At 53.5% G+C, this 141,896-nt stretch overlaps 2 protein-coding genes, 3 long non-coding RNA genes, 11 other non-coding genes and 2 pseudogenes across 25 annotated transcripts in view; 1 reads left to right on the plus strand and 17 right to left on the minus strand.

Moving 5' to 3' along the window:
* Nucleotides 1–7,917: 7,917 nt before the first annotated feature.
* LOC133751364 (uncharacterized) lies at nucleotides 7,918–27,051 on the minus strand. Of its 2 annotated transcripts, XR_009864814.1 has the most exons (7): nucleotides 26,977–27,051; nucleotides 26,479–26,562; nucleotides 25,783–25,870; nucleotides 24,313–24,420; nucleotides 23,491–23,661; nucleotides 22,764–22,853; nucleotides 7,918–7,990 (listed from the first exon to the last, which is right to left on the minus strand). It is a non-coding gene; the product is annotated as an uncharacterized LOC133751364 (long non-coding RNA). The 2 variants fall into 2 exon arrangements; XR_009864813.1 differs by lacking the exons at nucleotides 7,918–7,990; nucleotides 24,313–24,420 and adding an exon at nucleotides 24,478–24,566 and having other exon boundaries at nucleotides 22,583–22,853.
* Nucleotides 24,092–24,162, minus strand: LOC133751758 (small nucleolar RNA SNORD113/SNORD114 family). The gene has a single exon (XR_009864855.1). It is a non-coding gene; the product is annotated as a small nucleolar RNA SNORD113/SNORD114 family (small nucleolar RNA).
* On the minus strand, nucleotides 26,946–27,017 carry LOC133751752 (small nucleolar RNA SNORD113/SNORD114 family). Its single transcript, XR_009864850.1, has one exon. It is a non-coding gene; the product is annotated as a small nucleolar RNA SNORD113/SNORD114 family (small nucleolar RNA).
* A 415-nt stretch (nucleotides 27,052–27,466) lies between the features above and the next one.
* Nucleotides 27,467–27,540, minus strand: LOC133751757 (small nucleolar RNA SNORD113/SNORD114 family). Its single transcript, XR_009864854.1, has one exon. It is a non-coding gene; the product is annotated as a small nucleolar RNA SNORD113/SNORD114 family (small nucleolar RNA).
* A 3,088-nt stretch (nucleotides 27,541–30,628) lies between these two features.
* Nucleotides 30,629–30,699, minus strand: LOC133751759 (small nucleolar RNA SNORD113/SNORD114 family). Its single transcript, XR_009864856.1, has one exon. It is a non-coding gene; the product is annotated as a small nucleolar RNA SNORD113/SNORD114 family (small nucleolar RNA).
* A 7,882-nt stretch (nucleotides 30,700–38,581) lies between these two features.
* On the minus strand, nucleotides 38,582–38,655 carry LOC133751763 (small nucleolar RNA SNORD113/SNORD114 family). The gene has a single exon (XR_009864858.1). It is a non-coding gene; the product is annotated as a small nucleolar RNA SNORD113/SNORD114 family (small nucleolar RNA).
* Nucleotides 38,656–43,140: 4,485 nt separating this feature from the next.
* Nucleotides 43,141–43,212, minus strand: LOC133751754 (small nucleolar RNA SNORD113/SNORD114 family). Its single transcript, XR_009864852.1, has one exon. It is a non-coding gene; the product is annotated as a small nucleolar RNA SNORD113/SNORD114 family (small nucleolar RNA).
* Nucleotides 43,213–43,757: 545 nt separating this feature from the next.
* Nucleotides 43,758–54,427, minus strand: LOC133751362 (uncharacterized). Of its 2 annotated transcripts, XR_009864809.1 has the most exons (6): nucleotides 54,354–54,427; nucleotides 53,520–53,587; nucleotides 49,498–49,575; nucleotides 49,171–49,281; nucleotides 44,616–47,397; nucleotides 43,758–44,561 (listed from the first exon to the last, which is right to left on the minus strand). It is a non-coding gene; the product is annotated as an uncharacterized LOC133751362 (long non-coding RNA). The 2 variants fall into 2 exon arrangements; XR_009864808.1 differs by having other exon boundaries at nucleotides 43,758–47,397.
* LOC133751751 (small nucleolar RNA SNORD113/SNORD114 family) lies at nucleotides 53,983–54,054 on the minus strand. The gene has a single exon (XR_009864849.1). It is a non-coding gene; the product is annotated as a small nucleolar RNA SNORD113/SNORD114 family (small nucleolar RNA).
* Nucleotides 54,428–54,704: 277 nt separating the features above from the next.
* LOC133751363 (uncharacterized) lies at nucleotides 54,705–94,484 on the minus strand. Of its 3 annotated transcripts, XR_009864811.1 has the most exons (6): nucleotides 93,897–94,484; nucleotides 92,228–92,323; nucleotides 60,909–60,972; nucleotides 55,918–58,981; nucleotides 55,544–55,611; nucleotides 54,705–54,785 (listed from the first exon to the last, which is right to left on the minus strand). It is a non-coding gene; the product is annotated as an uncharacterized LOC133751363 (long non-coding RNA). The 3 variants fall into 3 exon arrangements; XR_009864810.1 differs by lacking the exon at nucleotides 93,897–94,484 and having other exon boundaries at nucleotides 92,228–92,699; XR_009864812.1 differs by lacking the exons at nucleotides 92,228–92,323; nucleotides 93,897–94,484 and adding an exon at nucleotides 68,230–68,386.
* LOC133751761 (small nucleolar RNA SNORD113/SNORD114 family) lies at nucleotides 56,033–56,102 on the minus strand. The gene has a single exon (XR_009864857.1). It is a non-coding gene; the product is annotated as a small nucleolar RNA SNORD113/SNORD114 family (small nucleolar RNA).
* On the minus strand, nucleotides 60,183–60,254 carry LOC133751753 (small nucleolar RNA SNORD113/SNORD114 family). Its single transcript, XR_009864851.1, has one exon. It is a non-coding gene; the product is annotated as a small nucleolar RNA SNORD113/SNORD114 family (small nucleolar RNA).
* Nucleotides 62,139–62,211, minus strand: LOC133751755 (small nucleolar RNA SNORD113/SNORD114 family). The gene has a single exon (XR_009864853.1). It is a non-coding gene; the product is annotated as a small nucleolar RNA SNORD113/SNORD114 family (small nucleolar RNA).
* On the minus strand, nucleotides 67,632–67,707 carry LOC133751760 (small nucleolar RNA SNORD113/SNORD114 family; annotated as a pseudogene).
* On the minus strand, nucleotides 69,129–69,205 carry LOC133751756 (small nucleolar RNA SNORD113/SNORD114 family; annotated as a pseudogene).
* Nucleotides 94,485–100,775: 6,291 nt separating the features above from the next.
* On the plus strand, nucleotides 100,776–120,759 carry RTL1 (retrotransposon Gag like 1). Its single transcript, XM_062181020.1, has 6 exons — nucleotides 100,776–100,940; nucleotides 101,134–101,185; nucleotides 101,399–101,478; nucleotides 103,398–103,472; nucleotides 116,380–116,959; nucleotides 117,161–120,759. Exons 1-6 carry the CDS (start codon nucleotides 100,776–100,778, stop codon nucleotides 120,757–120,759), a joined length of 4,551 nt encoding a protein of 1,516 aa, XP_062037004.1.
* On the minus strand, nucleotides 106,137–106,213 carry LOC133751771 (small nucleolar RNA SNORD112). Its single transcript, XR_009864865.1, has one exon. It is a non-coding gene; the product is annotated as a small nucleolar RNA SNORD112 (small nucleolar RNA).
* Nucleotides 120,760–137,692: 16,933 nt separating the features above from the next.
* The window catches only part of LOC133751229 (uncharacterized), a 25,771-nt gene continuing 21,567 nt past the window's right edge, over nucleotides 137,693–141,896 (minus strand). For all 6 annotated transcript variants that reach the window (XR_009864790.1, XR_009864789.1, XR_009864791.1 and 3 more), the window contains one exon: nucleotides 137,693–138,023. The gene's annotated coding sequence lies outside the window, so the exon portion shown is untranslated. The remainder of the gene's footprint in view (nucleotides 138,024–141,896) is intronic.

The raw sequence follows: 141,896 nt of genomic DNA on the forward strand, positions 1-141,896 counted from the left end.
ACGTCAATAAATTCCCCAAAATAGAGTTCATATGCCCACATTCTCTAGCCACTATTAAATAATTGAATAAAAAATATAAACAGAATAGATTAGAAATTAACATAAAAGTGAACTCTACTTTGGTCCATTTAATTCAGTTAATCATTTCTTCAAAGAACAAGAAGTGAAAAGCACAGTTATAAACATCTGATAAATTGAGAAGGCTACATATTACAACTCGTGAAATGCAGCCAAATTGCAACCAGAGGCAAATTTATGTCACACAATATTTTCACTGTGAAGGAAGAATAGCAATAAGGGATATGTGGATCAATCCATAACACAAGCTTTGGAAAAGCCTAAAGAAAGAATGACAGAGGCAGATGTTACTGAATTTGACCCACATACAAAACATTGAATTGGTAAATTATTCAGATAACTGAGACACCATCTCTAGCCCAACTAATAAAAAAAAGATTAAAATATGTATATGCAAAATTAATAACAGTGACATAGTAGAGACATTAAAATTCTATTATAAAGAAATTCTATGAGTAACTTTGCCAGTAAATTGTTAAATCTTGGAAACCTATTTTCTGAGATTAATAATGGTTAAAAATTAACTAGTGAGCACCCACCCACTACAAGCAAGGCAGTGCAAGGCACTTGATCTCGTAATCTTCTCAGGGGTCCTCATTTTAACCATTTCACAAATTAGCAGACTTCAAATAGGGAGGGCACATCGTTTTCTCAACGTCGCATGGGAAGTGACAGAAAGAATTTGAACCCAATTTGTCTGATTCCAGTGCCTACACATTTAAGTAAAGAGCTATAGTAGAAAAAGAAGCAAACATTCTAAAGAATCCAAAACATACAGAAGAAATAGGAATAACTCAAAGACGCATCGCAGGAGTCACACAGGTGAATTCTTTCAGGATTTCACAGGACGGATCATTCCGGTGATGCATGTATGGTACAGAACACAGAAAAGATGGATGCCCCCTGATTGATTTCACAAAACCAACAGCAGCCAGACTGAAGAAATTCCAAATGAAATACTAGCACAGCAGTCTTACAGTACATCAAAAGAACAGTATACCATAATCAGTTAGAATTTATTCCAAAAATGTTCCAAAGTTATGAAACATTATTTTAACTCATTGGATTGACAGATTGACAGAGAAAACAGCAACATATCAATATAGATAGCAAAGAGATGATTTCATAAAATTCTAAAACCATTCCCAATTTTAAAGTCATGTATGTCTGATGAGGAGTAAATACTTCTTTAGCATTATAAGAAATCTAGACTGCAAGAACAGTTTGCACCACACTTAACAATGAGTTGGTAACAAAAAAGATTTCTTTGAACAATTTAAGGTCTTAGAATATCTGACCAATGCTTTAAGACAAGAAAGAGGAACTGACGAGCTAAAAGGAAAAGAAACAAAATTCCTATTATATAGGAATTTCATAGGAATGACTGCTTTACCTAGAAATTCCAAACCATTCAGCTAAAAATTTGTAGAATAAAAGAATTCAGTGAGATCAACAACAACAATAAATATGTAAACAATTACCTACATACTAGTAATAACCAGTTAGAAAACACAAGGAAAATGGATCGTATTCATAAGAAGCAGTATTTAATTCCTTCAAATAAACTTAATGACAAATTGCAAACTTGTCAAATTTGAGAAATCACATGTATATATAATATGTAAATATTATGCACAGAGTATCAAAAATATGAATTCTTAAAGTTCTTTACAGCTTTACAATAGGCCCTACAAAAAAAATCTGCAAGAAATGTTTTTAACTTTATGACATCACTAAAGTTCATCTGAAAGAGTAAACAAATGAAACTAACCAAGAAAATCTTGAAAGACAAGAAGGAAGGGAAACTATTGTGATTGAATGGTAACACGCTCTAGCACTACAATACATTAAAGCAAAGCAGGATTTCACCTAAAAATAGACAACTAATGGGATAATAGGAAGTCAAACAAGAGTCAAACTAGAAAAGCATCTATCATGTGGTGAGTGTGGAAATGGGAGAAATACTTGTTTCTCACAATAATTAAATAGATGGCTTAAAGACTTAAACAAGAAAGATGAAAAAATAAAAGTGAGTTTGAAAAATGAGCTTAGTTTGGGAAAGGTCTTTCTAAGCCAAAAGGAAAATGCAAATGAATAAATGATAAGAAAAAAGGTAAGAAACTTTTATTTACTTAAGGAGAAATTAGTGATAGATTTTTAGAGCATAACAATTTTTTAAATAAAATTATAAAGCTCCTTTGGGGATAGCTGTTTGGCACAGTGATGAAGATGCCAGCATCCCACACTGAGTGCCTGAGTTTGAGTCCTGCTCTGGTGCCAGCTTCCTGCTGATGCACACCCAGGAGGCAGCAGGTGGGGGATCCAGGCTCCAATACCTGGGTCCCTGCCACCCACAGGTGGCAGGTTGTTTCCCACTCCTGACTTTGGCCCGGCCCAGCCCCAGCTGTTGAAGGCATTTTGGATAGTGAACTAGTGGGTGGGAGATCTCGTGTGTGTGTGTGTATGTGTGTGTGTCTGCTTTTCAAATAAACCAATAAATATTTTTTTAAAAATACATTGAACAAAATGTAATGGCAATTAAATAATGGGGTTGGGGTATTGGTAATGTAGAATAGAAAAAGAATTATTATTCTTGCTTAAAATGTCCAACAAACTAGAAACAGATGAACACACTAATGGGGAAAAATACAATGATGACTTTTCATTCAATGTTGGGCACTGAAATTGTGCTAAATGATGGTAAGGAGATTTCCCCCTGAATACAAGCACAGGGGATGGGGACAAGAGGAGAGGACATCACTGATTAGGACCCAGGAAAATGGCAGCTGCAGGCAGCAGTGAGGGGAGCTGAACTGGAGCCCAGTGCACTCAGGGGTCAGGAACCAGCAGGAAACACTGGACCTTCCGGGGATGAACCAGATGACAGAATAGGGCAAACCCACAAATCCTCCTGCACCGTGCAGAGCCCTTCCCACCCTTGAAGCTAGCTAAAGCAGACTTGTCTGGAGCAGAGACAGTGGGTGAAGCTGGGGGAAAGTGCTCTGAACCAGAGGAAGAAGCTAGAATTCTACACACTGCAGACTGGGAAACCCAAAGCTCCTCTACAGACCTCGCCAGAACTGGCAGCTAAAACACTCTCTCCAGATGCGACAGTGAGGAGCCTTCTGCAGAGCCTCTGACATGCAAGGAAAAGCCTTAAAAATGAGAACACCCTGGCCTCCCTATGGAGAAGCCACAGCTCACTACAGAGACACCCACAGCGCAGCAGGCCCGAGCTCCTCCTGAGAGCTCACTGATGTGATTGTGTGAGCCATGCCTGTGTGTCTGAACACATCAACAGTGTTGAGGGATGCAGCTCACACATGAGTGACATTCACACCTGGAGAACAAGGAAAGCTTAGCTCTAGAGGGAGAAGAAAATTTCAGAAGAAAATCTAACATTAATGTTATCAGGGATATCAAAGAAGCAATCGCATGCATGAAACAACATGTTACAGGATAACATTTAGGGAATAATAGAAAAATTAGAGATATGAAAGCAAAAATAAAAACATTAAAAATTAAAGGACAGGAAAATCTCACAAAGAGAACAAAGAAATTAAAAGTTAAAAAAAGTCAGAGGGGAGGGACTGGCATCATGGTGTTCGGAGGGTTACTGTGCTGTTTGCCAGCACCTCCAATGGAGAGTGCAGCTTTGAGTCTCAGCTACTCTGTTTCACATCCAGCTCCCTGCTAAGGCGCCCAAGAAGGCAGCAACTGGTGGCCCAGGAACTCGGGCCCCTGACACCCATGTGGGAGACCCAAAGGAGGTCCTGGCTCCTGCAGATATTTGAGGAGTCAAACGGCAGTGTCTCTCACTGTTTCTCCCTCTCTTATCATCACTCTGCCTTTCAAATAAATAAATCAACAAAATCCTTTTTAAAAATCAGAGGGAAAATATGGGAATATTGGAAAACAAGTAAAGCAAGTCCAACATATGAACAACCGAAGTGCCAGGAAAAGAAACAGATGTGAGGAAACGATACAAGCAATCGTTCAAGAAAGATTTCTACAACTGAAGGACATGGAATATTCAAATCAAAAGGGCCTGGCAAAAATGGATACACGTGGATCACATCAAGATACAAACATTGGAAGACAACGAATAAATCCCACAAGTTCCAAAAAAGTAGAAAAAAAAAAAAAGACCACATAAAAAGGATTAGGAACCACAAACGTGCAAGACTTCCCATGGATGCCATGTGAAGAAACATACAAGGATCTGTGCTTTCAAACTGAACACAGGAGAACACGCAACAGCTTCTGACTTGAATTCTATACCCAACCAAATTATCCCTGCTAGCACAGGCTGGACCTTCTTTTCCTTTTCAGATGCGAGACCTCTAAAGATTGGCCTCCTACAGCTGACGGAGGATGCACTGTAGCAGGGGCAGCTGTAGGGTGGAGCTGGGGGAGGGAGAGGAGCTAACGTCTCTACGACAACCAGGCCGAACTACCTGACTCTTCAAATGCTGTATGCTCGTGACTTTGAGGAAAATAAATTAAAAACACAAGGCACTGAAACTGACCATCTAGATTCCAACAACCCCAAAAGATATGCAGGCAAAATGTTCTTTCATAGGTCGTAAAAGAAGTGCAGAGAAAAAGAGCAAAACAAATACCACGTTTTCACAAACCAGCAAAGGTTAAAAACCCGGAGAGATGGCACTCTGCACGCTAGTCCTGCGCACGTAGGCTGAGATAAAGGTTGGCAAAGGGAAATTTGGCAACAAACGCTTTCACCTTTTCACGTGAGCAAACTGCAGGAAACGGACCAAGGACGTAGAAGAAGATGAATAAGTGAAGATGCTCATCCCAGCTCACACCACGCAGCTTTTAAATCATCTACAGAAGCAAACCAGTCACCTGAGTGGAGGCAGACATTTGCCAGAATACCGTGTAACCAGTAAAAAGGACAAGAGAGGGAACCACTTGAGAGCATGGACAATGTCCAGGGTATATAGTTAGTTGGGAAAAAAGTTAGGATGACAATGAGCCCAGTTAAAACTACTTACATGAGCGCACACACACACACACACACACGCAGTTCACAGATGTAAACAGAAGACCAGAGGCTGGTCACCAAAATGTTGGCAGTGGTTATCTCTGAGTGGTGGAACCAGGGAAATTTTGATTCTCCTGCTTGTTCTTTTCAATATTTCACAAGGTTTGCAACAAATATTAATTCATTTTTTAAAAGAAATAATCTTTTTAAAAATGATGATGTACAATGGATTTTAGTTATTAGCTCAGGGTCTTTTATGGGAAGAACTCACGTGGCTCCTGCTTCTTGCATTCTCCGTGACAGTAACCAGTCAACAGAGTGCAGTGCACTGTGTGGACCTGATGTGACTACACAGGGTGGGAGGGTCACCCTGGGCCCCAGTCAACAGAGTGCAGTGCACTGTGTGGACCTGATGTGACTACACAGGGTGGGAGGGTCACCCTGGGCCCCAGTCAACAGAGTGCACTGCACTGTGTGGATCTGATGTGACTACACAGGGTGGGAGGGTCACCCTGGGCCCCAGTCAACAGAGTGCAGTGCACTGTGTGGATCTGATGTGACTACACAGGGTGGGAGGGTCACCCTGGGCCCAGAAAGGACCCCACTGTGTGCTGCACTGCAAAGCCAGCCTGCCCCACCTAGGAGGCGCCAGAGCCGAGGGACTTCTCTTGCCAACACTGCCCTCGGTCCAGAGAAGCAGCGCCTGGATATGCCCAGGTGGGAACAGCTCCCGCTCCAGCCCCTGTCTGAGGCCCTCACACATCCTCCACCCGTCTTGGATCACTCGTGTTTACAGCATCAAGACCAAGCTAGGCACCCATCACAGGCATGCAAGTGCTGCAGAGTGCAGCCAGGAAACGGGCAGCTCACCCAGCAAAGAGACACTGCAGGCCTCACGGTTGTCTGCCGAGGCTCGCGCCACCAATGCACAGTGGGCTCCGAGGACCTTGCAAGACAAAAGGGGCCAGTCACAAAGCCAAACCCCTGCACGCATGGGTCTGAACGCGGGGCCCGGGGAACCAGCAAACACTGAAAGGCACTGTGGAAACAGCAAACCGGACATGGGATGACTCCTGCCCTCTGCATGCCCACAGCTGGGCATCTGACACAGGGAGCCATGTGTGGGACCCTCGAGCAGGGCTGGGACCAGCGTGGGCGTCAGGGGGTTCCTGAGCAAGTGACGGCGCTGACAGGAGGTGTGAACTCTGCAACTGCAAGACTTTCAGCGAGGCAGGGGCGAGACAAGCAGGGCGGGGCACCCGGGCAGCAGCAGGAAACTCAGGGTGCAGGACGGCAAGTGGGGGTCCCAGATGAGGCCACGGAGCAACTGTGAAGGAAGACGGACAGCAGTGCAGGGCAGCACTGCCAGGACATGGTGACGCATCACTCAGAGTATGCAAGAGGGGACGGGGACACTGATGACCCTGCCTTCAGGACTCCTGGGGCCACGTGCTGGGTTACAGGAGCACACGAGGCTATGGGTTTGGCCCAGGAGAGCCATGCGCTCAGGCTGAGAGCAGCCGGCCTCATGCTCCGGCGGACAGGAAATGGGATGACTGCAGACTTTGCCCCGTGGCACCAGCCAACAGCGACCCAGAAGTGGCCCTCTGGTCATCTTCAGTTCACGTCTGAAGGATCACTGCCCATCCAGAAGCCACCCTGCGGCCCAGAGCTAGAAGGCCAGCTGTGCCTCACGTCCGGCCAGGCCTTGCCCCCGTGCTGGGGCCAGCCATGGGCACGGGGCTTCCCACAGGCCATGGCCGGGATGCGGGCTTGGAGAGCTGCTGTGTGTGTTCTCTGCCCCACAGCTGAGCCCAGCAGGCTCTTGTGAGCAATGGTGAGTGCCCAGCGGAGGCACCCAGGCGTAAGGTCACCGGAGTTTGGGGACAAGGCAAGGCCCTGGGCTAGGGGAAGGCTGGGAGGGTGGGGGTGGCCCCTGTACCCACCGCAGGGAGAGGAGGGTTGCCGGGGTTTCTGGGACTGCGTGCTCGGGGCAAGTGTGGGCGCAGGAAGAGCACTCTACAAACATGGCAGGAAGAGGCCCTGGAGGGGCGGCCATGGAGGGGGCAGGGGCGCCCCCAGCCATCCAGCACGGCCTCTCCAGGCCAGGGGAGCACCCCCCAGCTGAGTAAACATGGGGCCGAGGGCTGGGGGCCCCCGAGGCGGCCAACTGGAGCTATCTGGATAGGGAGCCTGCACAGCAGGGGGCCAGGGTGTGCAGCACAAGGGCGGGGAGCAAGGCAGGGTGTGGGTGGAGGGCGCAGGTGTCTGGATTGCAGGGGACAGCAGGGGGACCCAGGGACACAGGTTCAGTCCAGTGCTGAAAACACCCGTGCCAGTAGGGGGAGCCTGGGACCAGAGGGGAAAGAAGATGTCACCGCCGGCCTGAACCTGAGGGGCCTGGGAGAGCCCGGGGGTGGAGGGGGCCAGAGGATGGGAGGCCTCTCCCCTCCCCAGCAGCCTAAGCCGTGCTTTGGGGAGCCGCATCGTCCACGGGGAAACTGAGGCCAGGCTGGACACCCCTGGGCTGCAGTCCCAGGCTCAGGGGACTTCGCTTTCTACAGTCACCAGGGGACCTCAGGCAAGCGTCGCCCCAAGCTCTATCCACAGCAGGGGGCAGCCTCCCAGGAGGGCTGCGGCCTTAAGGTTGAAGAAGGGGCCGGGGGCTGGGGACACCCACGTGGTGCCGAGAGCCAGGCTCACCTTGGACCCAGAGTGGACTCCTGCGCCTTTCCAGCCTGGGGAGACCATGTGGGCAGGAACCTCGTTCAGTGGCCGGTGCTAGGCGACTGTGCGTGGCGCATGGCACACAGCCAGGCTCTCGCGGACGAACAGGGTGAGTGACTTCCTTGGCATGGGTGAGGCCCCGGCGACTTCCCCATGGGCACTCTCTCGGGAACTGTCACCCTGGCAGAGAGAACAAAGATGACAAAAGAGACCACAAGTCTCCCGGTCCCGTCGCTCATGGAAGACAGCAGGGCCACTGGGAGAGCCAGGCCACGAGGGCACCAATGCTGGCCAGCTGGTCTCCAGGCCGTCCAGCCCTGGGTCACTGCTGGGTACAGCCAGTGCCCTGCAGAAGCCAGGAGGCCTGTGACAAAGACCGGGCACAAGGCACTGCTGCCTGGGCTTGCACTGTGGCCCTATGGCACCTGGGTACCACGGGACCACCCAGTCTTGGTCTGCTTGCCTACACAGTGAGGAGCTGATGTCTTGCACCTAGGGACTCTGCCAGGACACAAGGGGCGACTCTGGGCTCCCCCTCTATGCAACGGGCATCAGGACAACTGCTTGTTCTGTGTCCTCGTGTCAGGGTCCACCAGGCTCCAGTTCCCAAACCCCCGTGGTGCCTGCTGGCGACAGGAAGGGCGAGCCTGGGTGTGAAGCCTGGCCCGGGGCCCCTGCAGACCCAGGGAGCGCTCGCACACGTGCTTCGTCCATGTCAGCACCAAATCAAAGTCCCTTCTGGCTCTGGGAGGCATCGAGGCTGCGGGCCACAGCGTGTAAGCAGAGCTGAAGAGGACCAGGCTCACTCAGGTGTCGTCAGCGAAGCAAAAGCAAACCGCGGATTCTCTCTTGCAAGCCATCAGCCTCTTTGGTGACAGCCAAAGGTTTGTTTTCCACCTTCCCTTCCCTTCTGTGAGAGGGGGGCCCAGCAACCCCCATGAGCCAGACCTGGCCCTGGCCGGTGGCCACGGGCTCTCAGATTTTGAAAGGGGCCTTTATAAGCCCGAGTCCAGTGGCCTACGTCCTGTCCAAACTTCCTGGGGGAGTGAGGTTCACTTCAGAAAGGAGCAAGGTCTTCATGTTCAAGCCCGTGAGTGAAAACAGGGCCCTCCTGGGCCGTTCCCAGGACGAGGCTTACGGGTAATGAGTGGCAGGCGGGAGGCAAAGTGGAGTTGGCTGGGGCGGGGGGGCCAGGAGGCCTCGGCCATCATCCAGGCTGGGGGACCGGGCCCCCTGCCTCTGTGCACACGCCCATCGCCCCCGCACCAGGATTCTCACTGGGTCAGCTCTCTGCTCCAGGCCCTAGCTGGGACAGTGGGGGACTGGGGCGCCCCAGGTTTGAGCCCACAGCCTGAAAGCAGGGGAGACACTCATCGCCTCATGACCCTAGCAATGGGAGGCTTCTGAACACTGAAGGTCAAGCACAAGGCCACGGAATGGCTTGGGGGGGGAGCCACGTGTCCCACGCCAGGAGGAGGCTGAAGGCCTGTGGCCACAGAGTAGTGCTCCCACTCAGAGGCCAGAGACGAGCAGGGGCCGTGCACAGGTGCAGAGGCACAGTGCACAGGCCTGGGAGGGTCAGGGCCAGCGCCTGAGCCCAGGGCTGTGTGCTGGGATGTGGGGCTGGGCCTGCACCTGGGGCCCTGTGGGAGGCACAGAAGGAGCATGGGACTCGTGGATGTGCCGTGTAGAAAGACCACGCTGGCCACGGTGAGCACAGACCAGGGCCAGGGAGCGTGGGAAGTTCAGAGGTGGAGGCCAGCCCAAGACGAGAGAGAGGAGTGTGCACTGGCGTGGTGGTGCCGGCTGTGACAGAGTGGACTTGGAGGCACCCTGGACATGGTTACGCCATCAGATGGGCACTTCGGTGAGGACTGAGCGATGAGGGCAGGGGAGGGGGGCGCCGGGGAGGGCATGTGAAGCCATGCGTGCCCCACGCCAGGCTGGCTAGACAACGTCACAATACCACAATAGCCGTGTTCAGAAACTCAGAGATGTGCCGGAGGGGAAAGCAAAGCCCGCCACCTTGTACTGAAGTCTGCCCCTCGCTGGTCACTCAGCGAAACATCTGAGAGCAGGAGGACATGGGCACAGCGCTCAGGTCAGCATCTGGGGCACCCACAGCCCATGATGGCTCAAGTACCTGGGACCCTGCCACCCACGTGGGAGAACGGGATGGGGCTCCTGGCTCCTGGTTCCAGCCCAGCCCAGGCCTGGCTGCTCTAAGTATTCGAGGAGTGAACCAGCAGATGGAAGATCTCAATCGCTTGCTCTCTCTCTCTCTCTCAAATAGAATGAGAATAAAAAATAAAAGCTATGAGAAACGCCTAGAAGTTGACTATGGAAGACAAGACCCAGGCTCTCAACCATGGTGCTCTGTGATGTGTGGTGTGTGGCTGGTCACAGCTGCCCAAGGAATAGCTGAGTAGGAACCCCAAATCGACTCACTTCTCTTTCCCCCAAGGAGGTGTGAAGACCCCACGGACCTGACCAGAGAACAAAGCCAGTGGCCAGCTGTGCTTGTGGCTACGGCCCCGGCCTTCCTTCAGCCCCTCCTCCAAACAAGGGAGTGGAGCAGAGGGAACTCAGCACGGGGGTCAAGAGCAGCCCCGCTGACCAATCAGTGGAGTCCTCAGGTACCCTGCCCTCACAGCACTTACACGGATGCGTGTTTCAACCCAACACACCCAGGCACAGCCGCCACGGGCACAGGTGTGTCGCGTTTCCTGTTGCTTGCTGCCCAACTGTAACTCACCAGTGGTCAGCTGACCAACTGCTCCCGGATGCCTGGCAGACCCTGTCTTCAAGGCGCTCACAGTCCTCTGGAGAACCAGGCCCTCATAGACGTGACGTAACGAGGGCTCTGCTCAGGATCGGGGTGGGGCGAGTGAGTGAGTGAGAGCACACGGCTTCGCTCCAAGAAATAGGCAAGGGCCTGGGGTAGCATGAGAGGCGGGGGCGGCTCTGTGCCGGCCCAGCCAGCGGGCAGTTCCAGAAAACTCAACTGAAGGCACCGCGGCTGGGGTGCCTCATGGACCCAAGGGGTGGATCCAGGGTCAGGAGCCGGCCAAGACAGAAGAGGAAGAGGACAGAGGCACAGAGCACACACCTGTGGCAGGAAGGGAGGCAGGAGCAGAGGGGTGGGGTGGGTCTTTGGCCTTGCCACGCCCTCCCTGGAAGATGGGCACGTGCTGCTGTCCTAATGTGAGTGTCCTGCAACGGTCAGTCCTATCCAAACTGGCTTTCTTCCCAGACCTTACCTGAACTCTCCAGCCTTCCCGGCCGGGAGAATCGAAGCATTAGTGCCGCTCGGGAGCTGTCGGCCTAATGCTACTGAAAGGAGCAGATACAGCTGCTTGGAGTGGGAAAGGGGAGGCATCTCGCTTCCCCAGCACCACACTATGAACTTGCCGGGGATCGCATCAGCTAAGAGCCCGATCAGCAAAGCTCTGCTAAACTGCTCCGCCTGGTGGGTATGGTTACCCTCACCCGGCTTCAGCCTGGTGGGTACGGTTACCCTCACCCGGCTTCAGCCTGGTGGGTACGGTTACCCTCACCGGCTTCAGCCTGGTGGGTACGGTTACCCTCAAACAGCTTCAGCCTGGTGGGTACGGTTACCCTCACCGGCTTCAGCCTGGTGGGTACGGTTACCCTCACCTGGCTTCAGCCTGGTGGGTATGGTTACCCTCAAACAGCTTTAGCCTGGTGGGTATGGTTACCCTCACCCGGCTTCAGCCTGGTGGGTACGGTTACCCTCACCCGGCTTCAGCCTGGTGGGTACGGTTACCCTCACCCGGCTTCAGCCTGGTGGGTACGGTTACCCTCACCCGGCTTCAGCCTGGTGGGTACGGTTACCCTCACCTGGTTTCAGCCTGGTGGGTACGGTTACCCTCACCCGGCTTCAGCTGAAGCTGAAAGACAAGAGGTGTTTCCCAACTCGAGCGGAGCCCCACAAGAACAAGGACACGCAAGAAGCAGGCCCAGCCCCCGGAGGCCTGCACACAAGACTGGGTTTATTTTTGATCTCCTGGCTTGGCACAGCCAAGGGCAGCTTTCGGGAAGACCCAGGGCTTCCATTTCACCACGCCAAGCCAACACTGCCCAGGGACGGGCCGGCATCCAGGACAGTCAGAACTGCCAGTATCCTGTGCGTCTGGCACAGGCAGCAGGACTCCAGGGAGAACCCGGGCGTGGGGAGGATGCCTCAGACCACGTGACATGAACGCCCCCGCCCCCCCCAGCAGTGCCCAGGCCGCTCGGAGACACCTGGTTCCACAAAAGCACATTCGCTCATTCACTCAGCAGTGACTTACTGGGCACCTACGAGGCTGAAGGCTGGGCCAGCAGCGGGGCCATGGACAAGAATCTGGGCCAGGGCCTGCCCCGGAGGCCGTCAGCCTCGCGGTGACTGGGCCAGGGCCTGCCCCGGAGGCCGTCAGCCTCGCGGTGACTGGGCCAGGGCCTGCCCCGGAGGCCGTCAGCCTCGCGGTGACTGGGCCAGCACCTGCCCGGAGGCCATCAGCCTCCGATGACTGGACCAGCTCCTGCCCCCGAGGCCGTCAGCCTCCGATGACTGGAAACAAACGCCCTGGACCAAGTGGGATCTTATACTGCGCCATGGAGTTGGGGTGTGGTTACTCTCTTTGGAACCGTGGGAGAAAGAGCCACAGCGAGGTCATCCCCTCGTTGTCGCGCACGTGGAGAGCTGAGTCATTCATTCACTGCTGACTCATTCACAGGGAAGCTCATGCATCCCTTGATTACGTACTCCCTCCGTCGGCTCACTTCTGGGCAAATGCATTCTTTTATGCTCTGTGATACTCTCCCACTGACGTGCCTGTTTGTCCAGGCACTACCGTTTCATTCATTCACTTAATTTGCTCAGCTCATTTGTTCCGGTTTTTCCTCTTTCGTGGGTTCACTCATTTATTCACACACTCCTTGACACATTAACTCAACCACCCGACTATGGATGGACACGCTCACTCACGGAGCCACACGTCGACCCAGAGATCCGTTCACTCCCTCGTTACGGCTCTCGGTTATCCACTAATTCATCAGCTCACACAGGCGTCTGCCCGCACTGTCCTGCCAGTCTGCCACTAATTCTCTCCCGGAGCTCGTCGGCCGTCGCTCAGTCACTGACTTCTTAAGTCTCTTTCTCACGCATCCACTGCTCCGTCATGGGCTCCCCACGAGTACATCCACCTCCCATCGATGCCTCGTTGTCCCCCCTTGCTGAGCCACTCCTCTGCGTCTTCCTGACTTCGCACAGCCACCCCTCCCTGCTCAGACTTGTCCGTCCCACACGCACTGCTTCACCCACTCGCTCTTTCTACACATGCAGCAAACGTTTCTTCCGAGTGCCCCACGTGCAAGGCAGAAGTGCGGGCAACCCTTCAGGGAACGCAGCCTAATGAGTGCGGTGTTAGCCTGACAGGCACATCCACGAAGAAATCTGAAACTCAGTGGCACAGTTCACTATTTATACAAAAGAAATACATAAAAGATGAAGGTTTTAATTATTAGAGGTCAGCAGTATAGAACTCTAATAATTATACTCCCTGTTCTAACAATGTTTCTATGATTTCCCCTCTTGGAATTCACCTTCTCCTAGATCGACCTGTTCAATAACCATAGTTAGAATGGAGGCAGACGACTGACCTAGCACTGAAAATGTCAGTTCAGATGCCCACACCGCAAGTCAGAGTGCCTGGGTTCGATTCCCAGCACCGCCCCTGGGAGGCAGCAGGGCAGCCCGAGAGGCCGAGCTCCTGCCGACGTGGGAGATTCAGATGGGTTTCCGGTCCCAGCTGCAGCCTGATCCAGTCCTGGCCAACGCAGGCGCTGAAGGAGTAAACCAGTGGGTGGGGGCTCGTTCTCTCTCTCAATTCCTCTCCCGCTCTCTCCCTCTCCCGCTCTCTTTCTCTGACTCTCTTCTAATAAAAAGGAAAACACTAAAGATGATAGTCAGCTCTATAAACCCACCCAGATACAAAAGCAAACGCAATGACTGTGTTAGCTTCTTCCTCCAAATCGTCATGCATAAGAGGAAATGGATTAAATCTCTCCAGGTAAGTGGATTTCAGGGGGACAGGCTTGGGCTGATCCTGATTCTGCATTTGAGAACTTTTATCACTGAGACACTCATTTAATTTTTCTTCCTATATAGACTTCCTTTGTCTATTAATTTAGTTATTACTTATTTGCAAAAGTACAATCAGCAACAAATAATCTATTACTGAACAAGAAAGGAAAACACTGACCATGATTCAAAGCTTTTTATGGTCTCCTTAAGCAGAGTGGTGAAACAACTGACCCAAGTCAAACCCATCATAGTCTCCTGCCTCTCCATTTTTATGACAACATTTATTTTTTACATTATTTTTAATAAAATAATAATAAACTAATAACATCCAAGGGAAAAACAATGACCAAGACATCAGGGTCTTTGACTAAGGCTAGAACCTGTCTCTCGTCTTCTTAATTTAAGAGGTAGCAACCTGAACCTATTTCTGAATGGATTTCAGTTTAGCAAAATTACTTAACCATGATTCTTATCAGGAACACAGGTTTATCCTCGGCCCAGGCATGGCCGTTTTTGATTTTATGATTTCAAGAAGTCATTTATTCGTCACCCATGGAAGACTAAACAAATACCAAACCAAGAATAAAAACAACCTGCTGGGCTGGCATTGTGGCCTAGGGGGTTAAGCTGCTGACCCATGTGGGCACTAGCTCGGGTTCCAGCTGCATCACTTCCACTGCAGCTCTCTGCTGTGGCCTGGGAAAGCAGCGGAGGATGCCCAAGTGCTTGGGCCCCTGCACCCAGGTGGGAGACCCAGAAGAAGCTCCTGGCTTCTGGCTTTGGCCTGGCCCAGCCCAAGGCATTGAAACCATTTGGAGAGTGAACCAGCAGATGGAAGATCAATCTCTCTCTGTCTCTCCCTCTCTCTCTCTGTAACTCTACCTTTCAAATAAACAAATATTTAAAAAATAAAACAGTCTGCTACTTACCCTGATCTGCCAATGCCTTCACCCTTAAATAATGACCACGACAGCCAGATGCTCACATTGTGTGGGGCACAAGGCAGACAAAGAATGGAATCCCCCCACCTCTGCTCATGCGCTCGGTTAACCTGCGTTCAGTTGTTTCCTTGTTCAATTTCAGGTCCTCTGAATGAAGGAATCAAGCACCCGAGAGCTCACTACAAATTAAGAGCGGGACGCTGACTACTGAACCTTTTTTCCTGACTACTTCTCATACGGTGAGGATTTTAACCTGTGCTTCTCACCTTAACAGACCAAAGCATTTCAGCACGGAATTAGTCATCTCCTTGCTGGCCCATGTTTTAATGTTTTTTCCTTACTTGTGAATGTAGATACTTTACAAACTTCATGGGAAACTGAAGATAACAGATGTGCGTAGGGGCCAGCACCGTGGTGCAGCTGCCACGTGCGGCACCAGCAGCCCATATGCAGCGCCAGTTCAAGTCCCCGCTGCTGCACTTTGGGCCCAGCTCCCTGCGGGTGCACCAGATGATGGCCCAGGTCCCTGGGTTCCCGCCATGCTCTGGCCTGGCCCAGCGCCAGTCGTTGTGGCCATCTGGGGAGTGAGCCAGCATATGGAAAATCTCTCTGTCACTTTGCCTTTCAAATAAATAAACACATCTTTTTAAAAAGTTTATTCTGCTACAAAAAAATCAAAATCAATACGTAGCTTTTTCATAAAATACATTTTCCATGAGCTGTGTTTACATTTGTGCTTTATTTGAGAGGCAGAGAGACAGAGAGACTGAGACATGGCGACCTCCCATCCGCTGGTTCATTCCCCAAATGCCCAAAACAGCCAGGGCTGGGCCAGGCCGAAGCTGGCAGTTTGGGAGACAGTGGCGATGGCCCAAGTGATCAGGTTCCCGCTGGGCAGGCCATCACCACTGCCGCCCAGGGCCTCCATTCAGAGGAAGCAGGAGTCGGGAGCAGGAGCCGGCACCTGAACCCGGGCTTTCCACGGCGGGAAGTGGTCTTAACCGCGAGACCAAGCACGCGCGCTCTGCAGTGCCTGTGTCTGTGCGGACGGAACCACGCCTTTTCCCACTCACACAGCTCAGCCCTCTGAAGTTACATGCAGGCTACACGCTGCCTCTCCTCTAGCACTGGTCGCCAGCTGTTCAGAAAAAGGACTGATCGCAGTCCTGACTCAGACGCACTGGGTCCAGAGGGGCCTCCTGCATCCTGAACACGTTTGGAAGTTACAGTGAACAAGCAGGAACCCACCGCTGGACCAACCCCCAGAACGCGATCCATGTGAGAATTCGCCTAGGTTCCCACCAGACGGGCATGTTGATGACAACGGAGGCAGGCACAAAACGGCACATTTGCTCTTGGAAACGAGTGGGGAAGCTGAAGGCTTCTTCCCCCTTGTACTTCATTTGTGCTACACTGGATTAATTTCAGATCATAACACGTTCTCTTCACAGGCAAAAAAGTGTGGCCCTTTAAAATTTAATTGTCTTTTTTAATGACGGAGTGGAAACCAGGCACCAACCACCCAAACCACCCGAGACAGGCTCCTTAGCCTGAGGGATCAGGCAGAGGTGCCCCCACCTGGAGGAGAATTTAATTAGCTGGGGGACAGCCACCTGGTCAACGTAAAGAGGAGGCTATCAGATGAAAAGACCAGACTCCCATTGCAAATTAGTGAACACAAGGCCCCCATCAGGGACATTAATAGCGGTGATTTATGTTCCTGGATGAGCCCCCGGTCTATTCATGGAAATACAGTGGCCCTTTCATTGTGTGAGCCCCTACGTGAACCGCCCACTAGGCTGCACTACCCTTCCTCCCAGAGCCAAGGGCACAGAGCGGCATTGGCAAAGGGGCCTGTGGCGCGGATGGACTTGGATTTACAACCCAGTCTGATCACTGGTCCTTCGGTGGCCTTCACTGATTATACGAAACTCAAAACAGAGGCCCCCAAAGATAAACGCTTGGTTTATTACTTATGCTGAGTCGCCGCAGAGCAACTGTTGGATGGGAGGCGCTCGTTCCGGGAGCTGAAAGCAGGCAGCGGAACAACAATTTTAAATACGGGAGACGAATGTGCCTTCTTCTATAACTGAAAAATTTCACACAAAATATGCAAGGTTATCTATTGCCAGAAAAGGAGGAAATACGAGAAATTTTCTCCAACAAGAAAATTTTGTTTTCCCTAGATTCACAATTAGGGTTTTTTTAAGTGGTGAAATCGCTTACTTCTGCTTCAATTAAAAAAAAAAAAAAAAAAAGAACCCACTTCTATCCCAGAACACGAACACTAACAATTACTAGACACGGGTTCTTTTATGAAAAAACTATATATGATTTCAATTTTTTGAATCAACACACACTCTTTTTATTTCACTCTTTTCCATGAAACTTGTAAGGCTTTTATGCGAAGGAAGAACACCTCTAATTTATTTATTGGTGAACTTCAGTGTTCCGGGATTGCGTTAAAAATAACGCTGTGATTCCACCGCTGTACTGATCAAAGTCACCCCGGTGCTTGGTGTGTGCCACACTCTCATCCCTGGTGTCTAAGTTTTGTGTTGAGATACAGCTATTTGTCTATTTTTATAAAAAATACAATGACTCCTATGGGGGGAAAAACCCACCCAGGTCAAGAACTTCATGCTACACTTACAGGGGTCTCTTGGCTTCCCCCCAACCATCACTGAGGACCCAGCCTGGGCAGGAGGAAGCAGATGTCAGAATGGGCGGAACATTCTAGATTGTGATTTTTCTGATCAGGGCTAGATTTTTTTCAACCTTTGGATCGTTTCCTGTTCACAACCAGCCAACAAACAAAAGCAAAAACAAAAATCTCTCTTTTGTCCAATTAATTTTTTTCCCAATTATAAATGGGGACCTTTGATTCCATGACCTGAATCAAGAAGAGGAGTTGTGGGGTGGTGCTGGGGCACAGTGAGTTAAGCCGCCACCTGTAACACCAGAATCTCCCATGGACGCCACCTGGCTGCTCCACTTCCGATCCCACTCCCTGCTAGTGTGCTTGGGAAGGCAGCAGAGGACGGCCCAAGTGCTTGGGCCCCTGCATCCACGTGGGAGACCTGCATGGAGTTCCTGGCTCCTGGCTTTGGCTTGGCCCAGCCCTGGCTATTGCGGCCATTTGGGGAGTGAAGCAGCAGGTGGAAGATTCTCTCTGTCTATAAGACGCATCAGTTTCAATGCCCCAGCCTTACACTTAACCCGTCTCAACCTTTGGACCTCACATACGCAGAACTAGATTCACCTGAATACTTGTTTCAAAGTAACCTCACAAGTAACAATATTTGATCCTACCTTAGTTATTAATTCATAAAAGACCTTGGCCAACTGCCCATTCTTTTAAAGAAATGTAACCATGTCAAAACGCTTAGAAACTCAAATAAATGTTACCATACATATCTATATCCTCCCAGCCCCAAAACTTGTAAGAGTCTGAATTTTTGTCTCTAGAAGCCGTTACTGGCAGAAACTGCTTAACATAACCATTACTTTGAGACGTGTTCATTAGTAGCCCATGTCCCATTGAGCTAATTAGTTTTCACTTGTTTGAGTGAAGATAAAGTCTGTGTCTGCACACACTCCAGCAGCAGCCGTGGCAGCACTGACACACGTGCACTGGCTCTGCCCGGAGTGGAAGCAGATGACCTAATTTATAATGCCACTTTTATGGCCCCATAGATCTTGTTGCATAACAGATGCTTGTCAGGGGCCCTTTTCCATCTAAATAGCACTTAGGCTTTCATCTGAACAACTTTCCTGGTCAAGAACAGAACAACCAGTAATCCAAAGACAGCTCAGAACACAAAGACTGACAATGCACGCATCGATGTAGCCCTCATTCTGAAAGTCAAAAAAAGAACAAATCCCAACTCCCCCGAAAGAGATAAGTACTACCATTTGTTTTTTAACATACTACAGTCGGACCAGGCATGGTCATATTTTTATTCACTGATCTCTAACCTTGAATGTTTCATGTATTAGTTTACTTATAATAATAGGATTATCATCCATGAACTACAAAACACCATAGAATAATTGAATATTTTAGCAACAGAGCAATAGACCCCATTTCTTTAACACAGGAGCTCAAACTTCCTGACACATGTCGCTCATGATCCATGACTCACACCCGAGTCGCCACCACTGGTCCGGGACCATTAATCCTTTTCTTCATTTATAGCTTGTCTCCTCAGGGATCCACTAATTCACCATGGCACAATAAATAAAGGTAGGAATCAGGAAGTAAAAAAGGAGCCAACCCATGCTCTCCCTAAAGCCCACCTATGGGTCACTTCCCAGAGAAATGAGATCTGGTTCTCGAACTGATCTGTGCTCACCTACGCATCGCTCGGTGTGACGGACGGCATCAGTCCCGTGCTCATTACTGGCCCGCGGTTCTTCTTTGATTGGACTTCCTACTTCTTAACAATACATTGACACTTGTCAATGGCCCGGCCCAAGGCCAGAACGCCGACCACTGCTTACAGGTGTGTCCATGAGGCCTAGATCCGCACGGGAGCAGCTGTCCCGAACAACGGAAAGATGAGAAGACAGAGTCAAGACCGCGAGGACGCCCTGCTCCCGTCCGGGGACCCAGCCACAGTAATTCACGGCGTTTGCTTCTCCGTCCCTCATCGAATGCTGACCCTCAGAGCTGACAACAGCAAGAACGCTGATTACTACCTGTCACTGGCCGCGTGCTGCTCAGGCAGAGGTAAAACCCCTGGTCCCTCCGATCCACCCCAACACATACTCACAGCACTTCTCTCCTTGACACCTATGTGAACAGTCAGAACAGGCCTACTGCCATCCCCGCCACGCATCCTGACTCGCTTACGTTACTAGGACAAAAATCCACGAGAGTGAAGCCTGTGGCCCTTGAACACCTCTACTGTGTGTCTGCAGGCTTCTTCCAACAGGAGGGGAGACTGGACCTCCACGGCACGGGACCCCAGCTCTCCGGTGCAAGTATTCATTCCAACGCTCTCCTGACATTAGATCACTGTTCCCGGGCAGTCACAGAAACTTGCGAGTGAGCGTGAGGGTGTCTAACACCTGCCCACAAAATCACTACTCACGGCAGTACCTTCCCTTCACTAAGTACCTAATCATTACTCACGACAACACCTTCTCTTCACTAAGTACCTAATCATTACTCACGGCAGTACCTTCCCTTCACTAAGCACCTAATCATTACTCACGACAGTACCTTCCCTTCACTAAGTGCCTAATCATTACTCACGACAGTACCTTCCCTTCACTAAGCACCTAATCATTACTCACGGCAGTACCTTCCCTTCACTAAGTACCTAATCATTACTCAGGACAGTACCTTCTCTTCACTAAGTGCCTAATCATTACTCACAGCAGTACCTTCCCTTCACTAAGTACCTAATCATTACTCACGACAACACCTTCTCTTCACTAAGTGCCTAATCATTACTCACAGCAATACCTTCCCTTCACTAAGTGCCTAATCATTACTCACGACAGTACCTTCCCTTCACTAAGTGCCTAATCATTACTCACGGCAGTTCCTTCCCTTCACTAAGTGCCTAATCATTACTCACGACAGTACCTTCTCTTCACTAAGTGCCTAATCATGACTCACGGCAGTACCTTCCCTTCACTAAGTACCTAATCATTACTCACGACAGTACCTTCCCTTCACTAAGTACCTAATCATTACTCACGGCAGTACCTTCTCTTCACTAAGTACCTAATCATTACTCACGACAACACCTTCTCTTCACTAAGTACCTAATCATTACTCACGACAACACCTTCTCTTCACTAAGTGCCTAATCATTACTCACGACAACACCTTCCCTTCACTAAGCACCTAATCATTACTCACGACAATACCTTCTCTTCACTAAGTACCTAATCATTACTCACGGCAGTACCTTCCCTTCACTAAGTACCTAATCATTACTCACAGCAATACCTTCCCTTCACTAAGTACCTACTTATTACTCATGGCAGTACTTTCTCGCCATCTTGTTCTAACTCCGCAGTCGTCAACATCATGTTTTATATTAATCCTCTCTTTACAACTGGGTCAAAATTTACCTTTGGTGATTTTATTTCATACTTTTTAATAATGCTGGGACGCTTCATTTAAAACACTTGACACCAAGAAGAGAACACTGACTTTTCCTCCCGAGGGTCTCCACACTCAGCGCACAGACGCAGCCACAGCTCTTTGGTGCACGAAGGAAAGGCACAGGCTCCAAGCACCACAGGTGACCAGAAAGACAGAGAGGCAACCTGCACCAGGCCCTGCACTTCACCTGTCATCACATTGCTCATTTAGGCAATTTGAGATGAGGTTTATTTTATCTTCCCCAACAGAAGCCCTGACAGCAAACAGGCCCGCTGATCACCACTTAGCGCTGTCACTACGTTACCCTGAACCGAACACACCACAGCCTCACAGCACGTACACCGGCAGGCAGCAGGGTTTTCCGTAAGCGCCGGGAGTCTTTGGCAACATCATCATTTGTTTAGCGGCGTTTCCACTGATGCAATTGTAATGAGAAAGTGAAAATACATGAACAGAAACGGTATCTCCGTGTGTTCCTGACACCTGCCTACATGACCACTCCACAAAGAGAGAAGGACATGTGTCCCTTTTGTGATGGGCATGGAGACCCAGACAGGCATTCACTGTAGGTGACTCCCTGGTCACCCACAGCTGCGACTGATCCAGGATTGGCCCTTGCTTATTGCTTCATTAACTCACCATTAATAACGTTCTAACACTGGCTCACAGACACTCAAAAAACAAAAGCCTTGGGGTTTTCAAACTGAATCTACACCTCACTCTCGCGACACCGCGTCCCTTCTCTGTCGCCCTCGGTTTTCAGAGACGCCTCCTTCAATGCAATACTTCGGCCCCGCTGTACAACCAGCACTGGGCTCCATGTGGGACTAGAACCCGGTGTGCCGGCACCGCAGGCGGAGGATTAGCCTAGTGAGCCACGGCGCCGGCCATAATATATATTTTTAAAATTGGAAAGCAGAAGACCAACAACCAGATCCCTATGAACTCCTGATATTGGTTGATAGTATCACTTTAAACACGGGGATGGACCAGATTCTATTCATGTTGGGCCTCAAACATTCGGGCACAAGTTATTTACCGTATGTAACCATCATGTGGCCACATGCCTGCCTCCTCATCCCCAGTGACCTAGAAGGGCCGTTTATCTCTTCTCTATTTCTGCACTTGTTTACTGACGAATCCACTCTACACCAGCATTTACGAATAGCTTCAATTCTTGGTATTAACAGAACTCCATGTTTTAGTGATGGGTTTATCATCAGCCTGCCTGTCAACCTGATCCTACAGATCTCTGAATCACTGAGCCACAGTGAGACTTCTGACTGTTACTCCTTGGACATCGACGCAAACATGGAAGAGCCCTAAACCGGCATCAGGACGTCCGCACCCCGGAAGGAGGAGCAGGGGAGTGAGTTCCAAACACTGAGACACCCCCTCTGCTGACTGACAGACCCCTCCCGCCTTCATGGTGTTTGAATATTTATCTTTTTCTGGATACATCAGTCATGCAAGTAACTCGGATGAAAAACTGCTCAGAAACATCTGTAGCAGAAACAAAGGAACTTGAGGACACACTTGCCCCATTACCATTCGTCTACTTTAAATGCACATCGTTCCCCTTCACTGTGTATCTTAACGATGAGCATGTTTCCCATCGTCATCAGTCCTTGGTATAATCTGTGTATTTATGCTGGCATTAATTTCCTGTGACATTATTCCTAAGAATTTACAGACACTTGGCACCAATCTCGTGTTTGCCACTGGCCTACGTTGGCTGTCTTTATTATGTCCTCCGATTTCTAAAAGTCCAGCTGAGACGCCCGAGGCAAGAACACTGACCGTTACTCTAGGGTCTCCAGGCTTCACGGGCAGGCGCAGGCACACGGCTGTGGCCACGAAGTCCCCGAGGTCCCCGCGATGGAGCTCACCCTGAGGATGAGAAAGCAGAGCTTTGGTTGAGGGTTTCAGACGGCATCCATGGAGCCTGCCTTCCCTCTGCCATCGGATCAGGCATTCCTACAGTCCTACATTATTTCATTTTTTCTTCAGAAAATGAAGAACTCGCCAATGACCCGGACATGAACTCTGCCCGTAATCCACGCTGTCTGGAAGAACTCGCAGTGACAAGCCACTAATGTCACTGTTTTCAGCGCACAGCAAGGGGCCACATTTGCTATAGTACTAGCAGTGCTGTCTTCGTCCTAAACACTCGGGCAATGCGTCGTCCGCTTCATCTCGGTTTATTAAACGCTCATCCGTGCGTCATTTCATTGCTCCAGTTACAGTGACAGGAAGCCACGCGGGGTTTCCGCCCTGCCGGAGGTGCTCCGGACGCCAGCACCGGTCACCACAGCCCAGAAAGGCCCGCTTCTCCTTCGTCTACTTCCAATTATTTATTGACTAGTTCACTGATTCAATAATTATAATTTTAAAACTCTGCAACTCACAAAAACCCAAGAGCACTGGTATCCCTGATATGCATCTAGACTCAGCCTCACCTCAATAACTCTCTCTAAGTATCCTTAACATTTCAGAGCCACACGAATCACTAATGCTTCACACTAACCCCGCGTGTCTACGGGCTCCGTGCGCCTTCTCTGACTAGCGATCGTTCATACTTTTCAGTAACAGAGAACCCGTGGAAAGCCTGGCCAGCCAGGGCACTTGTTGCTCCTCCCAGAGTTCCCCGGGCTCCCGGCAGACCTGCCACCACAGAGCGCATGGCCAAGGACGAATCCTGAAATGAGAGCAAATGACAAAAAAAAGTGACATTCTCTGCATGGACCACGCTTTTCGTCTTCCACTTAGGCAATAATACTGTAGCAAACAGTCGTTTTTTTCCTTTTGTAACAGTGAATGAGTTTCCACTCACTGCTAATACTGCACATGGACACTGTCCGCAGTCACAGCCATGCCCCATTTATTTAAAGGAGGCTTGGGGGTTTATAACATATTAATATGTTCTTGGCTCATCCTATATTTCTGTAATTGAACAATGCTTCATCGTATTCATTTTATATACCTATGATTTATTTACGGAATTTACCTAATTGTACTCAGAAAATGAAAATGTGTGAGTCCAGAGGCCAGAACCAAGACTCCTGTAGAGCCCTGACAGTGCCCACAGGATCATGCTAACCAGGAAAATGGATCACCTTTCTCCCACTCTGGACCTCAGAGTTCTAGACATGTGGTCATTGCCATGACGCACCCGCCACCAGCGGCCACCAGCAGCCCGGCGTGAGCCCTCTTTCTCTAGTCACCCACAGATAATAATTTTAAAGTACTATCACGCACAGAAACTGAAGGAGAGCCTTGATGCTCCTTATCTGTATATCGGATAATTCTCACATCAGCGTCACTTTCGTGACTTATCTCCGGTTTTCACCTAGTATCAGCTGGTATCAGCTTCGTATCCTGGATTAGTCACTGGGCTACAAGGTTAGGCTTCAATCGTATTTCGCACTCTTTACAATGAGTAATAGAGTGAGTCGTCCTGAGAATGAAAAAAAGAAAACCTCAGACCAGGGAGAGAACGTTCACCACTGCTCACGTTAATCTCTGGGCTCCTAAAACGTGCAGCAACCACACAGCATGTGACCCCACAGAAGGCTTCGATCGGATCCGGGCGCCCAGTCCATTCTGAGGGTACGAGATGGAGAAGATAACAAAAAATTCAGATTTCACCCCCTGGGTCTTGATTCTTCTTTTGTGGGTCCCACTTAGTCACTTAGACAATATATTACGTTTTCACTGTGTGTGTGTATACATATATATGATTTTTTATATTGAGAAGGGATATTTCCACTTTAAGATTAACTGAGAACAATAATATTGACACTTATGTAATAGATCTGTGATTCTTACTCAAGGTACTAACACTGATTATCCATTTATTTCTAAATGGCCATCTGTGTCTTTAATTCTTATTAATAATTTTACCTCAACACACGTGCCTACGGTTGGACAATGCCTCACTGTCTTCTTCTATGTGTGTTTATTCATTTAGGTTAGTGAATTTATCATTGATCATTAAATATTCTCATTAATAAATCGCATCCTTAATAAAAATTCTACATGTCCCAACTCATCTCAAGGACATCATCTTTGCACACCCCTAATATTTCTCCATAGACTCAATGCGAACAGAGGGACGAGACTCAGAGCGTCCGAGCTCAGCGTTCCAGACACCCAGCCCCAAACGCACCAGCTGTCACGGCCGGTCCACATTTGGTTCTCTCCTTCTTCTTTTGTGCCTATATTTTTACTGGTTAAATAATTAAATCGTTAACAATAAACAACTACGTGGTTCAGAAAAATCCAAGAAGCTCGTTGAACATCTGGGACATCCACCTACAGAAGCAACTTCAGCGTGGACTGGAGCTCCAAACCTGACAGTATTGCTGCACGTGCAGAGGAAACAGCACGCCACACATAGCGTCTGTTGCCGAGCCTTGGTTAATTTGTCAGTCATTTAGTACTTTTTAATCTTTAACTGACAGATAAAATTGTATGTGTTTATGATGTACCACACGGTGTTTAAGAGCCTACATATAAATATAATATATATATATATATATATATATTCAATATAGAAGGACTAAATCTGACTAAGAAGTGCGTTACTTTGAAGAGTAAATCAATTTCATGTTAAGAACATTCAGTATCTACTCTCTTCACCTTTTTCAAGCATAAATATATACACTGTTATTAGCTCCAGGCACCCTGCTGTGCTGTTGAGCTCTTGAATTTATTCCTTCAATATAACTGAACAATTTAATACTCTTTATTTATTAATGTCATAAATTCCTTCAAACAAATGACTCAGACCAAGATAAGAACTCTGACCCTGACTCACCTTGGCACAGCCTGGGTCACAGCAGAATGCCAGTCAGCCCGGCCTCTCCGCTCCCAAGAGCACGAAGCACACACCCGTCACGTCTCAGCTACAAAACACCGATCAACTCATTATCTGCTCCAATTTCTATCAACGCTAATTTTCCTTGCTACCTATTTGAGTAATGAACAATGTTTCACACTCTCCATCTCAATTCACTTATACGTTTGTCAATGTATCTTGTCCAAGTTCTGTTAGGATACTATTTTAAAATTTCATGAACACAAAGATCAAAAACAAGAGCCTTGTATGTCCCGAATGTGTCCACAGCCCGGGTCCCTTCCAAGAGGAATGGACGGAATATTCCACGTGCTGGAGCTCCGAGCTGCAGGCGCATGGTGCCCATCGTGTGTGACTCACGCCACTGCCCGGGCTGACTTCCACCTCACACTAACAGAGGCGTGTCTCTGGATCACCTCGCTCATGGAAATACACACAGATCACGAAATGCGAGGCGAACATCCACGATGAGCCCTGACATCCACTTCTACAAACACAACGCACTGAAGGGTTCCAGACACACACGGATCACAGCACGGCTCTTACCAATCCCAAATCCAGACCGGCACATTTGCTCATCTCTGAGGCTGTCTAGTACGTCTTCATAAAGACAAAAAAGCCACTCCAGTGAAGACAAACACATTCGGAGTTACTCACCTTGGACTTCCTGTCCTCACAGAGACCCAACCAAAGGACCGGGGACCGTGGAAACACACGTGAGTCACCTCGGCGGTGTCCATTCTAAAAGCACAAAGCAGAAAATGATGAGAAGAGAGAGGCCCCCTCCCCACACCACCTGCTTGGCCCTCCCATCTCTCACCCCTGCAGGTACTTCTTTTTGTCGCTTTTAAAAATCAGTGACTTGGACTTTGGTGCCGACCCAGAACACACACTTTGTCTATAACTTGGACTGTCCTTAACATCTTTAGCTAAAAGTGGTTCTAGCTGCACCACTTACTTCTCTTTACATAAGTTTTCCATATAGATTAACCGCATTCCGGTCTCACCACACTTTTATACTTGGTTTAGTCACTTTACCTGGATTTATTTATATAGTGGTCTACTGGTTAAGTGATCATAATGCAAAGGAAATACACACACAGAAAGACCAGAGTTCCCTAAGGCTGAACCTCGGCGTTCCAGACACATACTCACCGTCTATAACTCGGACACCACCAGCAGTCACCACTGATCCCGGACCGGCCTCGTTCTGTCCACTCGTCTGTTGATTTGATCATTAGTTTGTTAAAGTCGTTTGAAACCCTTTGATCCACAAAGTCTCGGGGATCGCCTTCACAGCCCTGGTCTGAATGATCTCACTTCCACGGAGCACCTGCATCGCCCTCAGTGTCTGACACACGCGTTTGTCAAGATCATATTCACACTAACTCCGTACGCGTCACTTGCCTTATGTGACTATTTCTACTGCAGTGAACACCCTGAAACAAACCACCGAAAACCTAGACCAGAACTCGGCCTCACGCTGGGGCCACGTCCAACACAGAGACGCAGCCAATGGGCTGGTGACCGTGGAGGAACTCACGGGGAACCTCAAAGCGCCCTTCTGAGGAGTCCAGAACAGTGGAGGGTTTTTCCAGACGAGCCACTGGCCCGCTGCTCTGAGCTTGTCAAGATCCCTCCCGTGCTGGGCCTCAGCGTTTCAGACACGAATTATTCATTCCCAAGACTGACACGCCGGCAGCTGTCATCACCATCCCAGGGCTCACTTTCTCCATCTCTACACTGTTTGGTAATTAATGTAATTAACTCACTCAAAACACTGGCACAAGCGTGACTCACAAATGTTCAACAAGACCAGAGAAATCCGCGGCACGCGTCCAGCATTACTTAGCCACCGACACGTACCCGTCTTCATGGTCGTGTCTCCACACATGCTAGAGCCGGTACAAGGACGCCCATTAACCCCCGGTTTGCGATGGCTGCGGCTGTTCCGTGACCGCACGCCACACCTGCTTTAACGCAGTGCGGAGACCCAAGAATCCCCCGAACCATGACAAGAACTTTGAGCTTCACACTGATCCCCAGGCTCCAAGCAGGGATGCAACCACAGAGGTCAAGGTCAAGATCAACTCACAATGCAGCTCAGATGGGGCCGCTGTAAAGACCACAGAATGGGAGCCTGGCTTGTCGACAGCCAGTCAGTCATTTTGGCGATAATTAACTCAGTGTATATACAGTTTTCTTCTTCTTTTTTTTTTTTTTTTTTTTTTTTTTTTTGGACAGGCAGAGTGGACAGTGAGAGAGAGACAGAGAGAAAGGTCTTCCTTTTGCCGTTGGTTCACCCTCCAATGGCCGCCGCGGTAGCGTGCTGCGGCCGGCGCACCGCGCTGTTCCGATGGCAGGAGCCAGGTGCTTATCCTGGTCTCCCATGGGGTGCAGAGCCCAAGCACTTGGGCCATCCTCCACTGCACTCCCTGGCCACAGCAGAGAGCTGGCCTGGAAGAGGGGCAACCGGGACAGGATCGGTGCCCCGACCGGGACTAGAACCCGGTGTGCCGGCGCCGCAAGGCGGAGGATTAGCCTGTTGAGCCACGGCGCCGGCCCCAGTTTTCTTCTTAACTGAACACAAACGTTGTCGCTACCTGACACAGTCTGCACCACCCTTAGCAGAGAGCACCATGGTCACATGACATTCATTTCATAGTCAGTGTTTTCATAATACACTCAGAATCCCTGGGCCATCACGTTTTTAATTGAGTGTGTCTGTCTGTTCATTGGTCTAACTGGAAGAATGGAATGAAAACACAGTAACAGAGGCCAAATTCAGACGCTTTCATGGTCCTGATACTCGTCTACAGGCCGACTTCTACCCCCAAAAGGCCCACGCTTGCTTTGCTTTGGATACCAAATTGCAAGCACATTTCATTCACTGTGTAGGGGCCACAGACAATGCCAGCCTACACTGTCACTACAGCCGGCACCCTCTCAATTTTCATTCTCTTCATCATTTACTTTGAGCAAGTCATTAATTCATTTGAAGAATAAAATCAAAACATGCTCTACAGAAACCTGGGAACATGAGAGCTGACCTCTCTGGTGTCTGTCTACAACCTGTTCCGCATTAGATTGTGTCACTCTCATTAATCAACCTTTGTGTGGCACATTATCAATTAATACACATAATGAAACAGCATTTGTCATTGGGTCATGGTTAATTTTCAATTCATTTTAAATCTTTAATAATACTGTGAATACCTTCTGTCAACTACTCAAAGGAAGATAAGAATTCGTCGCTATGCACATTGGTCTCTCTTCTAACAAGACGGAGTCTAATCACAAGAAGTCTCAATCATTCAGTGCATCCATTCTGAAAAGCACCAAGCAGAGAAGACGCTAAGAGGCACTGAGACGCTCTCTCCCGACCCCACGTATTATTCATTCTGATTTATACCAACGCCCATTTCCCCAACACATATTTTAGCAATAAACAATGCTCCACCATCTGTATCTAATTTCCTTATGCCTATGGGTTTTTTATCCTGCCCTTGGCTCTTTTCCAGTAATTTTTCTTATTTTTTCTAAATGCTTATTTATTTTCTCTACTCAAAAGACAGAACAACAGAGACAGAGAGAGACTTCCATCAGATGGCTCACACCCCAAATGCCCACAACAGCCAGAGCTGGGCCAGGCTGAGGCCAAGAGCTCAGGATTCCACCCAGGTCTCCCAGGTTGGTGGCAGGGGACCAAGCACTTGTGCAATAATCCACGGCTTCCCAAGATGCATAGCAGGGACTGGGACTTGAGCTGGCACACCAACGTGGTATGCAGACACCCACGCAGCAGCTTAACCCCCCTTCACCACAGTGCCTGCCATTCCAAAAAGTATGGGTAGAAAAAGACCAAGAACAAATCTTTACACTCCCTGACATCTGCCCGAAGGATCACTTCAAAAAGGGGGAGGAGGGTTCCAGGTGAATGGCGTTCACAGTGTGTGACTGACATACCACCAGTCATGACTGCCGGCCCAGGACTGGCCCCGTTCCTCTTCAGACAAATACAGATTCGTCCGTTGATCACTTCTTAGTGAAGCAATGCACACGGATCTAGACACAAGAATGGGAGTCCTGAATACCCCTGACGTCCACCTGTACAGTCTGATATCCAGTAGTGGCAGGCTTGTGCCTCTGCTTATCTCTAACACCATGGACTAGCGTGGTATATACCTTTAAAACCCGGCCAGACGACGCCACTAACAACTACCCCAACGTCCTTCCTTCTCCCAACACACAGATGTAACCAAGGGGCACCTGCCGTCAAAGAAGGCGCCGATCAGCTGGCAAGTGTCCATCCTGGGGCCTGCAAAGTGAAGCAGGTCACTGACAACGGGACAGCCTCCTTGGCCTCTGCTTGTCACCGGTCCTTGGTGACACTCCCCTGGGAACTCGGTGTTCGGAGAATGTCTGTTACACTTCCCCTTAAGGAAACAAACAACTGGTAACCTTCCTCGACCCAGATGTTGAACAGTATCTTTCAATTATCTGCTGTGTATGTCCTCATTAGCCCAGGAGGTTACAGAGATGGCACGCTTACTTCTCTGGACTGTCAATGGTTTCCGTAAGTCACAGCAGTCTATCTTGTTCCATCATTTATGTTGCAAGTTGCCAAGGCTTCGTCTGCATTCATGCACACATACGAAGTATGCATATGTATAGACGGCTTCATCGCCCAATCCTAACAGAATGAGGACAAACGAGCACAGAGCTCAAGAGCAAACACGCGCTGTATTCCCGGTGCCTTTATCCGGGGGCAACTAAAGCACAGGACATGGGCTGCAGCTCGCCGGGCTTGGACCTCAGAGTTCTGGACACGAATTCATCCCGTCTGGTCACAGGCCACCAGCGCTCATCATCCACCTTTCCTGCAATTTCTGCCCTGTCTGTTGATTGGCTCATTAACTCACTAGCAACAACGCAAAGGCCTGTGAGCTATGAAACACCAAGAACAGCTTTCCTGCTCTTGATATGGGTGGAGACTCACCTCAACGCTGACACGGCTGTTTCATGAATTATTCAGTTTTTCATATAGGCAGTGTCCACTCCCCTTCCTTTACCTATCCCCGGGGTATAGCTGGCCTGTGGGATGGTAGCACACACTTTGATTACATCACACATGTTTCTAGAGCCCACTGAATACTCTTACGTAAGCACCCCATTCAAAGCAAGAGCTCTGACTGCGGCTTGCTGAAAGCGGGGTTCCAACACAGCTATGGCGGACTCTGCACATCGGACACGGACACCCAGGTGGAGGACACAGCACCGCATGCCCACTGCTGGGCTTCGCTCTCCACGTCACTAGTCATGATTCAGAGTGTATTATTCCTTTTTTAAAATTCGGTTAATATAAAAGAACAGGTTTTATGCATTCCATAGGCACAGTTCCAAGAAGACAACCACGCTTCCCTCATCCCCTGTCTCCCCTAAGGGCCCACCTCTCCCCCTTCATCAGTTTTTGTAAAGCCACAGTTCTAACCCACCTAACCCACTCTATATTCACAGCTGAATCTGCCACTGATCATAATATTCAACAGGTAAACAGCAGGAAGACCACAGTTGCACAAGGATATAAACAAGGGCTAAAAAGACAATCGTATCCCCAAATGACCACTTCATTCCTGTGAGTTTTTTGGATATTGTATATTAACTGCTACATGTCAGAGAGAACAAAAGAAAACGCGGTACACACACACACACACACACATATATATACACACACACATAGTGGAATACTACTCGGCCATCAAAAAGGATGAAGTCCTGTCTTTTGCAATAACATGGATGCAACTGGAAACCACTATGCGTACTAAAATAAGCAAGTCTCAAAAAAGAGACCATTTATTGCATTCTCTCCCAAAATATGACCAATTTTGAAGCTGCCCCTGACCAAGAACTCAAACACTGTCTCTGATTCGTATACTTACACCATCATCAGCCAGAGCTCACAGGCACACAGCACTTGTTTCTCTCTGGATTTCACTGTTTTCTGTAGACAGAGACAGCACGTCTTATCTCATCCTGTACTTTCATGATGGGCCAATGTTCACCTATTCTACTTTTTAGGTATTTATATATTATCCATATTTATTGACCCAGGTAAAAAAAAAAGAAATAATGAAAATACATAATCAGAAATACTGGACACAAACGTATTCTGTATTCCTGAGTCCAGGGTCCACCAAACACAGGGAATGGGTTACACTTCTCTGGTCAAACTTCGGAGCTCCAGACACGGATTCGTCATATCTGACTCACGCCACCCACGGTCGTCCTGGGCCCAGGAGCAGTGCTCTGTACCCACACCATTTCTACTCTGTCTGCTGAGTAATTCATTATTTCACTAATGATAATGTGGAGCCTCTGAGTCACAAAAACTAAAGAGCCTTGGTATTTCTAATCTTAAAAGAATTACTTCACAGGTGCCAGTTCATAGCCCACCTGCTCCACTTCCGATCCAGCTCTCTGCTGTGGTCTGGGAAAGCAGTGGAGGATGGCCCAAGTGCTTGGGCCCCTGCACCTGCGTGGGAGACCAGGAGGAAGCTCCTGGCTCCTGGCTTTGGACTGGTGCAGCTCCAACCGCTGTGGCCAATTGGAGAGTGAAACAGTGCATGGAAGGTTCTCTCTCTCCCTCTCTCTCTCTCTGTTTCCCACCTCTGCCTCTCTGTAACTCTGCCTTTCAAATAAATAAATGAATCTTTTAAAAAAATTATTCTAACAATAATATATCTGAGTCATTCGTTAACCTCAGTTTTCATATAGACATTAAAATTAGACACTTCATATTAATCCTATGTCTGTCCTGGGGATATAATCGGTTATATTATGTAATTGTTTTGTAATTCATTAAATCCTCTTAAAAAACACTCAAAGGGGAGAAGAATTGTGACCCTCGGTCTCCAAGGTGCTTGCTAAGCCGGGTGCAAACACAGCATGTGACCCCTCAGACAAGCGCGTCCACGCCCTGGGCTGGGACAGTGGAGATGAGGCGGCAGAGACCGACCCAGGATGGAGCACTGCCCCTCCCATCGTTAGTCAGCCACCGAGGCCGTCATGATTGGGCAGAGTTGACTTCATTTTCTCTTCGATTGGAGCAACCCGCACCTACCATTGACCCAGAACGTCAGTATTGGCTATGATCACACCCCTACATCTTCAGCCGGCGAGGGGCTGTCTCGGGGTGTGGTATGCCTAGCCTCGACACAGACTTTCATAATTGGATAATGATCCTCCTTTCCATCTCTATTGCACACTGATTGATTCTTACACTGATCCAATTATGGAAATCGGTAACAAAGAAAAAAACAAACACGCTCTTGTATTTCTGACTCCCTTCCTCCGTCACGAGTGGTCCTTGCTGACCCAGGATGCTCATTGACAGCTACTTAAACCTTACCATTCACGGGAACCTAAGGAAGCCCTTCTGTTCCTATGAGGATCATCTCACAGCAATGTTACCTCCTCATCAACTAGCTGCAGTTTCATTCTTCCATTCACCCACATAATGCTTTATATTAATGCCTATTTATCAGTGAGCTACAACCCACCTCTTTAATTCTATTTCTAAGATTTCAATGATACAGTGGATACCCTTAAACAAACCTCCCCAACCATGAAAAGAACTCTGACAACAGTCACACGGTCTCCACGTTCCTAACACAGAGGCAGCCCCCGAGCCCGTGACCGTGCGAGACTTCCATCCTAGGATTACAAAGTCAAGATATCTGTTCATCTCCTTTTCCAACTTGTATTTGCCATTTACTACATTTGCATAATACATCCATGCTTTCTGATAAGAAAACGCTCAGCCTCAAATTTGGATCTGACCCAGGACAATACGGAGCGAAAATCTGAGGGACTCCCCCCCGAGAGCACCCAGCAGTGCCCACAGCAGCCAGTGACTATCGCCTGTCACTGGCTACGGAGAGGCAACACCAGGACCCACTGGCTCGCTCTGCTGTCCACGTTTCCAAATGAGCGACCACGATTTCTTCCCTCGCCCACGCTTCGCCCTCTTCAACCTCACTTGTCATAGGCATTTTGTCACTGGCGTTTGGGAACGATGCAAACAAAATCCGTGAACCTCAGAAAATCAAGAATGGGACCTCTGGGCACACCTAAGGCTTCCGTAGGCTCGCGTCCGCCGGGAGAGGCCACGCAGCCCAGATCCGGACACACACAGCGCTGGGCACCCGCGACACCACGGCCAGCAGTGACGGCCGTCGGGACGTCCCACCTCTGCCTCCTCCGTTCCCACGTGTACTGACTGAGGAACATTTCAACTGAGTCACGACAAGGAAACAAGACTCCCCGGATCACATCACCCCGGAGCGCCCCTCACAACGTCTCCTTCATTAACCGGTCTCGGTGTGCTGTCTCTTTTTCTCTCCAATAAACGACCCACTGGAGCACAAAGCGAGAGCCCTAATGTTACACATCTCTGGCTGGCCCACTCACTCCTACCCTTTGGTCTGTTTACGATTTCATTCATGAATCTATCATCGCAACTGCTACCAATAAGAACCCCCGCCACGCCCCTGCAAACAACGCACGGCGCACGCTTCTCCTCGCACACTGCCGTATTCGTTTATTTTTAAACTTACTGAGGGTCAGAAAATCAAAATCCACAAAGCCCCGGAGACGAAGCCCACAAGCCCTGCTGGGAACACGGCAGGCAGTGGCTCTGGGGCTTATGAAGCACAGTGGGTTACGCACACCGGAGTCCTCCGGGGGCGCTGTCCCCATGGAGCCCATACACCCTCCCCATAGGGGTCACGAGCCCAACATGAGCACTCAAATGCTGTCCTCTACGAGCTGACATCATCTTACATTTCTTTCTCTCCACAAGCCAAAGCCCTGGAACGTCACTAAGAAAAATCAAGAACCACTCTTCGGGCATTCTAAACCGTGCTGGACGCCGGCTTCCAGGGCCGCATGAACATTTCCTGTTTCATGACACTGCTAGGCAGCCCACCTTCAACTTCTTGCTCCTCACTAATTCACCGTCTTTACTGTGGTTCACTGCCTGTGTATCCGACAAGCCCCCGAAAACCACAGAACCACATCTGAAACCCACCAACAGGCTCCTGCTGACACACGTACCACGCAAGTGCTCTTTGTAGATGGGTCACAACGGGGCAGAAATGAGTTCACCACCAGTTCAGAATTACTGCACTCAGATCAGCAGCCTGTGCTTGGTCCTCCTTGTCCACTGAATTTGCACACGCTCCTGAGAGGTAACAATGAAGCAGTATACATTCAGCATCTACAACAGATGATAACATGTACATCGACACCACACATTAAGATCTACGCTGGAAATCGGACCCACAGACCATTACCAATCACAGGTGTAAAAAAACTAAGGAGGAATAATACACAGCTATGAACATGAATTGAAAGTTTCACTCCCTTTTTAAATTTGCTTCTCTCGGGGCCGGCGCTGTGGCACACTAGGTTAATCCTCCGCCTGCAGCACCAGCATCCCATATGGGCGCCGGTTCTAGTCCCGGCTGCTCCTATTCTGATCCAGCTCTCTGCTATGGCCTGAAAGAGCAGTAGAAGACGGCCCAAGTCCTTGGGCCCCTGCACCCGCGTGGGAGACCAGGAGGAAGCTCCTGGCTCCTGGCTTCAGATTGGCGCAGCTGTAGCTGTTGCGGCCTTTTGGGGAGTGAACCAGCGGATAGAAGACCTGTCTCTCTGTCTCTCTCTCTCTCACTGTCTGTAACTCTGCCTGTCAAATAAATAAAATTTTTTTAAAAAATTTGCTTCTCTGGACTTAGAGACTCATTTCTAATACTCGCTGCAGAACAAATGCTCGTAACTGGCACGTGCCTGGCGGGCTTTAACCTGCGCACGTGCCACTGGCTGACGTGGGCCCCGGGCTGGGGCTATTTCCATTGTTTTAGAAACATGAAATAACAACTCTGATTCCCGTAAACATGCTTACATGGAAATCACACGTCCAGCAGGTTTCTCTGTATTCATTTGCACGATATTCACATGCGATGACTCACTCACAGCAGAACCAACGCACGTAACAGCCCAGCAAAGCCCAGCAAGGCTCACCCAATGCTCCCGCCATGCGTCAGCAGGCTCAGTGCCGGGACTACAACAATGGTGTGAAAATATAATTTCACGCCTTCCTTTGAGAGCTGACTCCATGTGTACTACAGATCCATGTATTCCTCCCTTTAAAATTACACATTCTATTAAGCTGCAACAATGAACAAGAATGGGCCACTTGACCTCGCTAACGCAGGGACAATTGTTCATTTCCTACGCGCTCCCACCTCGTGCAGTTAACAAAGCAGCATTGTATCCAGCGATACAAAGCAGTGATGACAAAGCCAGGGCAGCACACGGAGCAGCCGGGAAAGGACGGGGACGGCGCCAGTCTGTCCACAGCTGCGCTGCACGGCGCGCGTCCTCGCTGCACGACACGGTCTCGTTTTTCGCCTTCTTTGATTTTATTTGGCTTGTGCCCATGGATTCCCCTCTTACAGCACTTTGAGCACCAGCGAACAAACCACCCGACAAAACCAAGAGCGCGGACTCGGGCTTATGTGAGCCCGCACACTCCGTGGCCACAGAGCACGGCCAGCCCCGAGCCTGTTTACGACATCGGCACACTGGTTGGCACAGCGGCTGTGCTAGCTTGCATTCCAACGGCAGTGCAGGAGAGCCCACCTCTGCCCACGTCCACGCTGCACGCGCGACTTTCTGTCTTATAGCAGCCGTTTCAGCGGAGGGAGGTGGCATCTCACGGTGACACTGAGCACGTTCTCGTGGGCTGGTTGGCCACTGGTGCTGCTTCTTCTGGGGAACTCTGTTCACGTCCTTTGCCCATTTCTTCACTGGGTTAGTTGCTCTGTTGGGGTTCCTGATATATTCTGAATATGAATCCTTTGTCACGTAACTGGCTTGCAAATAGTTGCCCCCACTCTGCCAGAAGTCTGATTTCATTCGCTGGTGTAAGTTTCTGAGCCTGATGGGATCCACTGTCTAGTTTTGTTCTTGTTGCCCATGCTTTAGGGACTTACAAATAACTCAAAAGCTCATGGCTTATACCAGTGTCTTTAAGTGTTATCCCTATGTCTTCTTCCAGCAATTGCTATCTGCCTATCAGATCTTAAAACACCAGTAAAATGGAGTAACTTTCTTTCTCTAACAGAAGCAACCTTGGGTTCTTTACTAACTCATACATTTTTAAGCTATCCTAACGTTAATTAACTTGAGCAATGCAATCAATAGCCATGACATACATTAAGATCCTTGATAGGCCTAATATCAAGTTTATACGGTCAATTCTATCAAAGGAAATAAATTACTTCTCTTTTCATGTTGAGCCTCAAGTTCTGGGTGTGTGTAGTCATTGTCCCTACTCTTCAATGCTGGCCCAGGTTCGCTCCCTCTGTCTTCACCCATGTCTGCACTCACTGATTAATTCATCAATTCACCAGTAAGAATAAATTAGTACCAGAAAGTCACAAAAGTCCAAGAACAAGATTTGTGTGTGCCTCTGACACCTGTCTATAAAGTTATTTCCCAACAGATCGATTTTATTAGCTGAACTCAGCGTTTCATGTATTATATGCGTTAATCAACATAATGATTTTATCAATCCCATTTTTAAGATTAGGCCATGGTTAGTCTTCACTGATTACATCCTAGCTCCACAATAACACAGTGACAACTTTTTACAAACATCAAAGGCGACACAAGAACACCAGCTGTTACGTGTGCTGGTCTCCCCGGCCTGCACATGAAGACACCCGCACAGCTCCTGACCATAAACACATCCTTAAGGCAGCACAGTGCATACGCGGTGCGGAACACCACGGCAGGGAAGCCAGTTCCTCCTCTCCAGTGACTTATCTTCCCCATTTCCTGTATCCAGCCCTGCAGGTATTTCTCAATGTATCCTGACACATGTGTGTTCTTCTTAACAAGACAACCTTGAACTGACTCACCCAAAAACACTGATCAAGGCTTCCTTATCTGCGTCTACGTGTGTTGGCTTCTCTACCGTAGTCAGCCTTGAACATGTCCTCGGCGCGTCCTGCCTCACCACGTATATTCACAGGTGAGAGTGCGTCACCGTCTCACACCAACTGAATTCCGGATTTGTTCTCTGTGTCCACCATGGGCCAATGAACAGCAATAGTAACACACAAATCCATGAACCCAAAATAAAATGCTCCCAGCCTCTACGCATCAGATCACTCACAAATGAGCCCAACACACGGACCAGACTTCCTGCTCGCTCGCCTCCCAGCTCCACGTCAGTCATCACCCAAGACTACACCACTGTGTGTATTTTCTTCATGCTAATCTACATTTGATTATTCATGAGTTATCAATAATTATAATAAAACTGACTATGAACCAAAAATTTCAAGGGAAAAAAAGTCCTTAAGGATCCCTAACATCTACCTATGCAATCATTTGTGTCTCTCTCTCTCATGAATCTCCCTGGTTAGCATAATCTACACAACGGTTGGCCTTCTTTGATTACCTTTGCGATATTTCAAAGCCAGAGTCGGTGACTGTACTGAGCAGACCTCCAAAGCCAAGACAAGGACGGGGCTGTCACTCCACTGGTCTTCCCGCTCCAGGCACAGCCGTGCAGCTCAGCACAGCTCGATCAGTGCAGCTGCGCCTGGGAAACACAAAGCCGACGAGAAGGAAGCGAGGTGCAGAGGGCCTGTTTGTGCCCAGCAAAGGCAACGGCCTGGTGCTGCTCTCGTTGGACCTCAGAGTTCTTGCAAGCATCTATTCTTCGACACGACGCGTACGCCGCCAGCAGTCGTCACTGATCCAGACACGGCCGTCAGCTCCACCATTCGTGTCTACAGACTTTATTCCTTACCAACTCATTAAGGATAATAAATCACAAAGAGTTCAGAAACTGGAGAACAAGATTCTCGAACACTTCTAACATCCGCCTATCAAACGGCTTCCCGTTGCCAACATTTCTCTTTCATTAATTGATTTCAGTATTTTATATAGGGATCAATTAATATGAAGCTTCCTATTAATCACATTTTACAATTTATCATTAATATTAAAATATTAATCATTAACATTAAATATTAATTACATCTTACATGTTTTCTTATTAACATTAAATATTAATTACATTTTACAATTTTTACCCAAAAAAGTTGTTATTCCCTGACTGCATCTGACACCTTGTGATAACACAGTGAACAGCGTTCAACAAGACAGCCAAGCCCGGACGGGAACTCGGCCCACACTCACGTTGCTCTCCAGGCTCCCAACGCACCTGCGGGCCTGGCGACCACCGAGGGCGCAGCGAGCGGCTCAGGGGCCCATTCTGAGGAGCTGAAAGCAGATAATTAGAGACGCTGGGGCCTTGTCTCTACTGCCTTCTCCCCTTGGCTTACCAGTTATTCCGTGATTCTGATGTTTGTAAATTTTCAATGTTGTAGGATCTTCCCCTCTTAACAGAAGGAACAACCTCAAATGTAAGACTGACTCAGAAAACAACGCTGATTCAACTAGTGTATGGGTGACCCTTAGCCAAGGAGGGAACCCTGATCCGCTCCACTCCACTGTGAAGAGGCATCGGCGTCTCCGGTCCCTGCTCAAGCAGATCTCACCTCACATGTACTCACAGTGCACAGTGCTCAGCTCTGCTTCTCTACCTGTTTATATGAGTTTAATGGTTCCACCACTGATTCCCTCGTAAGTATGAATGCCAGTCTAGGTGCCCCCACAAGAAAATGATCTCCATGTACTCCTGACATCTGCCCGTCCACAGATTCCAAGCAGAAGCAGTGACATTCTTCTCTCGGACCTCAGCCTTCCAGCTACGAGTCCGCCTGACGCCGCCAACAGTCACCCAGCTTTAGGTCTCTTTTTCATCATTCATTTCCACGTTTCTGTCAAATAACTGACTTATTCATGGACAATAAAGCTGAAAACGTAACTCCCAAAACAAGAGATTTGAGTACCTCTGATATAGTCTACAGAATCATTTCCCACAGAGAATATATTTCTTTGATCAATTGACTGCAACAACTAACATTATCAATCAACATAGTAATTCATATTATGGGATATAATATGGTTATTACGGGTGAGCTAACTTGGGCATAGATAAATTTTTATTATATTTAAGAATTTTAATAAGATCAAGTATATCTTGAAGCAAATGATCCAAACCACAACAAGCACTTAGTTATTCACACTGGCCTAACACAGAAGCAATAACCTGGCACACGGCTCTAGGATGCTGACTGCAGCCCCGTGAGCTGTGCCGCAGAGGGCAGAGAGGAGAGGAGAAAAACAACCGAAGCATTCGTTACACTGCTCTGTACTTTATCATCACGCAGTCTATTATGAATTTATTAATCTGCTTCACACTCCCGATCTTTCTTACACTGTATATTGATTCCAACACTGATGCATTTATAGTAAAAGAATCAAAATTCATCAAAGTCACCCAAGAAAATGGCCACTTTATGTTCCCAAAACCCATCTGTAGGATCACTTCCAGCAGAGGCAGAAGACTGTAGTTTCTTCTGGAAGCATCTCAGGGCTCCAGCACAGCTTACTCACCACCTGTGCCTCCTACGCCACCAGCGTCATCGCCGGCTCAGATGGGGCCTCTTGTACTTGGCTCTCAGCTACACTGGATCATCCACTAACTCACCAACATTCGCTTCATAGCCCCGTCCATCACGTGGCCGAATAGCAAGAACCCGGCGCATCACCGGCCTTCCACACTGCAGTGATGCAAGGATGCGCCCCAGAGAACTCCGGACGGTGACACAGTGTGACGTCTCTCACACTGGGCTTCGTTCTGCCGACACAGAGGCAGTCACAGGTCTCAGGACCGGGACTGTCTGACCCATTCTGCAGAAAACCAAGCTCCACAGCGGAGTTAAAAACAATTACGGCCCTGTCCCATCGACCCTGCCGCTCCATACTTCCCTTGTTTAATGGCCGAGCTGTTCATTAACATTTCATAAGGGGGACTTCTCTCCTAACAAAGTGAACAACCTCAAACGCGAGATCAACCCAGAAAATAAAACTGAGTCTTACTTATTTGAGTCTATATGATTCTTAAAGAGGTAAAGCCCAAGCTCCATTTATTTTCTAAAAGGTATGAGTGTTTAAAATTTTTAGTAATAATATTTTTTGCATCACTACATATTTCTCATAGCTTGATAATGACTCTCTGTCCTTTAGATCCATTAGTGGTAAATTTTAATCTATGAATTCAAAGTCAGAACATACACCTTTGAACAGTAGTGATAACTGTCTAGGAAGATCACTTCTAAGAGGAAAAAGTGACCGCACATGCTGTGTGCTGGACCTGAGTTTCAGACACATGGCTCAAACTGCACCAAGGCCTTCATAGGTTTTTTTATCCATTTTTATGTCCTTAAAAATTCCTAACCTCAGTCTAGAGAATCATTTCCACCCAGACTCGGGTCTTCCATTGATTGATCTCAGTGTGATCCATTATTAATCATGCAATGTAAGACTTCACATCACACTAACTCTTGGCCATACTTTCCGCATACTTGATACTTTTTGATAATACTGTGAGTACTCTCAAGCAAACGACCCAAGGCAAACAACAATGTTGACTGTAACTCACGTTGGCCCACACGCGGGCGACTCCTGTCCTGTTAGACGGCACAGGAAGGTGCCTAACCATGTGCAGTGACCCACGGCACCGGGAGAAGGATGAGAACCCGAGACATTCTTTCCCGTGCGCCACAGGTGTCACCGCTCATCTGCGTGTTTACAAATGCATGCTTGTGTTCATTTATTTGTTCTTTTTATTTTTTTGACAGGCAGAGTGGACAGTGAGAGAGACAGAGAGAAAGGTCCTCCTTTGCTGTTGGTTCACCCCCACAATGGCCACCGTGGCTGGCGCGCTGCGGCCGGCGCACCGCGCTGATCCGAAGCCAGGAGCCAGGTGCTTCTCCTGGTCTCCCATGGGGTGCAGGGCCCAAGCACTTGGGCCATCCTCCACTACACTCCCTGGCCACAGCAGAGAGCTGGCCTGGAAGAGGGGCAACTGGGACAGAATCCGGCGCCCCGACCGGGACTAGAACCCGGTGTGCCGGCACCACAGGCAAAGGATTAGCCAACTGAGCCACGGCACCGGCCCATTTATTTGTTCTTAATACAGCAAATGTGAGATTTCCAACTGAGTTATTACTCTTCCTCGTCACTGTCTGTGTCATCTGTGGGGTCTGCTTATTGTCCAATTCAACTCACGTCGTGTTGTTTCTCCCGCACTGTATCACAGGACAGCACTCCAGCTCTTCCCTGGTTCATACACGCAGGCTCATGTTCTCCTCCTCCACGGCTGTACGACACCAAGGCAAGAACAAGACCCCAGCCCTCGCCAAGGCCCGCCTCCAGGAGTGCGGACAGGAGGGCTGCAGGGTCCAGCACACCCCATTCACCGTCTCTGGCTCACACGCCACAGGCCCCATCACTGGTCCGGGCTTGGGACTATATTTTTCATCCTCACCTATGTGCGATTACTGATCGATTTACTAACTCCTCAATAATAATAAAATAGATTATTGGGAAACTAAAACACAAGGACATGGTCCTCACACCTGTATTTACCACACTAAATATACCTCTTTCATTAATGCTCCTCCCGTTGCAAATTTCAATTATTCAGGGTAAAATTTCACATATGTTCCATGTTTTATCATTAGGCAATGATCAATCTCCTTTGAATAGATCTAATACTTTTAAAAAATATTACAGTGAACACTCACGTCAAACCGAGACAAGAACTTTGAGGATCACTCACCGTGGACGTGAGGCCCCTCCCCGCAGAGGCAGCCACGGAGCTCAGGAAGAGGGCGGGACACTCGGGCGGCTTAGCGCACACATTCTGACAAGAGCAAAGCAGGAGACGAGGAGGCTGGGACAGGCTCTGCTGACGCACGCATTCCACTTTCATCCCCTCAGTCACTTAGGACCCAGTAAAATGGAGTCATCCCAGAACCAGCACTACTGAACTGTGTCTCTGCTGTCTACATCGCTCCTGGCCAAGCGCTAAGACACGTGAGCCGTATCTGTTCCGTAACGAACTCCATTATGTGTTTTAGTTGCATAGCACCAGGCGCTAATAGAGGACAAGATTCCCTCTCTTCATCATTATTTGTAGTTCGACAGTGATCATTTATTTAGGTCATTTTTGCAGTCCAATTAAAATTCATGACTCCAAACCAAGCAAACGAGCCTTTTCGATGCCTAAGACACCAGATGACAGAGGCACAGACAAGGCGCCTGTTCTGACTGGACCTCAGAGCTTGAGACACGTGCCGTTCATCATCCACGACTCCTACTCCAGCTGTCATCATCGGTCCTGGTTTGGGCCTCTTTTTCTTAATTCCCATCCATATTTGTTTCTATTGATTAATCCATGAATTTACCGGTATCAATTGTTGAGACTGTCATTCACAAAAAACCAAGAACAATGGATATTCTGCATGCCTGGAGGGTTATTTGCCAAATTCATAATCACCTGTCTTTTTATCAACCGCCATCATCGTGGTTTGATTTTGGAAGAATACAGTGACTCCCCCTCAAAACTCCTCCCTAACCGAGACGCCCTTTCGCCCCACTCACACTGTGCCGGCGCTCACCCCGGAGCACGCGTCACGGGGAACGCCCCGGCAGCCGGCCGTGCCCTTCCTGAGGGCTGCAGGAGAGAATACGAGTGAGAAGGAAGGACGCGCCCGAGCCGTCTTCCTGCTGCGCCCATCGCTGACTCCGTCGCATCCCCAGGACGAGGGTCCTCACCCCGAGCCTGCCCGGCTGACAACACCAGCACTGCTCACCAGGGTGGCGGCCAGGGGCCCCTAGAGGGGGCACAGCCAGTCTCTCTACCTCTGGGGGGCACAGTCAGTCTATCTACCTCTTAGAGGGGGGCACACAGTCAGTCTATCTACCTCTGGGGGCACACAGTCAGTCTATCTACCTCTGGGGGAACACAATCAGTCTATCTACTTCTTAGAGGGGGGCACACAGTCAGTCTATCTACCTCTGGGGGCACACAGTCAGTATATCTACCGCTGGGGGGGCACAGTCTATTTGCCTCTGGGGGCACACAGCCAGTCTATCTACCTCTGGGGGCACACAGTCTATCTACCTCTTGGGGGGGCACACAGTCAGTATATCTACCGCTGGGGGGGCACAGTCTATTTGCCTCTGGGGGCACACAGCCAGTCTATCTACCTCTGGGGGCACACAGTCAGTCTATCTACCTCTTAGAGGGGGGCACACAGTCAGTCTATCTACGTCTTGGGAGGGCACAGTCAGTCTATCTACCTCTTGGAGGGGGGGGGGCACACAGCCAGTCATTCTACCTCTGGGGGCACACATCAGCCTATTTATCTCTGGGGGCACACAGTCAGTCTATCTACCTCTGGGGGGGCACAGTCAGTCTATCTACCTCTTAGAGGGGGGACACACAGTCAGTCTATCTACCTCTGGGGGGCACACAGTCAGTCTATCTACCTCTTAGAGGGGGGGCACACAGTCAGCCTATTTACCTCTGGGGGCGCACAGTCAGTCTATCTACCTCTTAGAGGGGGGCACACAGTCAGTCTATCTACATCTTGGGAGGGCACAGTCAGTCTATAGACCTCTTCTTGGGGGGCACACAGTCAATCTATTTACCTCTTAGAGGGGGGGCACACAGTCAGTCTATCTACCTCTGGGGGGCACACAGTCTATCTACCTCTGGGGGGCACAGTCAGTCTATTTACCTCTGGGGGCACACAGTCAGTCTATCTACCTCTTAGAGGGGGGCACACAGTCAGTCTGTCTACCTCTGGAGGTACACAGTCAGTCTCTCTACCTCTGGGGGCACACAGTCAGTCTATCTACCTCTTAGAGGGGGGCACACAGTCAGTCTGTCTACCTCTGGAGGTACACAGTCAGTCTCTCTACCTCTGGGGGCACACAGTCAGTCTATCTACCTCTGGGGGCACACAGTCAGTCTATCTACCTATGGAGGTACACAGTCAGTCTATCTCTGGGGGCACAGTCAGTCTCTGTATCTCTGGGGGCACAGTCAGTCTATCTACCTCTGGGGGCACACAGCCAGTCTCTCTACCTCTGGGGGCACACAGTCAGTCTATCTCTGGGGGCACACAGTCAGTCTCTGTATCTCTGGGGGCACAGCCAGTCTATCTACCTCTGGGGGCACACAGCCAGTCTATCTACCTCTGGGGGCACACAGTCAGTCTATCTACCTCTGGAGGTACACAGTCAGTCTCTCTACCTCTGGGGGCACACAGCCAGTCTATCTACCTCTGGGGGCACACAGTCAGTCTATCTACCTCTGGAGGTACACAGTCAGTCTCTCTACCTCTGGGGCGCACAGTCAGTCTATCTACCTCTGGGGGCACACAGTCAGTCTATCTACCTCTGGAGGTACACAGTCAGTCTCTCTACCTCTGGGGGCACACAGTCAGTCTATCTACCTATGGAGGTACATAGTCAGTCTATCTCTGGGGGCACAGTCAGTCTCTGTATCTCTGGGGGCACAGTCAGTCTATCTACCTCTGGGGGCACACAGCCAGTCTCTCTACCTCTGGGGGCACACAGTCAGTCTATCTCTGGGGGCACAGTCAGTCTCTGTATCTCTGGGGGCACAGCCAGTCTATCTACCTCTGGGGGCACACAGCCAGTCTCTCTACCTCTGGGGGCACACAGTCAGTCTATCTCTGGGGGCACAGTCAGTCTCTGTATCTCTGGGGGCACAGTCAGTCTCTCTACCTCTGGGGGCACACAGTCAGTCTATCTACCTCTGGGGCGCACAGTCAGTCTCTCTACCTCTGGGGGGGGCACAGTCAGTCTCTCTACCTCTGGGGGCACACAGTCAGTCTATCTACCTCTGGGGCGCACAGTCAGTCTCTCTACCTCTGGGGCGCACAGTCAGTCTCTCTACTTCCTAACTCTCCACAGTCCATCTGTATTAACTCTGCCTCGTGCTCTACCACGCATATCACCGCTGGACAGACTATCCATTTTCTTCTTTCTAATCCTGTTTACTGGCCTACAAATGATCTTTGCACTTTCATAAAATGAGATCCATGAACAAAACTTCAACAAGATCCTGGAATATTGCTAACAACAACCTACAGACCATTCCTAAGGAAGAAAACAGACAGGATTCTGTTTTGTCTCGGGCCACCGAACGTGACCCATCCCAGACCCGCAAGCTGCAGCCGGAGGGGAGCCTCCCTTCTTCTCGTCCATGGCTGTTCTCCACGGAGTCATGGATTCTCCAGTGATATTTAAATAAATGCCAATGAATCACAAAAATTCAAAGACAGAGCCCTTCCCCATCCCTACCATCTGTCTTTACAATTATTTGGCTAATTGAGAATACCTCTTTCATTAATTAGATCCATTGTTGCAAACATGACTTAAACAACGCGTTTTGTAAAATCTCTATCTAAATCAACGGGCTACAGTCACCCTATCCTAAATTACACCAAACAGTTCTCCAAATATCTCAGCAAACCCTCTACAGAAAGGCCCTGCCAAGGCAGGCACTCTGGAAGCTCCTCCTGGAGGACTTGGTGCCCCATCTCCTAGAGAAAGCCAGGGAGCTCACGGGCAGACACGTGAACCAGGCCAGAGGGCAGAACGGGCTGGAGAGGCCATCCCCACTGTTCCAGACAAGCCGTCACCCGTGGGCCCGTCGACTGAGTAAATATTGACACAGGGTAACACGTTTTCTCCTAAGAGCTGAGGAATCTGAAAACCACGACCGATCTAGACCTCGAGGCTTGAACATTCACACCGCCCACAACCACGGTCAGCAAGGGAGACGTCCACATCACTTCAGTGGGACTCAGCGTTTCAACACGTTTGACGGCTCTACCATCTCACAGCATATACTAAGGGTGGACATTTTCCACATTGTTTATCTTAGTTGCACTTCTACAATGATTATTACACTGATGGATTTATAATAATATAGTCCAACTCCATAACAACCATTGATGGGGGCTGGCACCGTGGCATAGCAGGCTGAGCCTCCGCCTGTGGCACCAGTCTCCCACATGGGTGCCAGTTTGAGTCCCGGCTGCTCCACTTCCGATCCAGCTCTCTGCTGTGGCCTGGGAAAGCAGAGGAAGATGTCCCAAGCGCTTGGGCCCCTGCACCCACGTGGGAGACACAGGGGAAGCTCCTGGCTCCTGGCTTCAGAGCAGCCATTACAGCTATTTGGGGAGTGAACCAGCAGATGGAAGACCTTTCTCTCCGCCTCTCCCTCTCTCTCTAACTCCATGTCTCAAATAAACAAATTTTTAAAATCTTATTAAAAAAAAAAAACCGCTTAAGACAACGCCCCTTTGGTATTCCTAGGACCTGCAGAGATCACTACAAGGCCAAGCTACAGGCTCTGTTTCCCGCTGTGCCGGACCGCAGAGTTCAGGCATTCACCATCAGCGTCCTCCGCCGACATTCATCACCATCTGGCCAACATTTTGTCTTTATTCTCACCGACGTCTATTCATTGATGCATTCAGGATTCTGACGATATAATAAATACTTATTATTCACAAAAACTCAATACAAGATACTTGCATCACCCTAATATCACTCTATAGAATTCTTTGCCTCCCTGATTACACCTCTTTCATTAATCCTCCTTACTGGTGCAAAAACTCAATTGATCAATCCAGTGTTTCATATCAATTCCATGTTTATCATTGAGCAATGGCTGTCCTTCTGTGACTGTATCTTCTAAATATCACAGTGAATGACCTAAACAGACCAGTAACACCGTGGCTAGGACACTGGCTGTCACACACGGCAGCCATGGAGCACTGGGGACAACAGAGCGCTTCTGGCAGTGGGGAGTGCCCATTTTGAGGACAAAACACAGCAACTGGGGGAAGTCTACATTTTGTATTGGAAGCAGTTAGGTACCTGCAAATGTGGGTAAAGAGTTGTGAATTTTTCCCTCAAATTGCCAACTGACCCTTAGTCAAAGAGATGGGCCACTTAAAACATTCATATTTCTTACAGGACTTCACTAAGTTTTGTAAAATCTATTTTCCATTGCCCTACTGCATATTCTGAGTGGACACACTTCACTCACTCCATACTCAGGTTTGCTCCATGATCCTTTCATTGATGTATCAGTTATAACAGAACCAACCGTTGTGAACATCAATCAAGAAAGTTATCCTTTATGTTCCTAAAATCTGTCTATACTCTCAACATGGAACTTATCCATTTGTATATTTTTAATGGCAAATAATAACTATGTATTTTTGGGGGTACAATATGACATTTTGAAATATGTTTACATTGTGTGATGATTAAATCAGCTAATTAAAAATACTCAACACCTCTGATCCTTATCATTTTGGGAGCAGGAATAACATTTAAAAACCTACTTTTATGGATTTTAGAATATATAATGCATTTTTATCAATTATAGTCACATTCTGCACAATGAGCTCCAAAACTTCTTCCTCCTGAGTCTTCATACACTTTGAAAATCCTGCTGTCCAATTGTTAAATCAACAACAGGAGTCACTGTGCACTTACTCCCCTTGTAGGATCTCTGTCCTTAATGTGTTGTACTATGAGAATTAACGGTAAAATTAGTCTTCAAACAGAACTTTATACTTTCTGTGTCTGTGTGGGTACAAACTGTTGAAATATTTACTTCATATAGAGTTGGTCTTCTGTATATAAAGATAATTAAAAATGAATCTTAATGAAAGATGGGATGGGAGAGGGAGTAGGAGGTGGGACGGGAGTGGGGGTGAGAGGGCAGGTATGGGGAGAAGAACCGCTATATTCCTAAAGCTGTACCTATGAACTTTATATTTATTAAATAAAAGCTTTCTAAAAACGAAAGAAGGGAAGGAAGGAAGGAAGGAAGGAAGGAAGGAAGGAAGGAAGGAAGGGAGGGAGGGAGGGAGGGAGGGAGGGAGGGAGGGAAGGAGGGAGGAAGGAAGGGGGGGAAGGGGAGAAGGAAGGGGGAAAGGAAGGAAGGAGGGGGGGAAGGGAGGAAGGAGGGGGGGAAGGGAGGAAGGAGGGGAGATCTTGCTGTCCCCCACACTGCCCCCAGCTTCTGGCAGCCACCAGTCTGCTCCACACTCTACAGGGCTGACATTTGTGATTCCACATATGATTTTGAGAGCATGCAGTACTTGTCTCTCTGTGCCTGGCTACATTTCCACACCTGTATTTTCTACCAGCTGTGACTCCCATCAGCTGCTACTGCCCCTGGTGCAGGTGTCAAGTCTACATTCTCATCCACAACCCAGCAACCACTGACTGACTCACCTGTCAATATATTTGCCGAAGTCACGTCCTGAATGCCCTACATGCATGGAGCACAGGCCCAGGTCCCAATGGTCCACGGGATGACACATCACCCTCAGAGTTACATGTGCACTGTAAGTGTAATGATTCAAATGTCTACACGATGTCTACCAAATCCCATCCCTCACTCAGCACTTCTTTCTCGAATCATCCTGATTGATAGAAAAACAATCAACACAATGTTTCTTGTTGACCTCTTACTTAACTGATCTTTTTCATAAATGTTTAACAATTTTTAGGACTGCCCTAAACAAACTACCAAAGAAGAAAATCATGACAATGACTCACCTTGGTGTCTCCGCGCGCCTACACGTGGAGTCTATTGTTCAGAAGGTTTAACGCTCAGATCAGCTGGGTGCGTCCACTCTAACAAGAAGAAAGCAAAGCAGATGACGACATCACTGAGATATTCTACCTATTAATCCTTGCATCTCTGTTTAGTCCTTCAGAGATATCTAATTTGCTTCCATATATTCAAATATATTCTAAACTGTAAGAAAAAGAAAACATTACTTCCACTAACCCAGAACAAGAATATTGGTCATTATTTAGCATATCTATTTTATATATTATATAAATACATATAACAGTTAGATTATATTTATAAATTATATATAATTATATATTATATTATTACACATATATACAATATATCATATATAGTTATATTATATTGTATATCATATAATGTATAATAACTATATATTATAATATATAGTTATATTATTATAATATATTATGTGGGAGACCAGGAGGAAGCACCTGGCTCCTGGCTTCGGATCAGCATAGCGCCAGCTGTAGCAGCCATCTGGGGGGTGAACCAATGGAAGGAAGATTTTTCTCTCTGTCTCTGTCTAACTCTGCCTGTCAAAAAAAAAAAAAATTCTGCTTAGCCATGGGCAGAGGCTGGCTTTGACTACACTTCACATCTACTCATGGAGACTCAACGTCAGTTGCTCTGCACCTCACACAGGGAGGAAGCCACGTTTCTTGTGACAACAAGATTTAACCCAGCTCCAATGCAGCCCCTCTGAGGAGCACAAACCAAGATCCCCAAACCCAAGATCCTCAAGTGTCCCTAAAATCTACAGAATCACTTGCCTCATCTTTCATCTGTTTCATTAATCAATCTCAATGTTAGAAATATTAATGAACATAGTGTTTCACATCCATTCTACATCGATCATCCGGGGATGGATGGCTCTGTTAATGTAGAGTATTTTGCAAATTTTACAGTGAATGCCTTAAACAAATCCCCATAACGTGGCAAGCACACCGTTCTCCAGGTTCCCACCCAAAGGGACCTGATGACAATGTGGTCGTGGGAAAACGCCCAAAGCACTCTGAGAAGTAAAAGGCGGGGCAGAGACTTGTCTCCATCGATCACCGAGGTCGCCTTGCACTTGGGCCATCAGTCATGTCAGTTACTTTTCTTCTAAGAAGATCAACAGTGATCTTGCCACTGACACAGATCAAGAATATGGTCATATACGTAGTGCGTGAAAATGCTTCAAAAATTATGAAAAATAGAATTACAAGATGAATGTCTTTCTGTAAGGTGGGTGTTCCTGGCCTAGCATCTCAGACACGAGGGAGGATGCTCGCATCCCACATGGCTGTACGTGGGCTCAGCTCCCGGCTCCAGGTCCTGACTCCAGCGTGCCGGTGACGTGGGCTCCGAGCGGCAGCAGTGATGGTCACGTTGCGTCCATGCAGCCAAGTGGGAGAGCTGGACGGCTTCCAGCTCTGCTGGCAGCCTCGGCAGGTGCTGAGGAGTGAACCAGCAGCTGGGAGTGTTCTCTCTCCCTCCTTCCCTGCCTCCCTTCCTCTCTCTCTCTCTCTCTGCCTCTCAAATAAACAAATAATCAAAAAAAGATAAATTTCTTTTGGTGCAAAAAATTTTGAAAGTCACGCATAGGAGGAGTCTTCCCAAAGTGCATGGATTTCAAAATCATTTTGTCCCAAAATAAACTTAGGTTTTACTTTCATTTTTACAAGGACTTTTTGAAACACCTTTGTGTATTTATATGTAGATCTGTGCATATATATTACATGTATGTGTATGTAGTGCATGTATTCCCACCCAGCCTGAATTCTTTAGGACAAAAGGTAATATCATTTAATCATTAAATGTAATCATTAACTTCTTACCAGATTTCATTGTTATCAATATGAATATATGAGTTATCTCACCATATAATTTTTACACTTGACAATGTTTTACTTTTATATTTTACTTTTGTTAATAGACTTCAATGATCTATTTATAAAATCAAAATCCATAAACACAAAACTAAGACCATAACTGTATTAAATTCCTAACAGCTTTCTATAGGATCACGTCCTACAACAGTAACAGATGATGTGTTGTGTTTTTTGTTTTTTTTTTTTGTTTTTTTTTTTTAAGATTGATGTATTTGAAAGGGAGAGTTACAGAGAGGGAGAGGCACAGAGAGGGCAAGGCAGAGAGAAGAGAGAGACGGCCAGGACTTGGCTGATCTGAAGCCAGGAGCCAGGAGCTTCATCCAGGTCTCCCACGCGGGTGCCAGGGCCCAAGCACTTGGGCCATCTTCCACTGCTTTCCCAGGCCACAGCAGAGGGCTGGATCAGAAGTGGAGCAGCCCGGACTTGAACCGCTGCCCAGATGGGATGCGCCGCAGGCAGTGGCTTCACCCACAGCATCGGCCCCTAGACTACATTTCCCATGGTGCTGGAACGCAAAGCTCCAGACATGTACTATCTGTCACCAGTCAGCATCACTGGTCCAAATATCTACCATTCTTTCTCATTGTCATCTACATTTGTTCGTGAACTAATTCATTTATTCCCTAAAAGTGAGTAACTATGGATCACAAAACAGTTAAAGGCCAAGAGCCTGATTATCCCACATCTTTCTAGACTAATTTTCTATGGAGTACGCTGTGCGGTGCATCAAGTGAAGTTCATGCATAGCACTGTGCCATAGAGGGTTTACAGTGATAGGATTTCACACTTTTTAAACACACAGTGAGTGCCCTGGGTAAAACAGCGTATTCAGACAACGAGGCTATTACCTTGGCTTCAAGCACCAGACTCACAAAGGCAACCATCACCTCGTCCTGGGAACGTGGAGCAAGGGGCGATGTTTCAAATGGGGGTCTTGTCTCTGCGCCCTGGTCTCCACACTGCGTCCATGCACTCATGGCAGTGTTGCTTCTCATAGCTGGAACGCCCTGCCTACACGCGTCTATATTTGCTTATGGATCTTCACTGATCTAAACTAATAATGGCAATTATCACTATCTTTAGAACCCTTAGCCAAAAAAGCAGCCTTCTTGAAGGGCCCTTCGTTTCATATTCACCTATCGTATTGATTGACCTACATCTATTTACTGGTTCCCTTTATAATCGTAATACACACAAGTATAACAGAATCCAAATCCATGAACACAAAGAGCAAGGACACTGTCCACCCTCCTCCTTGCCTGCAGGATCATTTCTAGTAAAGGCAGAAGATGAGATTTTCACTTTGACGGACGCGCTGACGTTCAGACACATGTCATTCGTCATCTCCGAATCGTCACAGATGATGAGCAGCCATTACGGCGGATGTGGGTCCTTTCACACAATTGCATATTTATCATTGGGTCACCAATGCCTCTTTAGAAATATTCGAGCTAAAAGAAGTGCAACTGCTACTCCCGGCCGTCTCTGTGCCCCCCGGTGACGGGGCGACCACAGAGGGCGGGGCCCCAGGGGCGCGCGGCCACCAGAAGCTTCGAGACGGTCTCGCCCTCGAGCCTCCGCTCCTCCTTACAACAGTCTGTTGTTCGAACACCATTACTTCGGACGACAGACACCGCTCTCTCTCGTTTACCCCTAAGCCTGCATGGCCGTCATTTGCAGCAGAAGCGGGAGAGGACACAGAGGCGCTGGACCTCAGCCTTCCAGACCAGCAGTCGCCACGCGAGTCGTCCGCCACCAGGCATCACCACTGACCCACGAGCAGCCTCCTCTCCTCTGCTGACTTCTGGATTTGTTTATGCACTAATTAACCGTTTCAATGCTGATGATTAGATAACCATGAGACTCGCGAACTTCAGAATAAAACGATTACCAATACGTTATGGCTACCACCCGGATCATTCACAACACTGGCTACGTCCCTTCGATTACTCATTCTTGCTGAACTACCCCACAGCCTTTCGTGGCAATGCTGTGTCATCACTGGGCCATGGGTAGCCTTCACGGTTTATACAAAATGCTGCTAACGATACAGGGACTATGGCTGAAACCCACCCAAACCAAGGCAAGACCTCGACTGTACTCACGCGGGACATGGGCAGCACCGCACAGCTGTGGCCACGGAGGAGGACGTGGCCCGCCCAGCAGCGTGGCTCTGAGGGCACAAAGCAGAACAGACGGTGGAAACAGGGACCTTTTGTTAGCCATTTTATTTGTTACTAGCCATTTAAGGACGTGTTAAATTCTGATAACATCTCTTATTGAGAAAACAAACAATAATGCACATGGCCCTGCCCAAACAAGGACTCGGTCATTGCTTTAACTGCAAGCGCCATCCTCAGAAGAAGTCGCACCTTTGAGCCTTTACTTCCTAACAGACTGCAGTGTTTCCAACACAATGAACGACATTTCTTCAAGTCAAGTATTTCTTAGATGATTCTCTCATTGATCCAATTACAGCAAACTGAATGCAATGCATGGACACGACACCCTGAACGCCTTGGGCTCCCGTCTGGGGGATGAGGAGGCACAAGGAGCCTGCTCACGGCCTTGGACCTCAGCCTTCCAGACCAGTAGTCATGATCCTAGACTCATCCGCCACCAGTCATCATCATCGATCCAAGACCGGCCTCCTTCTCCCCTTGAATTTGCTACTAATTCATCCTCGCAGAAACACTAATCACGTGGCTATGACCAGGAAAGTAAAGCAGGATCCTAAGGTGTGCTTCGCCTGCGACCCATAGGATCTTTTCCAACATTTGTCCTATGTCTTGTTGCACTCAGTTTTAATTGTGCCATATTGACTCATCAACATAGTGCTTCATGGCGTGGGGCCGTGGTCTGTAGGTGATGCTCTTAACGACACAGAGGCTATGGTTTAAAAACCACCCCAACCAAGGCAAGAACTTGACCGTACTCACGTTACACTCTATGCTTCAAACACGCCAGAGCGCCTGCAGAGCTGTGACCATGGATCCACTTGGGGGCGCCCACTCTAGAGCACAAAGCAGAACAGAGGGTGGAAACATTGATCGTCTCTCCATTTCTCCCTGTAGCCCTCTTTCATCTTGTTAGCCATTTAAGAAGTCTTAAAATTCTGGTTACTTTTTTATTGAGAAAACAAACAGCACTAAACACGGGTATACCCAAACAAGTGTTGGGACATGATTTTTTTACTGTCCACGTTTGAGCCTTTGCTTCTTAATGGATCTTGGTGATTTTAATATATATTAATAGGGGCCAGCGCTGTGGCATAGTAGGCTAAGCTTTACCTGCAGCACAGGTATCCCACATGGGCACCGCCGGTTCCTGTCCCAGCGGCTCCTCTTCCAATCAAGCTCTCCACCTGTGGCCTGGGAAAGCCGGGGAAGAGGGCCCAAATGCTTGGAGATCCAGAAGAAGCTCCTGGCTCCCAATTCAGATCAGCCCACCGCCAACCATTTGGCAAGAGAACCAGCTGATGGAAGACTTCTCTCTGTCTCTCAATCTCTCTGTCTGTAACTCTGCCTCTCAAATGAATCTTACTTAGTTCCTGACTTCATCAGAGTACAGTCATGACTGGACAATGCTACGCTTCATTTATTTATTTACATATTTGTTTGATGATTATTTCACTGATCCAATCAGAAGAGTACAACGAGAATGCATGAACACAAGCACCAAGAACAACACTCCTAACTCCCAGCCACATCCAGCCGCAGCCATCAGCAGGTGTAGGTTCCACTCTGACCGCGCTGGGGCTCAGCCGGCATCACCCGTGACTCACACCCCGCCAGTCGCCATCATCGATCCGAGATCGGCCTCCGCTCTCGTCCTAATTCATCATTTCACGAACACTAACCACAGACCTATGAATCACGAACATTAGGGAAGAGATCCTTGGGTGTACTTTAACTGCTATTTATAGGATCCTCCTGAACACTGGTCATATCTCTAGCAGCACTCAATTTTAACTGTGCAATATTGATTAATCGTCACAGCGCTTCATGGCGATGCCGTATTTATCTCTGGGCCATGGTTAACCATCACAATTTATACATCATTCTCTGAACAATACAGAGATATGGCTTAAAACCCACCCAAACCAATACAAGAACTTGACTGTACTCACGCGGGACACAGGTGACACTGCACAGCTGTGGCCATGGAGGAGGACGTGGTCCACGCGGCAGCGCAGCTCTGAGGGCACAAAGCAGAACAGACGGTGGAAACAGGGACCTTCTCCCCATCCGCCCCGGATTCCTCCGTTAGCCATTTAAGGATGCGCCAAATTCCGCTAACATCTTTTATAGGGAAAACAATCAGAAGACGGCTTTTCCAGACAAGGCGCTGGGTCATTATTGTTACTGTTTAGATTTGAGCCTCTGTTTGTTAAAGGGTTTTGGTGATTTTAGTATTGATTAATAGCATTGCTCTCCTCACCATGGTAGTTCCATAATTGGATAGTGCTTTATTTATTTATTTATTTGTTTGTTTGATGATTACCTCATTGATCCACTGATAAAAATTCAAATGCGTGGACACAAACGCCAAGAACAGCATCCTGGAATATTTTCACACCTAACGCGGCCTCAGGAGTACGGACTCTACTCTGACCGTGCTGGACCTCAGGCTTCCAGACCAGCAGTCGTCACCCGCGACATCCGCCACCAGACATCATCACCGACCCAGCGCGGCCCTCTGCCCTGCTGGCTCCCACCTGTGCTGACCGACTAACTCATCGGTTCAGGAATAATCGCAGGGCTCCCAGGAACATGAGTAAGAATGACGGTAAGAGGTAGGCCTTATTTCACTGTATCCTACTTCTTCATGACGCAGGAGACTCTAATCCGGCAGGACAGAGTGTTGACCATTACTCACAGGAGTCTGCACGGTGAGGCAGAGAGGCAGCCACGGAGTTCACGGTTGGGGCGCAGCTCTGAAATCAGACGGAGGACGCTCACCCCAAGGAAGGCAGAGCAGCAGCTAAGAAACTGACCGTGCCTCATGTGGCCTCATACAGGCGACATACTACCCTTTCCTCTGACTATCTGTGGTAATGGTAATACGAACAAATTGTTCTCCTAATAAAATTAACGACATGGCTGACACGGAACAATCTGGGCTTTCGCTTACACGCAATGTCTTCAAGATACCCAGACAGAGAGATCAAATCCTCGCTCCACATATCTGTACGACTTTAGCGTTTTTATTTGTGTTAATAGCATCGGTTGCCTCACCACATAGATTCACATTTGGAAACACTCCACGCATTTACTTTTTCATTTATTCACTTATTCGCTCTACGATTGATCCATTTATAATAATAAAATCAAAACTCTGTTGAAATCTTTACTTAATGTATACTAAATTGATCTTCTGTATATAAAGAGAATTGAAAATGAATCTTGATGTGAGTGGAAGGGGAGAGAGAGCGGGAGAGGGGAGGGTTGCGGGTGGGAGGGAAGTTATGGGAGGGGGAAGCCATTGTAATCCATGAGCTGTACATTGGAAATTTATATTCATTAAATAAAAGTTTTTTAAAAAATCAAAAAAAAGAAAAAAAGAAAAGAAAATAAGATACTCTGGTGGCTTCCAGCCTCCTGGCTTTAAGCACCAACCAATCAAAAAAAAAAAAAAAAGAGAGAGAGAGAGATAATACTTACGTCTCCATTTTTGGTTCGTAATTGGCCACTGATTCTTTCTTGGCTGAATTATAAACTATTGGTTCGATCTCTGTTCTGCGATAAGGTTTACCAAGAGCTTGATAAATGTCTGAGGAATGCATGAAAGCATTAAAAAAAAGGTGTTGAAAAAAAAAATCAAAACTCATTAACTCAAGTCTAATACAAGATCATTGCTGTTAGACTTAAGAGTCACCACACCATCACGTAACGTCGGCCTATGCCGTCCAGCTCCACACAGGAAACCACCAAGAAGGTCATCCGGGAAGAATAATGAAGACAGCCCACCTGCGGCCAGCCTGTGGAGTTCCACCGAGACGCTGGGAAGAGGGAAGCCCCCGTGACTTTCCCTTGTGATGGGTGGCGTGTACCGGGGGGTTAACCGAAATCCTTGACTTGCGAGAGAATTTTCTGACTGGCTTAGGATTGGCCTGTGACTAGCACAAAGTTAATTTTTAGCCGTTTAAGTACAATGTATTCCAACATCATAGGCGAATTTTATGTTCTATGAAAAGCTGTTTGGATGACCTCTTCCCATGGAGATGCTAATTTGCGTCTACTTCTGAACGGACTGCATTTAAAGAGAACAAATCCAAATGTTGCTCCTCACACATTGTCCCCGACGGCCACACTTCCCATAGCTTCTGTATGTGCCGCTGGTAAACCTCTCGGGCTGTGGCTTTGTGTACGTACTCTATTGTGGCTTCACTTAATCATCTATTCACATATTTAAAGAAAATGAACAAAATAAACACACCACCAACTCAGAGCTAGAACAGAAGTCCATCTGTCTACACCTATGGACCAGTGGACAGAACCAGTTCTTTCTGTTGTTCCTAGACAGCACGTAGATAAAATGGAACAAGTCATTTTCTTATTCTACAACCTGCACTTCTATATGGTCATTATCTGACCCTCTTTTGTTTAGCTACTGGGTTCATCTTTTACTTACTTATTTAACAGCTTCTTCCTGTTCCTTTTTGTTCACAATAAAATGCAAAGCTCATCTGTCGATATGTTCCTTACCCAAAGAGGTAACATAGTGGACCTCAATGACTCAGAAATATTTGAATAATATTCACTGTTTCATTAGACACTCCCAGACTGCTTTTCCCCCCTCATTCATACATTAGCATATTGATTCAATCACTAATGTGCTTATGATGATGCTATCAATACCCCCAAAAATGTGAAAAACTTCATTGACCACTACAATGTGTGTCTAGGACTCGTTTCCCACACGGTAATGGAGGTGACTGATGTGTACCTGGGCTGATCACAACCCTTGGTTCACACCACACCAAATCCCGCTCTTGGCACGGTAATGGAGGTGACTGACGTGACCTGGACTGATCACAACCCTTGGTTCACACCACACAAAACCCCACTCTTAGTCCCTGTGCAGCATGCTTTCACACACCCAGGGGCCAGGGACACCCTGGCCCTATTTTAGAGACAAATAAAACCTATGAACCCACCATTTTACACAGCACTTAATGTAGCGACTGTGTCTTCCATCTTGGAATGTGGCCGGACTACGAGTTTATGAATAGAGGGAGGTTTAAATCCAATGTGACTCAAAAATAAAACTGGTTAATTTTTGTATTAATTAACTGGGTAATTAACTATGAACATCACTAGACGGTCTTGCTTTTACCTCCTTTATGGACCACAGATGCCCCACATCCATCCACAACAACCTTCATTCATTTCACTTGTACGTCTGGCTATTTATCTATTTTCAATAACAGAGTCAACACCCAAGACAAACCACCAAACAAGAAGCGATCACTTTGTTACTTACATCGGCTTCCGCACTCATTACTCAACAGGACAACAACCAAGCTCGTGTTCCTAAGCGGATGAGGGCATCTCGCACGGCCATTCTGTGGAGTGCAAGGCACAGGTGAGACAAATGAATGATTGGACAGGTGGATCAGCCGAGATCCAGCTTTTTAAACTGTCACCACGTTAATAGTAATTTATTAGGAATAAACTTCAGCGCTTGCCACATATTTAAACCCCAAATGGCAGACCTCCTGATTCACTTATTGATTAACTCATGTTTTAAATTAAATGACTCTGATGAACACCAAACAAAAAAATGAGAACCATCACTCCTCCATGTTTCTCTGTTTATAACAAGGTCTGGGCTGACTCTCCCTCCCCAGGAATCAGACTGATCCGAACGAACCTTAAGTTCAAGCACATCCTTGGCCATCAGTCATGCATACACGCATTCATATGGAGTTAAATAACTACACGGGGGTCACCGATCTAGCCTATGTCTTCAGGAAATTACACAGACAAGCCAGAAAGAAAATCCTAGCTAAGTATATACGCATATTCACCTTTCCCGTCTATTTTCTCTGTCGGAAGAGTAGCTGCACAGAGCTTGATTAGTCACTCTCCCGGTCCCACGACACGCGGGCCTCCCTGCTCCAAGCTTTGCCTTCTGTTCAACTGAGCGGAATATTAACTGATTCCGTTTTTTGCATTTATAATAATACCACTGAATCTGTGAACTCCACAAAACTGGACAATATTAATGATTGTCTATAAGCTCATTAGATATAGGGAAAATATCAGAAAATTTTTTATTAAAACCGAGGAGCTGGATTTAAATATAGTAAAGATTAATCATAACTGGTCACAGGACGTATCTCCACTCAGATCCATGTAAGCCCTCTCTGGACTGGGTGGTAGTTTAATCAATAATTAATTTAGGTAAATATTTCACCCTTTTCTTAATTAAAACAAAAAACCAACAACCTAACCCAGAAAAACAATAAGGACTCCAACATTCATTTATCTAAATGCTTCTTACCCAATAGAGTCAGCTTTGGTCAATCTATTTTACTGGAACTTGGTGCTTCAAAATGTATTAGCAATGATTCCTATTGCATTACACGCTTATATGTGGACCAGGGACGCTCATTTGGTCTTTATTCATTTATATGTTTCTTGATTTATTCGTGCACTGCTTTACTGAAAAATAATGTAATCCCTACGCAGAAGCTGCAAAACAAAACCCTGATTCCTTTCAGCTCATTTCCCACTGAGATGATAAATAGGAATCTTTTTTTAGTGGACCTCAGAGTTACGGGGTTTAATCAAAATCCTGGATTCAGACACCCCAGGGTACTCATCATTGATCCGAGCTAAGCAATCATTTCCACCTTTGCCTACGATTCGCTCATCGTTCACTCGCAGAGTGAGATCAACAGCCATGATTTTTGTGTTAGAGGCAAGGACAATGTCCTAGACTAGAACCTGTTCCAGGTACTAAGCTTTTTTCAATACACTGGATCTTTTCCCAAGAGGTTGGATCCCTTTGGGATTGGCCGCAGCGAGGCACACACGGGCCGGCTGACACCTGGCCTCGCGTCACAGTTGGGCCTCGCCCGTCCTGCACTCTCCGCCCTCCACGAGGCGCTGCTGGTGTGACGTCATGTGGGGCGCAAGTACACACAACCCCCACATGCTCACCACCGCCCACGCGGCAAACACCAGCAGACACACGAGGACGGGGCGACCACACTGGATGGTCACGGGATCGACATTACTCCATAAACATTAAATTAAATGGAGTAAAAAAATAGGATGGCTCATTTCATAATTCATAAAATCCATAGAATACCTTGTCCTGCTCTTACCCACAATGTGCTTAACTGGATTAGCCACAACCTTGCTCTTGTAGCACGTTCCGCTCATTCTTCTATTCAGGGATTACTTCAAATAACACAATGAACACTAACGAAAAATTCACCGCAGTTGACAAGATTTTTACAGTAGCGTTTATGTTGGCCTTACCCACAAGGGCAACCATCAAAATCTTCCTCAGCGGAGGCCAATTCAATCAGCCATAATCTTCACTCTGTGGAATCAAATGCCAATTTTCACAAGAATGAACAGTACAGATTTCGACTAGATTAATCAGAAAGTTGATTCAAGTCTCTTTTCCATTGCTGCACTGACCCAGGAAAGGAACTCCTTGTATTGATTGATTGAACCATTTTTTTAATTAGACAATAAAGACTTGTGAACTCGTCACACAAACAGGGCCTCTGATGACTGCACACATCTGTCCGGAGACCCTATCCTGTCAGGCAACAGCTTGGATCACCTTTTTTAACGGACTATATTTGAATAGAAACGGATACATTTAAACCCATTATTGATGACATTTTCTCACAAAATATTAATTCAGTTCTTTGTTGTTCTACTTATTCATTATGGAAAGACTCAGGCAACATGTGGTCATCCATTCACTTACACCAACAACACACACAAACAATGGTAAACCCATGGAGAACCCGAACAGAATGGTTCTCACGTGCCGGTTCCCACAGCCCCAGACCCAGGCTAGGAGACAGCGTCGGCAGCATAGACAAAAATGAAGCCTTACGCTGAATCCTTACTGGGCTGTGGTTAGCCCACTTCTAAAAAATTAACTGTGGTGTTGATATGTCCCATTCACACAAAACAGCTCATCAATGCCAACAGACAGGAATTCAGATCAGATAAGAATTTAGAACAGGACCATCCTGTCTTCACGTGTCCATTAAATTACCCACAGAGACTTAAAACCCAGATGTTTCCCTTATTTCTAATACAACTGAGGAAACAGAGTTGGACTAATAATGCTTTCTACAAAGCAAATCGTCAAGACAAACTATGCTTATTTGTCTCCTATTCTGTTGTGTTATGTCCCCTTTTCTAAATAAAGACTACTCATCCAGCCACCTCCATGAAACAGTAATACCGAATCTACCTGCTTCTAGAAAGCGGCCAGAGAACTCATCACTAGCTCCCCCGAGACTCAGGGTGGCAGGACAACAGCCCACTACAGGGGTCATCATCAACTCACTGCCAGCGCTCCTGCAGTCACCCGCTTACACACTGCTGTCTACACCTTGACTCATCTAGAAAATCCAGTCTCTACCCATACACTGTGAACACCCACGATCAAGACCCATGGATTTTCTGATCTTCTATTGTAAGCCCATTTTAACAGACAGAAAAGGGAGGCCCCTTTTTAAAATGGACCTCAGAGTTCCAGACGGCTTTAATCACGATTTTTCACTCAGACACCCTCCAACCTCATCACTGTCCAGAGTTGAACCTCTTTCCCTTCAGTCCTTTTTTTTTTTTTTTTTTTTTTTGGACAGGCAGTTAGACAGAGAGAGAGAGAGAGACAGAAAGGTCTTCCTTCCGTTGGCTCACCCACCAAATGGCCACTACGGCCAGTGCTGCGCCGATCTAAAGCCAGGAGCCAGGTGCTTCTCCTGGTCTCCCATGCAGGTGCAGGGCCCAAAGACCTGGGCCACCCTCCACTGCCCTCCCGGGCCACAGCAGAGAGCTGGACTGGAAGAGGAGCAACCAGGACAGAATCCGGCACCCCAGCTGGGACCAGAACCCGAAGTACCGGCGCCACAGGCGGAGGATTAGCCTAGTGAGCCGTGGCACCGGCCTCCCTTCAGTTCTTTGATGTCTACATTTTTCTCACGAATCACAAACTCCCGAGAACAGAACTCTTGATCACCTACAGGAAGTCTCCACACTCGATTCCCACAAAGCCTTCAGACTGGAGCGCCTGCATCTGCGAGAATCTCATTACAACCGGCGTCAACGGCCCACGGTCAGCCGTATGCATGTAATACCTCTGATTTTAAAGGTGGTATAATAATCAGCCAAAATCCACAAAGGGATATCCCACAACACTGCACACCAACGTGTTCCAGCTTCTAAGAGCTGGAACTAAGCAGTTCCCCTAAACAGTTAACATACTGGATCTCTTAACAAGGAAATGCATAAGTCAACTTTGGTGCAGAAATAATGTGGAATAGCCAACAGCTCTGAAAATCCACTGAATTCCTCTCCTCTTTCTTTACAACGAGCTTCAGGTGTGCTGAAAGGAGTTCTCCCACCCTCTCGGCCCCTAACACGTTACTACTCGTGGTACGTGCTTGGGGGTTCTCGTTTGATGTTTGTGTGTCTAGCCATCGCTTCCTTATTTCAGTGCCCACACATGAACAAACCAGACAAACCAAGAATAAGAATAGCAGTTCTGATTATTACTAACACAGCAGCACCAGCAGAGATGTTCACTGCGCTAGGACGACAGATACCAATGTGCTCTGAGCATTCTGGAGAAATCAACAGATCTCAATTAGAAGTCTATCTTTTTAACAGGTTTTTGGGAAGTTAGTCCTGCATTACCAGTGTGATTGCTTTTCGTCACATTTTCAACAACTATATGGTGGTAGCCTTTCCGTCTATTATTTTATTATTTTTTTTTTGACAGGCAGAGTGGACAGTGAGAGAGAGAGATAGACAGAAAGGTCTTCCTTTGCCGTTGGTTCACCCTCCAATGGCCGCCGCGGTAGGCGCGCTGCGGCCAGCGCACCGCGCTGATCCGAAGCCAGGAGCCAGGTGCTTCTCCTGGTCTCCCATGGGGTGCAGGGTCCAAGCACTTGGGCCATCCTCCACTGCCCTCCTGGGCCACAGCAGAGAGCTGGCCTGGAAGAGGGGCAACCGGGACAGGATCGGTGCCCCGACCAGGACTAGAACCCGGTGTGCCGGCGCCGCAAGGCGGAGGATTAGCCTACTGAGCCACGGCGCCGGCCTCCATCTATTATTTAACTTTTAGTATGATGTAATATATTGAAAATCTTTGAATCAACTACTCAAAGAAGAAAAACGAGGATTAATCTCTAGATCCCCCCAAGCAAACCACATAAAGTCCAGATGGTTTTCTAACGGGGAAAGCTTTTGAGCTGATTCAGATACCCACGCAAACGCATCGCGGATCCAGACCCGCTACCCCGTGCTTTGCTTCAGCCACACTGTTTTCCACTCACTTGAAGACTCAACAGTGAAAGTCACGGTGCAGGAGTTGGAGGGGACAAAGCACCCTTGAGAATGAGAGGGTGCCTGTGAAAGTGACACCCCATAAAGCCAGAGGCCCGGAGGGCGCCACCATGAGGCTCCCCGCTGCAAAGATGAATTCCTCTGTTTCCCGGCACCACAGAACCCCACGTTAGGCGTCGAGCGTTTCACATCCGTATCTTAAAGACGGTACAGTGCACTGCCACCTTCGACCACCGCTAAGGAAAAAGCAAGGCTTTCCATGTCCTATCTTCCCCCCTCCATGGGCCAACAATCCATAACACTGTCAACAGAAAAGGGCTTAAGTCCACTGGGCTACAAAAAAATGGAACGACGGACTCAAACGCTCTGAAAATTATAGAAGTGCATTTCACCCATTTGTCCTAACAAATTCAGCTGTCCTGAATGGATTCATCATAACTCTTAATTCACAACATATTTTCATCATCGGTCGACGCATGGCCACTTCTGTGCTGTTTATGAATGCATCATGTATCCCTCTGAAATAATCCAGTGCACACCCATGACCAAACCTCACAGGCAAAGTCCATGAACTCTGCCCACTGCCTGCACTGGCACACTGGCTCCTTGCCCGCACGAGGAAAAGCTCGCGTCTGCACCAGAAGACAGCCCTGAAATCAGGCGAAGGTGTTCATTCTGAGGAGCGGAAAGCAAACTTCTAAGAGAATTAAGTCTCCACTGAGCTGCTCTGCATGGTGGTGTAGCTGTGCAGAACTCAATGAATCGTCAACCTCGGTTCGTGCCCTAGCACGAACACGTAGGGCGAGAAAGCGCTTTGTATGTATTAAGTTACGTAATTTGGAAGAGGGAACAACGCTTTATATTTATTAACTGACGTATTTGTTTGATTTAAATAATATAATGACCATCGAATCAAGCAGTAAAAACAAGGAGAAATGATTAAAATTATTAGGAACATCTGTGTGTACTTGCCGCCCACATAGGTAGGAGTCAGATCATCTCTGGGTTACACTTCAGGCCAAGTCAGAGACAGGAGAGTGGATTCACGGTGACTCTCAACAATGGTCCAAGCTGACCCTACTTAATGTGTTGATGAATTCACCTGCTAACTGATATTCTAAATTACTTATGGAATGCTATTTCTTAAAGAACCTATAAAAGTTTAAAGAGCCACCAATGGATCAGTGCGGTGCGCCGGCCGCGGCGGCCATTGGAGGGTGAACCAACGGTAAAGGAAGACCTTTCTCTCTGTCTCTCTCTCTCTCTCACTGTCCACTCTGCCTGTCAAAAAAAAAGAGCCACCAAAACAGAACGGAAACACTGATGTTCCCCGGTGTCTACGTGCACCTGGTGGAGGCCTACAAACCTCCGTGCTCCTATGGAAACAGCTGCACAAAGGCTAACGCAGCCTCAGCCTTGCAGGACGTCCACTGCTGCGCTGATTGCCAAGTCTCTTAGAAACTGGCCGGGATGAGAGTTCATGAATTTGCTCATTGATGACATCTGTCTCCAATGGATAAGCACCCTGAATGATACCTGCATGTCCTGATGTCAGGACTCAAAAAAGTAGCAAACTACCTCAATTTAGCATTTATTTACTTAAATAAAAATTGCTCCAAAATTGCGTTCGTAATAGGCATGGCTGCATCAGTGTCGTCCCACCATCACTCAGGCTTTCTCGATTGATTATTCCACCAACTAATGATTTAGGCCAACGGATTTCTTTTTCCTCAGGGAAATAGCCAATCAGCAACCTGCCTCAATACAGAACAGAAACCAGTGGCCAGATGCTCCGTGACAAAATGCTAAGAGCCTTAACTGCTAATTTATTGAAAGTAAGAACCCACGTGTCATCCAACAGTTAAGCACACGCATGCAGATCTCTGTCATTCATCATGCACTGACATGTCATCGCGCGTGGGCTCGTCTGATCATGAGAATGTAGTTTGTACCCCAACCCGCGAAGCCCAAGAACGTGGCTTGGACTTACTTCCCACAGAGGTAACATATCGCCTCTTTGAGACCGACCTTGGAGCTGCACATGGGTTTACTCAAAATTCTTGCTTAAGAAAACCTGTGACATTCATCTTTATTTTTTCACTTATTGATTAACTCACTGATCCTCAAAATAAAAGTGAAATCACAAAATCCCACCCGGAACATCATAGGAGTCCAGGCTCTGGAGCAACAGGGCGAGGCGCCCGGCTGGAGGGCAGTGCTCCCAACCCGGGTCCTAGTGCTCCATCTGTGAGCTCAGTGACTGCCAGCGCCTCCGAGGTGCTCATCAGCCGCCCGCGTCCTCACCCGCTTCTCTACGGCGGTTCCTGGCTGAGACCTCTACCCACATGGGAACGCTTACATCAGTGACAGCCCAAGTAAACATTCAACTATTCCGAGAAATTCAACTCACTTCTCCTTCCTTTGTGCTAATTTATATGAAGCGTTCTGTGGTTCCTAACACGTCCCATCACTGGCCCGCGCTTGGAGCGCTTTATTTATTGTATGCATGTAGACATTCCTCCCTTGGAAAGCCTTCAGCTAACGCCCATAACAAACAATCCAGACAGAGAACACGCACTAAAGGCCGTACTGATGTCAGTCTCCACGCGCCTGACCCAAGAGAACAGTGCTTCATCAAACGATCAAGTCCGCTGGCCCGAGGTCAGGCTGGGGAGGGAAAAGTCGATTTAGGAGAGATTTAGATGTTTTCCTAATGGGGGGTAGTCAAGCAGAACTAGATTACAGCAAGTGTTGGCTCAAGAACGCAAATTTTTGTCAGCTCAGTATTAACTTTTAGTTTTAAATATGTAATAAATATCATGGAGTCCACTACCCAGCCCAACTACAAGATCTATAATAATAACAAAGATCTGCTCACATAAACATCAGTTAAGTAGATGATTACACGGAGTGCTGGCTGATGCAAACATTTTCCCTTAATAAGAAAAAGTGCACTACAAAAACAAAAGAACTGTCTTCACTCCAGACTCGAATGTGCTCCCTATTGCAAATGTTAGATTCCACCTCCTCACTGCACTCCAGATTCCTCCGTGCAGTTGCTCTATTGCAAGTATTAGTAGGAATGACACCTGCTTTATTGCATTCCGCTCACTGCCCCACTGGGAGGCATCTTAACCTTTCCTGTAGCTATCTCTCTGTGTTCATGCATTGATTCATTTGAAAGAATGCATCCCACATCATGGCCGGCGCCGTGGCTTAACAGGCTAATCCTCCGCCTGCAGCGCCGGCACACCGGGTTCTAGTCCCAGTTGGGGCGCCGGATTCTATCCCGGTTGCCCCTCTTCCAGGACAGCTCTCTGCTGTGGCCCGGGAGTGCAGTGGAGGATGGCCCAAGTCCTTGGGCCCTGCACCCGCATGGGAGACCAGGAGAAGCACCTGGCTCCTGGCTTCGGATCAGCGCGATGCACCAGCCACAGCGCGCCGGCCGCGGCGGCCACTGGAGGGTGAACCAACAGCAAAAGGAAGACCTTTCTCTCTGTCTCTCTCTCTCTCACTATCCACTCTGCCTGTCAAAAAAAAAAGAAAGAAAGAATGCATCCCGCATCTTTAACACCAGAAGGCCAGAACCAAGCTTACTGAATTTTCCCAACTCCTAGCAGACTGTGAGTTCAGCTCTACAGAGGTCCTGGCGGCCTGTCGGGCAGGGACCTCAGAGTCGGAGAGGGCTTCATCAAGACCGTTGGATCAGATGCCTCCCCCAGTCCTCATCACTGGTCCAGGCCCAGCCGTCCAGGTCTCCACTCACTGACACCTTGGCAAAGAGACTCAGTCACTCACAGACTCACAAATAAGAAATCCCACAACCAGTGCTCTGTAAAGCCACAAAACTGACAACAAGACGCCTTGACAGAGCCCGCACCTGCTCGGGGCCCCTTCCACGCAGAGCAAGCGGACCAAGACCCACAGCAGGTGAGGGCTTTGGGGTCACACACATGGACCCATCGGCGCCTCGCTCTCACTCAGCCCCTTTCCCGGGATCAGCGTCTACCTGCACCTCCTTCCTCTCACGAGTGTGGTCGTTAAAGCCAGAGCGGAGCCATCAACAACCCAGGAATCGGCACGGTAGCACACAACCGAGAAAACTGGCACCTGCCATCTCCCCAGGCGCTGCGGCCCCAGAGAGCTGCCAGGCTGGTGTTTGTCGGGGAAGCACCGCATCCAGCAAGTGCCACGCGTGCACACGGCACACGGCAAGGCCGCGGCCGTGACTCGCACGTCCTAATCTCATGCTTCATTTCACCTCTTATGTGGTTGAAAGAATGTAGGAGGTGCGCACGGATGAAGCCGAGCCCGGAAAAGCCACTCTGATGTCCACGTACAGCAGCCTACGCTCCCGAAGTGCAGAAGCAACAGTGACCATCTCCATGACGAGAAAAACAATCCAATCCGCGGTACCGCTGACATTCTAGGGAGGAAAAGAAGTCTATTTCTAAAAATATATATATCCCTGTTTTTCTAACAAAGCAAATTATTACAACTTGGAAAGGTCTACGTAGACCTTTCCAAAACAAAAAAAAAAAAAAAAAAAAAATGGAAGAAGCCTAGGATTTTTCTTAGAATATCCGTCACGGAAAAGACCACGCAACGGGACTCTTATATCATAACATTTGTTCCTAATTGGTCCACGTTTTGCTGACTTTTTAGAAACAGATTTAAACCTTCAATGCTGCCACGCTTCTACAGAGAAATCGCGTCTGCTCTCCGCACACGGGACAGGAACGCTGCCAGCGCTGACCTCTGCCCGCGGCCACTGCCCTCACAAACAGGCTTGCTCCTTCTTGTTCTGATTTACTAACCATCAGTGAGAGGGAAGAGGGACCAGCGTCCTCCACACGGCTCTCTGCTTGGCTCTTATCGAACCAAGTATTTACAGGGGTCAGCAATCTGTGACCAACGCAGAGCAGACGTTCTGGACTCCCGTGCACAGCGGGGGGACACTGACTATTCTCAGACAGATTTTAATAAATCCAGCCTCATCACATTCCTCAATGGGTACATAATTGGTCTTCTGCTTCTTGCATTTTTTTAAATTTATGGGTTTATTTTATAATGAAAGTAAACGCCACCCCCCAACACCACAAAAGCCCGGCGGCAAGGCACCCTGAGCTTACTTTCCAAAGAACAATTACGTCTCTGTAATTGGACCTCAGAGTCGCAGACGGGTTTAATCAAAATATCCCGACTTCAGATACCCCATGGCACTCATCATTAGTCCAATCACGCGGTCCTCCTCTGCCTGGCTGGTTACTGACGCGTGGTTCCGGAACAACAACGCAATCGCCAACTTCTAGGAAGGCGATTCTCCACAGTGGCTCTTCTCTCACAGGCGAGATCTGCTCTGGCAATGGACCCCGGAGAGCACGGCGGCCCAATGAATGAACTAATTAATAGCCAACAGCCGTGTCTCCTCCCACGTCCACATTCACCACTGGTCCTTCAGGGGTGTTCTTTTTAAAGATGGTTCCACGGAAAGTGACGGAACCACCGTCTTCCGGCACACCCAGTGTCTGCCCTGTTCTCTTGCTTTGCTACATAGAGCCATGAGCCAGGCCCACACCAACAGAGAAATAAACACTAGTGGTGAGCTGTGGCTATAAAGCTGAGCAGTTCTTTTGTATCCCTTCAGTTGGCCCAAATTAGATGAAACATATTTTTGGGTTCATAACACGTTCCCATCACGGGTCCATCTGGCTGGTCTGTATTTCTGCAGACAGGAGTCCTCTGAACGCCAGACACAGGCAACAGAGCACCCGACCGCGGACGTGAACTTGCGGTGTTAACTTACTCTCTCTGTGTGCGTTACCCACAGAGCTAACTGCCGAGATCCGGCTTCTTAGAAAGCCGGCCGGTCACACACACGCCCCGTGGCCACTGCAGGAGAGAGGCCAACGTAGACGGCGTTTGTGTTTCGCAGTGAACGTCAGTTCTGTGGATCTAAACCGTAACGCGTTTCTCTCCTTACTGACGAGCACCTTATTTAACACTGTGAGAGTCACCATTCAACCTCGCCCCCAGGAGGCTCAACGCCCACTCCTGGCCCCCCAGAAGGCGGCCTTCTGATGGTCTCTTTCACGCACATCCTCACCCCCCTGCAGATCCCTCTGATGCCTCCTCACGCACGGGAGCTTCGAGAACCACACAGGAAACAACGTACAGGTGCAAACGGCGTGGAAGCCAAGCACGGGTTTCTGAGCACACGCATTCCTCGACCTCTCTGAGGACGGCTCGGCCGACGATCTCTGCTCGGCGGTCACCGCGGCCCCCGCGAGCCGAGAGCAGCCGACTCGGGCATCCAGGGCTTACGGAGACGGAGACAGATGTAAAACACGGGGAAGCACCGTAGAGTTAGGCTCCTTTTAACTGACATTTTTCAGGAGGACCAGATTAACCAAAATTCCTAGTTTCTATAAAAATGGCACCCTCTCTCATTTATCTAAATAAGCTTATTTTAAAATAATACAGTGATTACTTACTGAGCTCACCACCAACAAAATACAAACAATGACTACAAAAAATCTTTATATTTTAACAGTTTTGACAGCTTTGACAAAATGAAAATCATCTTAATAGCCATTGCTTTACAGAATTTGCATACATTACAATCTTTACTTCACACTCTTAGTGGTGACCCAAGCTTGCTTTTTTTAATCTATTTATTCACTCATTTATTTAATTACTCATGGAAGAATCTGACCACATGCTCATTATTGAAAGAAAAGCAAAAAAAAAAAAAAAAAAAGGTAAGATAGTAATCCAGAACCAAAATACTATTATGGGGCCAGTGCTGTGGCTCAGCGGGTAAAGTTGCTGCCTGCAGTGCCTGCATCCCATATGGATGCCAGTTTGAGTCCCGTCTGCTCCACTTCTGATCCAGCTCTCTGCTGTGGCCTGGGAAAGCAGTGAAGGATGGATGGCCCAAGTGCTTGGGCCCCTGCACCGGAGTAGAAGACCCAGAAGAGGCTCCTGGCTCCTGGCTTCGGATAGGCTCAGCTCCAGCTGTTGCGGCCAATTGGAGAGTGAACCAGCAGATGGACGACCTCTCTCTCTCTGCCTCTCCTTTTCTCTGTGTGTAACTCTTTCAAATAAATCAATAAATCATAAAAAAAAAGAAATACTATTATGCGCAATGACCTATGTGTCCCATATAAAAATTGGACCAGGTATTCTCTATGAACGTCAGTAGTGAAAGCCCAGAGTATAATCACTATTGGCTCATAAGCCAACACCCTGATTTACCTGTGCTTTGGCTTGTTTTAAATAATTAAGAAAGGGTTTTATTGACACAGTTATAACAAATCATTGTCATCACCTGTGGATGCAAAGGTACTAGAAATAAGTCCTCAACGATACCAGAAACAAGTCCTCAACGATACCAGAAATAAGTCCTCAATGATACCAGAAACAAGTCCTCAATGATACCAGAAACAAGTCCTCAACGATACCAGAAATAAGTCCTCAATGATACCAGAAACAAGTCCTCAACGATACCAGAAATAAGTCCTCAACGATACCAGAAACAAGTCCTCAATGATACCAGAAATAAGTCCTCAATGAGTCTGACGCCTGCTCTCTCCTCCTCAGAGACAGAGCCCTTCAGGCTGTTGATAAAGGTCAGCGAACGCCATCTGGCCAGCGGTCACTCTCTCCATAGGACACACTGTCAACATGTATCCCTAACTGCACCCAAACAATTATCCACGCATGTTATCGTCTTCCCTTTTCAAAAATAAATGGTTGCAGTGGAACCATTTGTAGAGAGAAACTGATGGCTTTAAATGCATGACCAAAAGAAGTCAAAGACGTCTCAGTAGGAAAACGAGAAGAGTTGCTGTCTGTATTTCCCAGTGATACTATCCTAATGCTGAAACCACCCTGAAAACCTCTTAGAACTGACCTCCGATTCAGTATAACTGCAGGACACAGAATCAACAGACAAAAATCAGTAGTGCTTGTGTACACTAATAACTAACTAATCAAAAAGAAAATTAAGAAAATAATTCCATTTACAATAGCAACCAAAAATAATAAAATGCTTGGATACAAATTTAACCAAGGAAGTGAAAGGCCAGTAGCTGAAAAGTATAAACTGCTGATGAAATAAATTTAAGAAGACATGAAAAACTACAAAATAACCCAGTACCCACACTTCTGCCTACATAGCCAAAGGTGTATGAAAATCACGCCCCGTGATCTCTGAAGCGTCACTCGCAACAGCCAAGATGTGAAGTCAACCTAAGTAGTTTTCAATGGATAAAGGAAATGTGGCTGATACATGAAGGTAGTTCAACAAGTTCATGGAAGGTGGAATTAAACGTTAATTTGGGGTAAAAAACACTTGACATCTACGCACATAAGGAGTCCTCCAACATTCAAAAAAATGCATATTATAGAAAAATTATGCATGGATTTCAACATATTTTGCCCCAAAATAAACTTATCTTTCAATTCTACCTTTCCATGAATTTTCTGAGGTACCCTCAAATGCAACGAAATATTAATCATCCTTTACAAAGAAACAAATTCTGTCATTTGCAACAAAACCGATTATTGTGGAGAATATTGTGTTAAGTGAATAAGCCAGGCACAGAAAGAGAAAGACCGCAGGATCTTACTGACACGTGGAATCTAAACGACTTGAACTCAGAGAGGTAGAGACTAGCTGGCGGTTATGGATCCCGGGCTTGGGGAAAGGGAGACGTACGAGTAGGAAAACCACAGAACTCTGATCAACCAAATCCAAGAACTCAGTGGAGGAATTGCCAGTGCACGGACGCCAAGATATCAGATCTCCTAGACCTGGTCTGCAGATTAAACGCAATCCCAGTGAAACCCCAGAGGCTGACACACTCACCCCAGAGCTTCTATGGAGGAGCGATTTCAGAACAGCAACACAACGCCGAAGGAGAACACAGCACGGGCTGATACTACCCGTATCCAAGATGGACTGAAAAGCAGCGTTAACACTGTGGCATTGCCAACAGAGTAGACAAACAGGTCAACGGGACAGAAAAGAGCGCGCTGAGGCAGACCCACTGGAGTCCACCGATCGTTGACAAAGGAACGGAGGAGGTGTGGTGGAGCAAGGCAGTCTGTGGACAAATGGCGATGGAATCACTGGGAAACCCACTTGCAAAAAAAAAAGTGAATCTCGATAAACTTCACACTTTTCACAAAATTTAACGCCAAACGGATCACCGACCTTGATGTAAAACCCAAGACAATAAAACTCCTGAAAGGAAACAAAAGAGAAACTCTAGATGGCCTTGGATTTGGAGAGGATACCATACCAAAGGCACCATCTGTGAGAGGAAGCACTGATACGCTGGATCTCGTTAACAGCAAACCTTCCTGCTCTCCAGGGAAAAGAGAACATCAAATGAACACAGACTGAAAAACACGCTTACAGAGACCAAAGTGACAAAGGACTCAGCACATACAAGCTGACCCTTAGAAACTCAACAGTAAGAAAACGACACTTGACCAACAAAGATACAGGAGAAGATTCTCCACGCAGTGTGCCGTCGTGGAAATGCAAGTTAAACAGGCAGGGTACCGCAGAACACGGACAGCTCTAAATGCGGCAAGGTGTGGAGCGACCGGGGCTCTCATTCATTGCCTGTGGAGGGGCACACTGGAGAACAGTCTGGTCATTTCTTCCAGATCTAAACACACTCCTATCATACTACAGCAATTACACACCCAAGGGAGTAGAAAACTTACATCCGTGCGAACACCCACACACACATATTGAGAGCAACTTCACTTCCAATTGCCCAAACTGGTGAACTAGTGAGACGCCCTTCGGTGGGTAAGCGGATGCACAAACTGAGGTTCATCTACGCAGTGGGCTACTGTCCAGCACTACAGAAAAATGAGTTACCACGTCATGAGGTGCCACGGAAGAAACTTACATGCATATTCCTCGTAGAAGAAGCCAACTTGGAATGGTGCACACTGACTCCAGATAGCACATTCTGGACAAGGGGAGCTGAGAGGGGACAAAGGGGTCGGTGGCCGGGCGGAGGAGGGATAAGCGGGTGCAGCACAGAACCGGGGCAGGGAGGGCTCCGTGTGATTCTGCAATGGTGGGTGCCCATCGTCAGACGTCTGTGGGAACCCATGCAATGCACAGCACCAAGGAATGCTAGGGGTCTGGGATGACCACGGCGTGCCCGCCGTAACAAAAGCACCCCTCTGGTCGGGGCTGTCCACGGAGGAGAGGCTTAGCAGGACCAACACGGGAACCTCCTGTGCCTTCCACTCAAGTCTGCTGTGAACCTAAACCTGCTCTAAAAGTCTTAGAAAGAAAAAAGGGGGAGCATTAAAGCAACAGCAACCAGCTCCCGAACAAAAATACTGACGTTTACGTAAAGCTGGAAGAACTCAGCACTACCAAACTGTACGAATCCTGTCCCTTTCTGTACGACATACTTTCCTCCCCGGTAAAATCAGAGCCATTCTCATCTTCATATATATTTCTTTTAATCATGCACTGACTTACAAAAACATAGTATGCACTCAAGACGCATGACAGACCCAAAACAAAATCTTATTCTAGCTCTGCTATGTGCTCATTTCCCATAGAAATAATAGGGTCGTTGTCTTTTTCTAAACTCAGAGCCACAGGGCCTAATAAAACTTGGTCTTGGCTCAAAACTCTTTCTCCATTCATTTGCATTCTTGTTTACTGACTTATTCATTAACCCACTAACAAGAATAAAATCAGCAGACACAAACCCCAACGTCCTAACAATAAAATCCATGAAGTTGCTGCAGACAGACAATGCGTACAGACTGCACGCTTCTGCAATGAGCAGGTGCGTCCAACACATGGCTCACTAACCCCACGCTTCTCAGCAAACCCATACTCATCGCCCATCTATGCGTGCCCTGTGATATTTTATTTGTTCATATTTTAAGTAGGATACAATAAATGACCCAAACAGGTCTTTTTAATTTTATTTCAATGAGTAGCCCCTTATTTCTCTGATATAAAACCTTCATGAACAAATTCCCCAGTATCAAGAACATAAACGCTGGCTATTACTTTAGATCCACTCCTATCATTTCACATGCAGAATTAATGGCCCTGATTTTCACCTCGGAGAATAATTAAATCAGGCGTGGTGCGCGCACTGGATGGAATAATGCAGATTTAAGAAAGAACAGCCGACATTTAAATCCCGCCAGGGACGCTTGCGGGATGGTACTCAGTTATTCTAGAGGCTTGATTTGGGTTGTATTTTAATCAGTCTGGCGTATTACTGGCTCATCTACACCCACCACAAGAACCAGAAACGACTGCTGCAAACACCTGTCACTGTGGTCTCAAGCCCTGTGGCCACTCTGCCTGTGAACAGTCTCACACGCGGGGTCCTCAAAGAGTTTGCTGAAAACGCATGTTATAGGCAGAGCTGCATGGACTTCACACTCTGAGCTCACCTCCCACAGCTTTAGAGGAACCCTCGCATTTGCTTACACAGTCACTGCTTCGTTTACTCCTGGGTCTGGGGACTCAACTCCACTCAGGAATCTGACCCCGCGTGGGAAGGACCTAGATGTTTTTGGTCTTGTTGGGTTTTTTCCCCTTTATCTGAGGTTCAGGAAGGTACAACTGGATGGATGACACACACTCTCCAGTGGTCTGCACTCAGCCCTGTGTGCTCGACTCGAGGGGCAGTGTCGGCCCCGGTGAGCATCTCCCAAGGTCAGAAGAGAAGTCTGACCGCTGCAATGCTGGCCTCTAGCACACCGAGGCCGGGGACTCACTAAACACCCCCCGATGCACAGGACAACCCCACACAACAAAGAAACACCTGGCCCAGCGGCCAGGGCTGCGAGGCCAAGGAGTGCTGCACTGCCCTCCCCAAACAACTGTTTCAAGTGCGGACAGATTTCTAGATCCACTGGCCACATGAGCAACGTCTGTGACTACAGAAAGTGCATCAGAGACCGGGACGCAGCCTCATCACACCCAAGGCATAACCACGGAGATAACATCTTTATTGTCAACAAGCAAGCAGCGCCATTTAAACAGCACAGGACAAGTACACGGATTCCGAGGTGCTTGTCTCACTACGCTCCCTCCCCAAACAGGCAGCACATCTCATCAATGGAGGCGGGGACTGACTGTTTCAGCGATGCATTACAAACTCTCACAGCCAGGGCACTCATTTATGTGTTGACTTAATTACTCATCTATGAATTTATACAGTGATGAACCTTACTTAATAGCCTATGAACAAAATCCTGAATTTTCCTAACGTTGCGTTTATTACAGAGGCGTTAGCTGCTAAGGGACCTCAGGGTTACAGGGTTTAACCCAAATCACTGACTCAGACACCCCAGAACGCTCGTCACTGGTCAGGGCGGCCACACTTGCATTCACCCGTAACTTTGGTTTTCATTCATCGATTGAGTTACTTACAATGTGGAAGTCGATGTACACGAACCCAACACCTGAGAACGGCACTGGGGTATTACTAAGACCACCCACAGGCCTCTACCACGATGGAGAAGCTGCGTCTTTTTGGCAATGGGTCTCAGCATTACACACGCAGATGTCCACGCTCGCCCCTCTTTTTACGTAACTCATCCACATTTCAAAGATACTCCACTCGTGGTACGCGGCCCCCAAGGGGACACCTAAGGGTCCACGCTCCCTTCCCATGCAACCGAACACTGTGAGCAGAGGAGGGTGCCTCCTGGAGCTAGATCATCCAGCGCAGTGAGGGCCCGCCTCCCTCTGTCCTCGGTGGGCGTCTCCGCCGTAAGGACACTCAGGCGTCCTCAGGGGAGCTGCACACAGGGAAGAACGGAGGCTCGCGGAACTGCTCTTGGGCCACCGCAGCAGGCCTCCAGGGCGGGGCAGCCGCTCAGACTGCACCTCCCCCTCGCATCGTCCTTGACCTCACAACAGACCTTACGCAAAGCTGCCCAGCGAGCCGTACAGAATCTGCGATAAACAGCCAACGTTTACCGTCCGTGTTCTTTGCTACAGAGCGACAGGCAACCCTCATCCGAGAGGCCGGGGGCCACGAGTGCTTCTCCCATCGGCATAGTCGCGTGCATACAATGAGGATCTCTTGGGGCTGGGACCAGGCCTGAGCACGGATCATGTATGTTTGCAACACACCTTACACCGCAGAGGGAGAGGATTCTGTGGCATTTTTAGTGCACCTGCATTTGGACTGCAACCTGAGGCCATCTATGGAATGTTCCGCCTGTGGCACCATGTCGGCACTCGGGAAACACTGGATGCTAGACCATTCCAGGTCTCCTCCCCTCTCAGGAAGGGACGGGCCACAGTCTTCCTCACCCACCATGGGACAAGGTAACACGTGACATTAAAAACTTCCAAGAATGAATAAAACCCTCCACCGTGCTGAGCAGACGTGAGCGGTGCTGACCGGGACTCCTCAGGCGCGTTGGTTTCTTTCCAGAACCGGTCCCGGCAAGGCCTCTCTGTGTTGCCCTTTGCTGAGTGCTAACCACGCTACCCACACCACCGAGACGGATTCGTCACCCAGGCGGGCTCTACGCACCTTGCCCACAAAGCTAAAAACCAACATCTTTGTTATCACTGAACAATTAACTCAGCTACGGAGCTCTCGTGCTGGGAAGCAAAATGCACATTTTATTAAAAATGCAACAGCGTGGCCTTAACTTCTTTTAATGGACTCGAGCCACGAGGGGCTGGATTAATCACAAACCCTGGTCCCTATCACGTCCTCATTACTGACTCAAGAATAACTACTTGTTATGTATTGATTTATTTACTGTTTAATTTTTAATATAATGAACACTTAAATCTACCACTCGACACAGGAGCAATAAATGTGACTATTACAGCCATCCGTCTAACGACTCCCTAACCACAGAGACACCCCAGCCTCATTAATCTTGGTTAAGCGACCGTATCCGTGCAGCGCAGAGTTACCCTAATTTATGCACTGACTGACTCACTTGTGGGTTTTTATTTAATTAAAGAATTTGAATATTCATTTTTAAAAGAATGAAACTGACTAGGAAGCCAGAACTGAAATAGCGATGCACACATTCTGTCTAGAGACGATTCCGGCTTCCTTTCACCTCACCTGGAAAAACAGATAAACCGTTAGGCCTGCTCCGTGGGCCCTGCTCCTTCCTGTGCCCGCCTGGGGTCTGAGCTCACTCACTCGCTCGCTTCTCAGAGTGCATCAAAGAGAGGAAGCGCCAGACCCTGGACCTGCCCAGCGGCAGATCCCAGGACCTGGCCACGCGTTCACTGCCACCAATATCAACAGGATCCTCTGTGTTTTTAAAAATAACATCCGGTCATAATTCCTCCTGCCACGTTCACAACAGTAGCCCATGCTTGGCCTTGGCTTCAAAAGCAGTTAGCCACACGACCAGTTTTAATGTAAGTGAGTTCTTTCTTTTCTTGAAAAACCAATAGCCAGCTACCCAGCACCCATCCAAAACAATACGGTGGACTCTCACAGAAGAGGGTGTGTCCGCTATGGCCACCAGTGAGGAAGTTAAGTTAGGGGCTTCACACTTGTGAAAACAGGAGCGACGGGCGACGACCCTTGCTGCATTGCAGCCTGCGTACCTGGCCGTATCTCGCGTGGACAGGCACCCACCCCTGCGCTGGCGCACTTGTCCCACGAGTCACCACAGGGAGAGCTAAGCAGCAGATCGGCCTGACTCTCGCCCTACACGCCTCTCTCTCAGAGGAACTAAGCAGGATTATTCTGCCTAATAAATCTCGAATAGTCAAAGTTAATCTCTAAGTAATTAGTAATCAGTATCTCAGGACACTTGCCACTGGACTCTAATTGATGCGTTAATCTTCCTTTATTTACATTTATGTGCTATTTGTTCACTTATTGATTCACTAGGAATAATTGATAAATTCTCACTTAACTAAAAAGCCCAGCGACACCCTTGGATAGTGTTAATGATGGTCTGTATGCCCATTGCCCACACGGCTGATAGATGAAGCTGCACTCCGCGACACAGACTCGCACAGACACACTCCCGTGTTCTGCACACGTAAGTTCAGCAACATCCTTCCTTCACTCCAGCCCCAGGCCCACCCAGGGTCCGTGTCGGCCCGTGGTGCAACACATCACCGAGAATCCCAACTCTCAGTCCTCCCTCAACACATTAATAGCCTTGGTCGCTACCAATGGATGAGGACTTCAAATGAGTCACAAGGCAAAACTAAAACAGAATGTGAAGCAGCCCTAACCATGAATGCAACACCCAGCATCGTTTGTACTGGATTTCGTAGGACGGAATCAAGCTCATCGTAAATCCCAGGTCTGAGCCCACTCTAGCCCTTGGCCCATGCTGGTGCCATGTGGCCTTACTTATGAATGTATCCATTTACAGCACCCACAAACCAACCTCCCAGCGGGAGAACATTAAACTCCAGCTGTCACTTACCTAAATCTCTTCTCTCCTTACCCACAGAGGTAAAAGCCAAGATCGTTAGCATTAGCCTCTCCTGGTCTCCCATGGGGTGCAGGACCCAAGCACTTGGGCCATCCTCCACTGCCTTCCCGGGCCACAGCAGAGCGCTGGCCTGGAAGAGGAGCAACCGGGACAGAATCCGGCGCCCCGACCAGGACTAGAACCCGGGGTGCTGGCGCCGCAGGCGGAGGATTAGCCTAGTGAGCCGCGGCGCCGGCCTCCTCTCATCCTGACACGGCCTCAGGACCACCACCGCCTGACCCTCCGGGAGGAATATGAATTCGCTTCTCTGCTCCTCACTTACTGAGGGGACAGTTTGTTCACGTTTTCATTTTCCCAAAGTCAATGCAAAAGTAACCAGGTCCACGGTCTGAACCACACGGCAGAAGCAGAACTCCCGGACCTGAGAGCAGAGCTCGGCCTGCTCACTGACTGCAGAAACGACGCCGTCCTACCGGGCCGAGCCTGTGCCTGCCGAGTAAGACCTCCCTCCACGGCCTCTACAGCGGCACCACCCACACACTCCGGAGCTCTGTCACTCTACCACCGCCCGGGACTCAGGACCCACAGGGAAGCCAGCTGTCCTGAGGAAACGCGCGGAGTAGAACGAATTTAATCACAACACCTTCTTCGCATGGGGCTGCTCTGAATCTCCTTTTGGTTAGGTGGTTCTGCAATCACTTGTTGTTTCCCATTTTTTTCCCTTAATAATGGGGCCGGCGCTGTGGCGCCGTGGGTTAACGCCCTGGCCTGAAGCGCCGGCATCCCATATGGGTGCCGGTTCGAGACCCGGCTGCTCCGCTTCCTATCCAGCTCTCTGCTATGGCCCAGGAAACCAGGAGAAGATGGCCCAAGTCCTTGGGCCCCTGCACTCATGTGGGAGACCCAGAAGAAGCTCCTGGCCCCTGGCTTCGGATCGGCACAGCTCCAGCCGTTGTGGCCATTTGGGGAGTGAACCAGCGGATGAAAGACCTCTCTCTCTCTCTCTCTCTCTCTCTCTCCTCTCTCTGTGTAACTTTGACTTTCAAATAAAATAAATAGATCTTAAAAAAAGTTTTAAAAAGTTCTTAATAAAGTGACACACACTGACCCAGAAGCAACACTGACTTTTAGACCCACCTGCCCGCACGTCCCGAAGCAACGGGAGCAGCTTTGACCTATTTGCTTACTGGGTCTCAGCTCGGCAGAACTATGTTGGTGATAACGTACATCCAAGTACACACTCTCAGGATCGCCCAGTTATCACTCCCTGCTGTGTTTCCTCATCTATTCAGCACAGATGGACCAGTAACAGAATCCGATACCCACAGTCACAAAAGCCCGGGACAAGAGGTCTGCACACCTGGCTGCAACTCCTGTCCCGCTGAGACGGGGAACTGGGCTCATTTTATAACGATCCTCAGAATGACAGCTTCATCTACAGCCCCGAGTCGGACACCTGGGGCTCTCAGGATTGATTTAAGCTTGGGACTGTTTTTTTCTTTATTCATTTATATATTTGTTTATTGATTTATTCATTGATGGACTAATAATTACTTAATCAGTATTCATGAATCACAACAAAGCAGGAATTAACTTCTGTGAGTAGCTGCCAACTTCTCCGTTTACATCCCTGCTTACAGTGCAGAGATCCAGCTGCATGGTTTACGCAATGCCACACTCACGTGCCCATGTCTGTCCTACACCCACACCCTGTGCCTGTCCTATACCCACACCCTGTGCCTGTCCCACACCCACACCCTGTGCCTGTCCTACACTCACACCCTGTGCCTGTCCCACACCCACACCCTGTGCCTGTCTTACACCCACACCCTGTGCCTGTCCTACACCCACACCCTGCGCCTGTCCTACACCCACACCCTGTGCCTGTCCCACACTCATACCCTGTGCCTGTCCTACACTCACACCCTGTGCCTGTCCTACACTCACATGGCCTGTGCCTGTCCCACACCCACACTCTGTGCCTGTCCCACACTCACACCCTGTGCCTGTCCCACACTCACACCCTGTGCCTGTCCTACACCCACACTCTGTGCCTGTCCCACACTCACACCCTGTGCCTGTCCCACACTCACACCCTGTGCCTGTCCTACACTCACATGGCCTGTGCCTGTCCCACACTCACACCCTGTGCCTGTCCCACACTCACACCCTGTGCCTGTCCTACACTCACACACCCTGTGCCTGTCCCACACTCACACCCTGTGCCTGTCCTACACTCACACCCTGTGCCTGTCCTACACTCACACCCTGTGCTTGTCCTACACCCACAGCCTGTGCCTGTCCCACACTCACACTCTGTGCCTGTCCTACACTCACACCCTGTGCCTGTCCTACACCCACACCCTGTGCCTGTCCCACACCCACAGCCTGTGCCTGTCCCACACTCACACTCTGTGCCTGTCCTACACTCACACCCTGTGCCTGTCCTACACCCACAGCCTGTGCCTGTCCTACACCCACAGCCTGTGCCTGTCCTACACTCACACCTTGTGCCTGTCCTACACTCACACCCTGTGCCTGTCCTACACCCACAGCCTGTGCCTGTCCCACACTCACACTCTGTGCCTGTCCTACACTCACACCCTGTGCCTGTCCTACACTCACACCCTGTGCCTCTTCTACACCCACACCCTGTGCCTGTCCTACACCCACACTCTGTGCCTGTCCTACACCCACACTCTGTGCCTGTCCCACACTCACAACCTGTGCCTGTCCCACACTCACACCCTGTGCCTGTCCTACACCCACACTCTGTGCCTGTCCCACACTCACACCCTGTACCTGTCCCACACTCACACCCTGTGCCTGTCCTACACCCACACTCTGTGCCTGTCCCACACTCACACCCTGTGCCTGTCCCACACTCACACCCTGTGCCTGTCCTACACTCACACACCCTGTGCCTGTCCCACACTCATACCCTGTGCCTGTCCTACACTCACACCCTGTGCCTGTCCTACACTCACACCCTGTGCCTGTCCTACACCCACACCCTGTGCCTGTCCCACACCCACAGCCTGTGCCTGTCCCACACTCACACTCTGTGCCTGTCCTACACTCACACCCTGTGCCTGTCCTACACCCACAGCCTGTGCCTGTCCTACACCCACAGCCTGTGCCTGTCCTACACTCACACCCTGTGCCTGTCCTACACTCACACCCTGTGCCTGTCCTACACCCACAGCCTGTGCCTGTCCCACACTCACACTCTGTGCCTGTCCTACACTCACACCCTGTGCCTGTCCCACACTCACACACTGTGCCTGTCCTACACCCACACTCTGTGCCTGTCCTACACCCACATGGCCTGTGCCTGTCCCACACTCACACCCTGTACCTGTCCCACACTCACACCCTGTGCCTGTCCCACACCCACACCCTGTGCCTGTCCCACACCCACACCCTGTGCCTCTCCTACACCCACACCCTGTGCCTCTCCTACACTCACACCCTGTGCCTGTCCCACACTCACACCCTGTGCCTGTCCTACACCCACACCCTGTGCCTGTCCCACACCCACACCCTGTGCCTGTCCTACACTCACACCATGTGCCTGTCCTACACTCACACCCTGTGCCTGTCCCACACCCACACCCTGTGCCTCTCCTACACCCACACCCTGTGCCTCTCCTACACTCACACCCTGTGCCTGTCCCACACTCACACCCTGTGCCTGTCCCACACCTACACCCTGTGCCTGTCCCACACCCACACCCTGTGCCTGTCCTACACTCACACCATGTGCCTGTCCTACACTCACACCCTGTGCCTGTCCTACACTCACACCCTGTGCCTGTCCTACACTCACACCATGTGCCTGTCCTACACTCACACCCTGTGCCTGTCCCACACCCACACCCTGTGCCTCTCCTACACCCACACCCTGTGCCTCTCCTACACTCACACCCTGTGCCTGTCCCACACTCACACCCTGTGCCTGTCCCACACCTACACCCTGTGCCTGTCCCACACCCACACCCTGTGCCTCTCCTACACTCACACCCTGTGCCTGTCCCACACTCACACCCTGTGCCTGTCCTACACCCACACTCTGTGCCTGTCCCACACTCACACCCTGTGCCTCTCCTACACTCACACCCTGTGCCTGTCCCACACTCACACCCTGTGCCTGTCCCACACCCACAGCCTGTGCCTGTCCCACACTCACACTCTGTGCCTGTCCTACACTCACACCCTGTGCCTGTCCTACACACACAGCCTGTGCCTGTCCTACACCCACAGCCTGTGCCTGTCCTACACTCACACCTTGTGCCTGTCCTACACTCACACCCTGTGCCTGTCCTACACTCACACCCTGTGCCTGTCCTACACTCACACCCTGTGCCTGTCCTACACTCACACCATGTGCCTGTCCTACACTCACACCCTGTGCCTGTCCTACACTCACACCCTGTGCCTCTTCTACACCCACACCCTGTGCCTGTCCTACACCCACACTCTGTGCCTGTCCTACACCCACACTCTGTGCCTGTCCCACACTCACAACCTGTGCCTGTCCCACACTCACACCCTGTGCCTGTCCTACACCCACACTCTGTGCCTGTCCCACACTCACACCCTGTGCCTGTCCCACACTCACACCCTGTGCCTGTCCTACACCCACACTCTGTGCCTGTCCCACACTCACACCCTGTGCCTGTCCCACACTCACACCCTGTGCCTGTCCTACACTCACACACCCTGTGCCTGTCCCACACTCATACCCTGTGCCTGTCCTACACTCACACCCTGTGCCTGTCCTACACTCACACCCTGTGCCTGTCCTACACCCACACCCTGTGCCTGTCCCACACCCACAGCCTGTGCCTGTCCCACACTCACACTCTGTGCCTGTCCTACACTCACACCCTGTGCCTGTCCTACACCCACAGCCTGTGCCTGTCCTACACCCACAGCCTGTGCCTGTCCTACACTCACACCTTGTGCCTGTCCTACACTCACACCCTGTGCCTGTCCTACACCCACAGCCTGTGCCTGTCCCACACTCACACTCTGTGCCTGTCCTACACTCACACCCTGTGCCTGTCCCACACTCACACACTGTGCCTGTCCTACACCCACACTCTGTGCCTGTCCTACACCCACATGGCCTGTGCCTGTCCCACACTCACACCCTGTACCTGTCCCACACTCACACCCTGTGCCTGTCCCACACCCACACCCTGTGCCTGTCCCAAACCCACACCCTGTGCCTCTCCTACACCCACACCCTGTGCCTCTCCTACACTCACACCCTGTGCCTGTCCCACACTCACACCCTGTGCCTGTCCTACACCCACACCCTGTGCCTGTCCCACACCCACACCCTGTGCCTGTCCTACACTCACACCATGTGCCTGTCCTACACTCACACCCTGTGCCTGTCCCACACCCACACCCTGTGCCTCTCCTACACCCACACCCTGTGCCTCTCCTACACTCACACCCTGTGCCTGTCCCACACTCACACCCTGTGCCTGTCCCACACCTACACCCTGTGCCTGTCCCACACCCACACCCTGTGCCTGTCCTACACTCACACCATGTGCCTGTCCTACACCCACACCCTGTGCCTGTCCTACACCCACACTCTGTGCCTGTCCCACACTCACACTCTGTGCCTCTCCTACACTCACACGCCCTGTGCCTCTCCTACACCCACATCCTGTGCCTCTCCTACACTCACATGGCCTATGACTGTCCTACAGGCACAGGCCACACTCACACCATGTGCCTGTCCCACACCCACACTCTGTGCCTGTCCCACACTCACACCCTGTGCCTGTCCTACACCCACACTCTGTGCCTGTCCTACACTCACACCCTGTGCCTGTCCTACACTCACACCATGTGCCTGTCCTACACTCACACCCTGTGCCTGTCCTACACCCACACCATGTGCCTGTCCTACACTCACACCCTGTGCCTGTCCTACACCCACACTCTGTGCCTGTCCCACACTCACACCCTGTGCCTCTCCTACACCCACACCCTGTGCCTCTCCTACACTCACACCCTGTGCCTGTCCCACACTCACACCCTGTGCCTGTCCCACACCCACACCCTGTACCTCTCCTACACCCACACCCTGTGCCTCTCCTACACTCACACCCTGTGCCTGTCCCACACTCACACCCTGTGCCTGTCCCACACCTACACCCTGTGCCTGTCCCACACCCACACCCTGTGCCTGTCCTACACTCACACCATGTGCCTGTCCTACACTCACACCCTGTGCCTGTCCTACACCCACACTCTGTGCCTGTCCCACACTCACACTCTGTGCCTCTCCTACACTCACACGCCCTGTGCCTCTCCTACACCCACATCCTGTGCCTGTCCTACACTCACATGGCCTATGACTGTCCTACACTCACATGGCCTGTGCCTGTCCCACACTCACACCATGTGCCTGTCCCACACTCACACCCTGTGCCTGTCCTACACCCACACTCTGTGCCTGTCCTACACTCACACCCTGTGCCTGTCCTACACTCACACCATGTGCCTGTCCTACACTCACACCCTGTGCCTGTCCCACACTCACACCCTGTGCCTGTCCCACACTCACACCCTGTGCCTCTCCTACACTCACACGCCCTGTGCCTGTCCTACACCCACACCCTGTGCCTGTCCTACACTCACACCCTGTGCCTGTCCCACACTCACACCCTGTGCCTGTCCTACACTCACACCTTGTGCCTGTCCTACACTCACACCCAGTGCCTCTCCTACACTCACACCCTGTGCCTGTCCCACACTCACACCCAGTGCCTCTCCTACACTCACACCCTGTGCCTGTCCCACACTCACACCCTGTGCCTGTCCTACACTCACACTCTGTGCCTCTTCTACACTCACATGGCCTATGCCTGTCCTACACCCACACCCTGTGCCTGTCCTACACTCACACCCTGTGCCTGTCCCACACTCACACCCTGTACCTGACCTACACTCACATGGCCTATGCCTGTCCTACACCCACACCCCATGCCTGTCCTACACCCACACCCTGTGCCTGTCCTACACTCACACCCTGTGCCTGTCCCACACTCACACCCAGTGCCTCTCCTACACTCACACCCTGTGCCTGTCCCACACTCACACCCTGTGCCTGTCCTACACTCACACTCTGTGCCTCTTCTACACTCACATGGCCTATGCCTGTCCTACACCCACACCCTGTGCCTGTCCTACACTCACACCCTGTGCCTGTCCTACACTCACACCCTGTGCCTGCCCCACACTCACACCCTGTACCTGTCCTACACTCACACCCTGTACCTGACCTACACTCACATGGCCTATGCCTGTCCTACACCCACACCCCATGCCTGTCCTACACCCACACCCTGTACCTGTCCTACACTCACACCTTGTGCCTGTCCTACACTCACACACCCTGTGCCTGTCCTACACTCACACCCTGTGCCTGTCCCACATCCACAGCCTGTGCCTATCCTACACTCACACCATGTGCCTGCCCTATACTCACACCATGTGACTGTCCTACACTCACACTCTGTGCCTGTCCCACACTCACACCCTGTACCTGTCCCACACTCACACCCTGTACCTGTCCTACACTCACACACCCTGTGCCTGTCCCACACTCACACCCTGTACCTGTCCCACACTCACACCCTGTGCCTGTCCTACACTCTCACAGCTGTGCCTGTCCCACACTCACACCCTGTGCCTGTCCTACACTCTCACAGCTGTGTCTGTTCTACACTCACACACTATGCCTGTCCTATACTTACACAGCCTGTGCCCACCCTACACTCACATGGTCTGTGCTTGACTCTCTTTATTCAATCTTTGATTTGTCCAAAATTTTAAATATTAAGCAAAGGACATCCAGGAGCCTCTCATTTTACCTTACTGTCAACATTTGCTACCTTTTTGTGTGTTTTTTTTCTCACCAATAAGTTGGAAAACCAAATCTTTACTAAAGACAGAATGTGGAATCAGTGAAAAAAAACAGGCTATTAAATCAATTGAAAAATGAATGAAGCACCCTTTTCATCTATTTTTAAGTTTATTTATACATTTATGCAACTTAATAATTTAGCCACTGATTCCCTTACAAAATAACAGCCTAATCAATTACCAAGAGCCGTGGCCGTCTAAGATCCACCCCGGCGACAAGCTCACTCCCACACACTGGCGTCTTTTGCAGCGGGTTTCAGTAGACCCACGTGGATGAACCAGCGCCTTTGCTCCCTACCTTACGTGCAGTCAGCATTGGCCACGCTTGAACCCGTCCCACTGAACGACTTCCCCAGGTATTTGTTCATGTAAGTCATTTTCTTTAAATGAATAAAGACGAGGAACACCACTGATCCAATACAACCGCAGTGATTGTACACACATCTGTTCACCTGTCCCCAGTCCAAAGAGGTTACGCAGCTTACACTGTTTACGGTTTCGTTGCCTTATAAAAATATTTAAAACAATCCTTGTTCCAAACATGCACTTTCAGTGCGTGCTTTACTGTTCTATTTTTATTCACTTATTTACTTTTAATTGACTCATTCATTGATTGAGCTGATGAGGCAATTCATACCCATAGATTACAAAAAGTTACGTATCTCATGGGACGACAGCAGCACCACATAGTAAAATACAATGCAGGACACAATACACTTCTGAGTTTGATGGAAGCAAAAGCAGGTGAAATTGATTTTTGACTATGTAGCACACTGTATCTAAAATACTAACATTACAACATTTAATCAACATCATTGTACATGTAACTTAAATATACAAAACTTAAGCACTGAATCCGATGCAACTGTCGAAACAGCTCGCATCTCCTTTAAATCGAGTTTTCTCGATTGAGCGCTCTTCATGAGACCCCCTCGCAGTTGGCTGCGTCATAGCCCGAGGGCTCAGCAGGCGCTCGGCAAGCGGCCACTCCACCGGACAGCGCGTGGTTGCAGGCTTCCGGCCCCAGCAGTAATGCGCGCTTCCTCTCTGCAACAAAGCCACCCACATTCGTGCCTGCCAACAATCTCACACGTGCGCTAGGCCACCTCGAGCCCTCGTTCTCTTAACTCGTCTGTATTTCAAAGATGACACAATAAGCTGTTACAAAAACTCTGCAATGGAATACCAATAAGAGCTGTCAGTCTTCCTAGGAGCTACCCTCTCGAGCGGGAACAGCACAGATCTCCACCGGTGGAGACTGTTGAAATCGACAATGGGGTACAATTAACGTGGAATATCAAGATGCCAACAACACAAATAAAATGGCCTTACTGTATTGTTCATGAAACTGCGCTAAATGACAATGCTTGAGGTCCTCGGCTCGTATCACATTCTCATAAATGGATCTGTGCACCTCCTTCGATATTTCGAGTATATGAGGGAAAAGCTCATTGTGCTGCGAAAAACTATTGAAATCCATGCACACGGGGGTCTTCAAAAAAGTTCATGGAAAATGCATATGAAAACATGGCATGGATTTCAGCCCAGCTCCAGCCGTTGTGGCCTTTTGGGGAGCGAAACAGCAGATAAAAGACCTTTCTGTCTGTCTCTCCCTCTCTCTGTCTATAATTCTGCCTCTCAAATAAAGAAAGAAATCTTTAAAAAAATAAATCTTCATGGTAAATGGAATGAAAAGATAAAATTATTTTTAAAAAGACTTTTTGCCAGTGAGACCGTATTGTACAGAACTAGACTCACGATAGGATTTGTCTCTGGGGACCCTGTATCACCAGCCTGTGATGACCCCTTTAATTAGTTATGTGTTTACTCTTAGGTGACACACCCCAAATCCTGTGAACCAGCCACCAACACGACTGATTAGTGGAGTGGCCCCCAGCCATATGTGACTTCAAATTTAAAATAATAAAAGGGAAGCCAAACAAAAACCGATACATCTGAGCCACAATGCAAGCGCTCAGTGGCCACGTGCAGACAGTAGCCACCATGTTGGACACAGCAGCCCCTGGCGTGCGGAGAGTTCCGTGGGACAGTGCTGGGATGCGCTCGCCCCTCGGGCCCGGTCGGGAACGCTTTCTGATGAACCTGACCAGGTAGCCACGATCCCCGACTCGTGGGAGATGCGTCAGTGGTCTACTGGGACCCTGACTCATCACGTAAGGAACCGTCCATGCACGCACAACCGTAATCCCCATCTCTCCCCACGAGGACAACAAGAACATTCTCTTTCATTCCTTCATGCTGGTTGTTTTTTTTTTTTGTTTTTTTTTTTTTTTTTTTTTTTTTTTTGACAGGCAGAGTTAGACAGTAAGAGAGAGAGAGACAGAGAGAAAGGTCACCTTTCTGTTGGTTCATGCCCCAATGGCTGCTACGGCCAGCGCTGCACCGATCCGAAGCCAGGAGCCAGGTGCTTCTCCTGGTCTCCCATGCAGGTGCAGGGCCCAAGCACCTGGGCCATCCTCCACTGCACTCCTGGGCCACAGCAGAGAGCTGGACAGGAAGAGGAGCGACCGGGACAGAACTGACACCCCAACCGGGACTAGAACCAGGGGTGCCGGTACTGCAGGCGGAGGATTAGCCTAGTGAGCCGCGGCGCCGGCCTTCGTGCTTCTTGCCTGAGTGAATGTTTACATGGACTGTGCACATCCACAGCGAAACACAAACCAGCTGTGGAAGGGACGAGGCCGGCCAGGTTGTTTTTATTGGGTCAGGCAGACAAAATTAGAGCAACCGCGATCCTTTTATCCTTGGACCATTCTCATCGCCAGCCCGTGCCTGGTCTTTTATTTATTTTATACCTTTATGTAATTATTTACTTTTAGGACTAAAATCAACATCCAACACGGCGCCGTGCAAACCAAGAACACTAACTCCTTACCCAACACATCTCTTACATAGACCTTGGACGAACAAATTCCAGGATAGTCAGCGCTACGTGTTCGTCCAGCTTTGTCTTGAGGTCTCTCTCTAAGACAGTGGCTATAAATTCTGGCCTTGGCCTGACAGGCACCTAGGAGAGGTGGCTTGGCTGTCACGGGCCACGTATTTGTCCTGGTGGACAGCCTGGTGCCCAAAGTCTCACCTGTGGCCTGCTGTCCCTCGCCCAGGAACGGCGTTGGCACCGGCAGATGCCCTGGGGGCTCCCAGCTCAGTCTGGTTTATTCCAACCAGGACAGCAAGACAGCCTCTCTCTAGGATCCCTGACCGAGTTTGGTTCAGGGTGTTGGCGAGTGTAGACAGAGTGGGCACAGCACAGGGGACGCAGGTCTCAGCTGCAGGTCCCCGGGAGAAGGCCGTGAGCCTCACAGGGACAACAGGGACTGTGGCCCAGGGCACACGCCAAGCAGGCTCCCTGCACGGAATGCGAGTGGGGTGCAGAGCAGGCCAGGGGAGCTGCCTGGTCCACGCAGGCTGGATGGCTGCTGCACGCAGGCCAAGTGGGCTGTGCCCGTGTCAGCAGGACAAGCAACACCAGGCCCACTTCTGGGTCCATCCCAGCGAGTGGGGGAGGAAGGGGAGAAGTGAAAGCTGTGTCGAGGGTGGCCCAGCCGCCTCCGAATGAGAAAATTCGAACACACAGCAGACGGACGCCACATGGAGACCGGGACTGAGACCCTGGCTCCTGGCTTCCGCCTGGTGCAGCCTCTGCTACTGTGGGCCCTTGAAGAGCGAACCAGGGGACGGAAGGCTCCTCTCTCTTTCTCTTTCTCTCTCTTACAATTAAATAAAGATTTTAAAAAAATTAACACTACCAACCACTACTGAATTTTCTTTATAAGTATCCTATCCAGCCATACGAAGCCCAAACGGTCAGGCCAACGATGGCGTCGCCAAGCTCGGCGATGCGAACAGCGGCCAGAGAGGCACGGAGACCGTCCTGCCCGACCCTCGGCTGCTACACTAACAGCCTTGCCTTAGGAGCGCCCTCCTCCCTAACCACCGACCTTCCATGTCTTATTTATGCGTTTTTTTTAAAAGTCCATGAAAGGAGACCCACGACACAGAAAGCTCCAGTACCACGTCTCCCTGCGTGGACCGTCCTCACGGAGGGGCATCCCAAACGCCACCGGGAGGAAGTGCCAGCACACGGTGCACAAACTAATGTGAATTCAAATCATGAAACACCATAGACACGTTTACTGTCTCCGGCGTGCCAGGTGTGTACTCGCGGGTCTTGGATCACGGTATGTTGCTTCAATTAGTCCACACCTGATCCCCTTTGATTTCATTTACACATTTCATTAACAAATCCACGACCTGGGCCGGCGCTGGGGCACAACGGGTAAAGGCGCCGCCTGCAGTGCCGGCATCCCACATGGGCGCTGGTTCTAGTTCCAGCTGCTCCATTTCCCATCCAACTCTCTGCTGTGGCCCAGGGAAGCAGTGGAGGATGGCCCAAGTGCTTGGTTGGGCCACCAACCACACATGAACCCATCACCCAGGTCAAAGACAAGAAAGGAGGGAAGACAGAACATATGACACACGTGCAGACATGTACAGGAGGAGGGGAAGATGCGCACAGGAAAAACTTGTTGCATCAAGACCAACTCCCGGTGTCACCCGGTGCAGCACCTTGCACACAGGCAGATGACGTACATGAAATGTCTGACTGTTTAAGTTTCTCCTTTCCTTTGCTCATTTTCCGTACAGGGAACAGCCTGGCGGTACTGTCTTAGTGTGGTGGAGCTATGCCCAGTGGCATTGGTTTAGGACGGTCTTGTGGCTGGCCTGTGCTCAGTCATCTTTGATTTCATTTGCGTGTCCACTCAGGTTTAATAACACAACCCACCCGTGAACTGGCCACTCGGCCTCCAAGCAACACTGACCTGCACTCCATGGCTGGGCTCGGGGCTCCTCTGCCACAGGGCACAGCAGGGTCTCTGTCTGAAGAGGGTCCTTGCGTCCACTCCAGGGTCCCCGTTCTGTGGACACGAGGCAGATGCTAAGAAGACTGACCAAACCTGGGTCTTCTAGAACAACCATGAGGTCAGCAGAACACGGTTAACCCCAATCTCACTGCTGGCCCGAATGCAGCATTACCACCTGTCTGTTATCTCAGTATGCACCCCTGCCCCACTCTAATCACCAGCAAGGCCAGGGGGCACTGGGAGCACCAGGGGGCCAGCCCGGGGCCCAGACATGCAGAGTAACGGCCAGCCTGCGCCCAGGCACTCTCACGGTTTCCCCTTCGCCCTTTTTGCCGTTTTACTTACTGTTCACACACAACAGACAGGCGGGCAGCCGGCACTAACCCAGGACAGAAATGCTGCCCAGGTCCTCCGAGGCTTCTTATCCAGAGCAGCTTTGGACGGCTCGCAGCTGCGCACGAGGGGACCAACCGGGAGCCCGAGCTCATGGAACTTCAAGCTCAGCCGCCTTTCATCCTGCCGCTTCCCCACTCACCGAATTCCCTTACGTGTACCACAAAGACACTCAACACCGGCCTTGGGCCCACGCCAACGGCTGCCGCCGCTTCTGCCCACAGCAGGCTTCCTGCTACCCACAGCCCCACTGCCTACCAGCGGGGTTCCGCCTTCTAAACCGAGTGGAAAGATGGCTCCCAGGTTGGAGGGCAAAGGTCGCGGGGAGCCAAGGGCCCCACCCTGAGCCCTACGAGGAGCGCAGCCACGCTCGGTAAGGGCGTGCTGTGCACCTGCAGGGCTTAGGGCCTCTCAGCACACCCCAAGGAACAGCGCTGAGAGCGGAAGGGGATGTTAACGCGTGTGCTCCCTGGACAAGCGGGAGCCTCCCTGGACAGAAAGCTGAGCGTGGGCCCTCTGCCATCGCTGCTCCGCGGGGCCTCCTTGGCGTGGCTCACACAGTCGTGCACTGGGACCTACGCAGTGGACGCCCACGAAGCCCCGCTTTCACCTGCCTGTGGTCACCTCCTCGGTCAGGGAAGCCCCAGCGTGCTTCACGTGTGGCACATGGGCCTCAGTCAAAGGAAGAGAGGGTCTTGTGCACCTGCTGGTTGCTCGTGGCAGCTTGGCGGCCCTGGCTTCACCACGATCCTCTCATTTTTAATAAGAAAATCGACAGCCACTGACCGTCCTGGTCTCTTTTCCTACGTCCCTCGGTTGTGCAGAATTCATCACAATCCTTCGCTCACGACCCATTCCCGTCCTTGTCCCTGGCAATACCTGTCTTGTCTCACCAATTATTAAAACCACTCGTCAGGGCCAGCGCTGTGGTGTAGTGGGTAAAGCCGCCGCCTGCAGTGCCGGCATCCCATATGGGTGCCAGATCAAAACCCGGCTGCTCCACTTCCCATCCAGCTCTCTGCTGTGGCCTGGGAAAGCAGTAGAAGATGGCCCAAGTGCTTGGGCCCCTGCACCCACGTGGGAGACCTGGAAGAAGCTCCTGGCTCCTGGCTTCAGATTGGCACAGCTCCGGCTGCTGCAGCCAATTGGGGATGGAAGACCTCTCTCTCGCTGCCTCTCCTCTCTGTGTAACTCTTTCAAATAAATAAATCCATAAAATACCTCCATTCCTCACCTCTCACCCAGCCTGTCTCTTCTACCTTAGAAGAACGCAATCAGCAGACTGTCCTGCACACCTCCCTGGCCCTCCGGCACGTCTAAGATCTCAATGCTCACTCGCGTTCTTAAACAAATGCTTCCCAGGGGTCAGTGGCTCACTGGGCCTCTGCAGGAAGTTTCAGCTGAGAACTGAAAAAAGCCACAGCAGAGAGTGAGATATCCAAGCTCAATGGAGAACACGCCCACGGGGAAGGGCTGGGGTGGGGCGGGGCCGTGACTCGAACCCGGAGCCCTGTACTCTGTGCCGCCATCGCCCCCGTGCTCATGGCCACAAGGCAGCATGAGCCCACGGCTGGAGCAGCTATGCTCCCACTGCAGAGCCCACCTCACCCCTGGCTAGGGGGGTCAACGCCCACGCTGAGCCTGCTTCGCCGCCCTAGCCTCAGTGCAACCAGGGAGACAGCCCCCGCCCAGCCTCTGCCCCTCGGCCGCTGTGCCCGAGCTGTGGTGCTAGACAGACAGACAGACCAGGTTCCACCCCAGCAGGCACTCAGAGCCGTGTAACTGCAGAGACGTGACCTGGCCTCTCTGTCTTGTGCCCCGGCTTGTGCGATTTGTAGAATGAGGGCAGCAACACCCTCCCGGGTCCAACACGAGGGCGCCCAGGACTCCCCACTGGTCCTCAGGACCCCTGCCTGCCCGGCACCCCGCCACCCACCCCGCGGGCCCAGAGAGAAACAGTCATCTCGACGCTCAGGCCAAGCCGAGGCTCTCGGGGAGGATGGGCTTCAGGCAGGACATTGGTGGGATCTGTCCTTTTCTGGACAAGGCATCAAAGCTTAAACGAGTGCCCTGGAAAACAGAAACCCAGCTAACGGGATGCGCTCTGGAAGACGAAAATTCATTTCATGAAATGGGACTGCTCTCGGGGGAGTCTATCCGCGGGGTCTGGATGTTCCGAGTGTTTTCTGGGATCCGGCCCTTACCAATCACGCACTGCCGGCTTCCTCACCAGCCTCCCGGACCGGCCCCAGCAGCCGCTCGGCACATGGTCGTGCCGTGACCCAGGTGCCAAAAAATATGCTACATACAGCTGTAATGTCACAAGGACATGACAATGTCGGCGTGGGGCCTCCATGAGGGACCACCAGGCTGGAATCTGCCTCCCACCTGCCTTTTTGGGAAGCCCCGTACCCTCCCCAAGCCTCAGGGGGCAATCATCCAACCAGACCTCCCCCCTCCCGGATGGTGTGAAAATGAAAAGCGCAACATTTATGAGCAAGTTCCCACTGAGCAGAAGGGACTACCCACAGCGTACCTGCTGCGCCCAGCACATGGCGCTCACGGCACGCTTCGGCACGCTTCGGCACACGCCTGCACACACCTGCAGCGGTCCTGTGGATCAGACGTGACAGCCATATCGGCCAGCGCTTACTGCATGTATCTCCCACGCCCAGCACCCTGCCGCCTGCACTGCACACACCGGCGCTCCTCGGGCGTGGGTACAAACCCCGACCCCTGGACCGTTAGCACCTCTCCTTTTTGGTCCCCCAAAAGTTGTGAGCACCCACCCTGAGCCAGTCACCAGGTCTAGGTGTGGAGACGCGGCCATGAAGAAGGCAAATGAACACCACTGTGGGAGGAGACAGGAAGTGTGGCGTGCGGGACAGGAAATGGTCAGGGAGACGGCCTCCCCCAGATGTGACATCTGAGCAAGAGCACCACGCGTCCTATCGTGACCACGAAGTGACCTGCCAGCGGTCACCCAGCTAGGAGGTGCCGTGCGGGAGGCGGCTCACGTCGGCATCACCCTGCGCAGCACAATGCCTTCTTGTGGGGCAGAGCTCAAGTTGAGTGTGTGGATGCCCACGCCTGGGAGGGCCCGTCTGGCCTCCAGCACAGGCAGCCGCAGGAGCAGAGGAGCACCCAGGAGGTACCAAGAGCCCTGGAGGAAGGGGCAGTGACAGCCGTCCCTGTGGGACATGCGCAGATTCTGGAGCCTGACCGTGCTGGGAACACAGCCTATGCTCGGCACAGCCCAGCACGTCAGCACCAGAGCCACCATGTCCCTGAGGGCATCCAGTGGCGTACACCAGCGCCATCCCAATGCACTGCTGCAGGCCACCTGAGCTCAAGGGGCAAAGATTCTGTCCCAAGAAGGGGAGACAATCACCAATTCTCATGCCCCCGTGGTGAGACTCAGAGGTGTTGCAACTGGCCCTTTGGAAACAGCAAGGCAGGAAATAGTTTGAAAAAAAAAGGGGGGGGGGGGCTGGTGCTGTGGCGCAGTGGGTTGGCGCCCTGGCCTGAAGTGCCAGCATCCCATATGGATGGTTCGAGTCCCGGCTTCTCCACTTCCGATCCAGCTCTCTGCTATGGCCTGGGAAAGCAGTAGAAGATGGCCCAAGTCCTTGGGGCCCTGCACCCGTGTGCGAGACCCAGAGGAAGCTCCTGGCTCCTGGCTTCGGATCAGTACAGCTCCGGCCATTGTGGCCAATTGGGGAGTGAACCAACAGAAGGAAGATCTCTCTCTCTCTCTCTCTCTCTCTCCTTCTCTCTCTGTTTAACTCTGACTTTCAAATTCATAAATAAATCTTAAAAAAAAAAAAAACAGGGAAGGGAAGAGATTAAGAGATTTCGACGAGTACTGGGGAACCTGTCTGCCGCTTCCACAAGCCGTAAGTTTAACTCACACCAGCTCGCCGTACTTTCGCATGGAGAATTCTAACCATCTGTGTTGCCCTGTGCCCCTCAGCCAGTCCTCAGCTCCCGCTCTCACTGCCCACACTCCAGGATGACCCCTTAGGGACGATGTGCCTTCCCTGGGGCTCCCTCTTCCCTTGGGTGGGTCACGTCCCACTGCTGCACAGAATTCTTGGTTCCGTGCCCAGAACTGAAGTCGTCTATCTTTTTTTTTTTTTTTTGACAGGCAGAGTGGATAATGAGAGAGAGACAGAGAGAAAGGTCTTCCTTTTTGCCGTTGGTTCACCCTCCAATGGCTGCTGCGGCCGGCGCATCTCACTGATCCGAAGCCAGGAGCCAGGTGCTTCTCCTGGTCTCCCATGTGGGTGCAGGGCCCAAGGACTTGGGCCATCCTCCACTACCTTCCCAGGCCACAGCAGAGAGCTGGCCTGGAAGAGGGACAACCGGGATAGAATCCGGTGCCCCAACCAGGACTAGAACCCGGTGTGCCGGCGCCGCAAGGCAGAGGATTAGCCTGTTAAGCCACGGCGCCGGCCAGTTGTCTATCTTGACTTTGCATTTTTGTTTGTTTCAGTGGGTCCCATTCATAGCAGCTCTCACGCCTCTCTGAGCACCTGCTCAGTCACCTGTGAGACGTGGGTCAGGACTCCTACGTGACCAAGACGATAAATGACATCTCGATGACAACAGTCACAGCTGTAACTTAAATGACAATGAAAGGTTTATTGTGCGCTCACCATACAGGAGGCACTGTTCTAAGCCTGTTATGTGTTTGAGTCCTTTAATCTTCAGCTGTCCATTAATAAGGAACCATTGCTATTTTCATATCACAACTGGGGAAACCGAGGCACGGAGCGTGAACACCTCATCCAAACTGGGAAAACCAGTCAATGGCAGGGCTGGGACGGAAACTTCTGCATCTGGGACAAGCGATGTGTACACAGCAGGTTCTCAAAACCCAACTGCCGAGTGTAAGCCCGTCTGCGGGGAAGCTTGCTAACGGTCCCTTCAGCCCTCCTCTGGCCCCTCCCTCCCTGCCTTGTGCCCCTTCGGGCTCTGCAGTCGCTTCCACACATCTGTTTCCATCAGCACACCACACAAACCTGAGATACCAGATATCTCATCTGACTTGGTTGTGTTGCTGGGTGCCGCCGGTACCTGTGGCCCTTGTTTGAGTGATAATTACAAGTAGGAGACACTAGAGAAGGTGTTACTTGAGAAATACAATCAAATTTGATTGGATGAGAAGCGAGGATCACCCACAGACTGGGAGGGTAGGTCTGACATGGGTGAACCCCAAGGAGAGTACAGGATTTTTGAGCACGGTCATGGAGAACAGGAAACAGGGCAGGGTGTGGGTTTTGAAGCAAAGGGGACTGGGGCTCAAAGCATGAGTCTGCATTTGCTCCCTCTATGGCTTTGGGGAAATAACTTACCATGCTTGACCCTCGGTTTCGTTTTCTTGTAACTGGGGACGGCAATCGCTACCACGGAACGTGGCTGTGGTGATGTGGAGGAGATAGTACCGGCCAGGCCCGAGCGTGTGATGAGGGCACAGGGACAGTCTTACAGGACGGCCAGTGGACAGCACTGGCCCCAGCACTGTGTGACAGCAGCAGGCACTAAGCACCCCTGAGCAGGTCAGCACCACGCTGGCTCTGGGTCCCTGTGAGTGGGCAGACTACCTGTGGTGCAAGTCGGTATGCTCAGAGCCGGGACAGAGGCAGGAGCGTCACCAGCAAGCCCCACTGACGCAGGCTCTGAACTTGTTAGGAAACTCTTCCCTCACCTGTCCATCCACCATCTGCACTTCAACTGATCCCCCCACCTTCCACTCGTGCCTCCTGACCTAACAGCCACCCTCCCATTTCTGTCTTCAAAGGAACCAGACAAACCTGGGTTGGAATCCTGGGTCCCACTTCCTAGCCAATCCTGAACATGTCACTGACCTCCAAGTCCACTCATCTGTAAAACACAGAGCAGGAGACACAGCTGGGAGAGGGTGGTGAGGATTTCAGGAGCGAGCGAGCGGCTCCTGGCCTCTGCAAATGCTCGCTAAGTGTTGATTCCCTCTGCTTCTGGCAATCGGGCTGGATTTGTGCAGGGAGAAAACCACTGTGCTCACACGACGAATGGAGAAATTCTTTACAGACATCCTCAGCAATGTTTCAGCGTTGTGCACTGCCAGGCGGCGCGCGGGGTGGCCTGTGATAGGGGTCCCCAGCGGGCTGGCACTCTGTGGGGTACCCCCTTGTCCCGAGTCGCAGCTGCCGGGGCGCAGCAGAGTTGCGAGCTCCAGGAATGGACTGCAGACTGCCCCTGTGGAAGGTGCTATGTGCACCTGACCCCTTGGGGGGTGTCGGGGGGTGCCAGCCCCTTTTGTCTTAAGGATGGAGGCCAGCTCTGTTTTACCCACCCCCAGCCCACCTCCCCTCTGCGGCTGCTTCTTCCGGCTGAGACTCTGATGTTCTCAGACACGGGCTTGGGGCCTCCCGGTGCACTACCTGCAGCCCTCCGGGTGACCCTGGGAGACTCCTAGAATTCGCCTCATTTTCAGTGAAAAAACTGAGGTTTGCTTAGGTTGTGATTGCACTGGAGGTCTGGGCGCCCATTCATGCCCTTGCATTTGCAACTGCACCTCCCCTTCCAGAACCCCAAATGCCCCCCTGATGCCGCAGGGATGGTCTGGCCACTGGTCTGAACAAGTCAACAGGAAGAGAAATTTATGAGTCCATCAGGAATATTAGATCGCCTAACTGATGCATTAAGACAATGCTGCTACTCTTTTAATTTTGATAATGGTGTTGTGGCTAAGAAAAAGGCCTTTCTTCTTCAGGGGTGGACTGAGAAGTGCGTGCCTGGGGGGTACTGGCCAGGCTGTGCGGCACCGGGGCGGGGCAGGCGGGCACCCCGGTTTGGACAGAACCCGGGCTGTGGTGTGAGGGTGTCTCTGGGCGATGCCAGACTTAAGACTGCGCCCACTGCGTTTTTGGAACTACTTCTGTGTAGTTTGACATTTCCCATAAGTGAACTGGGATGCAGGATGGGGAACAGAGCGCAAGAGACCAGGGACGGAGTGCGGGGGCTTTTGTCTCGGGCCCCGGCACCCCTCAGGGGCCACGTGTGGGGCGCAGGGGTCTGGGACTGTGCGCCCCCAGGCTCGCCCCTGAGGCCGGGCCACGAGCCCTCGCCGGGATCCCCGCCTCTCCCTCGGACGCCATCACACCCGCAGGAAGCTCCTGGAGTGGCCGGGACTCAGCTGTCTGCCTTTCTAATTTGCTGGGGGAGGGACCACAGTTGGAGCTTCTGCCCCAAAACCGCGCGCGGGGCTGCCCGGCGCCCTAGCGCGGCCGCTCACACGCCGGCTCCGGGGTTCCCGGCGCGCTCCTCGCTGTCACTCACGCCGCCACTCCAGGTCCCCGCGCCGCCCCCCGCGTTCCTTCCCGGCCCTTCCACAGCCGCGGCCCGGCCGCCTCTCCCCCTTCTCCCCGGGCGCCCGGCCACGGCCGCCGCCGCCTCCCTCCCCTGGCCGCGCCCGCCGCGCGGCAGCCGCAGCTCCGCGCCGCAGCCCTGCGCACCGCAGCGCAGCGCAGCCGGTCCGGGGCGCCGCCGCCTCCGGACCCGCTCCCCCTCCTCACTTTACGGGCTCCAAAATGTGGCCCAGGCGGCCCCCTTGTGGCACTTGGGGGCGCCACAGACTCCTGGCTGGAGTCTGAAGAATTCAGACCGATTCCTCCGCACCGTGAGTTGGCACAAATCCTCCGTGGCCCAACTCCGACCCCAGCGGCCCGGCTCGGCCGCCCTCCTGGGCAGGGGGCGCCTCCCCCTTCCCAGCCCCCGGCCTGCCCCGCACAGGCGGCGCCGGCGGGAAGGGAACCTGTCTTCCTGGCGAGCAGACAGGTGTCTGCTGGGGGCCGGGGCAGGGGTGGGGGCGGGGTGGTGAGGGGGGTCGCAGGGGCCGTGGCGAGGAGGGGGTCACGGGGGCAGGGGCAGGGGCTTTCCTTGGGACGAAGGCTCCTCTCCCTCTCACCCACGGGAACCCGGGGTGCAGGCAGCCCGGAGTCCCCGTCCATCGGTGGGAGCGTAGGGGCTGGGGGCTTCCCCACTGAGGGAGCTGGGGCTGGGGGTCCTGCACTGAGGCAGGGGGCGGGGGGACTGCCCGGGCGACAGGGCCCCCTCCCCGCTGCCAGCCATGCAGCCCCAGGCCCTTCTCTGCGCACTGCACCTGGCGGCCAGCCCGCAGGGCCCCTGGACGGCCCCCGAGCGCTTCTGCCTCACTGTCCACCCCAGCGAGCCCCAGCCCCCTCCGCCTCCGCCTGCTCGCTGCGTGCGGCCGGTCACAGCCCTCCCCACGCAGGTTAATAATGCCATCTTCATAAACCTCTGCCCATAGGTGCTACCACCTAATTTTGAATCTGCCCTTCAAACGGATTGGGCCACAGAGGAGCTGGGATCTCACGCACCGCTGGGAGGTGCTTGCAGCTAATCAGTCCCTCCCTGCCCACCCACACCCCCCAGAGCTCAGCTCAGCCTCGCCGAGCTGTCTCCAGCAGCAGGGTGTGGTGCGCAGCCTCTCACAGCCCGGTTCCGTGCTGACCGTAAGTACGGCACTTCACCTTGCTGGGCCTCAGTGGCTTCATCCATCAAATGGGGATCCCGAGACTGGCGCTTGGGGCCACTGCCAGGGTGGGTGCCAGGCAGACAACCCAGCTCGGGGCTCGGCGCCTGGACAGGGCTCCGTCCAGCTCAGCCGCCTCCGAGCCCGCGAGGTCACCTGGCCGGGCAGTGACTTACTCCCTGTCTCGCTTCCCCCAGCAGACCCACTGAGCTTCGAGGACAGCAAGCCGGCCGGCATCGCCTCAGCCCAGCCTCACTCGGCACTGGGCCCGGGGAAGGTAGGTGCCCTGCGGGGGCTCGGGGACAGAGCGTGCGGAGGGGAAGCCGGGCCCCCTGCCGGGAAGCTCGGGCTCCGGCCGGCCCCTCGTGCTGTGGTGTGCAGTGCCAACGCTGGGGCTGCTAAGAGCAGGCGCGGGCTCTGCGTGTCATCCCTCCTGCCTGCCACAGGCCGGGGGCTGCCTCCAGCTGACTTGATTTGTGTGGTTCAGCCGCCAGAGCTTCCGTTTGTACTCCGGGCAGGGTCACCGAAAGCTGGGCTGTTGTCTGTCTGGTGACACTTGTTACATGCGTCCCTCCCTGGCCGGGTCCCGGGGCGGCTCCGCGGGCGTTCCTGAGGTCCCTGGCGGGTGCTAGCCTGCTCTTATCTCATGAGTCCTCACTCGAAGCCAGCGAGGGAGACGCTCATCTCCATCCCACAGGGAAAACCCAGACTGAAAAGTGAAGGGAATTGCTGGGTCTCGCAGCGAGAGCGCGGGAGGCACCGGGGATCGTCTGGCTCGGGAGCCCCAGCCCTGCTCAGCCCCTGCTGCTGCTGTGACCAGGGCCAGTGGCTCCTGCAGAAAGGCCGGGGGGTTTGCACAGAGCCCGTTCTCCCTGGCAACTAAAGGCGGGCCGTAAAAAAGCCGAGGGGGCGCGCAGCTGCGTGACAGACCCGCGGCAGCCCCCAGAGGGGAGCACCACGCCGTCCGCTGGGCTTGTGGCCGAACAGCAGGGCAAAGGGGCAGGGGGACGCGCTGGCACGGGCGCAGAGGGCTCCCCAACTCGTCCCCGTGGTTGACCGGGGGCTTTTGCTAATGCCGCAAAGAGAGGACAGCAAGGGGAACGGCGCGCGGTGTGCCGAGGGCAGAGGGGGCTCGGGGGCCCCCGCAGAGCCTGAGAGGCACATACAGATGGCAGGGGGCGCCGAGCTGAGCAGCTTGTGCAGGACAGGGAGCTCCCTGTCCCGGGAGGCGTCCGAGCAGACAGAGGCAGGCCGGGGCTTGGCTGGCAGAGGCTACAACACAGCTCCCTGCCCGGGCTGGCGGCCCACACACCTTAGGCCTGTGAGAAGTTCCCACAGCACCAAGCCCCGAGCAAGCAAGTGGGGCTGGCCAGAAAGGAGCGGGCTGGGGTCAGGGCAAGGGTGCTCAGCCTTTGCCACCTGGTTTGCCCCCGGGGCCAAATGGCAAAGGCACAGAGATGGTGAGTGAGGCACGTTTGCCCCAGTGAGGCAGTGGGAGAAGCAGAAAGTGCAGCTGAGTGCTGGGGGGCTGAGCCACAGGGGGGCTGGGGCGGGGCCTGACCTGCAGCCAGCTCCCCTCTTAAGGGCCAGGTCACCTGGGTGAGCCAGGGGTTATTCTAGCTTCTAGGCCCAGCAAGGCTGGCCAGCGTCCTCTCTGGGGCAACAGGCTGGCAAAGTGGGCGAAAGGAGACTGGCAGGGAGTGGAATGGCAAGTCGAGGTGCTGGTCAGTCAGGACCTTCCCTGGAGGCTGGGCCCTGGCCCCGGCCCTGGCCCCGGCCCCGGCCCGATGCTGGACTATGACCTGGATGCTGGGAGAGGCAGTCTCTGTCACACACACGCACACACACACACACACACACCTGGCCACAGGACCGAGGGACCTGCGTGTTGAAGACAGCACACGCCACAGCTGGCGCCGCCCTTGCTGCCTGGCCCATTCACAGAGCGGGGGTGGTGCAGTTCCCAGGAACCGCAGGGGAGGGGTCTTGACAGGAGCCCCGGGCCAAACAAGCCTCTGCTCTCAGTGCCTAAGGCAGCGTCCTTGCCCTCGTGCGCACATGCGTGCCTACGTGTGCACCAGAAGCTGTCTGGGAGCTGCCGGGCAGGGGCACAGCTCCACAGGACAGAGAGGTTCTGGGGAGGGCAGCCCTGGGGGGCCGGGGCCCGCCGCCGCCTGCCTGTCCTGCTCCTGACAGCCCAGCCCAGCCCGGGAGCCTCAGGGTCGCCGCCGCTGCCGCAGCCCGCCGAGGGGGGGCAGCAGTGTGTCGCAGGTGAGCCGGCCGGCGGGCTGGCGGGCTGGCTGCTTGCCTGGGGGCCCGCGGGCAGGAGGGCCCTGTCTTGACCAGCAGGCGCTGCAGGCCACGGGGGGAGCTGTTGCTTTCCTCGAGTCTTGGGTTTTGTTGTTGCTTTTGATTGTGGCCGTTGTTTTAATCTATTAAAGGATTGATTTGTCACCGTGTCACCGCAAACGTGCCTATGAAGTGACACTGACGGGTGGGTTACAGAGGGGGCGGAAGGCGCTCGCCAGGGACATTCTGCCACTGACAGCTTCTGGCTGGGGGCGACGGCAGGTGCAGAAGGGCCCTGAAGAGTTTGGTGTGGATGTGAGAAGTCACCTCCCCACAGGGCTAAGCAGGGGCAGAGGCCACGGGGCAAAACGCCTGAGCCCAAGGGGTCTGGGCAGGGGGCACCATGCCCCCACCCCACTAATAATTCCTTCAGCTCCCGGCGCCCACAGGACCTGGCTCCCTCTGACGCATGAGAAGTCAGGGGCCCCGGGCTCGGCAAACAGCCAGAGCCTGCGACCCCTCCCCAGGCTCATGCTCCAGAGACAGGAGCCTCGCTGGGGTGCGCGGGCAGAGTGCAAGGCGGGCTTGCCCCAGGGAAGCTGCACCCCGCACAAAACCCTCATTGTCACTGGGCCCAGCCGGGAGGGCTTCTGTGAGGTGGAGGAGAAGTCGGGGTTAGCACAAGTTTTTCCGGGAATTATTAACCTCTGGAGACTCCAGCCGCTGTGCCTCTCAGCTCCCCAGCCAAGGTCCAGAACACGAGAGCCTGCACCCCCCGCCCCAGGAGTGGTTGCATTGGTCTCCTTGCATTTATAGACAAACAGAATCAACACTCGCACCGGAGCGCCCCTTCAAAGCCGGTGGGGGCGGCCCCGGCCCCCAGGCGTTTCCAGAAAGACATGGGGGCGCTGCACTGGGGCGGGGGGAGGCGAGGGGGCTGCTCGCTGGCCTTTTTGTTTTCTGCCGTTTGGGTCTGGGGCTCTGAAAAGGAGCCGTGGCCGCCCCGGGAAGGGGCTGGAGCCCTCCGCTCTGACTACGGCGCTGACGACTTTTGTGCGTGATTTTCTCACTGAGATCTCAACAGCCCTGTGTGGCAGGGACTATGGTTTCTTTTCTCTTCTTTTCTTTTTTTTTTTTTAACATCAGGAAACCAAGGACCCACAGCTCCGTGTTCCAAAGCTGTCTGTGCGGGACGGCTGGCTGCTTGCAGCGTAGCCACCTTCCCAGCCCCAAATACCCGGGGACTCTGCCCCTCAAACACACACGTACACACACACACACACGTGTACACACGCGCACAGAGGCCCCCTGCCCCCGAGAGTGACGCTGGCTCAGCATCTCGGCCCCATTCCTCTTTCTAGAAATAAGTGTCCCACGGGCACAGGCTCACAGCACCGACCATAGCCCAGACCTCACCATCACCCCCTCCTGTCCGGGCTAGACCCGTCTGCCTCTGGCAAGGCACCGGCCAGGAGACACAGTCGCCTGCGTGAGGCTGAAATTAGGCTCACAGCTCCTCGGCGAAAGCCAGCCCCCAGGACGCCAGCCCCGTCCCCCAGACCCCGATCATGAGCTCAGCACGCAGCTGCCAGGGAGGTAAAAAGCAGTGTGGGGCGGTGGGGGCCAGGACGGGCCCCCCAGCCTTGTGCTTGCTGTCTCACAGCAAATCTGCAGACTCACCGAATGCCCAGAGCAGGCGACCCTCTGACAGACGCCTGTCAGTGCGCACAGAACACGAGGTGGTTTTCAGCGAAGGGAACCACACAGCCGCAGTGCCGGGGCCATCTGCAAAGGGACAAAGGACAGGGGCGCTGAATGCTCGGCCACTTCCTCACCCCGAAACATGGGGCAGCGCTCAGCTGGGCTCCCCAGCGAGGTCTTGGGGGCGGGCGACAGGCACGCACCCCAACAAGGGGTTAACGGCCGGTGGCGTCTCAAACACACTCTTGAAAACCCAGGACAAGTTGGCCAAAAGCGTGGGGCCACAGCACCCATGGGGAGAGTGCTGGCTCTGTGGGGCTGCGTAGGTGGGCCATTTCAAAGTGGACCCCGAGGGTCTCCCAAGTCGGGCGAGGGGCTTTTTTCGTTCGCTTGCGTTTTGCCTTTGGGTTTTCAACCATGTCCCAGGAGCTCTGGGAAATCAGATGGAGGATTTAAAGCGAGACAGTACATGAGGTCAGAGTGGCATCTTAGGGGGATTTTCCCAGCCGCCCCACCTCTAAGAAGCTGGGGCGAACGCAGTCAGGTGGTGTCACAGCACCAGCACGCGCACGGCTACACGCGTGAGGAGCGAGTGCAGGACAGCGTAGATGGCTCTGTCGGGTGTCAGCTGAGCGGGATTGTACTCGTTAGAGCCTCAGCTGGCGACACGCCCGCCTCACTGACCCACACGGGGCCACGTTCCTTCCACGGGCTCATTCTTATTCATTTTTTGCAACACAGTAGAGCGAGCACCCTGATCCCGTGACCCATCCCGACGACAGGGCCGCTGACCACGGCGCCCGTCTGCCCAGTCTCCTCCCCCAGAACATGTCCAGCTGGGAGTCCTGACAACAGGGGGGGGTAGGAGTGACAATGGGGCGCACAGACCCCGGAATATTAAACAGCTCTTAAAAAGAAAGAGGCAGCCGAGACCTATTGTCTTTGAATGGACCTCAGCATTTTGCGCAGAACTGGATTCATCACGCTCCTTTGTTCCCGGACATGGCCTCATCACTGGCCCAGGCATGTGCTCTTTTATTTTGCTAATTTATGCATTCATAGATTAATTTGTGAGAATGTCATAAGCACTCACGGGCTCACTCCGCACACCCGGCCTTAGCAATTACTTACACCTGCCTCCCCGGGCCGCCCGCCCCCCAGGGCCGCTGCCTCCGGAGAAAACACTCCAGGATCCCGAGGTGCTGATGCGAGGGCTGGGCTGGTCTCTGTTATCGCCACGCAGACTCCTGGAGGCAGAAAAACAGGCTGCGGTGAGCGCCACAGGGAACACTTCACTGAGACAGGCAGAGTGCCAGGTGTAGGGGTGCTTCCACACACAGGCAGACGCAAGGCAAACACCTGGAGGCGCACACCCGAAGATCCCGACAACCGCTAATCTGGGGAGAGGGGCAGGCGGGGCTCAAAACGGTTCCAGCTTTATCTGCAAGGTTGCGTTCTCACGAGTGAATGTGAATTACCCATGCATTTCCTGCACATTGAAAACAACCATTGTACGTGGAAGGGGGGCTCTGAGGGGGGCTCACATGGATTTGTTTGTTTGTGGGGATTTTTTTGGTTTTGTTTTTACAAATATAAACAACAGCATCTGGCTGACGGCGGCTGGGGAGCCAGCAGGTACCAACCAAACAAGTCCGGCAGACACCAGGGATTCGGTTTTTATCGCAGATTTTTCTGTTTTAATTCTACACTCTCCACGGCCTGTCGCTGACAGGAGCCTGGCAGGTGCGCACCCCCTCAGCTGTGACTTCACCACCCGCAGCCCCCGACCCCTCCCGGGCCGCCCGCGGGTGCCTGCAGTGCACCCGTCGGGGAGCGCTTTCCTTTTCCGTCTGTAAGAGGCCAGGAAAGCTGATGCCCTGGCCCGTGTTCTCGGGGATTAGCTGGCTGGAACGAGCGTTCCAGGGAAATGTGACACGGGATAGGTCCCGCTGAAGACACGGGGCTCCAGCCCGCGTGCGTCAATAGCCAGACAGCTTGCTGGCAAAGAGCCGGGGCCTGCGTGTCCCAGGACAGCTCAGTTCCCATGCAGGACACACGATCAACACGTTTCTTCTCAGAGCCTCACCCTCAGCGACCATGGGCTCAGCGGCACAGGTGTTGCTAACCCCCGCGCCCCCCTCCCCTGGCGGGGCCTCCATCTGCAGGGACGGCTAATTGGTTAATTGTTTAACCGCCTCTCGCTGGGGAGGGCAGACGGAGCTCTTGTCTGAACACCTATGTTCCAGCGTGACTCCGGCAGCAGCAGCGCGGGGCAGGTGAACCAGCCTTCAGCCCACACGCCAGACAGGGCTGCTGCTTGTTGCCTGAGGTTCTACTTTGGATGGGGTTTGGTGCCATCGTTTTGCAAAATATCTTTAGGATAAATTAAAAAAAAAAAAAATCCAGTGCAATACCTAGATTGGAGTGACCAGAAGCAGCAGCCTCAAGGCTGGGTTACCCCAGCGTGGAGGCGGCCATAGCCCCTGCAGCACCTGTGACCTCAGGACAAGTCCATAAACGTCCGAGCCTCAGGGAAACGCCCTCTGGATCTTCAACAATGCAAAGAGCTTCCAACACCACGGGGGAAGAGATGCAGCTAAAATAAGACACCACTTCTACTTGTTGAGGACCTACTGTGTGCAGGCCACTTTGCAGCACTGGGAAGCTGTGGACCCCCTCTGGCAGAAGAGGGGAAGGTGGCTTAGAGTCACCTGTCCAAAGTCACCAGCAAAGACAGCCTGCCCTCACTGTCCCCGAGCAGACTCCCTGGGTCCCACCGTGGATGTTCCAGGGGACACCTTTACAGCACAGTGACAGAGTCCAACACCTCCCTTGCTTTGGTGCAACATAAGGCCGAGGGCAGCGGAGGCATTCTGGGCCTTGGATTCTATTACTGTGTGAAGGCTGCGTGGCCACCATCACCACCCCCACTCTCCTGAGGGCCACCTCCCGATGCCAGGTGTAAGAGACGGGCAGACGTACCTGGCAGGGCCCCGAGTGGGTCTGGGATGCTGGTCTCCTTCAAGGTGACTGTCCTGAGGGGCCAGGCTGGGCCACACACTGGCCTGGGGAGCCCACTGACCCACTGCCCGTTGTGGGCAGTGAGCCTCGGCTGCACAAACAAAGGCGCCAGTTAGTTCCATTCTCAGAAATCTACAAATTTGCAAACTGTCTGAACTGACACATTAGGGAGGAAAAGATCATTTGTCAGACCTTTGATTTGTTCCCAGGCCAGGCAGCTGCTCCTTTCCCAGGGGAAAGCGGCCGTCTCGTCGGCAGGGCACCTGGACACCTGGACAGGGGGACAGACACTCTCAGCAGGTGCCACAGCCTGGGTGCATCCCGCCTGGCTGAGCCCCCGCCCAGGCCAAGGCCGCCTGTGTGCGGAGGGAGGGTGGGATCAAGCACGGAGCAGGACAGAGCTCGAAGGGTTGCTGGGAAGGGCATGCAGCCTGGGAAGACTGGCGGTGGCGGGGTCAGGAGGAGCTAAGAAATGTGCTGCCCAGGGTCCCCCAGAGGCCTAGCCCCCCTACTCACACCCATGCCCCACCCATTTGCTACAGAAAAAAAGTTGGGGGTTCTTGGTTCTTGATTCCACCGAGAACCAGGGGTTTGCCAGGAGCTCGGACGTGAGCTGGAGAATGGCCTGGACAGACTCTGCTGGGCTGCCCCCAGCGAGCCCAACCTCAGGGAGAGCTTCCTGGTGATGCTGGACCCACAGTGGGTTGCAGGGATGTCCCTGAGCCCCTGATTTGCCTTCTGCAAAGGGGGGTGATAAAAATAGCCCCCACCATGCCTCTCTGAGGATTAAGATCCAGAGCCTGTGATGTGCTTCCGAGTGCGTGGCACATAGTAGGTGCTCAAGGAGTGGACGCAGCCAAAGGCAGCAGTGGGGAAGAAAGGGGCCCGTGGGGGAACAAAGGTGGGTTTCAAGACCGCGTGGCCGTGGCCGTGGCCATGGCCGCCGCCGTAGACACCGAACACACGTCCAAGTCCAGACTTGTGTGGTCGAAGAAATAAACCTGCCCAATCGCTTTCCAGAAAGAAGCGGCGGTTAGAGTCCAGCGGACGGCAGGTGGTTCCCTCGGACGCTTGCGGCCAAGGTAAGACACAGGGAAGGGGTCCCGGGGTCAGAGGTGCTGAGGGTGCTGGGTGCGGGTCAGCGCTCAGGACCGGGTTTGTCTCTAAGAAAAATCATGACACGGTGGGGCACTGGCAGGCCCTGGTCCACCATGCCAGCCGCTATAATTAGCAGGTCCCAGGCCAGCTGTCCCCTTCCCCTACCGAACCAAATAAGCCACAGTGGGCTGAGGACGACAGCACCCGCCTTTTGGGGAGGTGGAGGCAGCCACTGAGGCCCCACGCCTGCGGTCTGGCAGCACATCAGGCCACGAGGCCGGCGGGATCAAGACATGGAATGAAAGCCCCTCCAGGTCCCAGAGGCCACCTGCCCATCCCGCCCCGCGCACAAGCGCCTGCTGGCAGTGCCCGCCACGGGATGGGGGCTGGCTCAGGGCCTTGCCTCTACCTTTCACTTCTAGAGGCCCGGGGCCGGCCCGAGGCCCTGCACCACAGTTCCACCCTGCAAACTGAGGGAGCTGCCCCCGCCAGAGAGGGGCAGAGCCAGAACTGGGAGCGAGTGCACCCTAATTACCCCCAACTAGGCCACAGTGTGCCTTCCTCCAGGGGCAGTCCCCAGTGGCCGGGGTCGCCATGCCATGGCCACTGCCGGTCAGGGCCCCTCACAGGGGACCTGCGGCCTGGGCTCCAGCTGACTGAGAGCAGGGCGCTGTTCCCTCCCGAGGCTAATGGGAAATTAAAGCTGACGCCGTGCGTGAAATTCTGTCCACAGCTTGGCCATTACAGAGTGGGTGTTCCAATAATCGTGAGTGCTAATGGCATCAGCGATCCCGTGCCTGCTTGTACTTTTAATTGTTTACAGAGGGCTCCCCTGGGAAGGAGGTACTGCTCCCACTCCGTAAATGGAGACACGGAGGCTTGGCCAGGAGAGCCGGCCCCAGTGCCCCTGGCCCCAGAGCAGAGCCCTCCTCATTCTCTCCCAAGTCACCACCTTCCTAGGCCCCAGCCTGCGGGGTGCAGCCACACAGCCAGGAGGCACAGGCAGGGGCCCAAGAGCGACAGGAAGGGGTTCCGTCCCAAGACCCCTCCCACCCAGGAAACGCAGACTCTGCCCCCTTCAAGCACTGCACTCCTATTTAGATGGGACACGCTCACACAGCACTGTGGAGAAGCAGCTGGCAACCTGGCGCAGGACCGGGGGTCACCGAGTGTCCCCAGGGCCCTGGCCACCACGTCCCTCGCCACTGCCCCCCAGAGCTCCAGGAGCAACGTGAACGAGCTGGGCCCCAGGCCCCCTTGCAGAATTGGGGAAACTGAGGGCAGGGACAGGAAGCTCAGAGTCAGAGCCCGAGCGGGCCTGGGCGCTGGGCGCAGTCCCGGGCCCTGCCCGCTTGCCTTCAAAGGCAAGTTCAGCCTCAGGAGCAGCTGATTGGCTCCGCCGATCGGGGCAGCCCAAGGGCACAGCGGCCGGTGCCCCTCTCTCAGGCCTCTCTCCCCCTCCCAGGTTATTCTGGGCAGAGTAATCCAGCTGCCCCCTGGAGCTGCCAGTCAAGAGTGGAGGGGGCAGGGCCACGGCCATAGGAACATCACTGGGTCAAGGGCGCTGCCCTCCAGCTCAGGGGTGCCGGAGGGGAGGGGCTGAGGGTCCCTCTGCAGGCAGCCCCTCCTGCTGGGCTACACAGGAGGCCTCAGCTCCAGGGAGACTGGTGGCCAGTGCTGGGTCTTGGCCTCCCCCACCCCTGCCACATCACCATGACGGTGTCCGAGGGGCAAGGTCAGGGCTGTGCACAGGCACCCCAAGACTCAACCCTAGCTCCTCGTGGGGCTATAGGAAGCCCACCTACCTCCCCCACCCCCAAGTGGCAGTGAAATGGCCAGAGTGACCGACCCTACCACTCACCCTTGCCAGGGCAGGCCTCAGCCTGCCAAGGGCAAGCCATGACTTTGACGCTGGCTAACAAGACAAAAGGCCGACACTCCGTGGCCCTCCTAGCACCTTGTAAGCCCACCCTTGTCAGAACGCCTTCACTCCCACAGCCCAGGACAGCGGAGCTGGAGGACTTCCGAGGTCCCGTAGCCCCCGAGGCCTGCTGGCTGCCCCCTCACACTCCTGGGGCTCTGAGTGCCGCCTGCAGGGAGGCCAAGATGGACAGGGGCCTGCACCTGACACGCACACGGCAGCAGGGGACACGGGGCTCCAGGTGGAACAGGGCTGCCGTCTGAGCTTCGAGGACGGTTTAGGGACAGCCATGTCCCTCCCAGCCTCACAGCCCCGCTGGGCACTGGCTCTACCTTCCTCCTCTCCCTCCTCCTGGGCCTCCCGCCTCCTCCCCGTCCTCACCTCTCCCCTAATTCCCCCATGCCCGCCCCCCACCCCCTGCCCAGCCCTGCTCCTAAATATCTTCTCATCTCCTCTTCCAAGCTCTATTTTTAAAATCAGATTTCCTTTATTGTACAGAGGGCTGACAGGGAGAGGTATTCGCTGAGGGATGCCCCCGCCCCCCGTGCCCCCCCCACCCCGCCCAGCCCTTCATAGATGCACGGTGGCAGCCCTCACCTCGGCCACTTGCTCAGCAGCAAGGCGCCGACCTGACCGAGGCTCTGGGCACTGCCGGTGCCGAGGCAGCCAAAGACCAAACCAGCGCTGACCCCAGACCAGGTGCGCCCAATCCCGATGCGGTTTTTGCGGGGTTTCTGTTGGGTGGGGCTATCAGGTGGAATATCCAAGGCAAGGGATAATTCCTAGAGAAATGGTGCCGATGCCTGGGAACCCCACCGATGCAGGTGGGTGCAGGGCCCAGCATCGGGGCAGAGCAGGGCGGGCCCCAGGCGGTGGCGGGTGGGCTGGTAGAGGGCAGGGGTCCCACAGGAAGCTAACGGGGACTGCCCGGACCCTAAGCAGAACAGGACGGAGACCCCTGACAACATCCGAGTGCACCCAGAGGAGCAGGCAGCGGAGCCCCTCACTCAGCCCCGAGACCCCCGCTCACCTCCAGCAGGCACTAGACTCGGGGTGGGGTCCTCATCTCCGTGCGGGTGATGGCCCACAGGCAGAGCTGCCTCCTTCCCTACACCCAGGCCACATGGTGCAGGAACCGGACGGAGTGTGGAATGAATGAATGAATGGCAGGTAGCTGTAAAGACGACATCTCTAAGAGGCATTTCCTGCGGTGGGGGGACTTTTGAGAAATCCTGTCTTCCTAGAGGTCTGAAACGCAGGGGTCGTCACGGCACGTGGGTGCCATGGGGAGGTGGTGACGCTCAGGAAATTTTAAACAGGAGTTTGTTTCCTGGCTGGATTTGCGTATTAGGGGGAGAAATCTGGACTTCATTTTGAGAGGTGACAGGATCAGAATTTCCTATCGTGCTAAGGAGTTGGGATTTTTTTTTTTTTTTTTTTTTTTTGGTTGAAGGGTTTTGAGAAATGCGTGGCGAGTTTGCTCTCGTGGGACGAGAACGTGCAGAAAAGCATGATCAAGTGTCTCTATTGGCTGACAGCTCGGGACAGGCTGGGAAGCTGCAAACCCAGGAGTAACAGCCACGAATGTCGGGATCGCCCTCGAAGGCCCTCCCGTCCAGGGCGTGCCAGGGAGACTTGGTGCGTGTTGATGCCAAAGTGGAAAGGTTCTGATCACAAGCCTTACATGGTCCGCGCTGTGAATATGCGAAGAAACTTGGGACTATTTCGACATGATCAGGGTTTCTGCAGTAATGCCTAGAAAGCTGGTGCAGCCGCTAATGAGTTTTCATAGTTTTTTTGGCGTGTCTGGTAAATAGCATGCAAACTGGGAAAAAAAAAAACACACACACACACACAAATTTTAGCTAAGAATTTGGTATTCCATTCCAGACCCAATTAAGACACACTGTTTTTTTTTTTTTTTTAAGGTGGAGTTACAAGAGCAGATTATATATTGTAACTAGGAAGTGTGAATTTTATTTTAAGGATGACATGATCAAATTTTATGCCGTGCTAATAAGTTTGGATTTGAGCCGATGAAGAGCTTAAAGGAGCGGCAGGGCAAGATGTGTGTGTGTGTGTGTTTTTTTTTTTTTTTAATAGACCAGCTTGAAGATAAATTACATGGGGAAATGTTACATTTCACGTTAAGTACTTGGGACTTTATGTTATAGGCAATGAAAAACTTTGAGAAGTTTTAAAATCGAGGAGCTACGTGCTCAAACTTGTGCATTTCGGCAGAGCTGAAAGAGTGGATTTTATGCTAAAGAGAGTATGATCAGCTTTTACAGCATGAGAGCCGAGGAGCCCAGCATTCCATTGGGAGGAGCGGGCGGGGATGATCTCATTGTTGGATGCTCAAGCGCAGGCGTTTGGAGTTTGGCCAATAAAGGGTTTTAAGGAGTGAATTGATGAGAGTTTTGTCTCCAGAGGAATTCAGAGGGTAAAACATATTTTATGCTAAGGTGTCTGGATCTGATCAAGCAGGTAACGAATAAGCATCCGGCGCTCCTCGGCAGGCCCCCACCCTTGGCCCCGGGACACCCCAGGCTGGGAGCTGGGTCCTGGGCAGGCACGACAGGCATGGCTGATCTGACCAGCACACCGGGAAGCATGCGTGCTGCCCGGACGAACGGCCAGGTCACACCTCTATGCCAAGCTACAGAATCTGGATTTGCGCCATGAAGACATTTGAAGAAAATGACATAGCAAAATTTCTGTGCTGGTTAGAGCGGTCTGCAAGGAAATTTTTGAGTAAAACGTATTTTCTGCTAAATAGCTTAGACCTTGTCGTATAGGTCACTGTTACAGAAGCCCAGGCAGAAGGGACGAGGGCAGGCTCTCGGCCTGCATGGACGCGTGGCTTTTGGTTTATTGTGAGGTTGACACGGTCCAGGTTTGGTGGGTTTGTTTTGTTTTGGCTTGGTTGTTTTCGGTTTTGTTTGTTTATCGCACTGAGGTTTGGAATTAGGCCAATACAGGATTTCGGGAATGGTCTGGTGAGATCTGGGGCTTTGTATCGTCAGCTGGCAAATAAATTATGTGGTTAAAACGTTTATTTTATGCTAAGCGATTACAGCTTCCTATTACAGAAAGTGAAAAGAAATCTGGTACAATGGAGACACTATGGGATAACTCCGTGTACCTTGCTGAAAGATTAAACTTTAGAGCTAAGGCGTATCCAGGTTTTTATAATATGCCAGGATATTTTAGGTCAAAAGCAAGGAAGCTGCAGGCTTCATCCCCTGTGTGGTCGAGTTGGTGCGGAATGCTAAGAAGTGAAGCCTTCCTATTAATAAAGTAGTTTGTAAGTCACTTTAATTAAGAATTTAAATTTTAGCCAATAAAGCATTTTCAGTGAGGGACACGCTGAGGTGGTTTCTGCTAGAAGCATTTCCAAATGCGTTACAAAGAGCTTCCTGCGTTTCCATCGGAACCTCAGGTCAGAGACCTGTGACTTCATTGTGATTGTGCACAGCTTAGGCACCGTCCGGAGGGGGGAGCGGACCGGGCAGTGTCCACGTGGGTGTCGCTGCGGTGGTGTGGCTGTGGTGATGACGATGACGGTGATTTTTATCTAATGTGTGCACCGTGCTTAAAAAAAAAAAAAAATGGGATCTCCACTGAGCGGGGTGACATAGTCAGCATCTTCTGTTATGCCAAGGTCTTTAAATTTCAGAGTGGTTTGGTGCATTCGCATGTCAGATGTGTTTACGCTAAAAGACTTGGACTGACTGCCGAAGACAGTAAACAAACAGTGAAATCAGGAGGACTGCATGATCAAATCTAAGAGTGTACTTAATTCTGAGAAACAGCAGATCCAAATTTTGTATCCTTTTGGATGGAAAATTTGGATTTTGGCCAATGAGGAGTTTTCTGTGAGGGAACGCCTGCTCTTTTATAGCTCACCCCGGGGCCAAGAACACCAAGAAGCAACAAAAGGTGGAAAGAGCATCCCCTACGGCCAGCCCATGGGGTCACCAACGCTCTATTTGCCCCATACAGAACGAGTGTGCAACATAGTAACAGTAACAAGAACAGCTCCAGCTAAGATGTCTATGTCTCTTTAAATTCAGCCTCAGCTGGCTCAAAGCTCCCATCCCTGGATCCCGAACCCCCAAGACCATCAGGTTTCAAAGACCTCATGCACCCCCTACTCCCATCTCTCAGGGTGGGGGTGGTGGACCCCAGCAGCAGAGGGAGGTAGGGGAGCCCCGGCTGCAGGGGGAGTGAAGACGGAAAGTCAGGGAAATGGGTGGGACAGGCGCACGCCCCAGGAGCCCCCCACAAAGGACAAAGAGGTCCACCCAGAGGAAGAACAGACTGTGGGGGCGGGGGGACGGTCCGAAGGTCTCCTCCACGCTCAGAGTTGGGGAGCATGGAAAGCAGGTCCCAGAAATCCCATCCTCTGCCGGCCCCCCCAAAAACGCTAGAGACGTACACGGCTCCCACACACAGGTACTTTGTGCACGCGCCCGGGAAAGGCAAACGAGCCAAAGCTGGAACCCAAACTGCGGTGCCTCTCCCTCACAAATTCTGGCTTTGAACCTGGAGCAGGAACTAAGCTATTCTGGGCTGCTGACCCAACTGGTGGGACGGGGCCAAGTGCCTGTTTTCTCCTTTTCCACCGAACTCGGGAAGCGGAGGCATCCCCTCGACCCGGGAGGCTGGGCCTGCTCCAGGGAGCATTGCCTGCCAGGGCTGGCGCTCCGTGGTGCGGAGATGTGACCTTTGTGATTTTCGGGTAACCAAAGAAGGGACGAGGACCGGCCGGGCGTGTGTGCCAGGGTGGAATGAGGCAGCCCTGCCTCCTGCCAGGTGCCGCTCCGGGCCAGTCACAGCGCGGGATTTATGAGCTGTGAATTTCTCACCCCCGGGGAGGAAGCAGGCAGGCCAGGCAGAATGAATCCGCCTGGGAGGCAGGTCAGGGGTTGACAGAGATCCTCTCCCCGGGGTGCCTCCCTGAAGTGACCAGGCGCTGGACGCTGGAAGACGCTCCCCAGGGGCTCCCCCAGTGACCAGGCGCTGGGAGCTGGACGTCTCCCGGGTACTACCCTGCCCTGCAGAGGCATCACTCCCGGGCATCACTCCCGGTCTTGAAAACCTGACCCTGACCGCCTGCTCCCCTCCCCACCCCTCCGCCCTCAGGTTCTCCTCGCCAGGGTCCCAGTCGCTCACCGGGCGCAGCGCGACCTTACCAGTCTTCAGAAAACAGCACTTCCCGCCGACGACAAGATAGAACCCTCTGAAGACTCATTTGAGACGATGATGGAGCCTAAGAATCCATCATCAAAACAAATGGAGTCCTCCGAGGGCTCACCCAAGACCACCACTGCGGCAGCAGGCAGAGGAGCGCAGGAGGGGGCGGGGCCGGCCCGCGGCCCAGCCCAGGGAAGGGAGGAGCCACCCAGGGGCTCGCTGGAGAAAATGGAAGAGCTGCCCACTGATCTACTCCAAGACATGGAGGAGCCATCCAGTGGCCCACGTAAGGAATTAGAGGATCCACCCAATGACCTACTCCAAGACCTGGAGGAGTCATGCAACGGCTCACGCCAGCCGACGGGGGGTCCACGCAGCGAAGCCTCGGAGGGAGCCTGGGACAACCCGGCCGGAGCCACAGCAGGGCCGGGCGACGACACCGACGTGGAGGCAGAAGGGGCAGAAGCGAATCCCGAGGAGGGCCAGGGCCAGGGAGAAGGCCAAGGCCAGGGAGAGGGCCACGGCCAAGGCCAAGGCCAAGGCGAGGGCCAAGGCCAAGGCGAGGGCCAGGGCCAAGGCGAGGGCCAGGGCCAGGATGAGGGCCAAGGTGAGGGCCAGGGCCAAGGTGAGGGCCAAGGTGAGGGCCAAGGTGAGGGCCAGGGCCACGGCCAGGGCCAAAGCAAGGGCCAGGGAGAGGCCCAGGGCGAGGGCCAGGGCCAGGGCGCTCCAGTGGAAGCCATGTCCATGATACAGTCCATCATCTCGCTGTACCTGCGCATGCAAGACCTCAACGAGCAGCAGAGAGTGGCGGAAGAGATCCTGGCCAGGGGCATCGCCGCCGGCCAGCTGCCCGCCCCCCAGCGCTTCTCGGGCGACCGCAGGGAGTTCCGCGAGTTCATCGTGCTCTGCCAGCTCATCCTGCAGAGCTGCCCCCGGGGGTTCTGCAGCGACCGGCAGCGCGTGCAGTACGTCATCAGCCACCTCTCCGGCCTGGCCCTGCAGTGGGCCAGGACCCTGGTGGAGCAGAGCAGCCCCCTGATGGAGAACTTCCCGGCCTTCCTCGAAGCCATGTCCGAGGTGTTCGAGTACCGGCATTCGCTGCGCGTGGCGGAGGACGCCATGTTCAACATCAGGCAGGGCGCCCGCCCGGCCGCAGAGTACATCACCGAGTTCCGCAGCCTGATACCCACCCTGGGCTGGCCGGACGAGGTCCTGCAGGCCCACCTGTGCCAGGGGCTCAACGAAGACATCCGCCACTACCTCTTCCGGGTGCCCCAGCCGGACTCGCTCGACAGCCTCATCGTGCTGGTCCTGCAGATAGAGGAGAAGCTGGCCGAGCGGAGGGCGGTGCTGAGGCTGCCCCCCGAGGCCCGCCCGCGGAACCTGACCTGGATCGACTCACCTGCGCCGGAGAGGTGGATGGTGAGCAGCTGGCTGCCCAGCGAGGTCCACCCGGCCATCAACCGGGCCCACCTCTTCCTGCTGCTCATGGTGCGCGTGAACCCCTACCACAGCGTGGCCGTCCAGGCCCTGGTCGACTCGGGGGCCGAGGGCAACTTCATGGACGAGAGGTTCGCGCAGGAGCACTACGTGGAGCTGTACCAGAAGCCCTGCCCGCAGTCCATGCAGTCCGCGGCCGCTGGCTCGCCGATCGGCGACGAGCCCGTCTGGCTCCACACCGAGCCCCTGGTGTGCATCCACCAGAACCACCAGGAGTCCATCGCCTTCGACGTCCTACCTTCGCCCGACTTCTCCGTGGTGCTCGGCACCCGCTGGCTGCGAGTCCACGCCCCCGACATCGACTGGATCAGGGGCCGCTGCACCTTCCACTCTCCCTACTGCCTGCAGCACTGCTTCCGCCCGCCCCCGCCATGCATCGCCCTGGAGCGGCACAGCCTGAGCCTGCTCCCCGGACTGCCGCACCCGTACTCAGACCTGGCCGACGTGTTTAACCCGAAGGAAGCAGATGAGGAGACTTCCGACCAGCCAAGCTCAGACGGATCCGATGATCTTTCTGAATCAGAGCCCTCTGAGCTTCAGCAGGCTGGAGACAGTGATCACAGCGAGACCTTCTATGAGTGTCCCTCCACCGCGCCCTGGGAGCCCGTGGGTGCGAGGATGCAAGCGCAAGCCAGGCAGCAGGAGGAGTGCTGGGCACTGCGCGCCATGCTCACGGACAGGCAAGACTACATCCAGCTGATCCCCGAGCTGTTCGACCAGCTGCACGGGGCGGCCTGGTTCACCAGGCTGGAGCTGCGGGGGAGCGTGGTGCCGGGCAGCCTGGGCGTGGCCCGCACCGAGGACACGTGGCGGGCGGCCTTCGGCTTGGAGCCGCAGGACACGAAGAGCTACCGGCCCTTCCCGCAGTCCCCGGACCCCGTCATCCCTCAGCACGTGATCCACTGTATCCTCAAGGACATGCTGGGCTTCTTCGTGCTCTCCTCGGGCCAGGAGGTCCTGGTCTACTCCATGTGCCGGGAGGTGCACCTGCAGCACGTGCGCCAGGTGCTGCTGCGCTTCCGCCACCACCGCGTGTACTGCTCGCTGGACAGGAGCCAGTTCCACCGGCACGCGGCCGAGTTCCTGGGCTTCGTCCTGACGCCCAAGGGCGTGAAGCTCAGCAAGACCACGGTGGGCGCCATCGTCACCTACCCGCTCCCGACCTCGCGGAGGGGCCTGCGCGGCTTCCTGCAGCTAGTGCTCCCCTACCGCCACTTCGTGGAGCGCTTCTGCGCCGTCGCCGAGCCGCTCGTGCAGCAGCTGCTGCGCGGCGACGCCGACGACTCGGCGCCCTTCTCCTGGGGCCGGGCGGAGCAGGAAGCCTTCGACGCGCTGCGGCGCGCCTTCCGCCGCGCGCCCCTGCTGCACCACCCGAAGCCCCAGAACCGCTTCTACTTGGAGACGGGCGTCTCCGGCGCGGTCCTGCACGCGGCCCTCATCCAGGCGGACGAGCAGACCGGCCGCCGCGTCTCCTGCGCCTTCTACTCGCGCAGCATCTCGCCCATCGAGGTGGGCTCCTCGGCCGTGGAGATGCGCGTGCTCGCCGTGCGCGCGGCCCTGGTGGTGTGGAGCCGCTACCTGGAGAACACCGAGGAGCCTATCATGATCCTTCTCAACAGCGAGGATCTAGCCTCTCTGAACAATGACAGGCTCACCGTACTTCTCCCGGGGCACTGGGCCTTCTTCTTCTCCCACTTCAACTTCGACGTCATGCCGCTGCCCGCGCGCGACCACGACGACACCGGCCAGCGCCGGCCGCCCCTGGGCTGCGCGCGCTCCCTGCTGCTCTCGGCCGCCCGGAGGTCCCAGCGGGACCCCCCTGCAGAGCCTGGCGGTGGCGGCGGAGGCCAGGAGGCGGAGGAGGAGGAGGACGCGCCGGGCCCCGAGGAGGAGGCCCGCGGGCAGAGCCTGGCGCGGGAGCTGCTGGCCATGATCCCCGTGCACCACATCCTCCAGAGCTTCCTGGCCCACTTCAGCGTGGCCCAGATCCGCGCCGTGCTGCTGCACTTCTTCCGCGGCCTGCTCTACTGGAAGAGCGTGTTGGCCCTGGCCGCCCTGCTGGTGCTGCTCAGGGCGCGCCGCCGCCTCTCGCTGCCGCCGCCCCCGCCAACGCCACCAACGCCGCCCCCGCACGCACAGCCCACCCAGCCCCCAGCCCGGCGCTCGCTGCGCCTGTTCCTGGACACGTCCCTCATGGCGGGCAGCGGCCTGGCCACGGCCGCCGTGCAGCTGCTCACGCAGATGCCGCCGCTCGCGGGCGCCAACGCCCTCTCGGCCCGGGAGCTGCTGGAGCTGCTCCTGGGCCCCGGCCACTGGCCACCCCACGGCCCGCTGGCCCCGGCCGCCCGGCGGGCGCTGGGCGAGCTCCTGGGCCTCCGGCCCACCCCGCGGCGCGTGGCGCCCGGCAGCCGCTCCCCGGAGCTGCACGTCGTCGGCGATGAGGATGTCGCCTTGCGAGAAGCCCTGCAAGACGACCTGCAACGTTACCGTCAGAGTGGCCTGCGTGACGGCCTGCAAGACAGCTCGCAGGGCGCGCAGGCCAACGACGTGCGCGAGGCGCGCGAGGCCCTGCCCGCCAGCGCCCCCGAGGCACACACCGCGCTCGCCCTCCCTCGCCCGCGCTCCCTGCTGCACCCCGAAGTCCTCGACTTCCTGGGCATCCGCCTGCTCCACGTGCGCGGCCGCCTCCCCCTGCTCAGCCGCCAGCAGGTGGCCCAGGCCCTGAACCGCTTCCTGGCCTTGGCCCAAGCGCAGACGCCGCCCGCTCCCAGCCCGGAGGAGCTGCCCGAGCCCGAGGGCGACCCTGAGCAGGACGACGACCTGGACTGAGGGAGCGCCCCGGCCTGCCCGGCCCCCGCACCAGCTTCGCCCACACCCGGCGCCCCCGTGCCCTCCGCTCCCGACCCAAGGGGACCCTGTTCGTGAAGCCGCCCCCACTGGTCAATCGGTGGCGTCGTCGGGCGCGCCCAGCCGCCCAGGACCCAGAGCCAGCTCAGGGCTACCGACGCACCCCCGTCTTAATCCTCCTCGGCAGGTCCCAGGCCCGCGGCTGGCGGAGTCGGGAGCCGCCAGCGCCCCACGCCCCGCCCCAGCCCACCCCGATGCGGCAGCAGCCACAGCAGATGCAGCCAAAGCAAGCAGACGCCAGGAACGCCACCCCTCCCCCCCCCCGCCCACCCTGGGGGCTGCGCGGCCGCCCTGCGCATCCTGGGACACTGACCTCGGTGCTCCGCTGACTTCTACCTCCAGCACCGGTGCTCCTGCTCCCCGACCCCAACCCCGACCCCGACCCCCCGCCCGCAGGCAAGCCCCACCCCCTGCACGCGCCCCCACCCCACCCCCACCCCATCTGACTTTGTCTGACCCTGGGCTCCGGCCTTACCTGGACACCGCTCCCCAGAGCGTCTGATGTACCAGCATCACTTACCGGACACGGGGGCACCGAAGAGACCGACCGTGCTGAGTGCTCCCACCAGACGCTGCTGACTGCTCGCTGCCACGGGGCGGAGACCCCCTCCCCACCTTCCCACCACCTCCCTGTCATCCCCCGAATAAAGCGAGAGTAAAGACTGAATCTGTGGCTTGTTGGGGACGTTGAGGTCCTGGATCCCCCTGGGGAGCCTGGGGTGGGGGAGTCACTGACCCTCCCTGCCAAGGAGGGGGGCCCTCTTGTCACACCGGCCCCCATTGCAGGGGCCAGGATCTGCCCTGACCCAGCACCGTGAGACCACCTCACAGGTCTAGGTTCAAAGGTCGGGGGCTCACAGGGCTGTGAGCAGCCTGCACTGCAGCTGTCCCACCTCTCTCCCTGGCCGCCTCCGGGACCCCACTTTGCCCTAAAAGTGCCAATGCCTGACCGTGTGGCCCCCTCTGCTCCCCCAGCCCTGCTGTACCCAGATCTCTGGGCACGGAGGGGAGACCCTCCCAGCGCCTCTGGGGTATCTCACTGTCCCCACTGCTCACCTGTCTGAGGACTCTACCCCCGACCACAGCACCGTGGGGTCATGGTCAGGACCCCCGGCTTCACGTCAGGGGCTACACCTGCCAACGGCCCCACCCCCACCTAGCCCCTACCCACTTCCACAGCAGGACCTCCCAGTCTGTTCCCTCCCTGGGGCTCTGTGAGGATTTCCAGGGGCCACGGGGAGAATCCGGGTGCAGCCGGCAGGCAGAGCTCCCGCCCTCTGCTGCCCACCCTGGCCCACTGCTGGGGAGAGCCAGGCCACAGAGGGCTGAGGGCAGGTCCTCCCCGGCCGTGCCGCCCTGTCGCCCTGTGTCTGCCTGCCCAGCCCCCAGCACCCTGCGCGGACAGCAACCTCAGCAGAGAATCCCACTGCAGGACCTCTAGGGTCCCCCTCAGTGGCCTGGTCGGGGGGCTCCCTGAGTCACCCCAGGGAGACGCTGTCCCTCGTGCAGCCTCATTCCCGTCACCACACGGGGATGGGGAGATTCAAGGACAGGAAGCGCCCAGGGCGTCCGGGTGACACTCATGAGGTGCCCTGGTACGTGGCCAGGGGCCCTGGTGGGACGAACACACCCAGCACTGGGCCCCACTCAGGTCCCTGGAGGCCATTCCTGGGGGTGGGCCTCTGACTCTGCTTAGTAGGGGCTTCATTGGTGGATGTGGGGTGAGTGGGAGGCCCCCACGTCCCCCCTCCCCAGCCCAGGACTTGAGTGGGCCTCAGCCTGCAGCCATCAAAAGGGAATAGGGCAGTCAGGACCCTCGCAAGCTAGGGCCACGCACGGTCTGTGGCCCTCGCAAGCTAGGGCCACGCACGGTCTGTGGACCCTCGCAAGCTAGGGCCACGCACGGTCTGTGGACCCTCGCAAGCTAGGGCCACGCACGGTCTGTGGACCCTCGCAAGCTAGGGCCGTGCACAGAGTCTGTGGCCAGGCAGCCTGGCCCTAGGAGGTAGGCAGGGGCTCAGACCTGTGCGCACCCCTGTGCACACAGGGCCACCAGTGCAAGAGCGGCCCCTCCTGCTGCGCCAGCCGCCTCTGTGGATCCCCGGCCCTGCCCTGCCAGAACCCCCGTTTGCAAAGGAGAGGCAGCTCCAGGCACGCGAGAGAGCTACGGACAGAACATCAGGTTACTGCGTCTCCACTCCCAGAAAAAGAGTGTGGACCCTCGCAAGCTAGGGCCACGCACGGTCTGTGGACCCTCGCAAGCTAGGGCCACGCACGGTCTGTGGACCCTCGCAAGCTAGGGCCATGCACAGAGTCTGTGGACCCTCGCAAGCTAGGGCCGTGCACAGAGTCTGTGGCCAGGCAGCCTGGCCCTAGGAGGTAGGCAGGGGCTCAGACCTGTGCGCACCCCTGTGCACACAGGGCCACCAGTGCAAGAGCGGCCCCTCCTGCTGCGCCAGCCGCCTCTGTGGATCCCCGGCCCTGCCCTGCCAGAACCCCCGTTTGCAAAGGAGAGGCAGCTCCAGGCACACGAGAGAGAACATCAGGTTACTGCGTCTCCATTCCCAGAAAAAGAGTTTAAAAAACATCATACAAACCTTTTATTCTCCTGGGGGAAAAAAAGAAAGAAAGAAGAATTAGATGACACGGTGGGTGCTGACATCATGGCCACCACACAAACCGGAATCAGAGACAAGCAACTGGCTCCTGAGGGTGCAAGCTAGCATCCAGGCCCCCCTGGGGGCCGAGTGTGCCCATTTCCCAGCTCCTCTCCCCCACCCCGAGGTCACGGGCACCCAGGGAGCTCTGACAGCACCCACAGGACAAAGGGAACTGAGTCCAGTCCATCTCTCCACCTCCCGCTCCTCCAACCTCCATGCCCCCCGCCCACCCCACAGGTGCCCCCTGCCGCAGCACACACGCCCCAGAATCCAGCCCCGCCACCACCCCAGATCCCCCACCTGCTGTCGCCCTGCTGCTGGGCCCGGGGGCACTCTGGTCAAGTCCCAAGGCCGTCAGAGGTGACCCCAGGCCTAGAGACCTTCTCCTGCACTTGCGTTGCGGAACTCAACGAGGAGACACCGGCAGACCCAGGTGAGAAGGGAGCAGGTGCAGGAGGTGGGCGTGGCTCCCCTTCCCTGGCGCTGTGCCTGGGCTGGCTGTGGGGTAGGTTTATGGAGTTAATGATGCCAGTTTTCTCAGGGGTGCAGTGCAGTCATGCACAGGACTGGAGTTAGTGGGGGATGCGGGAGGCAGAGGGGTAAGGGGAACGAGGGCTGCCCACTGTCAGCTTCTGGGGTCCTGGGAAGACGGGGCAGGGTGGGATGATGAGGAGATAGTGAGAAGCCGCCTGTGAGGGGCCTCAGCCTCCTGGTCATGGGAGAGCCCTGGGTAGAGGCAGAGGCCCCTCAAGGAGACCCTCCTCCTGGGCCATGGGGGGCAGTCAGCCCTGCGCTGTCGGTGCTGGGAGCCGAGGGCAGCGGCCAGGTCCCCTCGGAGGCTCCCTGTGGGAGCACAGCCCCAGCTGCTCAGTGAGATTGGCCCCAGGGCAGACCCTGAGCCCGCCTTCGGCCCTCACGCCCAGCACAGCAGGCCCAAAGGGTGGCTCAGGGATTGCCCCTACGGAGGTACAGGGCCTTCTGCTCCAAGGAGGGGCCTCAGAGATGGGCCAGCCCCAGGCTCTCCCTCCAGGAACTGGGGGACCTGGGGGAGAGAAGCAGCCCAGAGCACGCAGGGCAGGGCGTGTGGAGGTGGACGGGACGGCAGCAAGCTCGAGACGCGACCTCCTGCAGCCCAGGGCACAGCGGAGGGTCCGGAGGCTGTGCGTGGTTGGAGGGGATGAAGAAAGGCATCATATAGGAGCTGGATGACTGTGCAATCAACTCCTGTATGAAGCCGTTCCCATCCCCCAACTACTGACCGCGGGCCGCGACCCTCCTCCAGAAGTGGACCGAACGCTGGCTGCTAGCGGTTAGAGCAGCGGCAGCCAGGGACAGCCAGCCCAGGCAGCGCCAGGACCTGCCCAGTATGCCCAGCCCCGCCCACCCCTGCCTCCCGCAGCTGGGCCCCACACGGGGCTGGCTGGGCAGCCAGGCCAGGGCACCACCTCCAAAGCTTTGATGCCTAGGCACATCTCTGCCTCCCTTCCTGCATCTGTGAAATGGGGCTCCAGGAAGCTCCCTTGGGGAACCCCAGGAGGACACACAGAGGCTGGGGCAGGGGCACCTAAAGGCTCCAGGCTTCGTGGAAGGTGACACAAACATTCTCCACCATGCTGATGGCCGCTGGACCTGCAAATTGACTGACCCCCCTCGATGTGTGCTGGGGGTGTGGACCCCACCTCAATAAAGTGCAGAAGAACCACCTCCCCTACCCTGAGTGTCTCTCCAACCCACCCACCTCCACATGCAGCCTGGCACACGCAGGCAGACAGCAAGTGTCAGAAAATAAGTGACTCCACAATACCAAATCCATTCCTGAGCACAGGGTAAAAACCCTGGGGCAGGACACCAAGGCCAGAATGTCCCTGCGGGGTGTGTGTGTGTGTGTGTGTGTGTGAGAGAGAGAGAGGGACACAGAGACAGAGAAAAGCCCTGGGGCAGGACACCAAGGCCAGAATGTCCCTGTGGGCTGTGTGTGTGTGTGTGTGTGCAAGAGAGAGAGAGAGACACAGAGACAGAGAAAAACCCTGGGGCAGGACACCAAGGCCAGAATGTCCCTGTGGGCTGTGTGTGTGTGTGTGTGTGTGTGTGAGAGAGAGAGACACAGAGACAGAGAAAAACCCTGGGGTAGGACACCAAGGCCAGAATGTCCCTGCGGGGTGTGTGTGTGTGTGTGTGTGTGTGTGAGAGAGAGAGAGGGACACAGAGACAGAGAAAAACCCTGGGGCAGGACACCAAGGCCAGAATGTCCCTGCGGGGTGTGTGTGTGTGTGTGTGTGTGTGTGTGTGAAAGAGAGGGACACAGAGACAGAGAAAAACCCTGGGGGCAGGACACCAAGGCCAGAATGTCCCTGCGGGGTGTGTGTGTGTGTGTGTGTGTGTGTGAAAGAGAGGGACACAGAGACAGAGAAAAACCCTGGGGCAGGACACCAAGGCCAGAATGTCCCTGCGGGGTGTGTGTGTGTGTGTGTGTGTGTGTGTGTGTGAGAGAGAGAGAGAGAGACACAGAGACAGAGAAAAACCCTGGGGCAGGACACCAAGGCCAGAATGTCCCTGCGGGGTGTGTGTGTGTGTGTGTGTGTGTGAGAGAGAGAGAGAGAGGGACACAGAGACAGAGAAAAACCCTGGGGGCAGGACACCAAGGCCAGAATGTCCCTGCGGGGTGTGTGTGTGTGTGTGTGTGTGTGTGAGAGAGAGAGAGAGAGAGACACAGAGACAGAGAAAAACCCTGGGGCAGGACACGAAGGCCAGAATGTCCCTGCGGGGTGTGTGTGTGTGTGTGTGTGTGTGTGTGAAAGAGAGGGACACAGAGACAGAGAAAAACCCTGGGGCAGGACACCAAGGCCAGAATGTCCCTGCGGGGTGTGTGTGTGTGTGTGTGTGTGTGTGAGAGAGAGAGAGAGAGGGACACAGAGACAGAGAAAAACCCTGGGGGCAGGACACCAAGGCCAGAATGTCCCTGCGAGGTGTGTGTGTGTGTGTGTGTGTGCAAGAGAGAGAGAGAGACACAGAGACAGAGAAAAACCCTGGGGCAGGACACCAAGGCCAGAATGTCCCTGTGGGCTGTGTGTGTGTGTGTGTGTGTGTGAGAGAGAGACACAGAGACAGAGAAAAACCCTGGGGCAGGACACCAAGGCCAGAATGTCCCTGCGGGGTGTGTGTGTGTGTGTGTGTGTGTGTGTGTGTGAGAGAGAGACACAGAGACAGAGAAAAACCCTGGGGCAGGACACCAAGGCCAGAATGTCCCTGCGGGGTGTGTGTGTGTGTGTGTGTGTGTGAGAGAGAGAGGGACACAGAGACAGAGAAAAACCCTGGGGCAGGACACCAAGGCCAGAATGTCCCTGCGGGGTGTGTGTGTGTGTGTGTGTGTGTGTGTGTGAAAGAGAGGGACACAGAGACAGAGAAAAACCCTGGGGCAGGACACCAAGGCCAGAATGTCCCTGCGGGGTGTGTGTGTGTGTGTGTGTGTGTGAGAGAGAGAGAGGGACACAGAGACAGAGAAAAACCCTGGGGGCAGGACACCAAGGCCAGAATGTCCCTGCGAGGTGTGTGTGTGTGTGTGTGTGTGCAAGAGAGAGAGAGAGACACAGAGACAGAGAAAAACCCTGGGGCAGGACACCAAGGCCAGAATGTCCCTGCAGGGTGTGTGTGTGTGTGTGTGTGTGTGAGAGAGAGGGACACAGAGACAGAGAAAAGCCCTGGGGCAGGACACCAAGGCCAGAATGTCCCTGCGGGGTGTGTGTGTGTGTGTGTGTGAGAGAGAGAGAGAGAGAGACACAGAGACAGAGAAAAACCCTGGGGCAGGACAGCAAGGCCAGAATGTCCCTGCGGGGTGTGTGTGTGTGTGTGTGTGTGTGAGAGAGAGGGACACAGAGACAGAGAAAAACCCTGGGGCAGGACACCAAGGCCAGAATGTCCCTGCGGGGTGTGTGTGTGTGTGTGTGTGTGAGAGAGAGAGAGAGAGGGACACAGAGACAGAGAAAAGCCCTGGGGCAGGACACCAAGGCCAGAATGTCCCTGCGGGGTGTGTGTGTGTGTGTGTGTGTGTGAGAGAGAGAGAGAGAGAGGGACACAGAGACAGAGAAAAACCCTGGGGCAGGACACCAAGGCCAGAATGTCCCTGCGGGGTGTGTGTGTGTGTGTGTGTGAGAGAGAGAGAGAGAGAGAGACACAGAGACAGAGAAAAACCCTGGGGCAGGACACTAAGGCCAGAATGTCCCTGCGGGGTGTGTGTGTGTGTGTGTGTGTGCAAGAGAGAGAGAGAGGGACACAGAGACAGAGAAAAACCCTGGGGCAGGACACCAAGGCCAGAATGTCCCTGTGGGCTGTGTGTGTGTGTGTGTGTGTGTGTGTGAGAGAGAGAGAGAGACAGAGACAGAGACAGAGAGAAGAGAAAGGGGTTTAAATGAACCTGCGTGCACAGGGACTCAAGAAACACAAAATGGGGGAAGATATGGATGTGGCACATGGGGGAGGTAGCTGGGTGTGACACATGGGGGAGGAGAGCAGATGCTCAGTGTGACACAGGAATAGGAGCTGGGTGTGACAGGAGTAGGAGGAGCTGAGCATGAATGGGGGAGCTGGATGTGACAGGAGTAGGAGGAGCTGAGTGTGAACAAGAGTGGGGGGAGCTGGGTGTGACACATGAGTAGGAGCTGAGTGTGAATGGGTGGGGGGAGCTGGGTGTAACACATGAGTAGGAGGAGCTGAGCATGAACAGGGGTGGGGGGAGCTGGGTGTGACAGGAGTAGGAGGAGCTGAGTGTGAACAAGAGTGGGGGGAGCTGGGTGTGACACATGAGTAGGAGGACTGAGTGAGAACATGGGTGGGGGGAGCTGAGTATGACACATGAGTAGGAGGAGCTAAGTGTGAACAGGGGTGGGTGAGCTGGGCGTGCACATGAGTAGGAGGAGCTGAGTGTGAACAAGAGTGGGGGGAGCTGGGCATGACAAAAGAGTAGCAGGAGATGAGTGACAGGTGGGGAACTGAGTGTGATACAAGAGTAGGAGCTGAAAAAAAAGTGGGGGGAGCTGGGTGTGACACATAAGTAGTAGGAGCTGAGTGTAACACAGGTGGGGGGAGTCGGTGTGACACATGAGTAGAAGGAGCTGAGCATGAACAGTGGTGGGGGGAGCTGGATGTGACACATGAGTAGGAGGAGCTGAGTGACAGATGGGGAGCTGGGTGTGACACATGAGTAGGAGCTGAGTGTGAACAAGAGTGAGGGGAGCTGGGTGTGACACAGGAGTAGGAGGAGCTAAGCATGAACAGGGGTGGGGGGAGCTGGATGTGACAGGAGTAGGAGGAGCTGAGCATGAACAGGGGTGGGGAGAGCTGGGTGTGACATATAAATAGGAAGAGCTGAGTGTGAACAAGAGTGGGGTAAGCTGGGCGTGACAAAAGAGTAGCAGGAGATGAGTGACAGGTGGGGAACTGAGTGTGACACAAGAGTAGGAGCTGAAAAAAAAGTGGGGGAGCTGGGTGTGACACATAGTAGGAGGAGCTGAGTGACAGGTGGGGAACTAAGTGTGACACATTAGTAGGAGGACTGAGTGAGAACATGGGTGGGGGGAGCTGGGTGTGACACATGAGTAGGAGGAGCTGAGTGTAACACAGGTGGGGGGAGTCGGTGTGACACATGAGTAGGAGGAGCTGAGCGTGAACAGGGGTGGGTGAGCTGGGTGTGCACATGAGTAGGAGGAGCTGAGTGTGACACAGGTTGGGGGAGCTGGGTGTGACACATGAGTAGGAGGAGCTGAGCATGAACATGGGTGGGGGGAGCTGGTGTGACACATGAGTAGGAGGAGCTGAGTGTGACACAGGTGGGGGAGCTGGGTGTGACACATGAGTAGGAGGAGCTGAGTGTGACACAGGTGGGGGGAGCTGGGTGTGACACATGAGTAGGAGGAGCTGAGTGTGACACAGGTGGGGGGAGCTGGGTGTGACACATGAGTAGGAGGAGCTGAGCATGAACATGGGTGGGGGGAGCTGGTGTGACACATGAGTAGGAGGAGCTGAGTGTGACACAGGTGGGGGAGCTGGGTGTGACACATGAGTAGGAGGAGCTGAGTGTGACACAGGTGGGGGGAGTGGGTGTGACACATGAGTAGGAGGAGCTGAGTGAGAACAGGGGTGTGGGAGCTGGGTGTGACACATGAGTAGGAGGAGCTGAGTGACAGGTGGGGAACTAAGTGTGACACATGAGTAGGACTGAGTGAGAACATGGGTAGGGGGAGCTGGGTATGACACATGAGTAGGAGGAGCTGAGTGTGACACAGGTGGGGGGAGTGGGTGTGACACATGAGTAGGAGGAGCTGAGTGTGACACAGGTGGGGGGAGTGGGTGTGACATATGAGTAGGAGGAGCTGAGTGTGACACAGGTGGGGGGAGTGGGTGTGACACATGAGTAGGAGGAGCTGAGTGTGACACAGGTGGGGGGAGTGGGTGTGACACATGAGTAGGAGGAGCTGAGTGTGACACAGGTGGGGGGAGCTGGGTGTGACACATGAGTAGGGGGAGCTGGGTGTGACACATGAGTAGGAGGAGCTGAGCGTGACACAGGTGGGGGGAGTGGGTGTGACACATGAGTAGGAGGAGCTGAGTGAGAACAGGGGTGTGGGAGCTGGGTGTGACACAGGAGTAGGAGCTGAGTGTGAATGGGGGTGGGACAGCTGGTGTGACAAATAGTAGGAGGAGCTGAGCGTGAACAGGCGTGGGGGGAGCTGGGTGTGACACATGAGTAGGAGGAGCTGAGTGTGACACAGGTGGGGGGAGCTGGGTGTGACACATGAGTAGGAGGAGCTGAGTGTGACACAGGTGGGGGGAGCTGGGTGTGACACATGAGTAGGAGGAGCTGGGTGTGACACATGAGTAGGAGGAACTGAGTGTGAATAAGAGTGAGGGGAGCTGGGTGGGACACATGAGTAGGAGGAGCTGAATGTGACACAGGTGGGGGGAGTGGGTGTGACACATGAGTAGGAGGAGCTGAGTGTGACACAGGTGGGGGGATCTGGGTGTGACACATGAGTAGGAGGAGCTGAATGTGACACAGGTGGGGGGATCTGGGTGTGACATGTGTAGGAGGAGCTGAGTGACACAGTTGGGGGGAGTTACATGGCCCCGTGCAAGACGCAGGTAGGGGAGGAGCTCCGGAGGTTTGCAGGTGACTCCTGGGGGACACGGATGGGGAGAGGGGCTCCAGGTGACACAGAAGGGGTCAGGCTCCGTGGGACCCTCCACTGAGCCCTGGTTTCCCTCTCAGGCATCTAAGGAGGCAGGGCACCTCCTGGGGGAATCACGGTTGTCCTAGGGAAGGTGGTAGCCCCACGGGCCACCCTATCCCAGCAGACTCCAAGGCTTAGCCACACATACCCCACTCCTGACCCAGAAGCAAGAAGACGCGCACCTGAACAAGGTTGAGGGCCTGGGGAAGTTCAGCGGCCGGCCACCAGGGCACCAGGGCCTCAGGCCCCCACACAGGGCGGAGCCAAGAGCAGAGCCCAGTCTTCAAAGGTGCCCGAGGCACTGAGCCCCAGTACCGCCCTCCCCAGGGCCTGCCAAGCACTACACAGGCCCAGGCTGGCTCTCCCACACCTAGAAACCTCCCCTCTGAATGCTGCACAACCAGCTCTTGGCCACACCAAGACATTCACAGCAAATCCCCATCCTGGACCACGCCCCTTCAGTGCCAACAGTACTGCCCCTGTCACGACTCAGACCTGGGCCACAGGGGCAGCCAAGAGAGGAGCTGTGCCTCCCCTCCCAGGCTCATCATCAGGGCCCCACAGAGCCCACCCCCTGCCCCAGCCCTGCTGTCCGGCGCATCCTCCCCGCACCCATGTCCCCAAGAAGCCCCGGCCCAGGCTCTCCGCCGTCCCTTGGCTGGCGTGCATCTCCCCAAGGCGTGGGCGCTCCCGAGCTCCGTTACACGATGGCTGGCACAGGGCTTGGCACATAGCAGACCTTCACCGCACATGCAACGAATGAATGAAAGCCTGCCACATACAAGGCCCTGGAGGCCAGAGTGAGCCACGGCGAGGACGATGGAGAGGAGTGGGCGGCCGAGACGGATGGAGGCGGTGGGAGTCCTGCTGATGGAGCGCACACTGACACAAGAGGGACGACCGAACACGAGAGACAGGGGAGGAGGCTAGGGCCCAAGCACGGGCGCCCAGGGGCAGCAGCCTGCCCAGGCCCACCCCTGCCATCACAGAACTCTGACCCTGTGTGATGGTGGCAGAGAGATGGAGGAGCCCGACAGCGGTGCCAGTGGGGAGCAGGGTTCCCCTAAGCCGGGCTTGGCAGACCCCGTTGCTTGCAGATCCCAGGGGGAAAGGCTGGGACGCCAGGGGTCTCCATTGAAAACTGGCAACAAAACTTGCACCCCACCTTTAAAGAGCACAAGGACACGGCGTCCAGCAATGGCGAGGTGCGCGTGGCTGACAAGGGTCGCTCGAAACCTCAGAGCCCCAGGGGCTTGTCCACTCTAGACCCCACTGGCAAGCCGATCGGGCAAAACACACATCTTACAGGAAAAACCTGAGTCATGACGTCAATGTGTTCATATGCATCGCACACACAAGCACCTGGATGACAAGGGGTGGGCACAGCAGGAACTGACCTGGAGGCTGGGCGGACACTGCAGCAGGCACAGGTGCATGGGCGCTGTCCGGTCCAAAGCTGTGTGCAGGGCGAGGCGCAGCAGCCAGAGCCTGGAGCTCCCATCCGGTCCTGGGCTCCCCGGCCAGCTCCTGGGCAGCAGCCGGGCAGGCTGGGGAGCCTGGGCACAGGACACAGCCTGCACCCGGCTCGACCCATTCACCAGCCTGGGGGGGGGGGGCGGGGGGGGGGGCTGGGGCGTGGGCAGCCAAGAGCCCTGGGCACGGGGTGGGAGCATGGCAGGGAGGGCTCCATTCAGGTCACAGGAAGGGGAGCTGACTGGGCAGAGCTGCTAGGAGGGTGTCTGAGGCCCCTCACAGAGACAGCCGCTCAGGTCTGACCCCAGCAGCCGCTTTGGAACGAAGAGGTAGCGGTGGGAGGCAGGGGTAGGTCAGTGACAGGAAGGTACTGGGAGGCCCATGGGGGCGAGGGGTCGAGGCCAGGGGTGACCCCAGAAGGGGGTCCAGGGGAGAAAAGGGGTCTGGCACATGCACTCCTCACTCCCTCACCCACGCCCATGCGCACAGGCACGCACTCATGCGGGCACGCACCCCCATACGGACACACACACACATGCTGGCGTGCACAGACACACTTCCGGCCCCTGAGCCCAGGGCCCCTGCACACTGAGCACGCCCCGAGGAGCAGCCTAGCACACGTACCTGAGCCAACCAGGGCTCACGGCATTGAGACCCCCAGTGCTGGGGCTGTGGAGGTGCCGGGGTGAAGCCCCAGGTCTCCAGGATGCCAGAAGCAGAGGCATTTTGCTGGTAGCTGAGCATGGGGGCAGGGGGGTCCTGGCCAAGGCCTGGCCCTTTAGGGGTTACAGTCAATTCTAAGTGAAGGGAGGCGTCCCAGCCTGGCCGAGTCACCCCACACCCCACAGACCAGGTTGAGGGGGCATCGGGGGGGGGGCTTTCCTCCCCTTGGCCGTGGCATCTCCCCGGGAGGGGGACCCCAGTGACTGCGGGATGCAGGAGGACCCCGGGGGAGTCTCACCTCTAAGGAGCACCCCACTCACACGCAAAACCTCCACTCACACCTCAGCCAACACCAATCAAACAGATAAAGTGCTTTGTAAAGTGCAGGTATACAGGTAACGGTGCAGACACCTGCTGGCTCCCGCCCCCACCCCGCCCCGTGTGCCAGCAGGGGCCTGCTGAGCTGAGCTAGGCTACACCAAGAACCCTCCCCACAGGGCGCCCGGGGTGCAGGCTGCAGCCATCGAGTGAGCCCGGCCCACGTCTCTGAGGGCTGGCCCTGGGGGCTCCCTGTCCCCTGCTGGTTGGGGACTGGAATTCAGCCCCTGGCCTCCTGACCCACCTCCAACCCCCACCGGGCCTCAGAGGGGCGGCAGCAGCTTTTCGAGGGGCGTCGCCCGGGCCAGCTTCCCCACTTCAGGCCTGCTAGGTGCTGTGCAGTGTCTGGGTGCAGGGTGGGACAGAGTCCGTCGAGTCTTCGCAGGAGTCGAAGGCCGGGTCAGAAGCGTGACTTCCTGGTGGCCAGGGGGCTGGCTGCAGAGGCAGCTCTGGGCGGGCTTGCTGGCACCGCGTCCCTTCAGCTCCCAGCTCCAAAGAGGCATAGTCATCGGAGGGAAGTTGCAGGTGTGCCTCGAAGAGGTGAGCGAGGCCCCGCTCAACTCCTCCCGAGAAGGGAGACGGCCCTGCTTCTCCTCACCCTTGGGAACTGCTTTCCTCCCTGGCCCTGGCCGTGCTGCTGCTGGGCCGTCACCTGCAGCCCAGGGAGGGCAGGTGAGCAACAGGCAGAACGCCCCTCCCATGGGCTGCAGGAGGGGCAGGTGACGGGCACCTGCGCCTGCGCCCCAACCGAAGGCAAGTCCGGGGCCACGCCCGACGACCCACAAGTCCCCTCCTCTGTCGGCTTCTGGGGAGGACCTCGTGGATCGAGCACTCTTTCTGCACCTGGCTTCAGACTCTGATCATTGCCTGTTCTTGGAAATCTCCTAAAATAACTCGGCCAAGGGGTGGGGGTGGGGCAGTCCTCCAAGGCGCACTCCTCCTCCGCTGAGCCACAGTTCCAGCCACTCTTAGCAAAGTCCGCAGTTCCAAAGTCTAAAGCGTTTCCAGGAAATGTCACCACAGCGCCGCGGGCACCTCAGGCGTGTTTGCACAGAGCTGCGCCTGCACGGCACTGCCTGACACCATCAGGTACTCGGAACCCCCAGTCCACAGGCCTCAGAGCCCAGGCCCAGAAGAGCATCGGCACCCCCTCCTCCGGGGGTCGGCAGTCTCCACGGCTGTCGCGCTGTCCTCAACGTCGTCGTGGCGTCTGTGGCCCTATGCCCTCCAGCTTAGTGGACACCCTGGCATCAGCTGAGTTCTCAGGGGACGAGGGTCAGCATCGAGGTGCCCAGGGAAGGGCTCCACCTGGGATGTCAGTGTGCTTGGGGGCCTCCTTTGCCACTGGTACTGTCTTCACGCCCATCTTCACGGCCTGGCCCTGGCCCTGTCCAACCTCGATGAATTTCCGTTGCTGGAAGGAGGCAACCAGATCTGACCAGCCTGGAGGTCACAGCTTCACGCGGGCTGGTGAATGGGCGGTTAGCACCTTCCACTGGGACGGGAGCTAAGCCGCAGAAACTAGCTTGGGTTACATTCCAGGGCGCAGCCAACTTGGCAGCCCCACGGGTCGAGGCTGGTGCACGGCCAGCACTGCGGCCAGCACAACCAAACAGCACAGAAACACGTCCTGCTGCAGCCTCTCGGCCTCCTGGGCAGGCGTTGCCACGGGCATGGCACCCGCGATCCATGGTGTCCGCCGCCGGGCGCCTCCCAACGCCTTGCCCCTGCTGGCAGTCCTCTCCACGTCTCTGCTTATGCCGCTGGAACCTATCTTCCGCGCCAGTGTCCTAGTGTGGTACGCCGCGAGCAGGCCGTAGGTGGACAGCGGGTGTCTTTGCCCTCTCCAGTCTCAGGCCAAACTGGCCACACCCACTTTGGCCCGGAGAAGCACAGTCCTGAGTCTTTCTCACCAGTTCTGGACACCTGAGCTCTGGCAGAGGCAGGAGATGGAGTCTCAGCTCTGGAACATCAAGCATGGCCGCTCTCTGAGCATCTGAGCTTCTCCAGAGCCTGGGGCTGAAGTCCTGGCTCTAGGACATCAAGGAGGTCCCGCCTTCTGGACATCGGAGCTTCGTGGAGGCTGGACGTGGAGCGTGGTGCTGGAACAAGGAGGTCCCGCCTTCTGAGCGTCCGAGCTCCATCAGCGGCAGGAGCTGGACGTGGAGCCTGGGGCTGGAACAAGGAGGCTCCTCCCTCTGAGCGCCTGAGCTCCATCAGGGGCTGGAGCTGGAGTCCTGGTTCCAGGGCCCTCGTTTCTGGGTGCCTGATGGCTGCCAGAGGCTGGAGCTGGGGTTCTCCCTCTGGCCCGTCGGTGCTCGAGCTCCTTGTGTGTGCTCAGAGCTGGACTCCTGGCTCCGGGACATCTGGCCTCCTCACTCGGGAGCTTCCTCAGATGCTGGGGTCAAGGTGCCGGCGCTGGGAGAGCACGAAGTCCGCTTTGGATGCTTAGGACCGCCAGAGGCCAGCCGGGAGTCTCGGCTCCAGAACACGGTGGAGTCCCTCGCTGCATGCCTGGGCTTCGACAGGTCTGGCTCTGGAACACCGAAGAGGGCTCCCTTCCTGGAGGCCCAGGGTGCACCCCAGGGTGCATCAGAAGCCGGAGGTGAGGTCTTGGCTCTGGAGCCGTGGTGGGGGACTCGAAGCCCGAGCTGCTTCTCTGCTGTGCTCACCACACACAGGCCACCCTGCCTCTTCTGGCTGGGCGGGGCCTCGGCAAGCTGGAAGGTCCTGGAGGCCGCCTGCTCCTGGACCTCAACTTGGCGCCAGCCCCACTGGGGCTCCAGGGGGACCGCCATGCCGGTGCCATGACTATGGTCCCAGAGGTGGTTCTTTGTGCTTGGTCCTGAGCTCTCACAGCTGGACTTGCCTGTAGATGTCTCGAGGCAACAGGAGGGGGAGGGAATGGAGAAGGGGGGAAGAGAAGGGGGGGACGAGGAGAAGGAGTGGGGGGAGGAGGAGAGGGAGGAGGGGGAAGAAGAGGAGAAGGAGGGGGGAGAATGAGGAGAGGGAGTGGGGAGGAGGAGGAGAGGATGGGGAGGAAGAGGTAGAGGAGAGGGAAGAGGGAGAAGGGGGGAAGCGGAGACGGAATGGGAGGAAAAGGAGGAAGGGGTTAGAGGAGGAGAGGGAGATGGAAGAAGAGGGGAGGAGGGAGGGGAGGAAGAGAGGGAAGAGGAGGAGGAAGAGATGGAGGAGGGGGGAGCAGGAAGGGGGAGAATAAGGGGGAGGAGGGGAAGGAGAAGAGGAAGAAGGGGAAGGAGAGAAGAGGGAGAAGATGAGGGAGAGAAGAGGAGGGGGAGGAAGGAGGGGAGAAGGAAGGGAAGGAAGAAAGAGAAGAGGAGGAGGAGGGGGAGGAGGAGAGAGAGATGGGAAGGGGAGGAGGGGGAGGAAGGAGAATGAGGAGAGGGGGTGGGGGAGGAGGAGAGGGAGGAGGGGAAGGAAGAGGAGGAGGGGGAGAACAAGGAGAGGGAGCGGAGAGGAGGAGGAAAGGAGGGGGAGGAAGAGGTAGAGGAGAGAGAGCGGGGGGGAGAGGGAGGGGAGGAGGAGAAGTGGGGGAGAAGGGGGGAGGAAGAGGTAGAGGAGGGGGAAGAGGGAGAAAGGGGGGAAGAGAAGGAGACAGAAGGGGAGGAAAAGGAGGGAATGAAGAGGAGGAGGGGGTGGAGGAAAGAAGTGTAGGAGGAGGGGGGGAGGAAAAGAAGGGGGAGGGGGGAGAAAAGGAGGGGGAGATGGAAGAAGGGGGGAGGAGGAGAAAGAGGAAGAGGGGGAAGAGGAAGAGGGGGAAGAGGAAGAGGAGGAAGGGGAGGAGCCGGTGGTGCTGGTGATGCGTGGTGGTGGCAGTGGAAGTGACAGCGGTAGCCACGGTGGCAGCCGAGGTGGTAGCTGTGGCGGGGGCCACCGTCGGCGTCTCCCCACTGGGAGGGCGTCCGCAGAGCCAGGTGTGCAGACCACAGGAGTCACAGACAGCCCCCCTGCCTCTGTCCCCTCTGCGAGTCACTGCTGCAGACCCCAGGCTCTGCCAGTCCTCCGGCCAGGCGGGGATGAGGCTGGGCCCTCGCTCAGGAGCCGTCACGCGGCGTGACTGTGGGCTGCAGGGTCCCGGCCGGGCTGGGTCAGCTCAGAGGCAATGAGCCCTCAGCCAGCAGGACACAGGCCTGGGCAGCATGGGAGGAGGAGTGCCCCCTCGGGGTGCAGGGCCAGGACGAGCCCGCCCGGGGCCTGGCTGTCTGCTGTGGCTCTCCCTTTCCAGGGAGAAACTTGACATCCTAAGACCATGAGAAGGGGGACCAGACCGAGGCCGCTCGGCTCAGGGTCTGCACCTGCCATGCAGGTGACTTCCCGGGCACAGAGCTGCCTCCCTCGCCCTCCCCACCTGGCACACTGCCCAGAGCAAGGACATAGCCCCAACAAGACAGGACACCCAGCACTCAGCCCTCACCATATTAGTAGCACACCCATCGCTGGTTTTGTTAAGACAAGAAACACGTTTATTGAGAGCACATGGGTGTGCGCCCAGCAGCGTGCTTCTCATTATAGCACAACAGCCTCACAACAGCCCTGTGAGGTAGGTGTCCCGGCCCATTTCACGGACGTGAACGTGAAGGTCAGCAGCTTTCAAGTCTCAGGATTCAAGGGGTAGGTGGACGGGGTCACGCCTGCGAGGCTGACCCCGGCTCGGCGAAGTCCATCAGTCAGAGGGTGGGTCTCTATCCAGGGGGAGGCCCCAGCTCCAGTCTTTGGGTCCAGCCCGTCCCGTGGGCAGGCGTGCAGGGCGTCCCTGTGTCTGTGGAGGCTGAGGGAGATAGTGCAGATGAAGGCCACCTGCTCCGGGCCCCACTGGCTGCCCAAAGTTCACATGCAACAGGCAGGCCCAGGGAGGGAGCAGGGAGCGCCAGGCCTGTGGCTCGGGAGGCCTGGTGCCCACGGGGGTGAGGGGAGCACCCAGCCTCCAGCTCCTGCCCCTCAACCTCAGAGGTCCTGCAGAGACTTCTGGAAGCTTCGCTCTGTTTTACTCACCTTGCTAACCCACTCACCCATCATCACCTATTAAATAACCTTAGCATCGGTCTCAGAAGCTCAGCCCGCCACGCCAGCAGTGTTCTAGAAACATCTGCCAGTCCCCTCACTTCTGCCCAGCCCTCCTTGGCCGGAACCTGCTGACTCTGTATTCACAAACAATCCCTTCCCGCTGCTCCTGTCTCCCCAGAGGCCGCTGGGTGCGCCCCATTCCCCCATTCGGCAGGGCACACACAGGTAGCAGGGGGCAAGGCCGGCGCCATGCCAGCCCTCCAGGAGGGCGGGGGTGAGGGCACCTGTGTGCTGGGTAACAAAGTGCTGCTGTGCAAAAAAACACAACTCCATTGAGTCCCAACAACCCAGACAAGTGGGTCTGACCGTTCTGAGGCCACAGGCGGCCACCCGTCCAGGTCAGTAAGGGGCAGAGGGTGGTCTCGAACCTAGACCTTGACTCCGGTACGCAGCAAGCCCTGCACCTGCCTCTCCATGCTCACTGCCACCGCAGTCATGGATGCTGTCACCAACTACTCCCGCTGCTGCAGGGGGAGTGGAGCCTCGGGGTGGCTCAGGCGGCCTGCACAAGGCCACTCAGCCAGCGAACGGTGACCCCGGGCCCAGAACCCAAACAAGTGAGGCCCCAAGTCCGACTCCGGACTTGTGCCCATGACCATTCTTGGGAGGAGGGAGTGAGAGGAAAGGAGTCAAGGTGCGGGGTCCCGTGCCCCCCTCTCCTGTTTGCCAGACGCCCGGGCTGCTTCTTCAACTCGGCCTCCCGTGCTCGCAGGAAACACCCTTCCGCCAAGAGACAACACCCTGGCATCAGCCAGTCTAGACCACCAGCCCCTCCTCGGGCAGCGAGCATCTATTGAGCACCACTGGGGCAGGAAGCAGAGCTGGGAAGGGTGAGAGCAGTGTGGCCCAGCCTGGGCTCCCACCCCAGGGCAGGGCCCAGCACCTCAGGGAGCCTTCCCGCCTGGGTCACACACAGGTCTGAGGCCAGCAGCAGACACCCACACGCAGGCCCAAAACCCTCATCCCTACCGGGGACAGGGGCAGACCTAGGGAAGACACCGGAAGCCTCACTGCAAGGGACCCTCGGCTGGTGCCCCCAACGGTGGGCACAGCAGGGCAAAGGTGTGGCGGCCAACTGCACAGCCAACACTTGGGTGGCTGCAGGAGAGCCCCGGCGACAAGATCAAGGCCACAAAGGCAGGCCAGCACCAGGCCACTGAGGCGGTGAAAGCCAGAGGGAAAAGCAGCAATGGGGGGGGGGCTTCTGTGGGGTGGGGGTGGGTGTGAGGGCGGCGTTCTCTCCCCGGTGTGAAGGAATCCAGTGACTGGGGCAGGGGTCTGAGTGCAGAGGCAGTGGCCCAGCCCCACCCATCTCAGCAGTCCCTCTGCCCAGGCAAGGATGGAAGTGGGGTGGGTGCAGGGATCGGGACACATCGGGGTGCGCAGGGGTGGGCCTGTGGGACCAAGGGGCCTTCGGGGATGAAGCTGGAAGAGCTGTCCACGCAGGACTGTTAAACCTGTCCCTGGCTCAGTCCCCAGCTAGGGTAGGGGACGGTGCAAGAGCCCCAAGCCTGGTGCTGAGGACAAGGAGGAAAAGGAGAGCGAGCAAATGCGGCGCCTCCTGCTCGCCCCTCCCCAGCCAACTAGACCAGGGGATGCAGAATGGACCCCTGTGGCACTCACAGAACTGGCAAGCCCAGAGCACGTGGCCCCTGGCACACGGGAGGGCAAGGGGACCTTGGGAGGAAGGAGGGAGACTTCATGTCGATCAACAGTTATGTACCCAAACACCTGCGGACGCGGGACACAAGGTGCACTTGGAGCTAAGAAGGGCGTTGCTGGTGCCTCAGACAACCCAAAGACAGGCATCCCGGAAAGCCAGCCCTCAGCACTGCTCCCCGCATCGCAACAACCCTACCAGGTAGGCTCGCTGGGGACCCACGTCACTCGCCCCACAGTGGGGCGGCCAGATCCCAAAGACCCACGTCACTCCCACACTGGGGTGGCCAGACCCCAAAGACCAGGCTCTTCCAACACAGACCACAGAAGGTCCTGCCACAGCCGTTCTACTGCACGACCAGCCTCAGAACCCCGCACAGGCTACAATCTAACAAGATACAATCTAGGGGAGAGTCCTGCACACCCACCCGCCCTGTAGGAGGCACCCAGACTGCCCAGGGTTCAGCCTGAATGCTGTCGGTGGCAGAGGGGACGCTGGGAGGAGCCAGCCGGAGCCCAGTTGTGAGGGGAATCTGGAAGGTGGACACTGTGGCTGCTGCCCACAGCCCAGACGCAGGGGCGGGTGCAGCGGGGCACTTACAAGGCTCACCCAGGCGTCTCCCCGACTCACAGAGGAGGCGGGCATGAGTGCACCCCTACCCCCAGGGGCTCCAGGGCCCCAGCCCAGTCTCCCAACCCTAGCATCAAAGTTCCTGCCAGTCACTCCTTTCTCATCTTAAACACACAGGGATTTAGCACTGCTTCCCGTGATACACCCCTGTGTGTTCTGAACAGAATGACTTCCCATTACAGTGCCCCGTCCCACACAGCCCCACCCTCCCCGCGCCCTCCCCCAGGGGCGTGGCACCACCCCAGCAGGCAGACTGGAGCTCTCCCAGTCAGCTTGCACCCCTATTTGTCCAGCTCCGGGGTCCTGACTCTTGTCCCCCGCACCGCTCCTCCAGTGCCACGAATTCTAAGTCTGGAATTCTAAGAGACCCACACCCCATGGCCCTTCTGAGCTCGGGACCTCCCCGACTGCCCCCAGGGCAATACTCAGAGCAGCAGAAGTGCCACGTGCCTTGGCCGCCCAGGTCTGGCGTGGGGCAGAGCCCCCGTCACCCACACGGGCAATCATCGCCCCCACTTTTCTCTAAATAGACCTGAGCAAGGGGACAGGAACGGCTCCAAGATCGCCCTTTGAAGGACCGCGTGTCCTAATGGCTTGAAAGCCTGCTCCCGCCGGAGCGACGCTCATCTACCTCCGGCGGCTCTCGCTCGGGACTCTCCAGGCCACGGGCTGCGATTTCTGAGCAGCCAGGGACAGCGCGCTGATTACTAATCAGTGCAGTTTTGTCCGGAACACAGCGAGGGCGCAGCAATCAAACGAGCAGCCAAGCCCAGAGCTGGGAGCTGGGGCAGAATCAAGTGTCTCGGCCGGACCCTGACACAGGGACACGGCCGCGGCCGGGCGGGGCCGCGGGAGGCGGCTCTAGCATAGCACTTGAGGTTTCTAGAATTGTCTGTGGCTGTGAGTGAAGGAACGAATGAAGGAATGGGGGGGGGGGTCACAACCACTGCCCGCCGGTGGGGGAAGCGACAGGGCTGCAGGCAAAGCTGGGGGCCAGGACCGTGCGCCAGGCAGGGCGGGGCCTGGGGAGAGCGCTCCGCCCCTCGCTGGCTGCTCAGGGCCCTGCCCCTGGAGCAGGGTCCTGCCAGGTGATGCATGGGTCAGCAGATGGGGAGAAGCCGGGGCAACGCCCATGGCAGACGAGACCCAGATGGGACGTGCTCAGAGCAGTGACAGGTGTTGGCTTCATGACCACAGCCCACGGCACCACACAGCCTGGCACCCACGGAAAGGTTTGCTTTGGGGACGGGGGAGGGACAGCAATGCCCAGCCAAGGCCGGAGGCCAA

Source organism: Lepus europaeus, chromosome 22, assembly GCF_033115175.1.
Source record: "Lepus europaeus isolate LE1 chromosome 22, mLepTim1.pri, whole genome shotgun sequence".
NCBI lineage: Eukaryota > Metazoa > Chordata > Mammalia > Lagomorpha > Leporidae > Lepus > Lepus europaeus.

Bases quoted from the DNA above. Each gene is read 5' to 3' on its own strand.
- RTL1 (XM_062181020.1), top strand. From the start codon at position 100,776: ATGCAGCCCCAGGCCCTTCTCTGCGCACTGCACCTGGCGGCCAGCCCG. The intron at 101,186-101,398 runs GTACGGCACTTC...CGCTTCCCCCAG, and splicing joins CGGTTCCGTGCTGACCGTAA to CAGACCCACTGAGCTTCGAG. The intron at 116,960-117,160 runs GCCAAGGCCAAG...AGGGCGCTCCAG, and splicing joins GGGAGAGGGCCACGGCCAAG to TGGAAGCCATGTCCATGATA.